General features: G+C 43.2%; 2 protein-coding genes across 4 annotated transcripts; both read right to left on the bottom strand.

The window, feature by feature from the left end:
• Positions 1-15661: 15661 nt before the first annotated feature.
• On the bottom strand, positions 15662-85348 carry LOC147882139 (coiled coil protein). 3 transcript variants are annotated; one of them, XR_015543970.1, is made up of 7 exons: positions 85010-85348; positions 84661-84787; positions 68938-69265; positions 34689-35122; positions 17629-17709; positions 16595-16922; positions 15662-16173 (listed from the first exon to the last, which is right to left on the bottom strand). XR_015543970.1 is itself a non-coding variant. In XM_087401953.1 (6 exons), the coding sequence occupies exons 1-5, from the start codon at positions 85255-85257 to the stop codon at positions 17665-17667; spliced, it is 1182 nt and encodes a 393-aa protein (XP_087258079.1). In that variant the 5' UTR covers positions 85258-85348; the 3' UTR covers positions 16440-16922; positions 17629-17664. The 3 variants fall into 3 exon arrangements, 2 of the variants coding, with proteins under 2 accessions (XP_087258079.1, XP_087258080.1); XM_087401953.1 differs by lacking the exon at positions 15662-16173 and having other exon boundaries at positions 16440-16922; XM_087401954.1 differs by lacking the exons at positions 15662-16173; positions 84661-84787; positions 85010-85348 and adding an exon at positions 35526-35624 and having other exon boundaries at positions 16440-16922; positions 68938-69089.
• Positions 85349-120806: 35458 nt separating this feature from the next.
• On the bottom strand, positions 120807-122267 carry LOC147882138 (gamma conglutin 1-like). The gene has a single exon (XM_087401937.1). The coding sequence runs from the start codon at positions 122046-122048 to the stop codon at positions 120906-120908; it is 1143 nt and encodes a 380-aa protein (XP_087258063.1). The 5' UTR covers positions 122049-122267; the 3' UTR covers positions 120807-120905.
• Positions 122268-137002: the final 14735 nt, after the last annotated feature.

Genomic DNA, 137002 nt, shown 5'->3' with positions numbered 1-137002 from the left:
TCCCCCCATTCCCCTCCACCCTTCCCCCTTTCCCCTCCCCCTCTTCCCCTCCCACCTTTCTCCTTCCCCCCCCTCCCCCCCCCTTTCCCTTTCCCCTCCCCCGCTTTTTACCTCCCCCCCCCCTTCCCCTTCCCCCCCCCTTTTACCCCCCCCTTTACCCCTCCCCTCCCCCCTCCCCCCTTCCCCCCCCACTTTCCTTCCCCCCTTTCCCTTCCCTCCCTCCCCTCTCCTCACTTTCCCTGCCAATGCGACCGTACTTCCTTCTGTTCCCCTCTCCTCCATTCCATTAATTCCCTTTTTTTCTTAACTTTCCAAGGTAAAATTTTAAGGGTGAATATTTGCCCAAAGGCGAATCTAGGAGCTTCTTGACATGATTGTTGATGCAATCAAAACAATTGTTCAGACCATTAGAATGCCAAAAAAATCAAGTGAGCACATTATAACACCAGGAGATACTAGGGATGAAGTAGAGCCATTGAGGATAGTGCCATCAGATGGCAACATTCTGGGTTTGAAGGAGAAAGGAGAGGGGGGAGAGAATCTTTGACAATACTATCTTTTTGGGTCAGAGGAGTTCTCAATCAATGTATTGAATTGTACACAAGCACCAATTTATTACGTATACATGCCCCTTGTGGAACAACATATTTGCAATTTGGTAAAAGATTTCTATATGAATCCAAGTGATTGCTCCACAAAAGTAGATGTGATGCCATATGATACAAACATCAATTTTCCACTCACACCAGTGTCATCAAATGACATATACACATACTCTTATTGGGTGCTATCAGGGAAGCACTCAACTGAAGCAGCTAAGCAACTGGATTGGTACGTGAAGATGGTGTTCCTATGATCAATGTAAAAGATGATTGTTACCCCGATGAAGATTATGCCTTTGGGCACATGAGGATTTTGGCTTGGATGGTGACCGTTTTTATCATCCATACTAGCATGATAGTTTTGTTTTTATTAGTTGGATTCAGAGTTTTCCCCAACTCAGTTTATGGGGGGTTTTGTTAGCTTTGGACTCATGCAATAAACCTTGTGGGTGCATGGCTTGTGCCACAAGTGGTGTGATTGCATGAAGTCTTTGTCATGGTAGATTCTCATATGTAATTCGCTTCACCTCCTTTTTGATCGACGGATGATTTGGGCCTCTCCATGAGAGTCGACTCCTGCAATTGTGGAAGGTCATCTAACCCCTTGGCTTCTCCTTAGGAATCGGAGGTCAAATATGATTGGCTCATAGTTCTCACAAGCTGCTAGCAATTCTGCACTACTTATGCATGGAGAAATCTATGATGATTTTTGTCTTATCATCTCTGGCGTGTGTTGCTCTTATTTTGTTGTGTGTTGTGAAGGTGACAAGTTGTGTGTGTGTCTTGTCCCCTACATTCTGTCCAATTGTGTGTTGGAGGTTCTAGGCCTATGTGGTCTCCTCAACTTTGTGTCGAGTTTCTCTTAGTCTTATAGTTGTGAGCTGCAACCAACCTGGTTGGGTTGAGCAGACATTTGGTTAATTGTTACTCTGTTGTCTTAGAGAAATTTTTGGCTTGATAATATTTGATAATATACCTGCATATTGTATGAAAACCTTCTTGAAATTTTTAGATTTATTATCCTTTTGTACATCAGTTTGAGCAATGCCTAGCCAAATTGGGTAAATTTTTTCTGCTGGTCGGACCAAAAGAAAGTGTCCTTTTTGTACATCAATCATTGGATCAAATGATTGTTTTGGCTTTTTCGTTTGAGGTCCACAATAGTGATCATTCAACTCTTCAATTCCTTGAAACTCATCGTTTTCATTATCAACTACTTGCACACAATCAATATGTTGCGTCTTTGGCCAAAATCTCTCGTACATGCCCTCTACACTATTGTTTGGTTTATGAAGCTCATCAATCATGTTCTTCCAGTACTTCACTACCGGCTTGTAAAACTTTGTGAAAGATGCTTCTGGACGTTGCAGGTGTGCCCATTTTTCCCAAAAGTGTACATACTCCTTGATACCAACTATCACATGTGAGTGATCCTTCACATACTCGAACATGGGTACACAAGGTGGCTCTCCACTTGGTAGCATTGGATGACCATTCGGATGTCTCTTCCATAACTCAATGCCACCTTCACTTGGTTGCCAATCTAATGATCGTGGATGCACTTTATATTGCATGATAGGAACTTCATTTCGCATAAAGAACCGAAATTGGAGAGGCTTTGAGTGTCCCACTAAAGCATCTTGCCCATCGCATAGGCATCCATCAACATAGCTCTTGAAATCAGGGACTTCTGTTACCAAAAATGGCGTTGGAGAAGACTCCTCACATTGTCTAAAGTATCCATGAGATGTGCAAATGTCAATGTTTGGCTAGTTCTTAACCTCTCTGAAAACCTGCTGAACATTGCATCAATATCCTCATGTGTATGCCCAACCATCAAGAATCCCAATTGAATTGACTTGAAAATCCCTCGAGCGACAAGTAATGATAGGTAAGCAAACAAGTACCTATTCTTCTTTTCAGAACCACAATTATCCAACTGCAACAATAGGTGTTTGGGTAGCTTCTTATAAGGATTTTCTTGATGGGAACTTCCAAGTCCAAGGTCTTTGAATGTTCCACCCACTGCTCCAAGATGAAGTTGTTGCTTTTCATTAGAAACATAGTGAGAATCCAATGCTTCTCTTGAGGTTAGTGCATTTAGCAGAGCGTTATCAGACCTTGGCATCCCATCATGTACCAAATCTCCAAGTGCATGGTTATCAAATCTTTCAAGATTTCTCAAACACAAAGCCAATGAACCGATTGTGAAGTTAGGATCCGATGGCCACAAGGATAAAGAAAAGTGACCATAACGTCCTTGACCATGTCCATGTGTTATCATGCCAGTCAAAGCCACTGGGAGCTGAAAGGATTTGTCTGTGTCCTTTGAACGATTGCGTAATCTAGGGATGGCTATCTTCTTTTGGTCCATCTTATCATGGATAATGCACAAGTATGTCTGAGGATACATTTCAAAAAATCTGCGCCAAGTGTAGTACACATTTCTACAACTTTTTTGTTGTAACATGTGCTTTCTTCTATCTTCCATCAACTTATTACGTTCATTTCGGCATTTTGTCGCTGCAAGCTGAGCCTTGATTGCACTACATAAACCACACTTAGAGAATTCACTTGTTTTTGACAAAGTTACATGCTTGAATTCAGAGTTCCATATACGGTTGAATGTGGAAGTTGACATCTCCTTACAACCCAAACTATGCTTTAATTGCATGTTAACCTCATAGAGAATATCAACCTGCTTGTATACATCCGGTATCACGAGCTGTGTTTCCCTTGATCCATCCTGAAGTGTTCTACTTTTGTGTGGCATACGCTCAGAATTGTTATCCATAAAATCTTGGATTATGGCTCTACCCAGTCTTGTGTGGTCCCAACCTCTCCGCACGATTCCTTTATTACCATGCATGCACCTTCGTATACCAATTTCAAATTGCTCCCTGTATCGATAAAATGTTGTTTTTGGAATACCATGCTCTACAACAAACTTGAATACCATTCAATGAAAAGACATATTTGAAATGCCCATTGTCATCTTTTCGACAAGCAACCCCAAGAGTGTCATATACATAATTGGTGCGAGCCTCCAAACTTTGGCCCCAATACTCTATGTGTAATTTGGATATCATTTGACGATCGGCAAATTGACAACAATTTTGTTTACAACAATCAATCATAGATACTTTTGTGACTGCATCCCTTGTGAGTCTAGATGATGCTAATGGCATGCCATGTTTTTTAGCTTTCCTCTTTATCATGCCTCTTTTTTGTGGATTTTTCATTTGGGTCCTCATCTTCCATGTGCTTTTGCCTAGAACCACTTGGAAAATTCATGGTGTCATCGATTCTTAATGAAGTTCCATCTAAAAAGGTTATTTGTGCAATGGGCCATTTTATTAAGTGGATGGTATCGATGCCTGATACATCACTATGATACTTTTCAATTCCCACACCCGGATTACCTTCACCAAGCATCTCAAAGTTTATAGGTTCAAATGGGTAGACATACAAAACAACACCCTCAGCAATGCTCTTGGTTTTCTGCTCATCCCATATTAAAACTTTCTTGTCCTTCCATGATTCTCGAATGGAAAACTCATCATATTCATGTAGAGGTTCAACATCAATGGTATCTGATGTTATATCATTCATTGGTAAAATAGCTCCATTGACATTGTCCACACAACTCATTGATCGTGCTTTCCAATGAACAACACTACCCAAAGCCTCATAGACTAAGAATGCATCCATTGTAGGAAATGGAAGAAGTGCACTTTCATCCATACAAATATCGATCGCCACTAATACATTGTTTTCTCCCAAGGGCACACCTTGGCACATGTCATCATGTGATGTAGAGAATATTGTCCCAATGGCAACAATCTTTCCACTAACAAGCAAGTTGACTTTAACCCCCACTTTCAATGTGGCACCTGCATACATAACATTTGTTATAGTTCAATATTGATATCTGATGGTGTGACTTAGGATGAAAATGCTTTACAAGATTTCACTACACGACCAAATCTTCCTAAACCTTGGTGCTTTGAATTTTAGCCAGCAAAATCTGGCTACTTGGCCAAATCTTCATAGACCATGGTGCTTTGAAAGGGAGATAGCAAGATTTGTCTACACAACCAAATCTCTCGAGACACTGGTGCTTTCAAGAAACCATCAAGATTTATCCACACAACCAAATCTACTTAGACCTTGGTGGTTTGAAAGAAGCCAAATCTCCACATACCTTGGTGCTTTCAAAGAAGCCCACAAGATTCGACCACATGGTCAAATCTCCCCATACCCTGGTGCTTTGAAAGGAGCCAACAAGAGTTGGCCACATGGCCAAATCTCTAAGACACTAGTGCTTTGAAAGAAGCAATAAGATTTGGCCACATGTCCAAATCTACTCAAGCCTTGGTGCTTTCATTCATGAAGTGTGGCTAAAGTCTTTATTATAATTTATTTATTTTTTAAAGTCTTTACAGTTATGATAAAAATAGCCCAAAGGTTATAATTTCTACTCTAGTATATACAAAAGAAATACATTTGCAATTTTACGAAGTTGACTAACTAGCTCTTAATATGATGAATATAACTAAAAAATAGTTCAAAAAATGATACATCATAGATCTCTTTGGAAACTAGATTGAGGTGTATCCTGGCATCGAGAACTGATACCTTCATCCATCCAAGAGAAGTACATGTTAGAATAGGCATATCCTCTAGCTTGGGACTGCAGGTGTCGTCATTCTCGACTGCTTGTTATCGTAGTCAGGAATAGCAGCAGCAATCAACTAAGAGAACTATGCAAACTTGAAAAAAGTTCTAGATTAACTGAAGGAGGGGAGGAAGGTTTAGATTGATATTTGAGAGCAACAAATTAAAAACAAGTTAAATGCTTATGCAACAAGGTGAACTACATTCAGTAGGCCTGCTCGGTTGGGAAGACATTGCGAAAAAGAACATGACAACCAAGAAGGAGAGGCTTAAGGACTGATAGTTGCTTAACCTCAGCTTTTACAACTCAAAACAGAATCAGCATCCTTTTCAATGACTCCACCCTCGTCGCCATCAAACTCTACCAAGAAAGCCTCAATCTCACTGACTCTCAAGCAAATCATGACACCCCGCTGCAGGAGAGGAGCTCTATTGGACAGCAGCCTCTGGAACAAATCTCACCTACGCTTTTAGTTTCACGAACAAGACCCAGAAAGGTGACTTTGGAACGGAAGGCATTCTAATGTCGCAGCAAGCTAGACTTGTGACTGACAAAATTCCCTCTTCCTCGTAGCAAATTCTGTTTGCTTGGTTTCCATTAGCTCCCAGCATTGCAAGCATGCTGTAAGTGAGATCTATGGCGGAGAAAATTCAGCCTATATTCGTTGACCCAGTTGCCCCTCTTCCTTCCGCACCTCCGATATCTCATTTCGGATCTACAACAAACTCACATGTTGTCAAGGTGGCCGAGGAGAACGCTTTCAAGCTGCAACAAGAACAGAGTTTGCTGGAGAAACGCAAGGATGTCGTCTACAAAGTGTTCGAGCCGCTCCCTCCCAACCATCCTAGCTAGCGTGCCACATGCCGTCGTCGCTATAGTCCGTTTTGTTGCTGCCTTGGATGGATTTGCGACAATCTTAGGAATCACAACGCTGGTTCTATATCAAGTTTTGCAACCAAAAGAAACCAAATTCTGATGTTCTCGAGATTGGAGAGGTTGAGGTAACTGCATTGAGTGAAGTATCACTTGAAGGAGGGATGGATATGCGAGTGTTGCCGAGCCAAGGATTGAAGTCAGTGCCCGTTGTTAGAACGTGTAATAACGTGTGTGTGTGTGTGTGTGTGTAAGCGTCGCATTGTTAGCGACTCAATAATGTTAGTGAAGAATAAGATAAAGTTACGTTAGTAGAATTTAGAATAGAGATGTGAATCGTTGTGGGAGACATGCAATTCAGTTGTAACATCCACCGGCTGGAAGTTACGCCAATCTTATATGTATGCACGATCTCAATCAATAGAGACACACGATCAACTTTGCATCTCTCCCTCTCTCGTTTTGTCTTCGTCCTTGTTTGATTGCAATTGTATGTTCAACGCTTGAAGTTCATAATCGAACACCCGTATCCATTAACAAAACAGGGAAGGGTTTGCAGCATAATCAGCGCAGCATTTGTAACCACAAAGTCAACGAAGGTCTTGCAGTGCATGCTATAACCACCAATCAAAGAAATGCAATTTCCAATTTTAACAAAAACAAGCATTTTTCTCTTCCACGCCCAAACGTCTACTAAGGCCTACCCATTGGGGCCAGCCAAAAATTAGACATTACAAAAGTAATCCAGGGAACCCAAATAGATGGGCAATGGATCTCAAATGCTCATCGCCATTTTGCTGAGTCTTATGAGCTGCCACAGACATTTACAACGCCCAGCAGGTTTGCAACTGCCTGATGACAGATTAGATCTCCGAATTCATACTGAAAAAGTTTGCATAAAGCCTTACAACTCACCAACTCAGGGACCTTATAACCAGCGGATTAATCATACTTCCGTAGTTTTGCCAAAATATTCGTGATAACCTTATGGCACTCAAAGATGAAAGATGCTGAAAATTTAACAACGTTACAGAGACGACCGGCAAACAATCGACAATATGCAAGCGTCCCAAGTAATGTTACAAAATCATAAGTGGGTAAATCTAATCAAGGAGCGGTTACACATGAACATCGCTGCATACACAAGTATTGACGAATGGAGGTGGAGGATCGTGTCTCGCCGAAGGAAAGGATAGGAGAAAAGCTCGCTGAAGGGAGGTAGCATGCGGTCAGAAACTTCATAGCGTTCATTATCTTAAAAGCACTATGGCGTCGGAAATCATTGTACTAGCAACTAGCTCGTAAAAAGCGTGTAACCATGTACTACCTACGAAAGAAGACAAACGAGCTAGTTGGGACCATCAATGCAGATCCACAGCTCGAAGGCATACGTACCACGCACACCCGAGATCGAGACTGCAAGGACAAGAAGCTGACGAGATATCCCTTTTTTTAAAATTAAATCGTTGTGTGGCAAACAACAATGTCGAGCAACGGCAGAACATCAGGAGATGATCCTCAAGCGTATGAACGAGAACCTATGCGACCATGGAAAGGACAAAGGCTCTGGCTAAAGCCCGAATGAAAGTCCATAGTGAAGAGGCTATGGATCAAGAGTGATCCTAGCCAGAGACCTGGAAGGGACAACGGTGGCCGCACCTGAGAAGGTGGGGAAGTTTTATCCCCTACGTACGATGACTCCACTACTTCACCCGACTGTTTAGCGTCCGAGGAAGACATTAGACCATTGAGGTGGCAGAGGGGGTAGCAAGTATGGTGGAAGGGATACGCGACTAGGAAACGCAGCGGCAGGTAAATAGGGAGGGAGGAGAGACTTTCAGAAATGAGATACGGGAAGAGGGAGAGAGCTAGAAGTATACATTGTGTGCATGACTCCAGATTGACAACTTATTTGTAAACTTGATCGTCTGTAAATTCTCACTTAAGTGTCGTGAGTGAGTGCGTGCGTGCATGTGTGTGTATGTTTTCTTTTCACCAAAAAAAAAAAAAGTGTGTATGTTTTCTTTGTGTGTGTTTTCTTGAAATGTAGCCATTTTTGTGAGCTCCAACAAAAGGTCGGTTGACCTGAGCAGATGGTTATGGCAACGTTCATAGTTCATGTATATTGTGTTCTCAGCTTGCATATCGAATTGCTTGTAGTTGATAAGATTAAGTCGTAATGAGATCTCTCATTTCATGTACTTCCAGGTTAACAATAGTTTGGTAGCATAATAGGACATAAATTTGTCTTTTTGAGGTTTTGGCAAAAAAATCACAACTTGATGTAGATGAGCTTTTTGGTGATTTCCTCTCTTGAGCTTAAGGTAAACTCATATAGGACTATTTCCTAAAAATATAAGGAGCACAAAAAGTTATTACATGTGATTACAAAATGCTCACAAATGTATGGTAACACAGCATTTCACGCAAACAATACACAGATTTGAAACTTTATTTAGCATGCCTGAAAATAAAAATGATTTCAATGAGCTATCATTTTTTACAGAGTGTTTATAAGTATATAAAACACATAAGAGTGACAAATTTTTATTAAAAAGTCATTTTGGCAAGATTGATTTAGCAATTAACAAGAGTGGTTAGCCTAGCGGGTTGCATTGTAAGTCACATTTCATAAAAAAGCATCTTTATATACTACATATAATAGCCACAATGTATCATACCTTAACTATAACAATATTATATCATAAGGAACGTCACCACATCACAATAAAGGCTAAAATTGAAATAGATTATGTGTTCCTCATCTCAACTACCAAAACATGTTCCATATTAAACCTCGCTTTTATAGTTTTGAGTTATCTTGCATATAACTTTTATTAATTGGTATCACTCATTCATGGTTAGAGGAACCCTATAAGTAGAATTCAAAGTCTTGAAGGTTCTTATGATATCCTTAAACCCTTGTACCTTGAATTTAGCACGAATTATAACATAATGAACAATCAAAATACGGTCTGAATTTGGTGTTCTACATGATATTAAGTCCTCTTAAAACTCATGATACTCCATAATATCCTATTCAATACATATACAAAGTAAGGTTGAGTTTGGAAGTTTTTATATGTGTCAAAGAATTGGCGAAATATCAAATTTGCCTCGCTATCAACATTCTCTAAAATTACGGTTGAGGCCATAAATCATAATAAGTATGATTATCTAGCTTCAAAGCAATCTAGACATATCTGTTATAGTTATACTTAGACTCTAGAACTTACAAAATCTAAATGAAGTATGGCCATTTTATCTAAAACCTAAGAAAACAGCTTGAGATTCTGGTGTTAGGTTTACCTTAAAATTTTCAATAGAACTCAAAGTAATAGGTGCAAGTTCCAATCCATAATAATTCCAAGTTTTTTTCAACATATAAGCTATTATGAAAGATAATAAAAACCCTGGATGCTTTTGAATAATTCTATGAAGTGGCTAAGTTGACAGGACATAAAAGTGTCCTAGGACATTTTTATGTCGTTCTACCAAACTAGTGTTAAAAGATATATATGTGGAGTTTAATTGCTAAACCTACAATTGGTATCAGAGCGGAAAGAGGTTCTATGAGCCTGTGATATGAGAATGGAGGACTTGTGCATGTCGAGGAGTTCTAGTCACAAAGCACTCACTGCTTAGGAAGCCGAGAAGCAAGAATATCAGGATGCAGAGGTCGTCACTTGAGGTGCTCTCGCTAAAGCCTGTTTTCGTGCCCAGTTGAATACCTCAAGGTTCTAGTAATGGATACGTCGCAAAAAGAGAAGTCTAATGGAGTCTGCTCACATTTAATGGCAACTCGCTACCCAATTATGGTTCATGCAGAAAGGTCTTTGGGGTGTCACTGCTGGCACTAAGAAGAAACCAAAGGAAGGGTCACATGATGGTGATAAGATTCCTGCATGGGAGGCAAAGAACGAGAAGGCAATTGATTTATGGGCAGAGCTTTGGGACCTGGATATTTCCACCATCTTAATGTGAACGCTACAACAATAGAGAACTGGCAGACCTTGGAAACTTTGGTTGGAGTCCTCATGAAGCATTCCAAGGCTGATCCCAAGCAAGATCTCTTTGACTTTAGGATGGATGAGACATAGTCACTTAGAGTCTCCTTAGAGTCTTCTTAAGCAGAACGCAAGCACTGCTCAGGCAGCTCTGCAAGTGGTTGGGGCACATGTGGAGGATGAGGATAAGAAGGCTATTCTCTTAAAAAAATTTACCCCTGATCAATTCAGTGAAACAACACGCATACTTCACCTTGATGATACTACTGATTTCCTTGATTGTGTAGGGATGCTACTAAGTGGAGAGAAACGAGACAACTCTCTATTATTCGACACAAAGGCTTATGCTGCCAACTCGAGATGCTCGAAAGGAGCGGAAGTGCAATTATTATGGCAAATTAGGTCGCATATAGAAACTCAGTGCTACACAAAGTAGCGTGATGAAGCGAGTACATCAGTAAAAGCACATGCAATGGGTGGCAAGAAAGGAGTAAAGCACAACTTTGTTTGAAATTGAGGATCCAGATTATGCCTTCTAAATATGCTTAGTCCTTTGTCAACACATGACTTTATTTTGTGAGCTGGTCCTTTTGTAGGAGTCGCAGTGTTTAGCCTTTTGTACGCAATTGTTCTTGTTTTGGTTTTTGGTAGACAAGTTCAAGCTCATCTCTCCCCGTTTCGATTGTGGGGGGGATTGTTGGAATTCCTTGGTCTTTCTCATAGGGAGACTTAGTGGTAGACTAAGGTTTGGAGGGAGGAGGGAGGGGGTTAGACTCCCATAACCTCATTGGTCATGCTGGGTGGTAGAAGTTCGGTGATTGGGCCATGCTAGCAATTGAGAGGTGATGCATGGAAGGCCACGTGTCGTTCCATATTGCATGCATTGGACGTGGACATGACTCTTAGTGGCTCTCGTGGTTCCTGACTACTAGATATGCCGATAGTCACGACTCTCTCAAGTCGTTTTTACTGACCTACGCAAGTTCAAATTAGTGTGTGTGTTCTTGAAATGTAGCCATATTTTGTGAGCTTCAACAAGGTCGGTCGACCTGACGAGACAATTATGGCGATGTTCATACTTCATGTTATGTCTGAGAGTATGTTCTCAACTTACATATCGGGTCGACAAGATTTATTAGAGCTCTTTTGTACCTTTTTAGCTCATTTCGTGGGTAGATCACTCTTTTGATTATCATTTCATGTGAGCTTAGTGTTTTTTCATGTAGTACTGAGATCTCTCATCTCAATTCTTCAAGAGATATATACATGAAGTTTAAGTGCTAAACCAATAGCAAAGAAGAGGACAATGCACTTTAAGAGAGGGTAAGAGAGACATTTGAGAAGGAAGAGAGGAAAAGAAGGGCTTCTTGCATGGTACACTATAATTCTATGAGGGGAAACCCCCTAAGCTTCTCCAACACACATGATTTACATTCTATAACAAGATCACCAAATGATGTCACACCGAATGTGTGGATGCTAGCATTGGTTTGGTCTATCGTCCTATGGCCCCTTCGTTAGCCTAGGTGGCAAGGCAATTGTCATTTCTACTAGATGCTTTATGAGTGGCACCCTTTGTTGAACTACTATGGGTCAGGTGTAGCGTATGCAGCGTGGTACACACGACTACTCATGTGAGCCTTGATTTTGCAATGATTGTCCTGACTGGTGGCTATGCAGTGTCTTGCATCAATTTTTGTGAATTGTTCGACCTATCCCTATGTGGGTAGTTGCATTTCCTAGTAGGCCTTGCCCTATATGGGTAGTCACATTTAATGTTGGCCTTGCCCACTATGGTTGGTCAAGTTTAATGCTTGGCCCTGTATGGGTGGTCACATATCATACTTGGTGCTTGGCCCGTAGGGGGGTTGGAACATGTGTGTTGTGGACCACCTTCCTCATGTGGCATTGTAATTCAGAGGGGTAAAAAGTGCATTTTCAATGAGGAGAAATTAAAATTTTATGTTGCACTTCAAGAAATATAAATTTTTGTTAATTCAACATGATAAATATAAGTAACTAAAAAGATAATCAATTGTGATTCAACTAGCAGACAATTACTCTGTCATTTATATATGCATCTATGTATATGTGCAAAAAGAAATCCCATGTGCAAACAATTTCATCTACTCTTTCTCTCTCTCTCTCTCTCTCTCTCTCTCTCTCTCTCCACCATCCCCCTTCCTCCCTCCCGATTCTTATAGACTAGGAGGCGAGAACATTGATGAGATCACATCCTTTATAGACTAGGAGGCGAGAAATCACTACTTGCTCATTTGATGATACAGAGACTACTATATATCTGGATGACATAGTCCTCATATCATCTTCAGCAAAGGGACTACAGAGACATTTAGAGGCCTTGGAGATGTCTACAGAGAGAGACTTGACAGTTAACCTTGGGAAGACCAAGGTTATGATCTTTAGCACCTCATGAGTAGTACTTTGTCGACAGAACCTCAGTTACCAAGAGAGTCAATGGAGATAGTGCAATCCTACACATACTTGGGGGCAGTTTTCACAAGACCGGTCTTCACAATGACCCACGCAACCAAAGCACGGCTCATACAAGACGGCGCCCTCTAGCCTGACTAGAGAGACATTGCTTCCAAGCTCACTTTCAAGATCCAATGACGAAGGGCTAGCTTTTCAACACCCTAGTGAGGCCGAATGCATCACTCTTCTAGAGATGTAATTTCCCGACGACAATGTAAGAAATTTGAGATGCTATAGGTGACCATGGGATCTGGGATGATTTGGAGTAAGCCCTCAGTCCTACATTAGATCATACAAGCAGAGTTCGCTATGACACCACTTCAGATCGATGCCAGCTTTCAAACGACGACTTTTCTGCATATAGTCTAGGAGCTACCCACCTAGAGATTGCCGAGGCTGGCACTAGAATCATCTAGATGATTAGCAGAGAGCGGAGGCAGCACGTCATGGTATGCACTCATATCCGCATGGTTTGCCAGACAAGGTATTCAGATGGACCAGTTCCCCCCATTTTAGTATAGCATGGATGCACTGCCAGAGTCGATCCCACGAGATCAGATCCTCTATACGTCTCGAACTTGGGAGGTGGACCAGTAGTTTCCCACCAAGATCCAATTTTATAACGACCATTGCTTGAGAGTATCGAAGGATGGGCTCATCACTAGGCCCTAATATTTCGAGGAAAGAGGTGTCTCACACGCATTGAGGATTGCTATTAGACATATGCGAGTCTTGTCCCATCACAGCAACGGACTTGCAGATTGTGGGAAGGTTGAGATAGTTTTGATGAGCTTGCGTAGCCTATTATGAGATCCAAGGACGATACCACTGCCTCTTTCAAGAGGGACACGCCTTTGGTCCACTGTTCCATTTTGAGGACCAAGTTTGTATTGAGCCATACCTAATGGAGATGCGATGACATAGAGAGATCCTGGTGCGATAGGCTAGAGAGCAACAAGAGAGAACCACGCCACAAGATACTGAGATAGACTGAGCATAAGGACAGGTCATGGACTTCCATGCATTTGAGTCAGCTCCAAGGCACAGTGGAGTGAAGGAGGAGATAGCTGATATGAGGACAATATGGATCAAGGGAGAGAGCAGACACAACACCACCGAGCGAGGGACACAAACAGACAAATTGGGACCAAGGTACACACGATCGAGGTCTGACTTATCTCAACTCTCTTTAAAGGAGATCGCCAAAGCGAGGCATCGCTCTTAACACAGCACATCGGATCCAGAGATCGAGGAAACCACGTCGTCCTCTACAACACAAGACAATCCAACAGACGCAAATCCAATATATCTTCAAAGCACATCGAAGAGTTACACGATACCAAGTTTCAATTTCTGGGTCTTAGACCTCAACTGACATTTGAGCTCATATTTGAGTTTTTTTGTTTGAGCTTTCGAGCTCTGTATCTTAGCATAGCATTCAACAAAAGAGCCTTAGCATACCCTTTGCTTTTGCTTCAACCCATGAGGCTTGTATGAGTTATCTTTTTCTAGTGTACTTTCTCCCAGACCCGCGAGGCCTTATCTTTCAATCACCATTGGTCTTATTACTCTCACTATACATATGAACTAGTCGCCACACTTCAAATAGACTTTTGACAACCTTTTTGACAACCTAAACAAGATCATCAGATGTCCAAACCTAAATTGTTTTATCTAATGGACTTTATGATCAAATATTAGCCTTGTGCCAACCTAAACAAAATCATCAGATGTCCAAACCTATATCGTTTCATTTGATTGACTTTATGATTGACATTGTCAAATAATAGCAATGTTTAAAAGCTATGTTTGGTGAGACAGAGCTTGCATGAACAAATTAGTAAAATTCAACCTTTTATTAGAGCCGATTAGTCGTAAAGCAAGCACCTTGGTCCTGAAATTTCATGATTCTCATTTGTGAACCTCCAGAATTGAAAAGCTGCGTATGCATGAGCCAAAAACAGTGCAGTACCAATGACCGATATGTAGAGTGATATCTCTAAAAGTGAGGTATGATTGTAGAGCTAAGTTCTCTTTTTGTCCATGACCTCATTTTAGAGGTGCATTGTGACTTTTTTTAGTAGGAAGCACCTACATTAGCAAAATTTCAGCCTTAAAGTACATTCATGAGGAGGGAAGATCCAAAGTTTCAAGAAAAGCAAAAACTCCTCAACCACACTCATTAAAGACACTTGGAAGAGTTAGAAGATATTGATGGCAGTTGTTAGTAGACAGCATGCTCCAGTGTAGACTACTTGATGCCCATTGGCCACATACATGAACAATCTCCATACGCCAAAAGTATGTTACAATAGCATCTTAATGTATGATATGCTTGCCTCGGCTTTTGGAATTGGAAGTCCGTCCATTATACCCTTACTTTTCGAAGTTGACACCCTGAACATAAAGATGTTGATGTGTCATGTACTCGGATACTTTTTTAAAATTTGGAGGTTGGTGGCATCGCGCATCATGCATCATGAAACTTCATCTGCCGTCAGCATTTGTAACATTTGACATACAATTGTGATTTGAGGTCCCAATTGCTCATACTATAGCCTACTTTTTCCACTCACTAAGCTTGCCACATTCTTAACAAACAATCTATATAATGAGGAAGAAGCAGTTTGATTTACTAGAAATGTCAACGTATATAAGGCAAACGATCTTGTATTGCTTCAAAAGTGAGCTCAGGCAACTGCCCTTGTTGCTCTTACAAAATTGAAGCCCATACAACTACCATACACTTGAGCACATATATGCTGCTAGCTGCCATGACTGACTCAAGGAGCTGCCTCGACTTCGCTTTCTCCAACGCCTCCATAGGTTCTTGCTATTGCTGGCATTCTCCATGCATGGCTCTCAGCTGAGCTTTGGAGTGATCTTCTCCAACACCTAAAGAGGTTCTCGTAGCTTCTACCAGCTCATGCGACCACTTGCAAGCCTCCATAAGGCATGCTCCACAAGCAATAGACCTGCATTCAATTGCCAAGAAGCAAAATTCCTATGAAGATTTCCACAACAAAAGCACAATTTCACAGACTCAGATCTACACTTCTCATATCACAGCCAATTTCCTGGCTCTGATACCAAGCATTGATGATGACAGCTTGCCAGATCCTCAAACAAACAATCTATTCAATTACAAAGGAGCAGTTTGATTCACAAGTAATATTGGCGTTCACAAGGCGAAAATCTATATTAAATCAAGTCTATCACGTCTCAAATGAGCTTAGGACAACTCTCTTACAAATTTGAAGCTTATACCATCTACCACATGCTTGAGCAAATCCTATGACAAATATATGCTGCTAGCTGCCATGTCTGACTTCAGGAAGCTGCCTCTTGAGTTTGTCTCTCCAGCACTTCCATAGGTTCTTGTTGTTGCTGGCGTTCTCCATGCATAGCTCCCTGCTGAGCTCTAGAGTCGTCTCGACTCCAGAACTGCTAAAGTTGCTCTGGTGGCTTCTACCAGCTCATGCAACCGCTGGCATGCCTCCATGTGCAATCCCATGCACTGACATCAACCCACTTACTCACAGGTTGAATGTAACTATTCCCAGCATCACTACCCCCTAAACACACCCATTACCAATTCAAAACTCCCCCAGCCAATTTAAATCGGTAGTGACAAACAGTACAGAACCTGCCAATTTCAAACAGGCTCTATTTACTTCATGATTTTCTTAAGACCATTTAAAACATACCCCCACCCCCAAAAATAATAATAATAATAAATAACTAAATACAAAAACCAGCATAAACTGAAAAAAATGTCACCAATTCAAACCCCAGCCATTTTTAATCATAGTGACAAACTGTACAGAACCACGAGCCAATTCCAAACAGGCTATGAACCTTGAGTATAAAGAGTCCATACAAAGGGGGGCACTAACAAAATAAAAACCCAGCTTAAAATTATCTAAACCATGCCCCACCAGATGGATATTGTTTTTGTGTTGGTCCTTCTCTAGCACTGCAATGCAACTGACTTCTTGAAATGTCACCCAACAAGGGGAAGAATTAGTGCTGAGTTTAAAACTGCTCCTGAAGTCATGGCAGTACACCCGTTAAGTACACAGATTCATACATGGCATCAACAGAAGCTCTTTGAGCTTCACAGGGCATACTGCTAGCTTTATAAAAACTAGGCAAAACTTGTTAATGGACACAGAAATGCAACAAACCCATAGAAGTACCAAAACCAAATCTTTTCCAGATGATATCCGCGAAACCCACGCTGTAAGACCAGGCTGCAGTTTTGCCCTGCAAGCAACGGAACTAAATAAAAGTGCAAGAAAAAGAGACAAAGGGAAGGCAGTTTACAAACAAAGATTAATATACATTTGTAAGACTAGAAAATATCCAATCATACAATTTAGATTTTTTGTTATTCTAAAGTCCAAACTTCTACAAAGAAAATAAAAGAGAAAACGAAAGAGAAGAAAAATGAGGTAGCTGAATTTTTTGATCAAAAGGGAGACATATTTTGCAAGCAAAGCAACACTTATGCCGTCATCAGTGCCCAAGCATAAGCAGCTACACTGGGTTTCTAGAGACCCGTGGAGTTTCTTGGGCAAACCAGTGCTTACTAAAATAGTAAAGTTGAAAAAACAATAATAATAGAAAAAGCCTACTAAGCAGATCTATGTTTATGTTCTCACCAGTACCCAAACATAAAAGATTCAGGAATCCTAAACTATAAAATCCAAAGAGAGAGAGAGAGAGTAGGTTACTTACTAAAACAAAAGAACCATCATATGATGCAAAAAATTTAAAGAGAGTTGAAACTTATTTGATAATAAAAAATGACCATTGACAAGCAGAACCTGAGAGATGGCAGTTTTGGAATGAAGTTATAAAATGCTTCATATGTAAGCATCCTAGTTTCAAAACATCGCATAAGTAGCAACAAAGACCTATTTTGGTGTTTCTGATCGTTATGTAACAACTTTGAAACAAGAAAGCTTACCAGAAAAATAAGTGAAGCTCCAATCTGTAACAATCTCTAGTTCAAATCCCTGGCTTCTGCTTTTGTGCTGTCCTCCAATCTCTGCACACATTTCATGCCCTTATTGCATGCCGATTAATTGACAAAAAGGTTCATTAAAAAAGGGAAACCTTTCACTACTACTAAGTAAATTACCAAACCCTGGGTTCTTGCTGTGATCTCAAAGCACTATGTATTTCCATAATTAAATCTCTGGAATTATACTCAAGGTTATACCAATGTCAAATTACAGGTGACACAATAGCGCATCGACAAAGCCAAAAACTATTGGTAGTATTGGGTGGTGTGTGTGTGTGTGTGTGTTTGTGTGTGTGTGTGGGGGGGGGGGGGCGCGGGTGCACAAAATTCCAAGAACAAGACCTGATGCAAACAAATTGCCCAAAGAGAGCTAAATAAATCTCCCTGCATTCATTTCTCATGTGAAATAGCCAGTATGGAAAACAAGAACACCAGCATTAGCAACCTGGAAAAGACAAGCGCAGCTCCAAGGAAAACAGAAAAAACTGACAAAGGCCTTAGTTTAGACAGGTTGAAATAGCAACCAGTTCTTTCTTTACAACTTGAATCTGATCTTCCAACTTTCTTTACGACTTGGAATTGATCTTCCAGATCAGCTAGCCGCAATTAAAATGAAGATAAGAAGATTGGAAAGATAAAGGCTTGCAAGAAGTAGCCAACTATAGCCCTCAAAAGTATCTCATGAGGAATTGCATCTTGACTCTTGAGAAATGATGTTGACTAGAACGCCAAGAGAGCAACAAAGATTAGTGTGCGAACATTCAAGACACAGTAAACAGTTCTACACCTGAATATGTATTGCCTCCATCATACAGAAACATATACCTTCATAAGACCAGAACATATCAATCTTACAATTTATATTTTTTGTAAGACAAACAAAAAGAACAGGGGAAGAGAGGGTAAGACAAAAGAGAGAAGGAAGAGAGAGAGAGAGAGAATTATGTTAGATTATCATAATAACATAAGAAATATTAAAGATAAGTAAACCAAAGAAATACCAACATAAACACAAAGAAACAAGAGGGCGGATTTCTTTCAATGATGATATAAGGACTACAGCATAAAACAGAGCGGATTTTCTCCAATACTTTCCTGACATTATAGCGGTTTTGGAAGTAAGACAATTAAATTACAAAATTGACAGAGAAAAGCACTCTTACTTAAAATTGGGAAGTAATCACTTCATATTTAGCCATATCAAAATAGTTCTTATTATATTCAGCATAGCATACGCAAGTTGTTGCCTTTTATCAACCTAAAGAAGATTAGTTAATGCTAAGATCTAAGAAATTGCAAAAGCTTCCACATGCTGTGAATTAGTACGCAAATTGTACAAGAATAAATCCATCCACCAAACGAATCTGAATCATTATATATAAAATCTTTGAAGTTTGAAACGTCTAGGACAAATAAGTGATCTATGAACTTAAGAACTTGCGTTAAGTCTATCGAGAACAATTTGAACAAGTCTCAAAAGAGATTGATTGTTGCGTAAACTCAAATTCAATACCCAAGCGAGCTTCAAGGCAAAACTCTACCTATATCTATAACATCACAAAATACTAAAAAGCTATACACTCAAAACAAGATGGGCTTTGAAGTTGAGTTCTGTATTGGATGACCCTAAGCATAACCAAAAAAGCATGATTCAAAAGATATATCTTTCTTGTACAAAAACAAGGGAACCTGTAGAATTGGGACATAATGACTACATATTCAAAAATGTCTCATGCATTCTGACAGTGGTCAAACTAGCATACTCACGTAGGTACCATTTATCATAGATATCAACTACTAAACCTAAAGATAATTGAGTAATTCCAAGATCTACGAACTGCAAAAGCCCCTAGTTGATGTTACAATAAGTTCACAAAATTCATGAGAACAAACCCCTCTACCAAAAGAATTTGGATCTTTGTACATAGAATATTTAACGTTTTTCTTCTTTTTCAAGCAAAGACGTGAGCTTTCATTAAGTATAACTAAAATACAAAATCCAAGATAGAATTCGGATGAATCTCAAACAAAATCATGCAAAAAAGAAATGAGGCTGTCACAACCGATCCACAATGCTGTGGCGATACATGTGAAAAACAAGCTGTGGTCCCACTTTCTCATGAAGGATGCTTCTTTTGCCACATTGGTACATGAGGATCCCTAATCATACCCAACAAGGCCATGAGGATGTGCATAGTATCGATCCAAATAACAAGAAGCGAAAGTCAAAGTCCCATTTATAGCCTGTATGCATGCCATGCAACAACCGAGACTAGTAATAATCTCCCAAGACCAATCTACAAATGGAGAAGCCTGAACATAGAGGGAGATACTGCATCTAGTGTTATAAGCTATGAAACTCCATTCTAAATGAAGGTAGACCTACTTCCTCATAAAACACCTAAGGGTGTGATTCAATCAAAAGAATCCCAAGTGATGTAGTAGGTATCTCTCCTCATCCTATCAAGCAAGTACAATGTCTAGAAAAATCGTCTTGACCACTCTGCACCCCAAATGCAATGTTAAATGGACTCCTAGTCTGTGAAGCGCCGCAAACATCGGAGCGTGAGAAGTGCAGGGAATCTCACACACTCTCTTTTTTTAGTGAAATTTCTTTTGCGTTATATTACAGAGCCACTAAAAAAGGATGGGAAAGTGCTCAAATACATCAAGAGAATATTTCAAAACATGACAAGTATACAGCATAGTCTATGTACTGAGTTTGCACAGACAATCATAAAAGGATTGTTGCAAAGAGCACCTGAAAAAAAGAGAAAAGTGGAAAAGTTGGATCACCAAAGAGTCGGAAAGATTTTCCAAAAGTAGCATTCACACACACACACACACACACACACACACACAGAGCTCACAAAGAGAGAAAAGGACAAGAGAATGCAAGAGATCTCAGGCCAAAACCCCACAGCCTGCTGGGGAAAACCTCTACTAAAGAAGGCACAAAGGTAATCCAAACTAAGATCAGAAAATGAGGGCGGAGGGGGGCGGCCCCTATATAGCCCCAGCCCCCTCCCCCCGGTCGGTTGGTCTTGGTAGCATGCCTAGGTGGGCCGACCCACCTGGTGTAGGGCCGACCCCCTCCTGCTGTCCATAGAGGCTGCTACACAGCCCTATAAAGGGGCTAGCCCCCCCTGCCCATAGGCCAACTCAGTCTAGCCACGAAGCCGACCTGGCAAGACCCCAAGGGCCAACCCAACAGCCTGGTACAAGGCCTCCATAATGCCCTCCATACTGCGCAGCAGAGGACACGTGAGCAGCCCACAAACAAACCCAAGAGGTGCCCTGATCAGCAGGGATTAACCCGCAACCCTAGGCGCCTTCAAGAGCTGCCACGCAACACATAGGCTGACCCGGAGAGCACCAGTGTAGGATTTTCTTATTTTGCTTATGTTGTGGAGTTCACCGGTGATTGTCATTTAGCATAGTGCACTCGTACGTCGTTGTCCACTGCAGTATAGCATACGACACTCGCACACTACTGCACGGTGCGCTCTGCACGATCCATTGCATTAGAGCATTGCAAAACTCATGCTTCTCACGCCAGTGGCCTTTGGCCTCCGGTAACACTTCCGGAAGGATAGGAACCCCTCCCCCCCCAAAACAGTTTATGGCGATCACGGTGGGACACTGCTGGTATTGAGTAGCACGAGAGAAGTGCGGAATGCTGTCTTATGCACATCCTGAGGCTGTATCCTCACTTGGTGGTAGCCACTCTTCAAGTCTATTCTGCTGAAAACTGAAGCTCCATTTAACTGATCCAGGACATCATCAATACGCGGAATAGGGAATCTATTCTTGATGGTCATTTTGTTCAGTGCGCGATAATCGACGCACATACGAAATAAACCATCTTTCTTCTGTACTAACAGTACAGGGGAACAAAAAGGAGACGAGCTGGGCTGAATCAAGCCTTTGGACAGCAAGTCCTGTACCTGAGCCATAATCTCCTCTCTCTGAGTCGCATTGACTCTATAAGGGGGTCTGTTTGGTGGCTCACTACCAGGCATTAACTCTATCTGATGATCTTCTGGTCTCTCTGGGGGTAACTCCCCTGGCAAAACATCAGAAAAGCAATCTTTAAAGTTTACAAGAAACTGAAACTTATCTTTGTCTGCATCATTCATTTCAGCATGCATATCATTCTCTTTTTCTTTTACAAAAACCATGTACGCAGAAATTGCAGACTTTATTGCTTTACCGCATGAAACATCAGATACAATGGGGATAGTGTCCCCTTTATTCCTGGCAATTACACGTTGATTTTTCCCCCTATGTACAAATTCCAGCACTCTTTCAGGAAGAGTCAACTTCACTGCCTTGCGGTGAAACCAAGGCATCCCCAAAACTACATCATAATGTTTCAGTGGAGAAATGAAGAAGTCTTCCTGATCCACATAACTCTGAACATGTAGACGGAGCTTCCCTATCAAGGGAGTAACTGGCACAGGGTTCCCACAAAACATTTGATCGGCATCCAAAGCCCTGCCTAACTCTTCCGTCTTTATTCCCAGCCTCAGGGCTAGATCCTCTGATATGAAATTATCAGTAGCCCCTGGATCAAATAAAATTAGCGCTTGCTGATCTCTAACTTTGCCCCATGATAGCAGCAATTCTCGTTCTTCTGGGTTCAAAGCATGACCCAGTATATCAGGAATACCCCCCGCCATTGGCTTTTGCGGTCCTCGTGGCTTCTCTGCCTCTTTTCCCTTCGATGAGGAAGGCTTTTCTGGGCACTGGGGCAGCCACATGCCCCTCTTTACCGCACCTGAAGCATTTCCCATCTCTACGGAATTCCGCTATCTGTTCAGGGGTGAATATAGATTTGCCCTTATAGGTCTTTGAGAACTGAGTACCCCTCGGCTTCTGAGGCTGAAACCCTTTCTTTTCAGCCTTGGGGAACTCTTTCTTTTCTGATTTTATAAAATCAGATTTCTTTTTATCAGCACGTCCTGCCTGCAAGGATGGCACTGTAGATGGATCTTGTAGCGGTACAAGACTCGCTACTGAGGCTGAATGCATAAGATCTTGAATATTCTTTGCCCCCAAAGCATTCACTACTGCCTGAATTCTTGGAGTGAGACCTGCTCTGTACTTTCTCATCTGGGTACCTTTGGAGATCTTTTTGAACGGTGCAACCTGCAAATAAGCATCCCAGAACTTTTGGTTATACCCATCCACTGTATCTCCTGCATCCATGTGCAAGCTGTCCCAGTCTTGAAGAACATGGTCTCTAAACTGTTTAGGCATGAACTGCTGGTAGAAGGCTTTCTTGAAGCCCTTCCACTTTCTTGGGGCTGACCCATCTGTGGTCAGTGCACTCCACCATGCACTAGCCGTTGCTGTCAAGTGTAAGCTGACCATTCTTAACTTGGAGGATTCTGAAAATTTCTCTGTACCGAATGCAGCATCAAACTGTCTGATAAACTGCAATGCTTTGTCTGTATGACCATACTGTCCATTGTAGGTCATAAACTTGACAGATTTTCCTCCCTCCTTAAATTCCCTGGTCGCTTTGGAAGACTTTCTCTTCCCAGACTTCTCGTGTTTCCTTCTTTTCCTAGATGGTTTATCTGATAAGGAAGAAGAAGACACAGAAGTCGAACTCGAGGTAGACAACGGTGATGGACTAGGAGATCGGTGATGACGCCTCGATCTCTTTTTACTATGGGACCGTCTCCTATGAGATCTATGAGATCTCTATCTCTCAGACTGTACACGAGAGTGTGCCTCTGGCATTGGCACGTCATATACTGGATTAGGCATAGCTTCTGCTGGAAACAAATGCTGAGCCCTAGGATCCCTTTTAAGATTTTCCAGCTCTTGTATACGAGTGTGTACCATTTGTTCAAATTCTTGTTGAGTTTGTGGCACATTCCTCTGTCTTGGATGCACATCCCTATCTTGAGAATCCCACTGGATAGGTGATTGATCCATATTCTGAGATCTGCAGATTTTCTCACACTGTGCAAGTAACTAATGCACACTACCTTTGCTTTTCCAACAGAAAAAGTACCTCAACAAGAGGTGTTTTGCATTCACAATCTATGCCAGTACGGGCTGTCAGTTCAAGGCATGTACCCACACAGTTGCCAAAGCATCATCAACTATGTTGCCCTTTTATGGCTGCTGCAGATGGCTTCAAAAGGCATCTGTTTTTCCCTCTTTTTACTGCTCAAAGGCATGCATACTCCTTTTTCTGCAAATTTCTGTTTTTTTCTGCTTTTCTCTGGTTTTCTGCTACTTTTTTTTTTTTTTTGACAGTAAAAGTCTGACAGGCAGGAGAAAATTGATAGCCAAAACTGTCTCTGCAACTGTCTTTTTTTTTTTTTTTTTTTGAAAGAACAGTAACCAGATGGAGTAACTGCTAGTTAGTCTAACCAGACTAACTGGTTCTGGTCTGGTTAGTCTGTGACTGGATAGTTACAGTCTGGTCAAACTGACCAGACTGGTTCTGCTCTGGTCTGGTTTGGTTGGGCCAACTAACTGGACATCTGATCAAAGTCCAGCTAACCAGACTTACACTAACCACAGTTTTACCACCTGTCTGCCACGTGTCAGTGCTATGTCAGCATCTGAGCTGACTGCCACCTGTACTGCCACATCAGGAATCCACACGTGTCTGCCACGTCACCTGCCACGTGTCAGATTACACACGTGTGCCACATCAGCACCTTGCAAGACCTCTGCCATGTGTCCTGCGCCACGTGTCCCGCGCCACGTCAGCCTGCCCAACCCTTGGTCATTGTCTGTTCGCCGTCGCGCGTCGCGCCTTGGTGACCGTCACCCAAACATTCGTCCTTTGTCTCACTGGAGCGCATAATCTAGTTGCAAGCAGGAGACCAATACAACCGAAACTGACGAAACAACTATGGCTTTCCAAATAACGGCGAACACACAAGAAGGAAGGGATCGCCCGCGTCAAGCCAAATACGCCGAGATATCTGCTTTGGGTGTCCTGCACACAGCCCGTGCAACAGAAGTCCAAAAAAACCGAAAATGACAAGCACCGATGCTTCTCCGTCTTGCGATGCCAACCCTTTATCGGCTGGCCAAACTACTCATGAAGGCGCAGCGTCACCTTGTCTTTGATTTGGGTTACACAGATAACTCCACGCGGAAAACAAGAGCGTTGCACCAGTGCATTCACACGTGATAACGCTACCCCTCCTGCTCTTGAATCGTCACGCTCTAAAAAGAGCGATGAAAATTCTGGCTCTGATACCAATGAAACCGAATTGACTGTGAAAGACAGCTTTGGCTTTATTTCTACGACGGAAATTAACTCTCCAAAGGCTCTCCCTCACTCCCTCTCTCTGAACAAACACTAGGGCCCAGGACAAATTGTCGGGCTGGACCCCCCCGAAGGTCTTTTATTCATTTCAGAAATTCCATACAGAAGTTCAGCTTAAAGCTGTCTCGTAAGTCTCTCCTCTCCAAAACGTGAAAAGAATTCTTCTTTTACAAGAGCTTCAAGCCCCATTCAAATTGGCATCATGCCACTTGTCTAAAATCTAGACTAAATCCTATTACAAGCCACTAAGGGCCATTCTGGAGTCTTCAAAGCTCTCGGTCACACGAACCGCTTCCTGGATGCTTGTCAGGCTCCCATTTCGCTTAGGAAAAATAGTCCTTGCTAGTACCTGCAACAATTAATTAAAGCGCACCACCATGGTACCCATTAATTGTTAGCGCTTTGCATGCAAATAACACACTGTGGACTAATCCTAGTCACGGTGGGCGTCCCCATTGAACACATGTGCACATCTAAACAAATATATATATATTTTCTCCGGTTGACCGGAGTCAACACTCTTGATTATAATTAAAGAGCTTTGACCAAGGGTCAAGGCGCCTTAATTATAGCCAAGTCTCTCCAACCGGAGTTGGCACATCTTGGTTAACCGGGGTTAACCCTCTTGGCGCATGCCAAGTCTTGTTGACCGAAGTCAACATTCTCTGACCGCAGTCAGGTTTACTTGACTAGAGTCAAGTATCTTTGGCCGTAGTCAATCCTTTGACCATTAAAATGACTCTTTGATCGTAATTAACACATATAAAGACTCTTTAATTATGATCAAATAAATGGTCAACTGTACTTTGACTTAGGATATTTACATTGTGGTGACACTTAGGTCACCTAGTACTTTGTGTCTTATGACACCTAGTACTAGTGGTACCACTAGGACACTAGGTCCTAGGGTTCTCTTTTATTGTACCTTGTACTTTCATTTTCATTCTAGTTGATGTGTGGCTTCCACTTCTTGCCCCACTCTTTTGCATCCTTTTGCTTCTATGAGCCTACACCCACAACCAAGGCCCTCACTCACTAAGGTGACATCAGAAGGTGTTGACCTCCAACACAGATGGAACACTGGCGCCAAGGAGCTGGGTGCGCCACTGGAACAACTGGAGGAATCCATCGTGTGAATCTCCATCGCTGAAGACCGCCACAGGTACTGTCGAGAAGCCCCCTCTTGGCACGAACTGCCTCAGCATGATCACTGAAAACCCGGGCTCCCAAGAGGTACTGCTACAGTAAGTCGGTACCAGAACAATAATCCAACTAATACTGCCCTCAATGCAATGCATGCTTCCCTGCATGGGCACCTGTATCTCAGAGCTATACATCCCCTCTCAGGTCCAAACTGGTACACTCACGCCAGATCCATGAACCTCAATGCTTTAATGACAATGGGCATATAACAACTCACAAGGATCAATAAAAAATGTCTGGATTCCCGCATTGGCAATCTGTTGACCCACCCGGATCTCCAGAGCTCATCAAACAATAGCTACAACAGAACACTCGGAGACCCTCTCTGGATCTTCCAGGTCACAACATCCAAACAAAATAGATAATGGTAACATATTGCCACCCTGTGTCAACGGGGACAACTCCTCGTGGCCCGAGGTTGTGCCTAAAAGCCTGCATCATTGAAAGACTCCCTTCCCACTACACCTGTCTGGCAGGTGTCACTGCGACAAGCAAGCAAGCAATCCTCCGGATGGATCCAAAAAGCTTGCTAGCAATGCATCCTGCCGCATGCTACAAGAAGACTGGAGTATACATCATGGCAGCGGTAACACTAACCTGCTGGTTACTGGTCCCATCACCGTTGCTTTGAGGACACTACCACCAATAATGGCATTTCTGCCCACAGCAGTTACATGTACGTGATGCCTTGAGCGCTTCCCATTCCTTAGCTATCAACTGCTTCGGTCCTTTTTGCTCAACTCTACTAAAGCCTCAGGCTGAGTCTTAGGTACGATCTACAAATCTCTCCTCCTGGTCAAGCACCATCGAGACCAATTCCCTCCAAGTCAACGCATTCATCCTTCCACTTGCTATCAAGGACGAAAAGAAGGCACCATAGTACATACTAAGAGGATAACTGGGACAATAGAGTTATGACCATGTCCTCGGAGTATATCTGCTTCCCTGCCTAGAGGATCTCCTGCTAAAGTTTCTGTAACTTGTTGATGTGCTCTTGCATCGATGAAGACTTACTTGAAATCCAACAATCTCACCTGGACTTCCACGGAAACCCTCTTCATGGGAGAGGTCCGACTATACAGGGATGCCAAGTGCTCCCAAATACTCTTAGCCACCGTCATGTGATTCACGTAATTAATCATTGAGGAGTACAGTTAAGAAATATAAACGACCTTACCCTTGCATTGACACAGTCCAAGAGCTGAGACATGGACTCAGCCTCCTTCTCCCCTTCTTTCTGTCCATCCCCTTCTCTCCTTTATCCCATCCACCCTCTCTTCTCAGTTTCATTCCCTCTTCACTCCGACATGATGACCCCTCAGGAAATCTCCCTTCGAATCTAAAAACACCCTTCAAAATTTTGTGTACCTTCCTTGACTCTCAAACAGTCCACGCCTCACACAATCCTCCTCAATAACACCTCCCTCTTTGTGTGCTGGCTCAACACTACCCTCAACACCTCACTCAAACCCTAGGTACACCCCCCCCCCCCCCCCCCCCCCAAAAATGCTCTCCTCATTTGGGAGCTTACAAATGGGAAGGTGACCAACCTTATTCCAACAACCCCTCTCACTGACATATATTGGCCAATATCACTCCGTCGATGAAGATGCTCAAGTAGCTCCTATGTCATGTATCCCTCTGGATCATTGCGGTGTCAATGTCGCTTCCTAGCTTTTCATCCAATGGCTCTTGCTCCACCAGGTCCGGATCTGCATAAGCACACCTTCCTACTACACAGGTCCATCTTTGGTAGCACCTGATGGCACCCGCCTTCGAACTCGAGCACTCCAGGTACAAGTATCCTCCAACTGTGCCTCTCATGATGAGTGACCAGCCTAAGTCCCTGAGGCACCATGATCTCAAGGTCTGTTTCAACCCGTCCTCCATCTGGCAAGGTCTACAACCAAATAAAATACTTAAAAAATCAAATCCCAAGCATACATCCAAATTAACTAGACCGTAAGTATCTATGTGTACTCCTAGAATGTCCCCCTCTAAGTCACAACACCCATCTGACTTTGAATCCATAGGTCATGCCAAAGAATCCCCCTCTGAGAAGGCAACACCAGCCAAGCACCCAAAATGGTTCCAGGCATGTCCAAGTTTCTAACTCCTCTTTTGACCATCTCTCGATGTCAAACATCCCCATGTAACACCTGGGTCTGCATGCTTTACCTCAGCAACACCACCAAGAGATGCCACCAAGAAAAGTTCATCTGTGACCACCACATTGGCTTTTGACCCCTCTAGCTCTAGCTGGCCTGATCAGCCTTCTTCTTTCCGCAATCCTTAGCAAAATGTCCTGGCTCGTCACAATAAAAGCATTTCTTCTCTTTCTTCCTATTATTTTTGTTTTCTTCACTGTAGACTCAAGTCCTTTCATCATATTTGTCCTTCTTGGGCTTGCCTTTGCCAAGCTTACCCTTACCCTTGCCTTTGCTCTTGTCCTGAGCTAATAGAGCTATATCATCATATTTCTTCTCCCCAGCTTATTGCTGTAAAAGAAATGGTACAAACTCCTCGAGCGTAACTGGCCCCACCGTCTGCCATGCAATCATTGTAGTCACAAAACTACTATAGCTCCTGGGGACCATATCTAGCAATAGCATAGCCATCCTAGTCGAACTTCTGCATCTTGGTGATGTGATCCTATACTGAATCCCCCTCATCCATGCTCATGCCATAGGGCTCCATCTCGAGGTCCAAAGTCCTTGCTTTGTTGTTGATCTCATACATGTCCCTCAAAATGGTCCAAGCCTCGAAGGAAATGTTCACCATCTATAGGTGAGGAAGTACCGCATCCGTCGTGGGGCCCACAATGATAAGCCAATGCCTCCGCATCTCATATCTACCAAGCTCTCACTAGAATAGCATCTGCCGGTACCGTCACTACCGGAGTAGATCCAATCGCCGGAGTAGTCGCAATCTTCTAAGGCTCCCTCAACACTAAATACCTCTTGACCTTCATCTTTCGCAATGGGTAATTGGTCCCATCAAGCTTTCCCATGTCTATGACAATGAACTGCAAAAAGCTAAAGAGTGTTGTAAATCTGTCTGAACCTGAGCCTCCCGCTTGGGTACAATCCTTCCGACGTTGAAGTAGATACCCCGAGCAATGAATCAAGGTTGTCCTTCAGCAAGGTCCTTGCCGTCAAGCTTCACTTCCCGTGAACTTCCGATCATGCCTCTGATACCATGTTAGAAATGAACCTATACAGAGGGTATTCCGCAGCGGAGGACATATAGAGCATTCCTGGAAGTGTTCAACTACGGAATCCAAAACTTCGTTCTTTATGTGTACTTCACCACCATGTGTGTGCGCAAGCCAGTAAATAGATTGTGAACCAAGAGAGATTTAGCACCAACAAAATGATATATTTCCATCCTCAAATAGGCACAATACAAAAGAGAGACTCAGAGTCCCACCCAACCGTGGTCCTCTGACCTTACCAAAAGTTGTACTACTATCACCTTGGCACCTCTAGATCCCTAAGCCCGCATGGTCCTCTCTAACCTTCTATAGACATAGTCACTGTGTGCCAATCCCCGCGCCTTGCTGCCCTAACTGCCAGCCTAGGTGTGCAGCCCCTCTTTCAGCTTTGTCTTCAGCTTCTTAGTCATTCCTTTACCTCCTGGATATAGGCCCAAGGACAGCTCTTCTGCAGCTCCAATCTGCTGGGAAAATGCTGCTCTGGTGAATGAATGAGGAGGCCCCAATGGCCCCCTTATATAGGGGATTGGAAGCCCCTCCAAATATCCGACTGGGTAGGGGGGTTTTGGCCGACACAAACAGCCCCCCCCACACGACTTCCAATCTATTGATCCCCCCTGGTGAGGGCACACTATTTGAGGGCTGGCTGGCCCTCCCTCACCACATGGCGGGCTGCCACTGGCCCAGGCCTGTCCAGCCCTAACCCGACCTGTTGCAGGTCCCCTCCAAACTTGTCCAAAACAGTGGGCCTCTGCTTCCCTGCTGTTCCGCCTCCTGTCACCTCTTCCAGCCCACGATCCTGCTGTAGACAAGTCTGTACATGCTGACGTAGACACCAGGACAGTTGCGGATGTCATCGCCAGGTGGGTGCCTCTATTCCAGGCTGTTTTTCTGTGGCAACCCCATTTTCCTGCTTTTCCATGTCTGAATGCTGCTCACATGGCAGCCATTGTGCTGCCCATGTGGCAGTCTCTCAAACCCTAGGTACCCCCCCCCCCCCCCCCCAATGCTCTCCTCATTTGGGGCTTACAGATGGGGAGATGACCAACCCTGTTCCAACATAAGGGCCATCTTGGTCGTGTGTGGCTGCCAAGGGAGTATCCAAGTCCTCTGGATGTATACCTACCATAGATCATCTCGTATAATTTGATAAATGTCTTGCTAAGTCGCACACGAGAAAGGGGATACTGATATGGGTGTAAATGATCAATAGAAAATGCCTACAACCGAGACCATCTCGATACTCATGCATGCCAACTTTCGTCATCTCTCTTAATTGCGAGCTACATCGATGATGACAAAGCTGTTCATGGTAGTCTCTACTGAGGCACATCCGTCCATCCAAACTGTCTGACTTGATCTGATATGTAATGATATGGAAAGAGGCGTCTATGTCAAGAAGTCTCGTTGCAAATTGTCTCTCTCGTCAAAGGCCTCTATGAGAGAGAGGGATAAGAGAAGGTCAATAATAACTTTTCCATCAAAGCTGTAAATGATGTCATAACAGAGGAAGATGTGGGAAAGGGTCTGAAAAAGCTCGCAAATGGAAAGGCTCCAAACACACAAGGGCTAGTGGCTGAAATGCTGAAATGGGGGGGTGAGAAGACAAAGAAAATGCTCACTACACTCATGAATCGAGCCTTAGAAGAAGGCTTTCCCAAGGAATGGCAGGATCGTACCAATCCATAAGAGCGGGGACAGCAAGGTGGCCAAAAACTACCGCATCAGCGGATATAATTGGCTGTTTACTCTTTCAGACTATCATGTGGGTACTCTAAATAATGTGGGCTGCTTTTTGCACTCCTTGGGAGCTGCTATGTGCCCTCCCTAAAGCAGATGTACTAGAGGGTTTCTTTCTGTCCCATAGACCTTTTGGTCTCCAATGGACGTTAATAGACTCTCTCTCTCTCTCTCTCTTTCTCTCTCTCTCCCCCCCCGCAGCGCCTCCCGAGCAGCACCTCCCACTCCCTACAGCCTCTCCCTCACTGCACCCATATATATTAATGCCCCTTCGTGGCTTGCAAGTATGAAGGGTATGAAGGGCATTGTGCCCTTCTCCCCACCGTGAGACTCAAGAAAGAATCTGCAGCAAAAAATGGAAAGCATGAGATTGGGACAACATTGCAAAAAGGGGGGAGAGACAAAAAAGAGGAGAAGCAAAAAATCCAATAGCCTAAAAAAACAGCTGAAAGGACAACAAGAGATGGTGGATGACATCAACAACCGGAAAAAATGCAACGGAGTTCAGACAGATAGTACCACCGTGCAAAAGCCAACAGTCCTAAGCTTCAACATCAACATCACCAGCTGCAGCATCATCTGCATCATCATCATATGCTCCAGCATTGGCATCAGCATCAGCTTTGGGATAAGCATCAACATCAACATGCCTTCCAATCCTAGCTCCACCTTACACCCTTTTGCCCCCTTATAGTAATCTACGTTCTTGTCACCTCTACCCCTCAGCAGCCACCCTTTCCCCACTGACCTCGGTATTCTGTCATCTCCACCACACTACCCCTATCCCCCTCACTCAGTCCCCCCCTGACCCACTGCGGGGTTCCATCCTCCCACATCCAGCCATCAGCTTCCCTACTCTATCCATATCAGCCCACAACAGATTCCACCTCCAACGAAGGCTTGGGAGAAGATTGTCATGGAGGTTCACCGCCTTCATGCATGAGAGGTTGAGCAGGATAGATATATCTACAGCCTCAGTCAGGAGGTGCCATAGCTCTGAAAGGAGCTTCTTGGCATATGCCATCGGATGGCAACAGCCCCAAGCAATGGGCCACCAATGGAGGGGAGAATAGCCACCATGTAGTCGGCCATCGAGGAGACTTCCAGATAGGTGGACGTTCCGAAACAGGAGCCTGCAACAGCCATTGTTTCGGCCACTATTCTTGAGTAGCAGCAAAGAGTCAATAAGGCTCTCAGCATCAGAGTTCCTTATACCTCCCGAGTGCAGTAATCAGTTCATATGTTTGCCAAGTGCATTGATACTTCTCTTCTGTTGTACGTATGGGTATTCTGATGGATACTAAGTATTGACATTACGGATACTACCTTGCAGATACTATAGCAAATCCACATTTGAAAGAGAAGTATATTGACATTGAAAGATTACAACACGGATATGGGTTTAAGGGAGATTCTGAGATGAATCAGAATCAGGATATTCAACAAGATGTTGATTGTAGCTTACTCACACCTCAGATGAGCATTGAGTAAGTCAAAACTCAATTTCTATGGTTACTCAGAAGATTCTGATAGGTGGACGTTCCGAAACAGGAGCCTACAACAGCCATTGTTTCGGCCACTATTCTTGAGTAGCAGCAAAGAGTCAATAAGGCTCTCAGCATCAGAGTCACAGGGATTCCTTATACCTCCCGAGTGCAGTAATCAGTTCATATGTTTGCCAAGTGCATTGATACTTCTCTGTTGTACGTATGGGTATTCTGATGGATACTAAGGGTTGACATTACGAATACTACCTTGCAGATACTATAGCGAATCCACATTTGAAAGAGAAGTATATTGACATTGAAAGATTACAACTCGGATATGGGTTTAAGGGAGATTCTGAGATGAATCAGAATCAGGATATTCAACAAGATGTTGATTGTAGCCTACTCACACCTCAGATGAGCATTGAGTAAGTCAAAACTCAATTTCTATGGTTACTCAGAAGATTCTGATACTTCTCCATTTACCATGCTTAGTAAATGCATAGGTCCCAAGTGACTTTGTGGATACTACTTTACAGATACTGCTATTGGAATCTGATTCTGGATTGAGTAGTACAGCCTGAGAATCATTGATTATTTTGTTTACCCTGATCTATGCCAGCATCAATCTATTTTTAACAGTGGGAGAATTGTTATGTCCATAATAGGGCTAACTAGGGCCTAAGCAAGGCTAGATTGCCTTGGGTCAAGGCCAGACTAACCTAGGATCTTGGATTGGATCTAGGATTGGGACATACTAACCTAGGACTTGGATTAACCGAAGGTTAAAACTAGATCTAGCATGGGTAAGGTTTAGATTCTGTGGATGGAGCTGGCCTAACAATGGCAAGGCTATTCTTGGATTAGCACAGCTAATTAGGCTAAACCATGGGACTCTAAGTAAAGCTACTTTGGGCATGCACTCTAAGTACCCTAGTTGTCAGCACCTGTTTGTGGGATACCCTAGGCAGTGAGTATAGAGAAGCAGGCTGCATAACAGCCAACTGCCGCTTTTAATTGGTCAAGCATCCCATGGTTTTTTTTAAGTACAAGCTGTGAGGACACAAGAGATCCCAAATGGGCAACCGTTTGACCAAATAGATATAACTCTTTGAACATAATTAAATAAATGAAGACCTCATTAATTGAATTAATGATCAATAAATGGTATTTACAGCTTGGTGACAACATCGTGCCGGAGGCCCGTGGGGTGAGATCCGGTTGAAAAAACTCAGTGATCATACTCAAAGAAGAGTCTACCAGAGTGCTCTACTCATGTCTCTATGATCTAAGTACGCGCTCTTGGTGTCTGACTGCCTCGTGGATGAAGCCGGCGAAGCATCTCTGGTCTAGAAAGGAGAGAAAGCAGGATAACAACCCGGAGCTATCTCTAAAGAGACAATAAAAGCCCCCTTGAATCTGATAGTACACTGGGCATCTAAAAATGAAATGCTCCTCTGACTCAATCTCCTATAGGTCACACAAGGTGCCTATGCGCCTCTCCTTGGGTATTCCCTCTGTCCTGCCAGTCTCAATGCGGAGTCTATGTAAAGAGACCCAAAACTGCCCAACAGAAATCCTTACTGAATGGGGTAGGTTTCGGAATGTGTGTAGCTACAAAAGATCCTCACATATGACTTGGTTAACCTCATGATACCTGAGAGGGAGAAATGGCGCTGGAAGGGAGGAAGTCTATCCATGTGGAGCCCTAGTGACTCGAACCACGAGTTAGTCACGTAAGTTCAAGCAAATCCAATGTATTTCCAACAAACATGGAACCATCAAGAAAATATTATAACAGTCAATGCCCTCGTGAGCCTACTTTCGCATAATGTAGGATTACAAAACCATAAAACTATAAAAGCCTGCATTGAACACAGTCATCACTGAGATTGTGAATTTGCAGTATCATTTTTAAACACATTCTTACGACTTGGCAATATGTATTAAGGAATCATTCTCAAACACGAAGGTAAAGCCTGCAAGGATGACTTCACGCCTGATCTAGTTGCTGGATTTAGACAAGACTATCACATCCAAGCAGCACTGTCACCTGTCTTTTACTAATGTAAGGCTGGAAGGCTTTTGATTTCTCCAGCTGAGTGGTCCATCCCAAATCTTTCTCCCGCCGTGTCTCAGCCTCAAACTCGTTCCTTGTTTCTCTGCGGGTACCACTCTGCCAGACGCGTCCAAAACTGGGTAACCAGTTCTTATCAGCTTCAGATTTTCTACATGAAGGTTCGACACATGCCTCCATTTCCATCTCTGCCCTTCGTTTTTCCGCCCAAGCAGCGCCTACACGGTTGGGATTCCTTGACTTCTTCAGCCTTCCCTCCTGGATCTTCAATAGAGGTTGTCCAGTATCAACATCAACAATTGACGCTATGCCAATTTTTTGGCCAGTCAGCTGCAACCATGGTGGAGCAGCCCCAGAGTGCACATTTCCATCAAGACGACCTGAGGACGGCTGCCTTATGCATGTAAGACCTGTCACACCAAGAAATGATCAAAAATGTATGAGATTCTTTGGAACCATCGATAGCATAACATTCTCCAACTACTAAAGGAAAACTTCTTGTGGCAGAACATGATGATGGTAGCAAATCTTAACATCAAACGACACATAGTGAGACAACATTCCCATGGTACCTAAACATCTTCTGCCTCATTTTAGCCAGATGACCTGATGGATCATGAAAAAAAAGCACTTACAATGCACACTCACTCCTAGACTCAAGCTGCAACAAAGCTTTGCTAAGGTATAAACCAATCATTCATAATTTAGCCCCAATCCTGTAAGGATTCAATGAAAAAAAATTTGATCTAATGTCACAAGCTCAGGTATGGTACTGTTCATAGTGACTAATATTATCAGTACTCGATATGATACCAAGTTTTTGACCAGCCATCTGTAAGCATGGTGAAGGGCCTCCAGATTGCACATTTCCATTGCCGAGACCTGAGGATGGCTGTCTTAAGAGTGTAAGACCTGTAACAAACAAGAGGTAATCAAAAGTTAAAATCATGCATAAGGGATTTTTACAAACCAGATGTCACATAAAAAGGACGAGAATACCACAACACAATCTGTTATGAGCACAAGTGAGCACTGAGTACTACATAAAAATATCTAGCTATGCTACTCAACAACAGTGTGCACGCATATCTATACACACACACACATATATGTATGTATGTATGAATGTACACACACACTTGCTCACTGATCTCTCAGTTTTGTTAAGACTTATTGCTCACTTTTTTTATTTTTGACTTTAAAATTGAATTCTTTCTAGTATCCGACATGAAGCTATTTTATTGTTTGAATTGTTCTTTGAGATTAGCTTTTATAGCTTTCCTAATTGTACTACGGCTGGCTATACCTACAAGTCTATTCAAAACATTGTCATTTTTAGCATGCTTATATGTTTAATTTACTTATGTTTGAACCTTAGGCCTTTGAACTATGCTTCAAGACCCTCAAGATTCCTTATTATCTTAAGTAGCCTTTTGAGAACAAGCTCTAAGCTCAATTTGCAATTATATCTCTAACTAATTTAATGTTTTATTTAGCATTTCATTAGTGAAGCTTGAGAGCTTAAAGAGATACCTTTTAATAAGGTTTTGAAAACTGATTGGCAAAGATGTGAGGTTATTGATGTTAGACTTGCCATTTTCAATTTAGAAGGCTTAGTACAGTCCAATTTGATATAGATAGACTTGAGCAGCAGCAGAGAGCCAGGAAGGCTCTTGACATCAAGGTTCATGGTGGTACACGCACCAGCTCAGCCATTTTGAGAAGCTACCACCTAAATGACTCCACCTCGGTGGTGCTAGAGCATGGTATTGAGGGAGCATGGCAGGTCGGACAAGACCTCACTAGAGATCAGCCTCTCATGATATGTTTTAGGGACACCCAGGCTCGCCTAGCAGCCCTGCGCAAGCACGCAGCTATCTGAAGCCACCTCCAAGTTCACACAGATGGGGACCTTACTTCTCTACAGGTAGGAGAGGCAAGCCCTCCTACAGCAGCAGGATGTTGCTCATAGGGAGGGGGAGGAGACGGCTGTGGTACGCAAGGATCAACTCTTTACCGGCCCTATGCAAGGGCCCTTGACACACTTACGGATGGATATGGGTCTATAAGACTCACATGATGACTGCTTACTACCGATCAAAACTTGACTGTCCTCCCAAAGAAATGGGGAATTACAGTCTGGGACTGGAATTGTGATTGTACTATTGTAGATTCCTGCAAAAATAATGCCCTGCTGCGCAAAAACTACCGCTCAATGTAGACTCTGCTGTCACAAACACTAGAAGCCCAACTACTGTGTCCAATCATCCCACCATGCTGCTTCTGTGAACGCCTGATCACTAGGTGGTATGGCACCCTGATAGGCTCTTGGAACCATGAACTACATGCTATCCTTGTGAGCTGCAGAGGATTGGCTGGGCTGCTAATGCGGAAGCATGGAGCTTTGGAAGGCTAATGCATGATACTGGGCAAGCCACTACGGAAGAACCACCCACATAGAACTGCTGGTGATACTCCTTGAACTGCTAGGGTGATGATGAAGCCACTGAGCCTAGGCAACCAAAAGTGAACGCCTGGAAACTCCAAAATACTCAAATGCACTCCTGGAGATTGAGGCATTGCCATCTGCATGACTGCTCAGAGAGCAAGCTGGAATACACCTCCCTCCTCTGCTGGTGTGATAACTGCTGAGGATAAAAGCTATGCCACCCTCTTGGAATCTAGAACTGTGGATGTAAATGCCTCCCGAAAGTGATGCCGGGAGCAACAGAAACTGTGGCTGTGTCCCAATGGGACTGAGGGATGGTGGGGACTGACAAGACTTACTCTACTGAATGAACTAAAGAGAATGCTGTCCAAAGAAACTACAAGATGACTGGAACTCTAGGTGCCTCCCTAAGGAACTGTAAGAGGCCTGGAACAGCTAAGTACACCTCTAATGTTGGAATGGACTGATATGTATCTCTAAAGAGCTGAGAGATAGCTGGCATGGTGTCTTCTCGAAGGGATATTGGGACGGAGCCTGCTCGCCAAGGTACTGAGAAAAGAACAAGATTGATGAGCAGAACTCTGATGAATCGACCAAACTGTTCTCTTCACCAAGGGAACTGAGACTATGGACAATGGCCATGTCTTTTGTTGGTGGCTCATGGTCTACTGAAGAGGAATCTGACTAACTGACCTCGTAGAATGAAGGTACCTCTATACTGCCAACAGCTGCTCCTCCTCCTCAAGGAGAATACTCCTTCCTGCTAGGCCTAAAACTGGGCTAGCGAAATCCTGAGACGCCCCCTCCTGTTCAACCTCAAGGCCAATGGGACTGGAAACTGAGCCCACTAGTCCTTGAGTCGGCCCGACTAAAGCCGATAAAGCCAAGACCCATAGGAACTCACACCTGTCTATTGAATCTGGGGTGGCACCTTGGGTGTAAGCCCTAAGAGAGTTAACTAGGGAAACCGAATCACCCCCTCGGATGGTAGACCCAAGAGACTCATGTTGCAATTGTTGATGGGCCTGAGATGTCTCTAAGTATGGAAGACCTATTACAAATGAATGTGCAAACTGTATGATTCCTGATGAAACTAATCAGGCTAACTAAGCTCCCTTGATGGAAGACCCATAGGTGTTCAGGGAGCAAGATTGTATCCTTGAGCACAATCAGTTTCTTTCCACGCAGCTGCTGATCCATATCTAGCGTTATTGAAGTTCATCATCTGCTCAAGGCTCTTCCACCTTAGAGCACAGGTTCATGGCCTATCCTTCAGTAGTCGCCATCACAACATCATAGTCTGCTCAACCATCTGTTTCTCTAGGGTCCACCATCCTAAGGGACCCGCAATATACCTGCATGGAGTGCCTCAGGGTCTTTCATCCATGAGGTTATTGCAGCCAGTTCCACAACTAATTCTTAGGGGTTTTCCCCCTTTGGAGCCATAGGGGAGGTGGAGGTTGAGTCCTTTGTGGCTACGACCTAAGGGGGTCTTATAGTTTCTCCACTTGGATCCTTGGGGCTGTTGGAAAGGTCACCTCCCCATCTGTAAGCCCCCATAGGAGGAGAGCATGGGGGAGGGAGACCTAGGGCAGTACCCCACAGAAAGACAGAGAAAGGGGCTGCCACATAGACAGCATCATGGCTGTCATGTGGGCAGCACATCTAGAGCTGTTATGGGCAGATCAGAGGGTCAGAATAGTGCAGAAGCATGGCAGATCTGTACGGATTACAGACGCCTGCTGTACGGCTGGTTTCAGGGACATGTACGGAGCTCGGGCAAGGGCCCTAGAGCTGGAACAAGCCTGGAGTAGAGGCGAGATAGTCTGGGACAGATTGCGATGGATCTAGGACATGGAGGCGCACTGTCTGCAGCAGGTTTGGTGGGGCTGGACCCTGAATATATAGGAGGGCATCTGCCCTTGAAATGGGGGTCAAAGCCCTAGTATTGTGGGCCAAGGGCCCTTGTAATGAGAGCCCTTTAAGTGTGGTTTTCCAGCAGACTGGTGGGCCTGTTTGGGTCAGCCAGAATGATGCTGCTGGTCGGTTTTTTGCAGCAGGCCTGTCTGACATAGAGACATGGGTCGACGAGGAGTCAGATGCCTTTGTGAAGGTGAAGGACAGCATGGAGTGCTTGATACCTTCCATGTGTGTGGCTGTCAACACTGACACGAGGGTGGATTCCATGGAGGGCCCTAGGTTCTCATGGTCAGATGGATGCTGTACTTCAGAAGGGGACAGTACAGGATTACACACGCTCTTGGTGGGTGCCTCAAAGAGGTACAGGGTTTGCTTTCAGGGCAAACACACAGGCAGTACAACAGTCTTATATGTACTTGATGTTTTGCATTTGAGCCTTCATAGCATGCTGTGGAAAGACTCCGCTCTTCATTTGTCTCAGGTGATACAAGATTGGAAGGAATTGGCCTTCTTCGAAGGCAGAAGGGGAAGTATTGGTGCTTCTTCGAATATCAGATGCAGATTGCTAGAAGGTGATGGACAAAGAGTACTGAAGCCAAAAGAGTACCTGCTTGAGCCTCATAATCCAGTTCTTTTCAGCAAGGGGAGGCTGCAATTGCACCAAAGGGCTCCATCCTCAAAGGAGCAAGGATTAAATAGGAGTTTGTATCTGAGTTTCTATTTGTTTTCAGCACTTCCTATTTTCTCATTGTGATTTCTTTTCCTAGAAATCTAGAATATGCTACTAATGTTGTGTGAAGTTTGGATTACACATGCATCCTCCTTGCGGGTTGTGGTGCCCAGGGAGTCCGGTTCTCTCTAGTTCCAGCATTGAATCATTACTTATATAATGCTCAATTTGAGCATCCATTTTAGTGGTGTCCGAGTCCTCTCTCTCTCAAGAGCTTAAGTCAAAGTTTGTAAGATGCATTGCACCTTGGTCTAGTATCTCCATTTGAGAAATAAAGAGCCTGGATAAGGGGGGGACCCTGTCTTAGCCGCTCAACTCGAGTGCAAGCATTGAATTTCTCTTATTGCTCTTTCATGTTATCAAGAAATACAAGCATTCTCATTCATGCAATTTCAAATCCAACTTGCATCCATGTGCATTGTGAGAACTCGCATCCATGTGCATTGTGAGTAACTCTGTAAAAAAAGTATCTTAAACCCTTTATCTGAACTGTTGAAAAGCACAGAGTGGTTTCATTGGTATCAGACAGAGCCTAGGTAGTGGTCCCGTACTCTGTGTTTTTCCCTTGTTGCGTCCTTTCTTGTACTCCGTGGTGTCGCATATTGATGTGAATTCGTGTATTCAGACTAAGCAACATTTCTATTCTACCTTGAAAACCTTTCATTTATTGCCTTGGATATATATATATATACCTTTGTAAGACTAGAATATATCCAGTCAAACAAATTTAGATTTGTTATTGTTCTAAAGACCAAAAATCTACACAGAGTTCTCCATTTTAAATTTCTGCAACAACCCCTTCGAATACTTTGTTTGTACAGCAGCGATTCGGAGCTGAGCTGCTGCTCCTCCCCGCTCCCTTGCTGCACCCTCTCCCTCAGCCCGTCCCTCCCTCTCTCCCCTGAGCCTGCTCCCCCGCCCCCTCCCCCTGCCTGCTCCCTCGCCCCCTCCCTGCTGCTCCTGGCAAAGTGTCCAGAGGTCCTACAAATCCTGCACTGGTCCTGCCTGCCTGAAATCTCTACTCTCTGGCGAAAAAAGGAACCATCCGGGCGCTGGATCATAACATGATCCATCTTGAGGTTAGGATCCTTGCAAAGGACCCTAACTCTAGGAACCCCATCAGCCTTGGTTGCCTCTGCTGCAGTCAATGGCAACCCAGGGAGGGGTGGGATCTCAGCAACTGCGCCAAAATGCTCCCCAATAATAGAAAGAAGTCGATGGTAAACCTGGGGAAGCCCGGGGAACCTGATGAAGAGCGAGAAGATTTTCTTATCTACCTCCACTGGGTCGAAACCAATATGAAAGGCTTCAAAGAAGATCTTCCTGTGTCCCAGGTGTAAAAACTCAGCCTTGAGCACAGTGCTCGCAGCCCCTGGAGTGTCAAAAACAACCTAGAAAAAACCTCGTCCCAGAAGACGGACATCTAACAATCGAGGAGTGAGGTCTGGGGGGAGAGCCGCAAGCATCCAGTCTCTGGCTTGGGATCTGGAGGGGTGAGACCCGAAGATGCGTGCTAGCAACGTGGTAGAGCATTCAATCTCTACATCCTTCTTGAGCTACTGCAACTCGTCTTTAGAAAAGGTGATAGTTTTCGCGGCCGGTGGAGGTGGAGTAGGATTGGCTGACGGAGTATCCATCGCCAATCGAGGTGAGGAGGCCGACTCTAACAAATTAAAGGCTCCTTTCGTTCCAAAAAAAGCTGCGGGGGAAAAGGGGGGCAGAAGAAAGGGAAAGGAGGCAAGGAGGAAGCAGGGGGAAGGGGAAAGAAGGGGAGGGTTGAAGGGGAGAGGCTGAGAGGTTGAAGGGGAAAGGGGCAGGCTGAGAGGGAGGGAGGGGGTAGGCTAGGAATAGGAAAGGGAGAGGAAGGAGAAGCTGGAAGGGGGCGGGCTGGGAGGGGAGGGCTGAGAGGGAGAGGAGAGGAAGGAGAGGGAGAGGTAGAGGAAGGAGAGGGAGAGGAAGGAGAGGGAGGGGCAGGGAGGGGGCGAGGCAGGCTGAGAGGGGGAGGAGAGGGAGCGGGGAGAGAAGGGAAGGGGGAGGAGAGGGGGGAGGGGGCGGAGAGGCAAGGAGGGGGCGGGGGGGCAGGGGGGCAGGCTGAGAGGTAGGGAGAGGGCGGAGAGGCAGAGAGGGGGTGGGGGAGCAGACAGGGAGGGGGCAGAACAGCAAGGGGGGCGAGGGAGCAGGCAGGGGGAGGGGGCGGAACAGCAGGCAGGGGGAGGGGGCGGAACAGCAGGGAGGGGGCAGGATTGCCCCAGGAAGAAGAAAAGGCCCAAGAAGCCCTCTGGTACAGCTACCGCCCCATGGCCTCGACAGGGGGGACAGGGGGGTGGTATAGGTCCAGCACTTGCTCCTCGACCTCGACAGAGGGGTGGTACAGGTCCAGCTCCTGCTCCTCGACCTTCGAATGGCGGTCCTCCTCAGATTGGTATTGGTACAGGTCCAGCACCTGCTCCTCGGCCTCGACAAGGGGGTGGTACAGGTCCTTCACCTACTCCTCGACCCCCACCTACCTCAGGAACACGCGACGCTCTACAGTGGGTTCTGGTACGTGTGCAGATCCCTCCTTCAGTTCACGAGGGTACAGTAGTGGACGCTGCTTCACCTCGAGCTGTCCCTCCAGTCTCATCATGCACAGTCCGAGACGCTGAAGCTTCGACCTCCTCCCCGGTTGCAGCTTCTTCCTTAGATCCAGCGGTGCCAGATGCTCTTCTTGAGGCAGGAGAGGTCTCCACGGCTGGGCAGACACAGGATAGAGAGCATTCCTCACTTCCTCCCTTGGATAGGGGGAAGGGGATAGCTTACATACACTATTTATCCTCTTCCCTCACAAGGGATCCTTCGCACTCCGGTGTCTGGCTTGCTCCACAGGAACTCGTTTTCAGCCTTGGCAGAGGGTTCAGATTTCCTAGAAGAGGAGTTTGTGCCCGCTACTTTTGGGGAGCCAGTGATTAGGTTTCCTGTTGACAGGGCTTCTTCTTCAGGTGCCAGGATTCTTTCCCCTGTTGATTTTCCACCACTTGGTTCCATCCCTCCCCCCTCGAGCAGGTCGTCTTCCCCTGTTGAGGGGTTTGTTTCCGCCACTAGGTCGAGTAAGGTGTTCCACTCTACATCCTCCCGTCGATGAGGATTATTAGTTGGAACATACAGGGCCTAAGTGGCGTCCCACATCGCCACCGTAGACAGCTGATCCGGGATCAACTTCATCCAGGTGTTACTGGGGGTTCCATTGATATATTATTTATTCAAGAGCACAAGCTGGATTCTAGAGATTGTGCCAAGTCAGACAAGTTGCTTTCTGGCCATACTTTTTGGTCGCCTGCCTTGGGCACCAGGGGGGGCACTTCTATTTTAGTTTCGCAGTTGGTTCTCCCCTTAGTTGTTGGGCACGGAGTCATTATTCCCTCTAGAGCTCAGTGGATTATTCTTTTGATTGGAGGACGTAAGGTTGGTTTCCTTAACCTATATGCCTCCAACATTAGAGGGGAACGTGTCCTTATGTAGAAGACTTTGCTCTCCTGGGCCCCCACTGTGGATTCATGGGTGATTGGAGGTGACTTTAACATGGTCGAGTTACCGTCAGACAAAAAAGGGGGTAGAGAAGGCGGACTTCACTCTTTGGAGAGAGCAGCTTGGGATGCCTTCCTTTTCCATTTTTGTGGCAGAGATACTTGGTGTGATGATGCCTTTCTTATTCAGCCACAATCCCTCCTATTCTCTTGGTCGAACAGGAGGCAACAGATGCCTATTCATGCACGCATTGACAGATTCTATGTAGATGATTGGGCACTAGACAGAGGTGGATCGGTATGCATTGCTGCTGGGGTTTCCACTTCAGACCACTTCCCTGTTGTGCTGGCTATCTCAGAGCCTCACTTGAGAGGCCGGTCTGCCAGCATCAGGATTCCAGATGCCTTTTACACAGAGGAGGACCTTACAGAGGCAGCCCTGCAGATATGGTTTGCTCATGTCCAGGGTGGGCAGCCATATCCATCACATGTAGCCGCTGCCCTTTCTGGTATTAGCGACTTCTACCGCTCAGTTGCTTGTACCAGGGGATGAGATATTCTCAGACGTGAGATTGGTGTTCGCCAGCAGTTGGTAGCTTTGCAGAGGGAAGAGCAGAAACGACCTTCAGATGCTTGGATTCAGGAGCGCCTTGTTGCAGCAAGGGCTCATCTGCAGTTATTGCTTGATCAGAGAGCAAAGTATGCCTTTCATGCACGGGAGTCCTTCTGAATTCAGATGGGTGGTAGAGTCAATAAACACGTTTTCTCTACTCTTGGCCCTAGACATAGTAGAGAGTGTATCCCAGCCTATTGACTCACATGGGGTTTTACAGACAAAGCCTGATGATGTCTTACACATAGCTTCAGATTTCTATGCCACCCTTCTTACTGCTGATCCTAAGACACACGATAGAGAGGATGCTAGACAGGCTATTTGGCAGAATATCCCTGTGTTGGTGAATCCGGGTATGCATGTTCTAACTCGACGCACCTTTCACCAACACAGAGTTCAAGACTGCACTTTCAGCCCTCCACAAGGGCAAGTGCCCAGGTTCAGATGGCCTCACCCAATCTTTTTTCATTGCATTTTGGAATATGATTGGAGACTATATTACTTCAGCCCTGCAGGCCATTTGGGACTCTGGCGAGATGCCTGGGTCGCTTACAGAGGGTCTCATCCACCTTATCCCAAAAGGAGGTAGCAGAAATTTAGTGTCCCAGTGGAGGCCTATCACACTTCTGGGGACTTGTTACAAGATTCTGGCCAAGGCTATCAGCCTCCGATTGCAGCCACTTCTCCCTGATCTCATTCATGACACTCAGACGGGATTTGTGCATGGCAGAAGCATCTTTGATAACATTTTTTCTTTCTGGGAAGCTTCAGAGTGGGCCATGCAGAGTGGCCAGAATCTTGCCATTCTACTTTTGGATTTTGAAAAAGCTTATGACAGAGTAGATTGGGGTTTTTTGGAGGGCACCCTTCTACGCTTTGGCTTTACTGATGCTTGGATCAGAGGTGTTTCCTCTTTGTACAGATCAGCCCACAGCCAGGTACTTATTGGTGGGGTAAGGGGTGAGAGATTTCAGATTTCGAGATCAGTCCGTCAGGGATGCCCCCTTGCTCCTTTCCTTTTTTTGTTCGTGGCCGAAGCTATGAGTATCTATGTTAGATCTCAAGCTGACATCTTTGGGCTGAGACTTCCCATCAGAAGGGAAGAGGAGCTACTTGACAGTGAGTTGGCTGATGACACAGCAATTTACTTGGATGCCACTCCACAGACGCTCACTTCTTTCAGGACAGCATTGGATTTATTTTGCTTGGCGGCAGGGGCGTAGATAAATTGGCATAAATCCAATGGCTTTTGGATCAGTGATGAGGACACTCCAGTTTGGGGGCTTGACATAGGATTCACTTGAGTTCAGAGGGGTGTGCCTATCAGGTATTTGGGCTGCCAGGTCTGCTTGGATATTTCTACCACGCAACAGTTTGCTCCCGTTTTGGAGAGCATCAGAAGGAAGCTTCTTTTTTGGAGCTCAGCCAAGCTGGATCTTGCCTCTAGAGTTGTGGTGGTCAACCAGGTCCTCTTGGCCACAGCCTGGTTTGTTTGTTCATGTTGGTGCCGTTTTAGGGACTTCATCATTCAGCTCAGAAGACCGATCAGGAACTTTCTCTGGAGTGGGCTTGATGGCACAGCAGATGCCTTAGCCAGGGTGGCTTGGGAGACCCTCATCCTCCCTACACAAGATGGGGGTCTCAATATTATTGATCCTGATTTACAGTGCAGAGCTTTACTTTGCAAGATGGTGGTGCGAGAACTTATGCCAGGGCAGGAACCGTGGAAGGACTTTCTTATCAGCAGCATACAGAGGTGCACACCTTCTTCAGGAGGAGACTGGATGAGCAGTGTTAGATGGATCTTCAGGTCACCTTCGTCCCCTCTCATGGTTGCCATTCTGAAAGCTTGGGCCAGTTTCAGAAGCTCTCTTTGGAGGATTCCTCCTTCCTCCCGGGAAGAGATTCATAGGCAGCCCATCATGTGGAACGACAGTATTTTAGATGATCTTGGCAGGCCACTGGGTGCCTCACTCTACATGCAATGGGCCAAGTGGGAGAGGGGACTTGCTACTTCTTTGGGATCTTGGAAAGCTTTCCGTAGGCTTCCAGAGGAAACCAAATCAAGGTTGACAGTACATCTCAGAGGGAGTGCAGGGAGGATCTTGCAGATTGAGGCAGCCCTTCCAGAGGCTTGGATAGACACAGATGATATGCCACTCACTTCCTCCACTTGGGCAGGTACTTTCTCGAGAGGCGGGGTTCCGCTTCAGGTCTTAGCTTTCCGAGATGCACAGGAGGATGCTTTGGTTTTTAGTGTCCAGGATGGTGGCAGATTGCTCAGGTCCACAGAGGACATCTTGCTTGAGTCTGCTTTTCAGCCTATTAGGGTTGTAGGTCTTTTGATGCAGGGATCAGATTCAGAGTGGTTCCTAGACCCAGACCCCCGGCTACTCTCCACCGGGTCTTGGAGGCTCTGGCTCTATGGGGGAGTTCCCATCAGGTATTTACAGTGGGACCCCGGAGAGTGGGAGTGGATTGACGCAGGGCATCGAGAGAAGAGCATCCCCTTCTTTCGTTACACGGTCAGTAATGCCAGGAGGTTTCAGCTCAGTAGTAGAGGTTGGAGACTCTCCAGAGTTCCTCATTGGGAGACTTTTGGTATTACTGCGGATCAGCAGAGGTGCTTCTGGAGGAGGCTCTGGAAATCCCACAGGAATAGAAAGATCACTATCTTCTTTTGGCTTTCTATCCATGGAGGGATTGCAGTGAACCTTTGGAGGTCCAGGTTCGGAGCCGACCCTACATGCCCTCGATGCCTTTCTGCTTCGAAGTCTATTCAGCATTGCTTATGGGATTGCAGACAGGCGAGGTTGATTTGGATGGGGTTAGCCAGGATTTTCAGTCAATTTGCCCATTCCCCACTTTTTATGACATGGGGCTCGGTGGCTTGGCTTTCTCTTACAGGACCTCAAGTTTTCTATGAGGGAGTTGACTCCTCTCAAGCCATTTCGGTTCGACGTCATCGGATTGAGTCCTGCTCGTTGGATGTGGTACCACACCTTGCTTTTACAGCTGTACATGCCTCTGTGGATACTTCTTGGGAGATTCTAGCGAGCATAGCAGCCTGGCATATCTGGAGAGCCAGATGCACAGAGGCTATGGAGGGTACTCAGGTTCATCCCTCGCACACATTGGCTAGTATCTGGACAGACATCGTACATACTTTGATGGCCGTATGGACGGGTATGCAGGGGGACTCCTGTGCAGCCTCAGCTAGGAGGGCTTCTTTCTGCAGGGAATGGAAGGATTCTCCTTTCTTCTCTGAAACGACTACAGGGTTGAGATGGCACTTTCAGCCTCAGCCTTGGTTGTTTTCCACCTCACTCTGAGGGATTTTTTATTTATCCTCATGATTTCATGATGTATTCCGCTTTGAGCTTGCTCTCGCGGGTTTTTTTTCTTACTTAATAGAAGTCTTTTTCGTGGAAAAAAAAAATCTACACAGAAAACAAAAGATAAAACGAAAGAGAAGAAAAAATAGAGGTAAATAAAAAGTTTAATGAAAAACAAAAGGAAGACATACTTAGCAAGCAAAGCAACACTTATGTCATCATCAGTGCCCAAGAATAAGCAGCTATACTAGGTTTCTAAAGACCCGCAAAGTCTCTTGGGCAAAGCCAGTGCTTACTAAAATACGTCAAAAAAACAAAAAAACAAAAAAACAAAACAAAAGAGAAAGAAAACAAGTGAGTACAAGTACTCGTGAGCACTGCCTTCAATTGGTTCTGTCGAATGAATGATTAATTTGCAACACTTGTGATGGAGGCCCAAGTATGTACAAAGAGAGAGAGAGAGAGAGAGTTCTAAAAAAAGAAAGTGTGTGTGAGTGAGTGTCTATGTGAGAAAGAGAACCAAAATAGAAGGGGCCACGTGGTGAAAAATGGTGTGGGATACTTTTTTAAGAAAAGTGTTACGATAGCTCTGCCTGGAAGGCAGTGCTAACAAAAAATAAAGGAGGAAGGTGACTAAGCAAAAATAAAGAAGTCAAGAAACAAATCTTCCAAAAAACAAGTATAAAATCTCTCTCTCTCTCTCTCTCTCTCTCTCTCTCTCTCTCTTATTTAAAACATAAAAAGCTAAATGGACCCTTTACACTTATATATCACTTCCTACAAAGAGGCAAAATTACATTCCTAACTTAGAAAGCACAAGCATACTCAATCAAACTCTCTTTTGAAACTCATCTCTTGAAGAATACGCAAGTTCTCGTGGCCGGTGGAAGAGGTCGATGATTGGCTGAATGGGTGGCCATTCGTCAATCGGAAGTGGACGGCTGACTCAAAAATTTTGAAAATCCATCCATCACTTGGAGTAGGATGAAGGGGGAGGCTAAAAGAAGGAGAGGGAGGGAGAGGCTGAAGGGGGGAACTGAGAGGGAGGTAGGGGTTCAGAGAAAGGGAGGGATTGAGAGGGAGAGAGAGAGAGAGAGAGAAGGGGAGGGGAGAGAAGGGCTGAGAGGAGGAGCAGAGTCGGCAGAGGAGCAGCAAAGGGGGGAGGAGTGCTGAGGTGGAAGGTTTAGGCAGCAGATTAGGCAATGGGGTGGCAAGCAGTGGGGGGGAGAGGGAGTGAGGCGGAGGGGAGGGAGAGCAGGCAGAAGGGGGCAGGGGCAGCCAGCAGGGGGGGAGAGAGCAGGGTGGAGGGGCGGGAGAGCACGACGGAAAGGGCTGGCAGCGGGGGGCGAGAGCAAGGTGGTAGAGGGGCGCGGAGAGGCAGCAAGGGGGCAGGAAGAGGCAGCCAGAGCTAGAGGGTGAAGGGGGTTGTAACCGGACTTCAAGAAACTAAAGGGCAGTAATCCTCGTCTACTCAGTCATAAACCTCATAAATAGCCACAATGCAAACTTTAATAACTTAAACCACTTAACAGTGTTTAGAAATAAACTTCAACAACAACAAGGGGGAGGCTAGAATGCCCCCGGCTCAAGTGCAAATAAATAAACTTCAGCCATGTCTATGGCTGCCTGCATTGATCCTTCAATGCAGAGTGAGCAGTGTCGCTGCTCGTGATCTTCGTGGGGCAACAATTGGTGTCGTATATTGATGTGAATTCGTGTATTCAGACTAAGCAGCATTTCTCTTCTGCCTTGGAAACCTTTCATTTATTGCCTTGGAAATGATTTCATTAATAAATATACTTCCGCTGCCCGCATTGATGCTTCAATGCAGGGTAAGCAGTGTCGGCTGCTCGTCATCTTCGTGGGGAAATGGTAAAACTCATGTCGCATATTGATGTGAATTCGAGCAACATTTGTCTTCTGCCTTGGAAACCTTTCATTTATTGCATAACAACATCAGGCTAGGCCAATTGCATAACATCAGGCTAGTAAGTCACCTCAAGGTTGTCGGAAGTATAGGGACAATGCCCCACATGTAAGCCCCTAGATGAGGAGAGCAAAGGAGCTTGACACCTGCACTATGTTATGAATAGATGCATCAGTAGTGGGATGGACTGATACTGTCAAAAGGGCAGCAAGATGGCTGCAACATGGGCGACAGAAAGAGTTTGTTCTTCATGTTGTTTTAGGGCATCCCAATAGGCCACCTGTGTCAACGTTTAAGGGGTGGCTGTGAGGCTGGAAAGAGCCCAGCCATGAGCCCAAATGGAGGGCCAAAGAACTCAGAAAGAGAGGCCGGGATGGGGTTTTATAGGCTCCAACAACCGTGGCTGGTCGGCCTGTCAGAATGGCTGCCAACAAGACCTGCAGCAGGCCAGCAGGGACAGAAGCAGACTGCAGCAGACAAACAGGACAGGCAAAAGGTGCAGACGGCTGTACAAACAGCACGGTCAGCCATATTGGTGCTGCCAGGTGGCAGCCTGGTCGGGTCAGTGCACGGAGTGGTCAGCCAGATTCTGGATCCGGTTGGCTGGCTGCTCTTCTGGTCGGCCAGTCTGTTAGGGTTACTTACCCTATATAAGGAGCCCCACTGTGAGGTTCCATGGATCTAGGGATCCAGTCTGCAGATCACTTTCGAGGGTGAAGAAAAGAGGCAGTTCCAGGGATCAGCATTCAGTTCAGACCTCAGCCTGTATAGGGGCAGATCCAGGTGCATGCCTTGAGCCACAAGGGGAGCACAAGACTGTCAGGAGAGACCAGCAGAGCTGATATTTGTCTTGTTTTCTCAGTTGGGAATTGCAAGGACATACATTCATCTACATGTTGCATTAGCTTTGCTATATTCCAGCAAGTGTACGTGTTTTTTCCAATAGGGATGCACCTATGCTTCTAGTTAAGAAGAAGACACTTCTATGCGTTTCTGTGTAGATTATAAGGCTGGGAACAAACTGACAATCAAGAACAAATATCCTTTACCAAGGATGGATGATCTCATTAATGGAAACCTTTCATTTACTGCATAACAACATCAGGCTAGGCCAAGTGCAACCTAGTAAGTCACCTCAAGGTTGTCGGAAGTATAGGTACAATGCCCCACATGGAAGCCCCTAGATGAGGAGAGCAAAGGAGCTTGACACCTGCACTATGTAATGAATAGATGCATCAGTAGTGGGATGGACTGATACTGTCAAAAGGGCAGCAAGATGGCTGCAACATGGGCGACAGAAAGAGTTTGTTCTTCATGTTATTTTAGGGCATCCCAATAGGCCACCTGTGTCAACGTTTAAGGGGTGGCTGTGGGGCTGGAAAGAGCCCAGCCATGAGCCCAAATGGAGGGCCAAAGAACTCAGAAAGAGAGGCTGGGATGGGGTTTTATAGGCTCCAACAACAGTAGCTGGTCGGCCTGTCAGAATGGCTGCCAACAAGACCTGCAGCAGGCCAGCAGGGACAGAAGCAGACTGCAGCAGGTCGGCAGACAAACAGGAATATGGCTATACAAACAGCACGGTCAGCCATATTGGTGCTGCCAGGTGGCAGCCTGGTCGGGTCAGTGGTCGGCCAGACTCTGGATCCGGTTGGCTGGCTGCTCTTCTGGTCGGCCAGTCTGTTAGGGTTAGTTACCCTATATAAGGAGCCCCACTGTGAGGTTCCATGGATCTAGGACTCCAGTCTTGAGATCACTTTCGAGGGTCCAGGTGCATGCCTTGAGCCACAAGGGGAGCACAAGACTGTCAGGAGAGACCAGCAGAGCTGATATTTGTCTTGTTTTCTCAGTTGGGAATTGCCACGACATACATTCATCTACATGTTGCATTAGCTTTGCTATATTCCAGACAAGAGTACGTGTGTTTTCCAATAGGGATGCACCAATGCTTCTAGTTAAGAAGAAAGACACTTTTATGCGTTTCTCTGTAGATTATAAGGCTGGGAACAAACTGACAAACAAGAACAAATATCCTTTACCAAGGATGGATGATCGGAAACCTTTCATTTACTGCATAACAACACCAGGCTAGGCCAATTGCATAACAACATCAGGCTAGGCCAAGTGCAACCTAGTAAGTCACCTCAAGGTTGTCGGAAGTATAGGGACAATGCCCCACATGTAAGCCCCTAGATGAGGAGAGCAAAGGAGCTTGACCCCTGCACTATGTTATGAATAGATGCATCAGTAGTGGGATGGACTGATACTGTCAAACGGGCAGCAAGATGGTTGCAACATGGGCGACAGAAAGAGTTTGTTCTTCATGTTATTTTAGGGCATCCCAATAGGCCACCCGTGTCAACGTTTAAGGGGTGGCTGTGGGGCTGGAAAGAGCCCAGCCATGAGCCCAAATGGAGGGCCAAAGAACTCAGAAAGAGGCTGGGATGGGGCTTTATAGGCTCCAACAACAGTAGCTGGTCGGCCTGTCAGAATGGCTGCCAACAAGACCTGCAGCAGGCCAGCAGGGACAGAAGCAGACTGCAGCAGGTCGGTAGACAAACAGGAAGACGGCTGTACAAACAGCACGGTCAGCCATATTGGTGCTGCCAGGTGGCAGCCTGGTCAGATCAGTGCACGGAGTGGTCGGCCAGACTCGGGATCCGGTTGGCTGGCTGCTCTTCTGGTCGGCCAGTCTGTTAGGGTTACTTACCCTATATAAGGAGCCTCACTGTGAGGTTCCATGGATCTAGGGATCCAGTCTGCAGATCACTATCGGGGGTGAAGAAAAGAGGCAGTTCCAGGGATCAGCATTCAGTTCCGACCTCAGCCTGTATAGGGACAGATCCAGGTGCATGCCTTGAGCCACAAGGGGAGCACAAGACTGTCAGGAGAGGGCAGCAGAGCTGATATTTGTCTTGTTTTCTCAGTTGGGAATTGCAAGGACATACATTCATCTACATGTTGCATTAGCTTGTTAATATATGAGCAGTGAGTGAATATAACAGGAAAGCATGAGACACCAGTAGGCCTGAAAGGTTGCTGTAATTCAGCTCTCAATGAAGCAGTAAAATGTAGATACAATCCTCATAAATAGAGGAGAAAATACTGCTCTATAACAGCAATACAAAACCTGTAGTACAGCCTGCTAGAAGAGCCTGAGAGAGACTGTAGAAGGCAGAGTAATGCTGTTCTGAATCTCAGCAATGCGGGCACTCAAAGGCAGCAGCGGAAGCTGGAAGGAGAGGTGCAAATATGAGCTGAGAAGCAGGAACACCAGGGCTGAACTGAAGGACAGCAACAGGCAGGGGTGAAAGATCTGCAAGGGGAGCGAGGGCAGGCAGCAGGGCAGCAGAGGAGCACTGGAGGAGGCAGAGAGCTGCAGGAGGCCTGAGGAGCTGCACCAGAAGATGATCAAAATGAGGAGGGGGAGGGCCCTTATGTAGGGGAGGCCAGGGTAGGTGGTTGGTCCAGTTGGCCTAGGCCGACCAGCTGGTCGGTCAGCCAACTGGGCCGACCAGCTGGTCAGCCAGGAGCTGGTCGGCCAGGGGCTGGTCGGCCAGAGTTGGTCGGCCAGGAGCTGGTTGGCCAGGGTTGGTCGGCCTGGTCTGTCCCCCTCTGTCCCCCGCTTCGGCCCTGTCTCGTGGGTGCCGGAGTTGTGCTGGAGCGAGTCCTGTGGAGGTCGAAAAAGAGCCTGAATACGGACTAACTGAGACCTCTCTCACTGGGCGGGCACACCCACATCAAAGGCCCTCACTCTGTACAGAACACCTGGAGATGTCAATCTCAACACCCCCTCTCAGCTCCAGGGTGTGGCACAAGACCCAGAGAGCTGGCATGACGCTGGAGGAGGGGAGAGGAAACGGGTTTGGTGAAAATGTCGGCGACGTTGTCGGTAGTGGTGCTGAAGAGGAGCAAAATGGTACCGTCAAGAACCTTCTCCCGAGTGTAGTGGTACTGAATTTCGATGTGCTTTGTCCGAGCATGGAAGACCGGATTGCGAGCAAGGGCGAGACAGCTTTGATTGTCACAAAAAAGTGTGGTAGGAGCGTGTTGCTGAAAACCACAATCGAGAAGAAGGCGCCGAAGCCACACAGCCTCACAAGTGGCACTACACATGGCATGATACTCAGCCTCGGTGGAGGATAGGGCGACCGTGGGTTGTCGTTTACTGGACCAGGAGATAGCCGCAGAGCCAAAGGAGAAAACATAGCCCGTGGTAGAGCGGCGAGAATCGGGGTCGCCAGCCCAATCAGAGTCACTCCAACCTCGGAGAGTGAGCGGGGAAGGAGAGGAGCCACCGGCAGTATATAGGAGCCCGAAAGTAGAGGTTCCCTGAAGATAGCGGAGGAGACGTCGAGCAGCCTGCCAATGAGAAAGCGAAGGGGTTTGCATAAAGGTACTGAGGGTGCCGACAGAGAAGCCGAGATCCAGCCGAGTGTTAAGGAGCCAGATAAGAGAACCAACAAGCTGGCGGTAGAGGGAGGCATCAGGATAAGCAGTGGACCCAGAAGCAGAGAGTTTAGAGTTGAGATCCATGGGAGAAGTGATGGGCTGACAATCAGCCATGTGGAAAGTTTCGAGGAGCTCGTGAACATAGCACTGCTGAGAGACAAAATACCCCCTCTTGGTCTGCCAAATCTCGAGACCCAAGAAAAAATGGAGGAGGCCCATATCCGTCATCTCAAATTCAGTTTGAAGAGCAACTTTAATGGCAAGGATATGAGTGGTATGACTCCCAGTAAGAATCAAATCATCCACATAAAGAATGATGAAGGTATGAAGCTGTCCTTCATGAAAGAGATAAAGATTGGGATCAGCCAGAGAGCGCTGAAGCCCTTGGCGGCAGAAGAAAGTATCAATGCTCTGATTCCAAGCCCTAGGAGCTTGCTTGAGACCGTAGAGGGCCTTGCGAAGGCGACAGACCATGGTAGGAGAACGAGAATCAATGAAGCCGGGTGGCTGATCCACATATACCTCTTCTTGAAGATCGCCATTCAAAAACGCAGATTTGACGTCCATTTGAAAAATGGGCCACTGATGGTGGGCCGCAAGAGCAAGGATCGTTCGGATGGTGCTCATCCGGGCGGTAGGTGCAAAGGTCTCCCCATAATCGATGCCGGGTCGTTGAGCATAGCCTTTAGCCACCAGCCGAGCTTTATACTTGTCGAAAGAGCCATCAGAGGCGTACTTTGTTTTGAATATCCACCGGACACCGATCACGGAACGGTGAGAGGGACGAGGAACAAGGTCCCAGGTGTGGTTCCGAAGAAGAGCATGAATTTCCGCTTCCATAGCCTGTTTCCAATGAGGCTGGGCCAGAGCCTGAGGAACGGTAGTTGACTCGCGAGTGGCGAGGATGCGAGACATAAGGGCGTAATTGACATGGAGGGGATCAGAAGAGGACGGTGGGGGGTGGCGATGAGAGCGACGAGGACCATCATCAGGGTGCGGTTCGGAGTAGGGATCCTCAAGACCGGAGGAGTGGAGACTCGAGAGTATCAATGAGCCATCGCGGAACACGTACCGAGCGGGGTTCCAAGGGAGGAGCAGACGAGGTTGGAGCCGGAGAAGGAGGCGGAGGAGAGGGAATAGGAGGAGATGTAACGGGGGACGAGGCAGGTGGAGGGGTAGAGGGCTCCGGGGCATCAGACGGATCTCCAAGAACAGGAGGAGAGTCGGAGAATGGCGGAAGGACCTGCTCGTCGAAAAGGACATCCCTGCTCACGGAGATGATGCGGCGGCGGGGATCATATAGGCGATATCCAGTGGAGACGGAGTTGTAGCCCACAAACAAGAGCTTGTGGGACTTAGGATCAAGCTTTCCACGATCAGATTTAGGAATATGAACATAAGCATCACAACCAAACACTCGAAAATGAGGAACATCGGGCTTAGAACCATAGTAAGCCTGATAAGGGGTCAAGCCTGGAACCGCTGATGTCGGAGAGCGATTAAGAGTATGGATCGCTGTCATCATGGCCTCAGCCCAAAGGGACTGAGGGAGCTGACTGTGAGTCAGCATTGTCCGAGCCATTTCAACGCCGGTACGATGTTTACGTTCAACCACGCCATTATCAGAAGGGGTACCTGTGTTGGCAAATCCCCGTTTGACACCATGACTACTCAAGAACCGATCAAACTCGAGAGAGGTGAACTCACCACCCTTATCAGCACGAAAAATTTTGAGCGAGTGGTTGGATTCTTTCACAACCAGGGCCAGCCCAGGTCTGGAATCGACTGAAAGCCAGATCCTTGTGGGAAAGAAAATAGATCCAAGAATAGCCACTGAAGTCATCAACAAGGAGCATGTAGTACGAGGCTCCCCCCAGTGACATAGCCTGCATAGGGCCACATAAGTCGAGGTGAACAATGCCAAGCGGAACGGTGGCACGGCGAGAGGCATGACGGGCGAACGGCTCGCAATGTTGTTTGCCCAATATACAAGAGGGATAGAGACCTTGGCGAGTGCCGACGTTAGGGAGGCCGAGGACAAGCTGGTCACGGAATGCACGATGGAGAGCATCAATGTGTAGATGACCAAACCGGTAGTGCCAAAGGTCGCCAAGGGAGGTGCCTGTAAGGGAGGGAAGGGCGACAAGCTTGTAGATACCATTGGTAGAATGGCCGGTCCAAACCGGCAGTCCTGTAGCATGATCGCGGATGGTAACAGAGGTCGCTTCAAACTCGACCTTCATATTGCTTTGACAAATCTGATGAACCGAAAGGAGATGAAAGCCGAGAGACGGAACATAAAGAACACGAGAGGAGTGTTTAACCCCTTTGCCATCATGAATAATATCAAGAGAGCCCTCTGAATGAACAGGAATAGAGTGCTTGTCGCCGATGCAGACACGACCAGGATGAGGAGTGAGATCCTGGAGCAGCGAGGAGGAGGGGGTCATATGCCGAGAAGCCCCACTATCAACGATCCATTCATGAGCATCGGAACTATGGAGAGCCAATGACTCTACTTCAGAAAGGGGTACCGAATTCAAGAGCTCAAAGTGAACAAATGCAGGGGTGGGAGTAAGGGAAGCATCAGCCGCAGCAGCCATGGGTGCGTCGGCTCGTTTGTGTTTGCGGTAGGGACAATTGCGCCAATAATGGCCGGGAGTGCCACAGTGATTGCAATTGCCTTTGGGAGCAGGACGGTCGCTGGAGGGATCTGAAGAAGATGGGCTAGCGGCAGAGGACGGAGCATTCTTGGATCGAGGTTTAGGACGGTGGGCCACAAGAGCCTCAGAAGGGCCATCAGAGGATTTGATGAACTGTTCCTCTTGATCCATCATCGTGGGGACAAGTTCCTCCCAAGTGATGGTGCTGAGGCGGCCAGAGGTAATAAGAGAAGAATAGAATGCGGCGTATCGACTGTCTGTAATAACATGAGATAAGAGAGTAATAGCCATATCTTCGGAGAAGATATCCTTGCCTGCATGGAGGATGTCCTGATGCATGCTCTGCATTTTATTGATGTGGTCCCGTATGGAAGAGGAAGTAGCCGGATCGAGGCGACGAAGCTGAACTTCCAAGGAGATACGTTTCATGGGAGTGACGCGAAGATACATGCCATCAAGGAATTCCCAAATAGCACGTGCAGAAGTAAGGTGCTTGATATGATTGAGAACCCCTGGTTGACAATTGAGAAAGATGAACGAGCGCACACGAGCATTCAATTTGTCCCAGATAAGAGAAGCATGCGGATCATCCTCAGGAGTCGGACGAGGGATCCCGGGATCAACAAACTCGGCAAGATCATAAGATTCCAATACGGATGCCATCTGAATTTTCCAAAGGGAATAGTTGGTCCCATCCAACTGTCGAGCATCTGGAAATGTAGGAAGGGTGGGGATGCGTACAGGCTTGTCAGACTCTTGAAAGAAGCTGGACATAGGGGGAACGCGGAGATCCGGAGTGGAATCCTTTGTTTCAGCAGCCATGACTGGAAACAGGGAGTGGACAGCAACCAGGGGCTGAAGAGGGCAGCCGACCAGGAGAATAGGTGCTGGTGAGCAGATCGAAATCTGGAACGGGGCTGCTTCGGCCCTGTCTCGTGGGTGCCGGAGTTGTGCTGGAGCGAGTCCTGTGGAGGTCGAAAAAGAGCCTGAATACGGACTAACTGAGACCTCTCTCACTGGGCGGTCACACCCACATCAAAGGCCCTGACTCTGTACAGAACACCTGGAGATGTCAATCTCAACATAGCTTTGCTATATTCCAGACAAGTGTATGTGTGTTTTCCAATAGGGATGCACCAATGCTTCTAGTTAAGAAGAAAGACACTTCATGCGTTTCTGTGTAGATTATAAGGCTGGGAACAAACTGACAATCAAGAACAAATATCATTTACCAAGGATGGATGATCTCATTAATGGGCTTTGCGAGGCCAAGTATCTCTCGAAGATAAATTTAAGAACACACTCTCATCAAATAAGGATATTTGAAAAAGATGTCTATATGACCATATACCTAGATGAATCCAGGAACAAAACCATAACCTCCATCACGCATAGCAAGGACAAGCTACTATGACATCCCCACTAACGTCATCAGCGCCCAACAGTGGGTTTAGACCATAGTAAAAAAATATGCTCTCACACATACAAATCCACACACCCACACATACTTGAGCATCCTTTTATACAAAGTCTTCGTACTGAGTTTTTGTCGGCACTCTGGAGGTGAAGGGCAAACTCAGCCATGACGAAGGCTAGCACTAAAGGAGAAGGCTAATCAAAAAGTAGTCCAAAATCTCTTCATTCAAGCTACAACTGCTTGTGAAGTCTAAACCATTTCATTTAAGTCTCTCCCAAACGAGCATCTAAATCTAGCTGATAGGGCAACACACCATTTAAGATAGAAAGAATAATCACAATACCAGCAGGCCGCAACTTGGACGAAAACTTCACAAGGTGAAATTTGCATATCCGCTAATAGCAGAAGCATATACCTAGATGAATCCAAGGGCCACAGCTAATGTAATCCCTCTCACTCTTGGACAGCAATTACTCTTTGATTCACTACGAACCTCCTTCGTAAAAGACAGCAAGCACACTTCCCTTTTTGCTCTCCCTCTCTCTCTCTCTCTCTCAACAGACACACTAGGGCCCAGGACAACATGTCGGGCTGGACCCCCCCGAAGGTATTTTATTACTTGAAGAGAATCTGTTACAAAAGTTCAGCGTAGAGCTGTCTGATACACACTCTAATCCAAAACGTGAATCCTTCATTACAAGTGCTTCAAGCTCATTTCAAATTGGCAACATGCCACTTGTCTAAAATTTAGACTAAGTCCTATTACATGCCACTAAGGGCCATTCTGGAGTCTTCAAAGCACTTGGTCACACGAACCGCCTCCTAGATGCTTATTAGGCTCCGGTAACGCTTAGGAAAAATAACTCTTCCTAGTACCTGCAACAATTAATTAAAGCGCACCACCATGGCACCCATTAATTGTTAGCGCTTTGCATGCAAATAACACACTGTGGACTAATTCTAGTCAGAATTAGTCACGGTGGGCGTCCCCACTGAATACATGTGCACACCTAAACAAATATAAAAATATATATTTATTCTCTGGTTGACCGGAGTCAACACTCTTGATTATAATTAAGGAGCTTTGACCAAGGGTCGAGGCGCCTTAATTATAGCCAAGTCTCTCCAACCGAAGTTGGCACATCTTGGTTAACCGGTGTTAACTCTCTTGGCGCATGCCAAGTCTTGTTGACCGAAGTCAACACTCTCTGACCGTAGTCAGCTCTGTGGTTCTCTGGTTAACCGCAGTTAACCCTCTTGGTAATAAATCAAGTCTCCCCGACCGAAGTCAGGTTTACTTGACTAGAGTCAAGTGTCTTTGACCGTAGTCAATTCTTTGACCATTAAAAGAACTCTTTGACCATAATTAACACATATAAAACTCTTTAATTATGATCAAATAAATAGTCAACTGTACTTTGACTTAGGATATTTACATTGTGGTGACATCCCCTCGGCTTCTATTCAATTGACCTCAACTGAAAAGCTTCTTTGTAAACATCCAAAAGCTGTGGATGATCGGATAACATGTCTTCGTCCATCCACTTGGCATCTAATGCCGTAAAATTCTTGAATTTTACAAGATACCTGTAAAACTCCTTACCCTGAGGGCCTTTGCATACAGTATGGTACACAATCTGCTCTGGCTGAAGGACCTCCTCCAGCTCATCCAATTCTGGTGGATCCTCTGATACTGGTTGTGTAGGCTCTAGTCCCTGGAATTTCTTTAGAATACTCACATGGAATGCATTGTGAATCCTCCAATGCTCTGGCAATGCTAACCTGTATGCAACCTCATTTATTCTTTCCGTAACCCTGAAAGGGCCATAGTATCTGGGAGATTAACTTTACATACACTTTCTGTTTGCCTTTAAACTTGCGGAGCCTAGCTTTTTCAAACTTCAAAAGTACCCAGTCCCCTTCCTTGAGATCTAGCTGTCTCCTATGCTTATCTGCAGCTCTTTTATGTTTCTCTTGAGACCTTTCAATTGCTGTCCGGACTTGGCTGTAAGCTGTCTGGAGGTCTCTCACAAACTGATCAGCTGCAAATATTTCATCTTTGGTCCTCAATATAGGTGGCAAAATCACCTTTCCATATATGACCTCAAAAGGGGCTTTCCCTGTAGAGCTATGTACTGTATTATTGTAAGCAAACTCTACCAATGGTAGGTACTTTTCCCAGTCTGAACTTTGGTCACCCACGTAGCATTTCAGCATATCCAAAACTGTAGAATATCCAAAACTGTAGAATTTGCTACTTCACTTTGACCATCTATCTAGGGATGGAAAGAAGAAGAAAAATTCAGATTCGTCCCCATGTTATCAAATAAAGCTCTCCAGAATAGACTGGTCATTCTGGGATCTCGATCACTAACAATGGACTTAGGCATACCATGATGCTTAAAGATCTGTGCCATGAAAAGCTTAGCCATATGATCTGCCTTTATGGTTTTGCGAACCGGAATGAAATGAGCTTGCTTGCTGAATCTATCAATGATAGTCCAAATCCCATCATTCCCTGACTTTGATCTTGGCAAATCAAAAATAAAGTCCATTGTAATACTTTCCCATGGTGCCTGAGGCACGGGAAGAGGCATAAGTAGGCCAAGTGCCTTCCGTCTATCATACTTCACTTTCTGACACGTAAGGCATTCAGTAACAAACTGATGTATATCTTTCCGCATCCCTGGCCGAAAGAAATACCTCTCTAGTGCTAGAGTTGTTGCTGTAATTCCTTCATGTCCAGCATAGGGAGGTGCATGGCATTCCTCCAAAATCTTTTTCCTCATCTCCTGGGTGATGCATAGGCAATCATCTTTCATTAGATACCCATCTTTCAGGGAATAGTGACTCGTGGTTTGCCCCTCTTGCATTTGCTGTAAAATTTCACCAAAATCTGCATCACGAGCATATTGCTCCCTCATGCCTTCCAGGTCCTGATGATAAGCAATAGTCACATTATTAACCTGGGGCCTTCGGGACAAGGCATCTGCCACTCTGTTCCGAATTCCTGGGGTATGGACAATCTGAAAATGATACATTGACAGCATGTTTGCCCATTTCATATGCTTCTCGGAAAGCTTGGTCTGAGTCAAAAAGTATCTCAGACTTTGGTGATCTGTCTTAACAGTAAAATCTACACCCAAAAGATAGTGCTTCCATGTATGGATGGCATGAATTACAGCTAATAACTCTTTCTCATAGACTCCTATATATCTCTCTACATCCCGAAGTCTCCTGCTTTCATAGGCCACTACATCACCATTCTGATGCAATGCAGCCCCAACACATTCTCCACAAGCATCGCAATCAACATCAAAAGATTGATAAAGATCCGGGACTACAAGAATAGGCTCTATAGTCAACTTCTCCTTGAGTGTATTGAATGCTTTCTTCTGTGATATTCCCCATGTGAAGGCTGCATTTTTCTTCTGTGATATTCCCCACGTGAAGGCTGCATTTTTCTTAGTAAGGTCATGTAATGGAGCTGCGATATCAGCAAAATGCCTGATAAACCTTCTGTAGTAAGAACACAGCCTAGGAAACTTCGAACTCATGCACAATTTTCAGCTCTGGCCATTCTTGAATGGCACCGATCTTTGCTGGATCCATCTGTATCCTATTCTTGGATATTATATGCCCCAGATAATGGATTTCTTCCAAGAAAAATTCACTTTTCTTGCTGTTTGCATAGAGCTGATGATTTCTCAATTCTTGAAACACTATAGCAAGATGTTCCCTGTGCTCTTCCTTTGTCTTAGAAAAGACTAGGATATCATCAAAGAAAGTACCCGTGAAATGCCTGTACTTTCGGAAGATACGATCCATCATCGTATTGAATGTGGCTAGAGCATTTGTCAACCCAAAAGGCATCACTAAGTATTCATACAACCTGAATGTAGTGTGGAATGCTGTCTTGTGCACATCCTGAGGCTGTATCCTCACTTGGTGATAGCCACTCTTTAAGTCTATCCTGCTGAAAACTGAAGCTCCATTTCACTGATCCAGCACATCATCAATGCGCGGAATAGGGAATCTATTCTTGATGGTCATTTTGTTCAGTGCACGATAATCGACGCACATACGGAATGAACCATCTTTCTTCTGTACTAGAAGTACAGGGGAACAAAAAGGAGACGAGCTGGGCTGAATCAACCCTTTGGACAGCAAGTCCTGTACCTGAGCCATAATTCCCTCTCTCTGAGTCGCACTGACTCTATAAGGTGGTCTGTTTGATGGCTCACTACCAAGCATTAACTCTATCTGATGATCTTCTGGTCTCTCTGGGGGTAACTCCCCTGGTAAAGCATCGGAAAAGCAATTTTTAAAGTTTACAAGAAACTGAAACTTATCTTTGTCTGCATCATTCATTTCAGCATGCATATCATTCTCTTTTTCTTTTACAAAAACCATGTACGCAGAAATTGCAGACTTTATTGCTTTACCACATGTAACATCAGATACAATGGGGATAGTGTCCCCTTTATTCCTGGCAACTAAACGCTGATTTTTCCCCCTATGCACAAACTCCAGCACTCTTTCAGGAAGAGTCAACTTCATTGCCTTGCGATGAAACCAAGGCATTCCCAAGACTACATCATGATGTTTCAGTGGAGAAATGAAGAAGTCTTCCTGATCCACATAACTCTGTACATGAAGATGGAGCTTCCCTATCAAGGGAGTGACTGGCACAGGATTCCCACAGAACATCTGATCGGCATCCAAAGCCCTGCCCAACTCCTCCGTCTTTATTCCCAGCCTCAGGGCTAGGTCCTCTGATATGAAATTATCAGTAGCCCCTGGATCAAATAAAATTAGCGCTTACTGGTCTCTGACTTTGCCCCATGATAGCAGCAATTCTCGTTCTTCTGGGTTTGAAACATGACCCAGTATATCAAGAATTCCTCCTACCATTGGCTTTTGCGGTCCTCGTGGCTTCTCTGTCTCTTTTCCCTTCGAAGTTGAAGGCTTTTCTGGGCACTGGTGACACGTCCCAGCACTCCTGAAACCTCTGATCTGCAAGCAAACACAAGAACACACACACACAACGTAAGAAACTAAGCAGGCTGCTCACCACCCAACCATGACATCTACGGGATGTGATCACGAATCAGGAGATGTCCCCTCCGAGCCACGAGCTGAGCTACTGGCACGAACTCCCAACTAGATCCAAACCAGCCTAGTGTCCCATACCACCAGGTGGCGCTGTGAAGCCTCGGATCTGATACTGGGCCTTGGGCTACGCTAAGATGCAGGCACGCGTCCACGACTCAATCCAGGATCAGACCTAGCACCTGGGAACGAAACTTGCTCCCATCGGCTCCCTGAGAACTGAACCCCTGGGCCCCTTTTATAGACTCGGGCCCCAAGCGCCAAAAATAGCGAAGACCTCAAACTGGTTCGTACCCTTGCCACTCAACCCGAGAATCAAGCCTGCCTAGCTCTAAGCCTCCCCAGGCTACCTGAGCTAGTCTTGTGTACCCAGTACACGTCAGATACCAATCCGTGCACATGACATACTTCCTCTCCTCTAAGAACTCACTCCTGAGTTCGCTAAAAAACCCGGAAATCATAGAGAAGTCACATTTACTCATCTTGGCATAGAGCCTATGCTGTCTTAGAATAACTAAGACAATCCGGAGGTGTCCTATGTGATCCTCAAGCGTTCGGCTATATACCAAGATGTCATCTAAGAACACTACAACGAATTTGCCCAGAAAATCTCGGAACAAATCGTTCATCATTTGCTAGAAGGTGGCAGGAGCATTGGTCAAACCAAAAGGTAATACAAGAAACTCGTAGTGACCATATCTAGTTCGGAATGCGGTTCTATCTATGTGTTTAGCATAGATACGGATTTGGTGATAACCCGTACGCAAATCAATCTTAGGCAAATACTTCGCTCCGGCCAAACGGTCTATCAGATCATCGGAACGAGGTAGAGGGTATCGATTCTTAATTGTCACTTTATTCAATCGTTTATAATCTATACACATTCTCCATGTAGAATCCTTCTTCTTCCTTCAGAGGACAGGTGCACCCCAAGGTGATTTACTTGGGTGAATATAGCCCATATTCAGATAATCCTGTAGCTGTGTAGCTAACTCATCCTCCTCAAGCTGGCTCATCCTATAAGGTGGTACACTAATAGGTTGAACCCCTGGGACTAAGTCTATGCGATGATCTACTGCCCGTTCTAGAGGTAAACCTTCCGGCAGTTAAGCAGGGAATACATCCTTGAAACTATCTAACAACATTCTCAATTCACGGTGTTCAAACACACTTAAATCATTCTTGTTATTTACAGAGACAACAAATGAAGAAAGCGGAATCAAAACACACTGATAGACATGATAATGAGAAGTGTTTAATATATTCCGAAGCTGCATCGCAGATACAATAGGTCCCTGAGAAGAGGGAATATTATCACACTGAATACAAAATTGGGTGTCCTTATCCACAAAAGAAAGGGTATGCTCCGTCCATCCAATCCGAATATTGTGGGTTTTAAACCACTCTATTCCGATCAACAAGTCCACATGCTCCAAGTGCATAACATAGCACGTAAGAGCCCCTGTGTATGCTTGAATCCGGATAGGAAGCGCTTCAATCTTGCGATCCCAAAACTGCTTCCCAACTGGAAGCTGCACCTCATAGGTGTGATCGCTAGGTATCGTGGACAGTCCCATCTTCTGCACAAATTTGTAATTAACAAAGTTGTGAGAGCTGCCCGGGTCAAAGAGAATGTGAACCCTTTGGTCCCTAACTTCTCCATAAACTCGGAAAAGATCATGGGAACCAAATAACGAAGTATTGAAAGTGCAATTACAAGAAAGTGGGCAAGTAATGACATTTACAGAAATACCTGTCATCGAAACTTGGTTCGCTCCCTTGGCTTTGGTACCTGGACCCGCCTGGAGCTTCGGTCCCAGCGCGTGCTTTTGATTCTTGCGCTTTGGACACTCATTCTTGGTGTGGGCCCGCTCCTCGCAGTAGAAGCAACATCCTTCCTTCTTAAGCTTCAAGGTACGAAGGAAACGGGCTCGACCATTCTTTGCCTGAGTCAAGTGTTTCTTGGAGGCGTTGTCTATAGACTTCGTCTCCCTGGTACCAGTTGTAGACTGAAAGAACTTCCGTTTGTTCTTTCCACTCGTGTCGAAAACTGTAGTTGCCTTTGCACCGGCCATGGTATCATCATAAATACACACGTAATTCATGGCCTCTTGCAACGTTGTACATTTGTTGTTCTTGATCTGCAACTTGTACGAATCTGGCAAACCATCCACAAAGAAACCTAACAAGGTCACTAGATCCATCTTTGTAGCCCTGGTCTGCAGATCTCAAAACCTTTGAAGATAAACTTCAAACGACAAGTTCAGCTTAGACATATCAAGGGCTTTAAGCTTGCCTACGATATCATAGTCGTCCTCCTTCTTCAGAAACTCCTTCCTGAAGACCCCTTCGAAATCTATCCATGTTATAGGCTTGGGTTGGAGTTCCTTCCACCATAACAAAGCCTTTCCTGACATGAAGCCGGCTGCAAGCTGTATTTTCTTGTCATCTGGGTACGGGTGGAACTAGAAGTGTACCTGCCACTTGTGCAACCAAGTGTCAACAACCTCCTTGGTTTGAGACTTCTGATCTCCGGGAAAAGGGTCTGGAGTTATGTTCGGACCTAACACTGAAGCCATGGCATCCACATGCGTGAGTGCCTGCACAGTGCTAGTCAGAAGGGTGAGAGTCGTCTAAATCCCTTGGAGTTGCTGTGTCAACCCCGTTTGATTCGCATTAACCTGCTCAAATTTTCCATCTAGAGCAGTGGTGGTCGCACAGCAAAAATAGGGCCTTTTTCTCAGTGCTTGCGGAGAACTTTTGCCTCCAAAACGGGCCCCAAAATGGCCTCGAACAGGGCATATATTGCCCTCTCACCACACCGCAAAGGGCGTCTCAATCTGAGACAATGCACTCTTCCACTTTTCGGCTGTGCTACCTGGAGTTAGCCCTAGGACATAGCGGGATAGAGGAGGAGGAGATAGCTGACATGCAGGCAGCCTGGATCATTGAGAGAGGGATGCAGAGACCACCTGTAGCATGAAGAGTGACTAGAGCACACTCTATTGAGGTTCGGCCTATCATAGCTTTTCTTAGGGGTGACCGCCCGAGATGAGGGGTCACTTTGAATGTAGCCCTGTGGGTTCAGAGATCGAGCCCCCCTCCTCCTCCACAGCGTGAGACAGCCCGACATATGCAGATCTGAGACATTTTCGCGCCCTTGACTCGAGGGCCAATGAATGTGAGCAAAGGAGAACAGTGTTTGGCCTCCAAGAGTAGCTCAAACAGTGAATTACAGAACTGTTCAAGCAAAATTTCTGACAGCACAGCCCTAGATTTGACTGAAAATCGTCTTCTTTTTGCACAAGAACCTGCTCAGATTTAATAGAACAGCCCATGCCTGATGACGACAAAACTGGTCACACAGTACTGAGTCACGAACAGAACTGTACTGAACAAGCCCAGCTGATTTCTTTGATTGTTTGGGTCCCTTTAGAGATCTTTTTGAAAGGTGCAACCTGCAAATAAGCATCCCAAAACTTTTGGTTGTACACATCCACTTTATCTCCTGCATCCATATGCAAACTGTCCCAATCTTGATGAACATGGTCTCTAAACTGTTTAGGCATAAACTGCTGGTAGAAGGCTTTCTTGAAGTCCTTCCACTTCCTTGGGGCTGACCCATCTGTGGTCTGTGCACTCCACCATGCACTAGCTGTTGCTGTCAAGTGCAAACTGACCATTCTTAACTTGGAGGATTCTGAAAACTTTTCTGTGCCGAATGCAGCATCAAACTGCCTAATGAACTGCAATGCTTTGTCTGTATGACCATACTGTCCATTGTAGGTCATAAACTTGACAGATTTACCTCCCTCTTTGAATTCCTTGGTCTGTCTCGAAGACTTTCTCTTCCTAGACTTCTTGTGTTTCCTTCTTTTCCTGGATGGTTTATCTGATAAGGAAGAAGAAGATACAGAAGTCGAACTCGAGGTAGACGGTGATGGACTAAGAGATCGGTGATAATGCCTCGATCTCTTCCTACTATGAGACCGTCCCCTATGAGATCTCTCTTTCTCAGGCTGTACGCGAGAGTGTGCCTCTGGCATTGGCACGTCATATACTGCATTAGGCATAGCTTCTGCTTGAAACAAATGCTGAGCCCTTGGATCCTTTTTTAGATTTTCCATCTCTTGTATACGAGTGCGTACCATCAGCTCAAATTCTTGCTGAGTTTGTTGCACACTTCTCTGTCTTAGATGTACATCCCTATCTTGTGAATCCCACTGGATAGGTGATTGATCCATATTCTGAGATCTGCAAATTTTTCACACACCGTGTAAGTAACTGATGCACAACTACCTTTGCTTTTCCGACAGAAAAATACCTCAACAAGAGGTGTCTTGCATTCACAACTTGTGCCAGTAATTGGGTTATCAATTCAAAGCATAAACCCACAAAATTGCTAAAGCATCAACAATTGTATTGCCCCTTTTCTGGCTACTGCAAAAAGCACTCAGAAGCATCTGATTCATCTTCCCAGTGCACAAAGGCATGCATTTTCTTTTTCTGCAAATCTCTGATTTCTCTGCTTTTCTGCTTTTCTCTGATTCATCTTCCCAGTGCACAAAGGCATGCATTTTCTTTTTCTGCAAATCTCTGCTTTTCTGCTTTTCTGCTGCTTTTCTGACAGTAAGAGTCTGACAGGCAGGTGAAATCTGCTAGCAGAAACAGTCTCTGCAACTGTCCCTTTTTTTTTTTTTTGAAAGAACATACCACAGGACAGCATCCGGGAGATAGTGTGGCCAGCATCACCACCTGGAACATTTGGGCGGCAAGATGTGGCAGGATATCATCCATAGCTTGTGTGCCTTTTGAAAACAAGGTGAATTAGATGGGTCTAGGATGACCGCCGAGAGGCATGAACATTTCTGCAAGGCTTGTCGTGCAGGCATTTCCTACATGTTCACGGAATGCGGAATCTGCAAGTTGTATAACCCCCACACTTGTTTGTGCCACCTTCCGCACCTCCTTCCACGGTATAGTAGGCAGTGAGCAGGCTGCATGACAGCTGGCTTTTTCTGGCTCTTTGTATTGTGTCTTTTCTTAGTAGATGGTTCTTTTCTCTGGGAGAAAAAACCATATCAACTATTTGAACGTTCCTGGTAGCACCCAGTTAGGTTATGAGCAATCATGCCCCCCATATGCTGAGGAGAAGGGAGGTGAGAGTTCTACCTTTATGGTTATAAAGACGCCCAAGCTTGTTTTGCTAGAGCCAATTGCTGAAGAGAAGAGCAACTGTGATATTATTGCTCCATCAGCTTCAATCAACATTTTGAGATTTGTATTGCCAATAACAAGTTTGCACATAACACGCTCGCCTTTCCATGAATGGACACATAAAGCCATCCATGCATGGAATTGCATTGCCAGGTTGCTCAAAATGAAGTGAGCAACTGTGATATTATTGCTCCATCAGCTTCAATCAACATTTTGAGATTTGTATTGCCAATAACCTTCTGAAGTTTGCACATATCAAGCTGACTAAACACGCTCGCCTTTCCATGAATGGGCATATAAAGCCATCCATGCATGGAAAAGCATTGCCAGCTGTAGTACAAAGGGTCCAATTCAGTGGCAACAAAAGACAATCTAGAGACTTGACTCTGGAATTACACTTCAGGAATACAAAGACGAACTGTTCAACTAAAGAGGACCACACAGACCAACTAGAGATTGTACCCTTGCATTACACTAAACTTTTAAATTCGGGACAGGCAGTTGTTCAAGCAATGGTTTTCCAGCTTGGACAGGGTATTCAATGATTGCTCATATTGAGAGGCCTCAAAGTAAATACACAAAAACTAAGTATCAACTATTCACCTACTCTACAATTGCTGCCATAACAAAAAATTCAGAAAATAGGCGCCATTACTTGCCAGAATTACATAATCAATGGTGCTAGGCTTTATCAGGCAAACTGATACACAGCACCTATTTATGAAGTCACCCTGTAAATTATAACATACGCTCATACATATGTGCAACATGTAATGTCGATTTAAATATACACACCATCACTCACTGGATTTTCAAATCTTCTGTATCATTCTGCACACACGTTCTGCAACATCATGAACCAAACATTCAAAGGTTTTCAAAGGTTCTACCTGTATGCTCTGCGATGTTCCCAACAGGCTTGTTACTCATCTGCACGTGCATTCCGAGGCCTTGACTTCTTGATACTGTCTCAAAACTCTGGGATTGGGTGCCCAGATTGCTCCTATCAATGTCTTGGTCTGTATGGTAATAATCCCCATACTTATACAAGGGTAAAGGCTCAACAGCATTTGAATTTGAGTTTGTACTAGATCTGACAGAAACTATTTCACATGAAGTTGCTTTACTAGAACAACACGTAGAGTGGATATTATTCATGGCTCCTGGTGAAAGTTCCCTTGAAGTGCTTGCTGAGAGTGCCTTGCAAGCATCTTCCCACTGGAGTTTACATGAGACAATGGATATGAAACAGTTAATCAAAGACTGTAATAACAGAGCATATATTTATTATTCCAAAACAAAAGAAACAACAGAAATCACACTTTGATCAAGTTTATGCACAAATTTGCATACAATTGATTTTCTCAACTCGGTCCTTCAAGCAATGAAGCGATTCTCACACTGTTAAAGCATGTAGGATGAGCGTATGGTGTTGGGGCAAGCAGCACCCTTTCAGCTCCCAAAAATTCAGATTCTTAACAACATCATATGTACAAGAAACATTCCCCATAAACTTCCCTTAAAAGAAGCCAGAAAAACAAATCAACAGTTCATTGGAAGAGCAGCCATAAGGAGACTGGTATGTACACGGGTAATGTTACCTTTCATCGCATCCTTTTTTGTTACGCATCTCATTTCAAGTCATTCACATAAATCTAGTCTATGAGCATACTGCAAAGTCAAGGGGAAGTATGTATACACAAATAGCAGTTTCTTGTCTCTCCCTGTTCACCTCATTAGCAACATCAAGTGGACGGGCAGCCCAACAGAGAGAAAACTCATCCTGGAGATGCTTTCCAAAGGTCCCGGGTTGCTCTATTGGCAATCACCTGTAGTTCTTGGGGAGCGTCTGTCATCTGATCAGTTAGGGCAGGCCTTGAAACCTCAGTAGCAGCTAGCTTATGTTCAGATCAGCAACAGCAACGAGCAGGTAGCCTTCATCCCCAAGCTCAGTGGACAAAGCCTTCTAAGCCATTGAGCTCTAGGTCTTGGTGGAAATTTTGCAGCTCTTGAGGAAAGGGTCATCACATTGGGTCAACTATAGCTGTCCATCACAGAGCCCAAGGTTCTGTGTGTCAGGGAATAGGGCAGCAAGTTGAGAGGAAGTTGTAGCTAGCCCTTGCAGCGGAGTATTGAAACAAAGGAATCTCATAACTCTTTTAAATCTCACTAAACATGTGTACACAAGAACAGAATGAGGACACTCAGATCTGAAAATACACCGTAATATAGACCAGACAAAATCTCATACTAAAGCTCCACCAAATGCTCCAGCCAAGTGCTGCACACTGTGCCCAGTCAGAATCACAAAACCACTAAATGTGCTTTCACTTTGATGAATAATGGTGTACCACCTGAGTACTACCGTGTCACCCAGTGGGATCTCCACCAATGACCAAGCCATCTTCGAACAAACAGGTGGCCATCAACATGTCCACTTCAGAATCTAGGAACAGGCTGGAGCTTGAAAACTACAAGAGGTACAAATCCTCATAATGTAGTCACTGATTGTCTGATACCAAGTTCCCTGAGACCACTAAGCACACTCAGTTCCTGCAAAGGGGCTCCCAGTCCCTGACACGAAGCCTTCAAGCATGAGAGTAGAGATTCAGCAGTAGGAACCTTCACAATGGCCTCTAAAATAATTCTCACTGACAGCAACTCAATATTGACTCTTCAAACATTGCATCACTGCACACTACAGCCTTCTTGCAAGAGGAGTCCCCCGTCTGTGTCTGTCTTGAAAGACCTGAGAATATTTGAAATACCATGTACCCAAAACATACTACTGAAAGCAGCAATGCAATTGAGAAAGAAGACTCCGCCAGTTGTCACCTCCCTATCATTGTAGGAGGCCAGCACCTCAAGCAGAGATTTGTCTGGCCATGTAGCCTTCATTGGGAACAGATCCCGCTCTTGCTTGCCATCACCTCCAACAAGAGGGAACTCTTGTCCACACTTGGGAGGATTTTAAAGAGAAAATGTTCCAAACCTTTGTATCTCCCCTGGCTGGTATGTGAATGGTATGAACTAACTCAGCAGGGATCAATAAGGAATTATATTTAAAGGTTTTGGAAGCTATCCTTGTTTGCTTCTGCGATTGATGACAGAAGCAGGCTGCTGAGGTCAATTCATGGACTCCATCCAAGTATATCAGCTGATGTATCAGCCCAAAACCCAAGCACTTTGGGGGAGGCTATGAGGCTGGCTGAGCTCTATGAGCCGAAGTACATTCTCAAGGAGAGGGGTGTGGGCATTGGTCAAATGGATAGCAAACCCATTAAAAGAGCAGCTCTCCAGTGGTTACTAAGCAGGTGTTACCTTCTACAACAGTGAATTCTGTTCCTAGATATCCATCAGTTTATTGCAGCTATGTGGGTACTATCAAGCCTTTCAAAGCTGAGGAGGCAAAGCTTCCAAATAAGCCCAGCCCCAAGGATAATCCAAAAGACAAGAAGGATAAGGTGGTCAAGCAACTGTCACAGGCCATCATTGAAGACAAAAAGAAGAAAAATTTGTGCTATTTGTGTGGGCAGAAGTGGACCCCGGAACATAGGTGTTATGCTCTAGCCGAGATAGCATGACCTCGGATAGATCAGTGGGCATTTTCTCTTAGATGACCAACTTTTGTAATGTTAATGTGCGTAATTGAAAGGGTCAAGAGAAGTAACTGCCAAGGTCCTAGGTGAGGGTGGAATGGCATTGACTAGGTAGTTCTGAGTGCTAAAGCCTAGGTGCACCTAAATGTGCAATAATGCCAAGGGGCAAGTGGTTTTTAATGTGCCCCAAGAGAGGGGTAAAAAGGTGCACCAAGTGGAGAGGCTATAATGATGACATTTGGCAAGGAGAACTATCTAGGGAAATGAGGGTCTCATGGATAAGTATGAAAGAAATAACGAATAGATCTGACGATCTGCGATCCATGAGAGCAGGCTGGGTGGAACAACTTATTGCCATCGCCCGTGATTGATTTAACGTTTAAGGAAGAGAAGAGATTCAGCCAAGAGAGAAAGTCGTTGACAGCTTCGTGAACAAGAGATAGAGTCTATGACAGTTGGTATCAGAGCCTTGTTGAGAGAGCCAGGGACAAGTGACGAAGGCTGTGCGTGAAGGGACCAGGTGGACGGACAGCAGGCGGCGGAGATATCAGCGGCTGAGGTCGACGGGCTCTATGATGATCATCGTGATCTTCACAGATTATGCGGAACACAATTGCAAATTGAGCGCAGAGGTGGTTAATTGAATTATCTGTACGTGACGAGGTGGCGTGGTGGTGACGGGAACCTTACGTTCAATTACCGTCAACGAAGAATAGATTAGATATTCTTGTCGATTGACGGTGCAACAAGGGCCAACGTAGGAAGAGTCGCCGTCGCCATTGTCTGCCAAGTCTTCGTGTCTAATTGACGTTATAGTTCCAGAAAGTCACAGGCGAGTGACGACAGGCTGTCCATCGGTGGTAGCGACAATGCTGAGTCATTGAGTGGACTTTCGCAATTTTATCGCTATTTCTTTCCAGCCATTGGTGGGGCTTTGTTTGGATATAACGTCGGAGCTACATCGGGCACTTGGTATCTTTAACAAGGGAGATCAATCGACGTTTCGAGGAGAAATCAAGGAGCACCTCTTTCGATACAGTTTTATATATAGTTCTGTTATTTCTGCACTGTAGAAAAGAAAAAGAAGAAAATAAATCAGGAAAGCAGAACAGAAAAGAAGTGTATATATATATATCTGTTATTTGGGTTCTTTTTTTTTTTTTTTTTAAATCCATTGTGAACCTATGGAGGCAGAAGGGCAGAATTCAAGGGTGAATCCTAGTGAGTCTAGAGTACAGTCTACACAACAGATGGCACATCATGCAGCACCTTTGATTGGTAGGATTTCGATATTAGAGGATGCTTTACAGCAGATTATGAACCAGCAGCTTCAAGGGAATGCTGGTCAAAATGAGATCAGGGAGATGGTGCAAGCCTTGTCGGCTAGACCGTCTAGAATTGATAAGGGCAAAGCTCCAGCAGAGCCAGAGCCCAGTATCCAGTCATTAGAGCGTGCAAGGGTCAAAGTGCCTAATATCGCTAATTATAGACCGGAGAAGTACGCTGGTCGGATGACCGAGCGCAGCTCTGATGTGATCGAGGTTTGGTTACACAAGTGGGAAGAAGCCTTCGCCATTTGTGAAATTAGATCCGATCTAAAGAAAATCCGCGAGGCCACACACCTGTTTATTGAGGCAGCGGACAGATGGTGGATAAAGCAACAAAAGGATCAAGTTGCTCCAACCACCTGGGAAGGGTTTAAAGCTGAATTCAAGAAACACTTTCTTCCACCTGATGAAGAATCCCGAGCTTAGGATGCTTATAGAAATCTTCGTCAGAGGAGTCTGTCAGTGGCAGAGTACACTGACAAATTCAGGGAATGTGTCATGAAAATAACAGACCCTCTCCCTATGTCGGTTCAGTTAAAAGACTATATCTATGGACTGAACGACAAGATCAAAATGGAAGTTCAGGCTAAATATGTGACTACATTAGATGAATCTATTGCAGTAGCCCTGAACTATGAGGATGCCAGAGGCAGATCTAGTGGATTTGTGCAGGCAGGGACTCAGTATGAGTACCCGAAAAAAGGGGAATTTCCGAGGAAATGGGTTTCAAAGACAAGTGTCTCGCAGCCAAGTGGCCAAACCAAGCAGGTGAAGCCGGTTGAAGGACCAGTAAAAACAAGTACCACCGTTGGGGTGAAAAGGAAAATAACTCCAATGGCAGCCCGGGCTTGGTCAAAGTCCTCGTTGACCCCTAAACAAAAAGAGAAAGCTAGGAAAGAAGGATTGTGCTTCGGCTGCCTTCAACGACATCAGTGGAAGGATTGTCCACTGAATAAAGACCGTCGCACGGCTAATATGATAATATCTGAATGCGACGTAGAAATGCAGGAGAGTCCCAATGCCGAACATATGCAGATGCAACTGGCGTGACCTTCTCAGAGGTTAGTACCTTGTTTGTTATGTGTATCTGTTGCTAAGTTAGTGACGAGTGCACCTGATAACATCCTATCTAAGCCCGCAGCAACGGGGTATACGGCCTTTAATGATACGGAGTTAATTAAAATGAAAGGGCAAGTGGCCAGTCATGATGTCATTGTGTTGTTTGACTCGACGTCAACTCACAATGTGATTAACTCCAAGCTCGTGAAAAGGCTGAAATTAAAGACAAGTCCATCTGACTATGCGTATACAGTCAAGATGGCAGATGGAAGTTCAACTTAAGTATGGGACCAAAGGGTTACCCAGTTAGAGCTTCGGATTCAGGACTATGCTGAGAAGCTTGATTTTGAAATGACCAAGCTTGCTCATGCAGATATAGCCCTGGGTATGGCGTGGCATTCTAGGAAGAATCCAGCCATTGATTGGAAAAAGCACGTATATCAATTCAAGATGAATAATGTGCTTTATGTCTTGCAAGGTGAAAAAGATATACCTCAGGGACCGTTGGTTTCCGTGATGGAAATCAGAAAGGCTCAAGTAGAGTTTTTATTCCTTTGCACAGCATCGGTAGAGCCGGTTGATGATTCTTCGGCTAGCACTGATGTTACGCAAAGTGGTGAGATGGCCAAGCTGGCTAATCTTATAACAGAGGAGTTCTCTGAATGTTTTAGGGATGAACTACCTTATGGGTTACCTCCAGAGCGGAAAGTTCAACATAAGATTGAACTGATCCCGGGGGCAGAACCTGTAAATAGACCTCCCTATAGAATGAGTTTTACCGAAGAGGCGGAGGTACGTAGACAACTGGAAGAATACCTTAAGTTGGGGCAGATTCAACCAAGTTTCTCACCTTTTGCTTCGCCAATGATATTAAAGAGGAGAAAGGATGATACGTTTCGCCTCTGTATAGATTACAGAGCACTGAATAATATCACTATTAAGCACAGGTATCCGATGGCTCGAATTGATGATTTGCTAGATGCATTACATGGAGCCGTGATTTTCAGCAAGATAGATCTTAAGTGCAGCTACCATCAAATCCGGATTAGAGCCGAGGATGTGCATAAAACCGCTTTCAGAAGCCGGTTTGGTCATTATGAGTTTTTGGTAATGCCCTTCGGACTTACCAATGCTCCAGCGACCTTCGTCATGCTTATGAACGATTTACTACGTCCGTATATCGGAAAGTTCGTAGTACATTTTATTGACGATATCTTGATATTCAGTAAAAGTGTTACTGAGCATCGTGAACACTTAAGGATAGTGTTCAGTACTTTGAGGAAAGCCAGTCTTTATGTGAATAAGAAGAAAACTATACTATGTATGGTTAGGCTTGAATATTTAGGGTTCATAATTGCTCCACAGGGGGTAGAAATGGATCCGAAGAAAGTGGCTGCGATACTAACTTGGCCAATCCCTCAGAGTCTGACCGCGTTAGTCTGACCGCGTTGCGATCATTCTTGGGATTTGTCCAGTTTTATAGAAGGCATATCAAAGGATATTCCGGAATAGTATCACCATTGACTGATCTGACCTCAGATAAAGTACCTTTTATTTGGGGACAGAATCAACAAGAAAGTTTTAACACCATAAAACAAGCTGTGGTCTCAGGACCGGTGTTAAAAATAGTTGATCCCCAGAAACCGTTGTTCCTAGAAACCGATGCAAGTGACATTGCGGTAGGAGCAGTCCTCCTTCAAGAGGGAAGGCCAGTAGCCTTTGAAAGCAAGAAGCTTTCTCCCTCTCAAAGGAATTGGCCAACTCATGAATTGGAGTTGTATGCTGTTAACCATGCTTTGAAAACATGGAGGCATTATTTGTATGGTTCAGAGTTTTATGTGGATGTGGATCATGATACTCTGAAACATTTTTGTAAACAGCCTGACTTGAGGGGCCGCCAAGCTAGGTGGGCTAAGCTCATGCAGGAGTTTAATCTAACGATTCGGTACCGAAGAGGAAAAGACAATAAGGTGGCTGATGCGTTGTCTCGCATTATGCATAACCTGAGTTTCACGGTATTAGAGAGTGCTCTAATGACTGAGATAAGAGAAACTCAAAAAGTGGACGAGTTTGTCCAGAGCTTATGACCTAAGGCTCATGTATTAAAACCCGGGGAAAGTGAAAAGGATGACCTGGCATCCAGAAAAGGCCAAACTTATGCAAGATATACCATAAGAGATGGTATGCTAGTTAGAAATGGCAAGGTTGTAGTACCTGGTCAGAATGATCTCAGGCAGAGAATCATTCGACAGTGCCATGATAGCCCGTGTGCGGGACATCCAGGTGTCGAGAAGACATATGATCTCGTGAAGCGAGATTTCTTTTGGCCAAAGATGAAAAAGCATATTCATGAATATGTGACACGGTGTTTCTCGTGTCAGGTAAGTAAGGCCGAGCGGGTGAAGCCACCCGGACTTTTACAGCCCTTGGAAATACCACTAAGTAAGTGGGAGAGCATTTCCATGGATTTTATTGTAGGGCTACCTACAACACAAGGAGGATATAATTCTATCCTTGTGGTGGTTGATCGTCTAACCAAGATGGCTCAGTTCATTCCGACTAGAGAGTCTGTTAGTGCCCCGCAAGTGGCAGATTTGTTCATTAGACATATATTTCGTCTGCATGGATTGCCTAGATCCATAGTGTCAGACAGAGATGTCAGATTTACCGGTCATTTTTGGACAACGGTATTTGAGACACTGAGGACTGAGTTGGGAATGAGTAGTGGGGATCATCCTGAGACGGATGGTCAGACGGAGAGAGTCAACCAGACTTTAGAGATATGTTGAGGGCATATGTGTCATTGAGGCAACATACATGGGACAAGTGGTTGCCATTGTTGGAGTTTGCCTACAATGATAGGAAACATTCCTCTACCGGGTTCAGTCCGTTTGAACTGAACTATGGTTATAGACCAGCAAATCCAACTATAGTTGGAGTACCTCAGAAAGTGCCTAGTGCCGCGAACATTGTAGTTCAGATGCGGGAGATGCTAGCGCTTGCGAGAGCTAATATCCGTCAGGCTATGGATAGAGCCAAGGTGTATGCGGATGAAAATCGGTCTATAAGAGTATTTAAGGAAGGAGAAAAAGTTTTTCTCAGAGTTCCTTCGCACTCGAAGTCGTTGACTTCAGGAGAGTGTGCTAAGTTATCACCTCGATACTGTGGGCCGTGGCTAATTCTAAAGAGAATAGGCAGTGTAGCCTATAAATTAGAATTGCCACAGGGGTGTAAGGTACACCCGGTTTTTCATGTTTCGCGCTTAAAGAAATTTTTGCATACAGGTGACTCACTAATCGAAGGTGTGGTTTTGTTTCAGGAGATAGAGGATATTGCAAGGCGCAAGCCAACAAGAATCCTGGACCGAGGAACAATGCAGATACGAAATCGGAAGATACCCACGGTGTTGGTTGCATGGCATGGTCAGCCTCTATCGGAAGCTACCTGGGAATCCGTATACCAGTTACGGAGAGCGTTCCCAGATTTCATCATTGAGGACGCTGATGCTTGAAGAGGGAAGGAATGTTATGCTCTAGCCGAGATAGCATGACCTCGGATAGATCGGTGGGCATTTTCTCTTAGATGACCAACTTTTGTAATGTTAATGTGCGTAATTGAAAGGGTCAAGAGAAGTAACTGCCAAGGTCCTAGGTGAGGGTGGAATGGCATTGACTAGGTAGTTCTGAGTGCTAAAGCCTAGGTGCACCTAAATGTGCAATAATGCCAAGGGGCAAGTGGTTTTTAATGTGCCCCAAGAGAGGGGTAAAAAGGTGCACCAAGTGGAGAGGCTATAATGATGACATTTGGCAAGGAGAACTATCTAGGGAAATGAGGGTCTCATGGATAAGTATGAAAGAAATAACGAATAGATCTGACGATCTGCGATCCATGAGAGCAGGCTGGGTGGAACAACTTATTGCCATCGCCCGTGATTGATTTAACGTTTAAGGAAGAGAAGAGATTCAGCCAAGAGAGAAAGTCGTTGACAGCTTCGTGAACAAGAGATAGAGTCTATGACAATAGGAGTGTATGCAAAGCAAAAACAGGGACTAAACTGATGATGATATATCTTCTAATATTCTAGCAACAGATCCATGATTGTACTAATGATGTCCAGGATGATGATGTGAACAATCACAAGTGCAAAAAGGAGCCCATTTGACCCAGGTGGTTCCACCTTGGGAAAAACCCAGATAAGTGGTGACTGCCAACCTAATTGCCCAAGAGCACACCAATCATGGAATGTGGAAATTCTTGATGATTACATGGAGAACGGTAGAAAACATGAAGGCAACCCTTCCGTAAATAATGATAATGGCGCTGTGAAGCCCTGGATCTGCCACTGGGCCTTGGGCTACGCTAAGATGCAGGCGCGCGTCCGCGACACAATCCAGGATCAAACCTTGCACCTGGGAACAAGACTTGCTCCCAACTGCACACTGAGAACTGAACCCCCTGGGCCTCTTTTATAGACTCGGGCCCCGGCGCCAAAAATAGCGAAGACCTATAAATAGTTCGTACCCTTGCCACTCAACCCGAGAATCAAGCCTGCCTAGCTCTAAGCCTCCCCAGGCTAACCTGAGCTAGTTCTGTGTAACTAGTACACGTCAGATACCAATCCGTGCACATGACATACTCCCCCTCCTCTAAGAACTCACTCCTGAGTTCGCTAAGAAATCGGGAAATGTTCTTTGGAGGTTTTGTAATGTCTCCCATGTTGCATCCTCCTCAACACGATCCTTCCACTTAATCTTGTATTCCGTGATAGTACGATTTCGAATCTGTCTTTCACGAAATTCAAGAATTGATTCAGGTTCGTGAGGAATAAAATAACCACACACAACATCAGAACTGAGCAGGCTGCTCACCACCCAACCGTGACATCTACGGGATGTGATCCCGAATCAGAAGATGTCCCCCCGAGCCACGAGCTGAGCTACTGGCACGAACTCCCAATCAGATCCCAACCAGCCTGGTGTCCCATACCACCAGGTGGCGCTGTGAAGCCCTGGATTTGCCACTGGGCCTTGGGCTACGCTAAGATGCAGGCGCGCGTCCGCGACACAATCCAGGATCAGACCTAGCACCTGGGAACGAGACTTGCTCCCAACTGCACACTGAGAACTGAACCCCCTGGGCCTCTTTTATAGACTCGGGCCCCGGCGCCAAAAATAGCGAAGACCTATAAATAGTTCGTACCCTTGCCACTCAACCCGAGAATCAAGCCTGCCTAGCTCTAAGCCTCCCCAGGCTAACCTGAGCTAGTTCTGTGTAACTAGTACACGTCAGATACCAATCCGTGCACATGACAAACCCCTCACAAGCCATGGTTTCTACCTAAGATGCCAGGTACTTTGATGATTCAGCACATGAATTCCATTGTTTTCATGCTGTTCTACACATCTACTATAGTCTACTGTCATTTCTGATTACATAGGCTGTGGAAATAAGGTTAAACTAGCATGTTGTAGGCTACTTTAGCTACACTCGTGGAGCTGAGCCACCAAGGCGAAGTTGGCTGAGGCTATAGACACACTGCGTCGTGACCGTCAAACTCCAGAACTCGACTCGGGAAATGTCCGTGAACCGAGAATCCTGCAAGGTCTTCAGATACCACGTTGGTAACTTCCTATCACTGGAAGTTGACTTCGGGGATGTCTCTGGTGCATCTTGCTCTTTCTTTGGTTCCTCTAGTTCCTCGAGATCTTCAATCGTTTGTACCTCCGTAATGGTCAACTTGGTGGGAACTTTGGGAACTTTGATGACCTCTTCTTCTGCTTGGGACATCGTTTCTTCAAAGACCACATCCCTATTGATCAATACCTATCTCTTCACCCGGTCAAAGAGGCGGAACCCCTTAGATTCTTCACAGTACCCGTCAAAAACGCATGTCCAGCATTTGGAATCTAGCTTTGTCCTGTCATCTTTGTGCGCATGTATTCGCATCAGATCCAAAAATCCTTAATTGAGAGATAGTGGGTTTCGTGCTGTAATATGCTTCATAGGGCATCATATCTGCAACGGCCTTGGCCTTGGTCCTATTGAGGATGTGAACTGCAGTATTCACTGCTTCACCCCATAAGGCTTCGAGAGATCTCTCCCTGTGATCACTCTGCAACCGTTCCGTGCTTTTGCTGAGCACCCCTTAGATTCTTCACAGTACCCGTCAAAAACGCATTTCCTACTTTTGGAATCTAGCTTTGTCCTGTCATCTTTGTGCACATGTACGAATGCATCAGATCCAAAAATCCTTAATTGAGAGATAGTGGTTTTCTTGCTGTAATATGCTTCATAAGGCATCATATCTGCAACGGCCTTGGCCTTGGTCCTGTTGAGGATGTGAACTGCAGTATTCACGATGTGCGAGCACAAGTAAACTGACACTTGATTCCATGCTTCTTGCAGAAAGTGTTGAATTCTATGGAGGTAAACTCCCCCCCTCGATCAATGCACAATGCTTTGACATCCTTCCCTATTTCCTTCTCTGCCTTGGCCTTCCAAACTTGGACCTTGCAAATAAGTTGGCTGACATTGGTCTGCAAATGTCGGAGTCGACCAACTCCAATGGTCCTTTAGCCCTCGATGTGGCCTCCTGTGGGATTCGCTCCGGGTGTTGCTTGCCCTCCAAGGAAGCCTTGCAGACTTTCTCTGCGCTTCTAACAGGTGGAAGTCCCTCCACCATTTTGGACTTTTGCATTTCTACAAGAGTACCGTAATTGACATGACCAAACCTTTCATGCCACATTTTGGAGTGCCCTAGGTCCCCGTGAACAACTAAAGCATGTAGCCAGTATAAGCAATCCTCCTCGACACCTTGGGCCACCACTTGCCCGTCTTTTCCTTGGACGTGACGGTAACTTCCCCATTCTGAAAGAGTACTGAAATCTCATGCTTATCCATCTGACTCACAGAGAGCACATTCTTGCACAGATTTGGTACAAACAACACACCGGAACTTACCTTCTCTTCTCCCGCTGTGGTGATGAACGGAATACTACCAACCCCCTTCACAGGGCATGTCGAGCTATCCCCCACGATCATCTTCGAGTCGAAACGGGTTCCCTCCATGGTCTTGAGCCACTCCTTGTTGGACACGTGTTTTGAGGCGCCGTTGTCCACATACCAAGCCTCCTTGTGGTCAATCGCTATATGAGCGGAGCAGTGCTCTATGGCCAAGAAAAGCTCTCCAGTAATGATGTTGGTTGTGTCTATCTTAGGCTCCTCCTTGCTATGGGACTCCTTTTTCTTTTGATCCGCCTTTTTCTTCCAGCAGTCTTTCGCATAATGACCAAGTTTTTCACAGTAGAAACATTTTACCTTCTTTTTCTACTCTAAGTCATCGGCCTTGCGTTTGGAGTCCTTGGACTTGCCCTTACCGGGCTTGTCCTTTGCTAGAAGTGCTTTATCATCGTCCTTGTTGTACAACTTCTCTCAGGCTTCCTCTTGCAATAGCAAGGTCCCAAATTTTTGGTCCTTTGTCCTACTATCACAATGGTGACGAATCCCTTGAAGCTACACGGCAAACTCCCAACTGTCAGCAATGCCAGGTGACAGGTGTCCACCTTTTGACCAAACAATGCCAATTGATCTCTTACCACTTTGACTTTCGCCAAGTGGTCATGTACCGACTCTCCCTCATCCATGTGCATATTGAAAAGCTAGTGCTGGAGAGTCAAGATACGAGAAGTGCTATCTATCTCGTACGAGTCCTTCATAGTGGCCCACACCTCCACTAACGTTTCAGCCATGTAGATATGAGGAATCACAGAGTCCGTCATCGTCCCTATGACTAAAACCAGGGACTAGGCATCTCTATCCTCCCATGCTTCAAGTTCATATTTGTCCACCAGCATCAAAATCCTGCCCTTGTAATCTACAACATCCTCCAGCCTTGCATCGACTCCTGTCATGAGCTTCTACAGCTTCTGGGCCACAACGTGACTCCAGATCTTTACCTTCCAGATGGCATAATTTGTCCCATCCAGCTTCCCAGACTCTCCAAAGTTAGGGATGGTAAAAGAGGGAACATGTTTGGTGGAAGGAGTATGAAGAGAGTAGTGGCAAAAGAGGCGTCTAACTTCGACATGTCTGCTGTAAATTTCACACAGCAAAGATCTCCAAATAGAAGTGCGGTACATGAAATGGAACTCTACAAACCTTGTGAATAAGAGTCTCTTCCTTGAAGAAGAACTCCTTCCTTCGATGTGAGAGCGTCTAGAGCTGAGAACCATGCTGTGATACCATGTTGGAAATGAGGGATAGAATCACTCTAACCTCTCAACCTCTATGCGGAATAGGAACAGCTAAGTCTCACTCACTCAATGATGCAGACCACGCACTACAATCTCACTCAACAGATAGATCATATACAGCATTTACAAGAGAGAATATGAGAGAGAATTAGAAGAGAGAATATGAGAGAGAATTAGATGTACTCCTCCACCAAGTAGTGGGCAAGAGCAGGGGCTGGCCTGAATCTGGAACTCTCCTGTGGGTCTCCTCCTGCTCCGTGCTGCCTCTTGAGGGCTTCAGTGGTTGCTGTGGCTGATGAGGAATGAAGGGGGGAAGGGGGCTTTGTATAGGGGCAGCCAGCCCCCTTGAGCAGGCTGACCAGCAGGTCGGTTCTGCCGTATATGGCCGACCAGCCTGGTTGGCTGGGACCGACCAGCCCTAGGGGTTCGCCTATAGATAGAGCCTGCCCTGGCTGCCTTCTGGTGCTGCTTGCTGCATGTCCTGCAGCCCATAGCCCCCCCCAAAACATCACCCACCCCCACTCATCCCCACAAATCAAGGGCTCACAGCTGTGTGGCATTGACCTCCAACACTATCAACCTTGTGGAAAGAAATTCATGGGAAAGGCAATACCAAAGTCTTAAGATAATACAATTGGCCTTTTGGAAAGAAATTCATGGGAAAAGCACTACCGAAAAACTTAAGATATGAAGTGGATGGAAAAACAAATATGTAGCTTTTGCACTGGTGGAATTTCCCACTCAAGCTGGATGATTGTTAATATACTTGCATACAATACCAAAGTCTTAAGATATCAAGATAATAGCATCGACCTTTTGGAAAGAAATTCATGGGAAAATTACTACCAAAAACCTTAAGATATAAAGGGCAAGACAGATACATAGCTTTTGCACTCGTATCATTTCCCACTCAAGTTGGATGATCGTTAAGATAGCTTGCATGCAATCTTGGGAACTTTGGAAACGATGACTCTTGCCATAGAATGAAAGTTTTGGATTGCCTGCACATCAATGATTCTAAGATGCAAAGAATGTAACATAAACACTCGGGGTCTTCATTCAGGCCCTCCAGATTGCATAAAAATGGTAGCCATTAAGGGATGACAAGTTCATTAACCTGCAGACATGGGTTTGCTCCTCGCAACATGAAGCAAAGGCAGCTGGTTGTTGCCCTTAGGTTTGGGTTGTAACACTCCCTCTTTGCCTCCCTACAAAAGCTTCAAATAAGAGCTCTCATCATACTCTACAGCGGCTTGTGATCAAGATGCTGACAGGGACAGATTCAGGCAACTTGCACTGTCCCTTCTAAACATTCTTCTAGCAAACTTTTGGAGCAAAATGTTTGAAATGTCTCAACATCTGTAATAAAGGAGAAGGCTATTTAAGCTCAAGGTCCAACGGACTAAGGTATCAAATAGGCAGCTTTATAAGCTGAACATCCCCATCATTTTTGTCACCTTGTTATTGCAAATAAAGAGCTCCCATCCTTTGCTTCACCACACTTCCAATACCTCCTCAAGCTTTCCTTCACTTCAGGTATCTTTTACCTTTGCCTGCTATCCCCTTTTACTTTCTCCGTTCCTGCAGCCCCCCCTTCATTACAACGTCCTTGGAAGAGCCCAACTCTTCAAAGGACCATGGAGCGGAACCCCAAGAGGGTAAACAAGTTGAATGACTTTTGTCATTCATAAGGTCTGTCCAAAAGGAGTTGGAGCAAGGGTGCAGCTTCTAGGCTACATCACGATAATGTGGGCTTGGAGATCGAGAGTGGGGGGGAGACTTGAGAGCTTGTGAGAGAGAGAGAGAGAGAGAGAGAGAGAGAGAGAGATGAGAGGAAGTGGGAGAAATTGGTGGGACTGCCAAGTACTCTCCAGAAAAATAAAATAAATACAAAACTAAGCAATTTCGCTTTCAAGAGCCATCGTCTCAACCTAAGCCTCCCTAAGGGCAGGCCAAAAAAGCACACCTAGCCTCCTCCCTTGTGTGAGATTTGAAACTGTTTTGTCTTGCCGTAAAGGCCCAATTTCTGCTGCCTAGGCCCAACCCCAGGCCTAAAGTCCATTAACGCCCAAATTTTGCTCCCTAGCCACAATCCGCTCCTTATTGTAGCTGACTCGTGGTTGGTGAAGCTTATATGAATGTTCTGGCACTTCTTGGCCCTTGCGAAACTTGCTCCATTATGATACAATGGCAATTTTGACGTTCTAATAAAGATGCAGCAGTCTGCATTCTGCAAATATGCCTCACTTTGACTTATAAGATATATTCGTGATTACTCTTGCACAGCATACGCCAAATTATAAGTGTAAGAGATCTTATTAAGCTGACAAGCTGAATAGGAACCACAAAGTTATTGCTCCAAAGGCAGGATTTACCTTGGCAAGCTCTTCGCTGCGGACTATATATAAATCTCTTTTCTGGACATCAGCTCCATTTTCGAACCAGAACCTTTTAAGATTCTCTAAATGCTTCGAATTTGCAAGATGTCTGATTGTGTTGGAACTTTTCACACCAAACCAAAGAAACGCCAATAAGAAGTTTTATGCCATAAAGGATTGAGCCTCAAATCAGGCTACAAAAACAGGTTTGCCAGACTCTTCAAAAAGGTTAGCGAGACCCCTGTCCAATAAAAGAAACCTAAGCAAATACTACCTTCCCTGCCTAATTTTACATACGCATTGGCAAATCCAAGAAAATAAGAATAAAAGGCATCCAGATTCACACCATACATACACACTGTTCAGTTCCAAAACCTCCTCCTCGCAGAAGCTGCACCAAAATTTGTTACGCAACCTGTCCTCCTCACGCAACAGAGAAGGGTTCTTCAGGAAGAAGGTCACATCCTTGGTTTTCTGGAGGGCTTTGGACAGCAAAGCTGCAAGCCGCTGCTTATGCTTTGACGAATACTTGTGACCTTTGCCGTGATCGTGGTTCAGCCTGCAGACCTTGCAGAACTCAAATTGCTTGGGCATTTTTTCCCTCCAACAAGCATCATCGCCTCGCAGCGCTCTCAAGTTAACTAGTTACGTATTTTCCCCTTTTGTCTCTATTTATTATGGGAACATACTGATTTGTGCAAAAGGGAAAATTGTGCAAATATTCTACACAATTTCTCTAAAATTCGGTGATTGGTTATTGAATACACTTTCCAAAAGTGTCTGTTGCGCATATTTGCACTCCGTCTGACACGTGGCATGGAGTCCCTATTTTGCGCTGGTCGCCACATGGGTATCGTCTCGTGCAATCAAAAGCTTGTTTTTCGCAGGTCCCAAGGGCATGCTGGAGAATCGAGATTCCTCTGTGGCTACGTATTGGATGGCCTGTCGATTCTTTGGGAGGTCGTACCGCTCCTTAGCCACCTCCTCGTCACGTTGAGCATTTGCAACCAGAGGAGTTTGCTTGGATGGTTGGCCATTGTAGATAGAAGGAAACCTCCGACATAGACGGCGCCCAACCTGAGAGTCGGTGCAAAATAATCAGTAGCGAAGGAGAAGGGTGCATATTGCAACGTAAGTTCCACCAATTGCTAGAGGAGTTGCAAGTATTGTGGGCTTTTGGAGTGGTGGTCAAAGGTGTTGAGCGGATTCTTGCAGCGGTGCTTAAAGGCAGTGAAATTGCTTTTCAGGATGTCGAAAGGCTAGAGAAGTGTTGGGCAAATGTTATAAGAGAGGCCCGCGTTTTTGCATGCTTGCTCACCTCGGCTCCCGTATAGTCTCATTCTCCTATGTTGTGCATAGTATCTACGTTCCAGCTAGATTTTTTTTGTAATCATGTCTTCTGCTAGACAAGGTCGTCCCACTTCCATGGTTTTCGAGAGCGACAACTTTCAATGGGGTAACAACGGGTCCATTTTGCATGTGTCAGCTTCATGTCTTCCTTCCTTCATTCATTTCAATACTAGATTCTTATTTCCTGGTCGTGACTGCGATTGTGTAGAATTGGAGAAGTTTGCTCAGCCTGTGTACGTGCCATCTTTGCATGAGTCCCCAGATGATGCATGCCTGGTGAAAGTGAAAGAGGAAGTTGACAGCTCCGACTGTTGCATGCAAGAGCGTGATAAGCCAACAGTCGTTCAAACGATCAGGAGTTCCAAGGAGAGCTGGCGAAGGACAATACCGAATTGGGTAAACAATTTTTAATTTACGCCTTCCAAGTTTGATTGAGTCGTTGTGCCACAGAGGTGAATTCATTTTTGGTTTTGCTCTGGTTGAAGACCTGCGTGGGTTGCTTACAAACAAGCGTGGGGAGCTTCTGAGACGCTGACACCACATGGAAATTGCATGAGGAAAAAGAATCGTAAAAGCAGCTTGTCGACAAACCAGGTTATGGAAGGTATGGATTGACAGTCTTCGTAATTTGAATAAGTGTTTTCATCGCCAGAATTCTCTCTGAAAGCTTGTGTGATGTGCCTTCTTGGTGGCAAAACCATCATTAGACGTGAGGAGTATTGGAGACAGAGATGTGGTTGTGTGTTCTAAACTGCTCAACCAAGGAGGTGCGATCAAGCATATATATTCTCAAGCTTCTTTGATTACGTTTGCTTGCTGTTCTTTGCTATCTGCAATCCTTTCCTGGCCTATTGTTGATGTGCATGCCATCTATAAGTTACTTCTTTAAAAATCGGTGTCTGTGTGCGTATTGCACAACGTACGCAGGGTGTTGCCACACTTCGTCCATTTGATCATGAGAGACATAGCTAGCCACGTGTCGTACAAGATCCAATTTAGTTCCCTATGGTCTCTGTTATGTCGTCCTACATTTCTCTCCCCTGTGAAGGAAGGCTTCTTTTTGGATCTCACATTGACTCTACACTGCTCTTGTGCGTCCTATTAGTTCATTGCACTGCTTTATGTTCTCCTATGCAGCTGCTGCTGGTACTTGTAAAACAACTTATAATAAAAAATGAAACAGTAGTGCAAAAATCCGGTATGGTATTCTATTTGTTGGCCACCCATGTATTGTGAAATTCACACGAACATCAAGTGTCGCCATGGCTTGCAAAGCAGCTGGCACTATGTGGACAAATGTTTTGCGCTCTATTATTTATTATTTTTTATTTTTGCTAATAATTGTACTATGCTACATCATGTAGATGGCTCTATACTTAGTTGTTCTGTTTCTGCCAACGTTTGCCTTATTACTTTCAATGTAATTTCAGCATACAAGTGTGAATTGTTTTTTTTTACACTCACACATTCTACACACGTAGTATTCTCATTCGTATGCACTCTGTTGACTTTCAACAACAAAGCACAACTCCATAAAGGACTTTGAAGATAATGCCACTTCACACAGATCCTTCACTAATAAGCACAATGACACTCCACCCTTTCGTAGTGCTCATTATAATGTACGTGCCATAGTTCCTTTAGGAGAGAATTTTGTTGGAGGAGGGAACTCTCTACCTACATTATCCATAGATGTCCTTTCCGAATACATCCGCCACCATCGATTTGCTTTTGAGGGAAACCGTTAGCAAAGTATGGGACTTACAAGCTTCGCAACGCAAACTACCCCATTTGCATCTGCGCTAACTTTTGCAATAAGTGCAATTGTGACACCATCACGGTGGTTGTGCCACATGCTTTTGTAGAACAGTATAGGGATTACCTCAAGGTAGACTGTTTCTATCGTGTAGATGGGGCTACTGTGGTTGCAAAGTCTAGCAGTGAAGGAGGAACATCAAGCTACTCCTTGCATGTCAATGCAACAACTGCGGTAATCCGGGGTGAGCCTTTTGATGGCACTATCTACTTCTTTTCGAAAACAACAATCGCACTCTACTTCCCTTAGGCTTCATCAGCCATTTAATCCGATCCAGGCAACATATCAACTGTGGCTGCCACGATTGCGTTCATTGTGATCACAATTGACTCTAAGGGTGCTTCAAATGATCAAGCTATTATTGCAGATGGCCCTCGAAATGAGGATAGAGCTACTGTAATTCAAGTTTTAGAATCATCTATTCTTTTACGAATGCTCCCCCACAAGTTTATTAACGCTATGTGCTTCAACAATTGACGTTTGTCAATGAGCGTAAGAATGTGCAAGCGCAGCTTATTCATGAGTTCCATGAGGATGGCATAGTGATGCACACTTTGAGAAACGTCTCCTACATGCATGCACGCAATTGCCTATGCGTCTACAACTTCACTATTTTAGGGGATGTTCCAGAGGGAGCTCAAAGGGAAGAATTAAAGCAAGTCTTCATTAGCTAAGTCTCGAATCTAGGCTACAAAAGAAGGGTAATAGTTACAGACTTTATCTAATTTCATAACCAACACAAAGTAATTCAATTATTAAGACTTTGTTTTTTGGTATAGCAGGTTCATGGCATCTTATACTTCACTGGCCTAAATGGCCAATTGTTGGAGTTTCATTGCTTTATTTGTTTGGGGAGCTACGTGAGCCGAGACCCCTCTCTCCCATTTTGCTTCACTTGTGATGCACCACACGCTGTTGTTCCGATGCCCTTGCTTAAGGGCAGGATTCTTCTACCAAATGGTTTAGATTTCTCCATCCAAATTATAGACCCTCATGTTGATCATGTGCTATCATTGCATACACCTTTTGTTATCCTTCACGATGATAGTGTTTTGCGTGTATGCTCAATGCTGTTGGAGTTAAGGCCCGCTGGATATTTCACTATCAACAGCTCCGAACATGTCATTGCTTTTGATGCATAGTAGTTCAAACAGTTTTTATTACATGTAGGATTGCTTTCATTTATTTCCCTACCAAGGGAGTTTTGTAGCCCTCATTTTGGCTTCGTAGTTAGTGTACTTCACTTTCTATCCAGCAATCATTGTACTCCTCATTTTGGCTTCCTTTTTGGCTTTGAATAAAGAATTGCATTTGTGTACAATACTCTTTCCAACATTGAATCAAACAAACAATATGAATAGTGTTGTGATTCCTTAATCTTTATTTTGCATTGTATGCATGTACAAATTGCAACAAATCATGTCTTGTATATGAGGTTTGATCCACAAAATTCAAAAGAGTTATAATGATGCTATTTTAAAAGTTTGTGCACAACATTGCAAGGCTTTGACATCGACAAAACAAGAGCATTCAATGATGCTAACTCAAACAACATGGACATCATTAAATGTTGGCAACACTTACACCCACATAGCACATATGATCACTTACTTCAAATCTTATCCAAAACAAGTGAATCATTGCAGAAGTCACCGATGTTCTTTCTTGCAAGCATTCTGGATGGAACAACTCAGACATCCATTACAAAAGAGCACATCAAATGTTTTGTGTGCACGGTTTCCTCTTCACAGCTGTTGCTTTATGATTGTCTAATGCACTTCTCCATAAAACTAAATGTTGCGTACAAGCTTCTTTTGTTTAATGGAGAAAGCACCACCACACTCTTTCAACTCAACAATGGACCTATTCATCAATGCTATGTGTTGATAGTAGATGAGCAAAGGAAATAAGAAAGTATGTGACATGGTCGATGGACGATGAGAGCCAATTACGACAATTGTTGTATACACTCCCCCACCTGTCTCGACAAAGAAATTTGCAAACAACTTCTACCAAATCCAAAAAGCGCACAAGTATAGGCATGAAGGGATTATTAAAAGAAATTATAGAATCAGAGTACACACTATCCCAATGTGCTGTGAGCAAGGAAATGATGAGGGACAGCACATCCCCAAGAAATAACGTTGAGACTACCTATTCTCACTACACAATCCATGTTAAACCCCTCGCAAGACACAAGTGGCATACATACGGAGACAAGAAAGAGAAGGAAGTACCTAAACAAATCTACTACAAAAATATATCCGACTCACATCAATTCCATTGCATATGTTGTCAGACATTGACATTCTCAAGAAAGCTACAAGCGCTCACAAAGAGAACTAGATCATTCTTACATGAACAAACTATAATTTCAACAACCATCGCATCACGTAAATGCTGCCTATGGACATTGTGCCTGAAGCAAATCAATCGTGGCAACATACCAACCTTCTACTCCAAAAGAATGCGCCTCAATGAGTTGACACCATGCACATCAAAACTAAACACCATTGAGACACGCCTCATTTCCATCCATATTCCATTTTGCTAGATATGAGAAATAACCTATGAAGGAATGTATTTGTTGATGTTGACAGAGCCCAACATTTGTTGCCACGTTTCATTGATGACTCCGTGACAGTACTAGTTTCAATAAAGCAAAAATTGGTGTACAACCACATCTACCTATGTGGCCTGGTTCGGCCAACATTGACAATGAGAGCTTTGAAAGAACTATTACACACCCCCTTGTATGAACAACACAACGTTCGGCTAAACACAACTTGGACAAGCCACATAATGTAATTACAAGGTCAGGTACCCGACAACTCACAACACAACATTGTGATTGAAAATGCATCAATAGAGGAGGATCTCAAAATAGACACCCTAGTCCATGGCATATACATTAGCCAACAAGTGATTGACTTTGAGCAAAGACCTATTAATGTCGCACCTTGCGAGGGTTTCTCACCATTAAGTATATTTAAAGACAAGCATTCTGAGGAGTTATCATTTCCAACGTTATTTTATGGGCATCCAAGAAACTATGAAATTCCAAATAGTACATCATACCAAACCATAACGCAATGGGAATTACGGAACAAAGACCAAAGATTTGCACTGTCAACAAAGAACTTGTTCTTTAAAGCAACGAAAATTATGGCAAGGCACATGATGTCATCAACGTGGGTGAGAATGCAAAAAGGACAACTAAAGGGGCGCAAAATAACTGTAAAAGAAACTATAGTAGCTGACACAAACATTGAGAAACTTCGATAGTCGAACATTGGATACAAAGACTCCGTCTGCCTTCGAACATCAATTGATTTTAAAAACAAACTAAAGAAAAACATGTTTGCAATGTTGCGACAACTAGGGCCACCCACACTCTTCATAACATTATCAGTAGCGGAAAGTTTATGGGATCTACTAATGGGTTGCTAAAAAGGACTACGAGGCACGAATGCACCATCTCAATCAATCCTTCACGTCCTAAGCAAACATCAGATTCTTAATACCATCAGACCTAATAACCACAATGCAATACTATGTTCACAAGTTCAAAGCATTGAAACAGTTGCTACAAAAAGATAGCACAATTCTAGGAGAGGTTGTGGACTACTTCTTCATCATAAAGTACCAAAACAGAGGGAGCCAACATGACCATGGTTTGATATGGATCAAAGACGCACCATCAATGAATGGGTCAACACTACAAGAAATAACAAAATTCATTCACATGACAACGGACATTGCAAGAGCAGACTTGCCTGAGAAAGATATACAAGTACACAAGCATCATAAAACATGTACCAAATCATGCAAATGATGTCGTTTTGGATTCCCTAGGCCACCAATACGGGAAACATCAATACTATTTCCATTGATCAAAGAAACAGACACCACGAATCACGCCGCAAATGCGAAGAAAATTGCATTATCATTCGAACAACCCGCATGTACTAACTATGGATTTGACTCATTCTTACAACACTTGCACTTAACAGAAGATGAATACATACTTGCATTACGGCGAAAGGCAATGCAGCCAACAATCTTCCTCAAACGTGATCCAAAGGACATCTACACAAACAACTTTAACCCTAAACTCACTAAGCTTTGGGAGGCAAACATTGACATACAATTTATATTAAATCCTCATGGGGCTGCCGCATATTGCACCTCATACATGGCTAAAGAAGACAAAGCAACAACCATAGCAGTTCAAAATGCGCTCTTTGAGTGCGTCAAAGATGGAGCACCTACAAATGAGAGGGTGTGACGAATGGGCAATGCAATCCTAAACACGCAGCACATAAGTGACCAACAAGCAGTATACCTTGTGCTTTCACTACCCTTAACAAGTAGTAGTAGAAGTTCCAATACATAAACACATGCATAGCATAACACCGCACTCTCTTATTAAAACGTCGAGCAAAACTAGAACAAATGAACCTAGACAGCTTTGACAGTTTTTGTGATAACATCATTACAAAATATAAGATGAGGCCATCTACACTACATCACATCTGCCTTGCAGTATACAGCATTGGATAAACACATCTCACAACGCTAAAAAATGAAGAAAAGTCAAAATAATACGGTTTAATAACTACAACGAGGCAAGGGACCCTGAAAACTACTACAGAGAAATGTGCTTGCTATACCTGCCATTCACACACTCTGAACATGTGAATGAAAATACCAACAACAACTAGCAAAACTTATACACGGCCAACAAAACCAAGGTCGACCAAAATTTAAAAAATTACAACACATTAGTGCCACTACAACAACATACAAAAACAACCAGCCACACCTACACATCGTCAAACACAATCAGTGAGAGCGACAAGCACATGAACAATACGACATAGGGCTAGACATGCCAGAGACTCATAAGAACAATATCACAACCACAAAAGAAGGCAAAACATATGAGAGAATGAGCAACAGTGAGTACTACAAAATGATCAAGAAGCTTAATACTGAGCAATGCAAGATTATCAATGACATTATGCTGAACTCTGAAGCAATGCAGGGATGGGGAAAACTTTCACACTATTACTTCTAGTTGAAGCACTCATTCACCACTACTCGCACAAAGACACATCAGACAGCCAAAAAATAAGCACTCTACTACTAGCATACACTAGCAAAGCAGCATTTAACATAGGAGGAAACGCAATGCATTCAGCCCTACACCTACCACTAATCATCGCAAAATATGGAGGGCTAACACCAAAGAAACTACAAATACTATGAATAATGTATGCATAACTTGGTCTAGTTGTTATCGATAAGATTTCTTTAGTTGGGCAAACAAAGTTTGTGGCAATTGACATGCGTTCCAAATGGCTCTAAGTGATTATGTTTTATCTCACGCAAGGGGTAGACATCATACTTTGCGGGGAACATTGCCAAGCAAGCCCAACCAAGGATAGCTAGATATTCATCAACAAGATACAAGGGTTAACAACATCCAACTCAATCTGGAGAGATCACATAAAATACTACGAGCTCTTACAACCAATGAGACAAGACAACAAAACATTTCTTGGCATCCTAAATCAGATACGAATAGGCACACACTTAGAAGATGACATACAAACTCTATGGATGACAACCACAACAAAAATAATTTGTGCCTCACCTATTCTACATGAACGCTCTAAAGGACAAACATAACAATGAGATATTTGATATTCTACAAGGAGAACCTCACATTCTAAATCCAATTGACAAAAGACACAAGTCATGTAGCAAAGCAATAAAAGTTCCAAAAGACCCAAAGTGTACTGCAGGATTACATTCACAGCTATGGCTTAAAGTGTACCGCATGATTACATTCACAGCTATGGCTTAAAGTTGGAATGATTGTAGAAATCTATTCTGGTAACTTAGACATACTAGATGCACTTGTAAATAGTGCCAATGGAATAATTATGGGGTCTACAATAACACAAAAAATGCCAATACTATGGATACAATTTTGTCAAACAAAGGTAGGGACCAATAGACGCTACAATAGCAAAACATTGTTTGGCAAACAAACATCGAGAATTGGACACCAATCTTGCACATCCAAAGAGAGTTCCAAATTGGGAAAAACTAGCTTAACACCATAACTAGATCACAATTCTCAATGCAACCCGCATCTGCCAGGATAGTGCATTGATCACAAGAATTATCGATGGACTCTCTTCCATTTGATCCAACAAGCATACAATCACACGATCTTGTGTACACTGCATTGTCAAGAGTGTGTGACCCCACAAACTTGTACTTAGTAAAAAACATACAGTCAAAATAAATAAAAGTGGACAAAATTATACTACAAGAAATAGAAAGATTGACACATCAATGTGCTTGGAAATTTGACCAAATTGACTTTGCCACATCTCATTAAGATAAACTAAATATCGAAACCCTTAACACATCATCTTTCATTCCACACAAACAAGACATAACTACAAGTAAGAGTATAATGGTGGCAATAATTTTATGCTTGCAAGAAATGCATACAAAAGCAACAGACAAGATTGAGATTCCAGGGTACAAAAACATTCAAAAATAAGGAACACATGGACTCGCAACATACTACACAAAACAAATACATCTACAAGAAGTACATTATGTACAAGAATAAGGAGCTAAATGCTTACTCACAATATTTAAAACTAAAGAAATGCAAGCAATTACAACAATAAATACATACAAATCACCACCACCAATAACAAAAACTTTACTGCACATATTACATGTCTTACAAAATTGCATACCACAACAGACAATAACATACATCCTAGGTGACTTTAACATCGACTCATAAAGACAAAAAAAAAACCTTACAATGTTGCAAAAATTCATGTCACACAACAACATGAAACAAATAATACATCAACCTACAACTATGTATAGATCGTCAATATATCACATTTGGACAAATGAAGACTCACCAAAAATCTCAGGCACAAACCATGTACACTGGTCTGATCATTCCCTTCTTTACACTACAATTTAAACAAAAGGCCACGCCTAGTGAATAAAATTCACCTTATTCACCAACTTAGGGGCCCTTATTCTCTTTATTCTTGGCCCATGGACATACTCGCTTTATTTCCATTTTTGGCCTCCCTCAAACCAGTGAAATTACTTCCAAAAACTAGCCTAGATTATGAAAGTGTGAAATTACTCTGGATCCAGGCATGTGGAGAGATTTCTTCTTTTAGCTCCTTGTACACTCATCCACAGGTGCATCAATTGTATCAGACATGTCAAGCAAGTGCCTCAATACTTTCTTAGAGCATTTGAGCAGTTGCTTAGTTTGCGTCGTCACTGTGGTCCAGTAGAATACACATCTAGAATATGGATTAACCTTCACAAAAGCAAACACAGAGCCCCAGTTGCTCGAGAAATTAGAGGAACTCTTGGAGGAATACATCTTTTTGGCTATGCCTAGGGTCGTTTACACAACGTTTGCCTCTCTCAAGGAGCTCCTTCACATCTAAAATAGAAGTCAACTCTTAATTCTTCACACATTGAATTAACAATGTAGTGCACACTGAGTTAGCATTTTAGTGCACACTGAATTAGGCTATTTCAAAGCACATTTAGCAGCAAAGGTTTTAATTTGGAATTGAAGCTTACAGCTTGGACTATCCATATTAGTGAGTTAGCAATTTATTATTCATAGACTACCCCAGAAACACTAAACTTGAACTCAACAAAGGCTAAGAAGGGGTAAGAATTTTATAAGTTGAATTGAGAAAATGTTGTGATTGGGTGCTCTTCCTTTGACATCAAGACAACTACACAAGATGACCTAAGAACTAGATATCACCAGTCAAAATCCTTGAAATTTCCAAGACAAGACCACGCTAAATTAAATTTGAGTCATTGCATGTTGAATTAGTATTTCAGCGCATGTTGAGTTGGCATTTCAGAACACGCTGAACTATTATTTCAGTGCATGTTGAATTAGCCTATTAATTGTTAGTTGTTGATAGTGGTTAACCTAACTACCATTGCTTGCCCAGGTGTCCACCTACATAACCTGAGGTCTGGAAGGGTTCTTGTGATTGAGTGTGAACCGGAAGATAGTCCTTCCAACATCTTGTCAGGACAATTACGTAGATTAGCATCAAGCCACTCAGGAAACTGAGCATTGAGCTCACATTTAGTACATAGACCATTGTAGGCTAATATTTCCAGCTTAGAAGATTCCAAAAGTTTTGATGTAGAGATGGGTGAAAACCCAAATCCTAAATCCTCCATGGGTCCTAACTATGGCTTAGTTTGACCTCATCCCCCCACTCCTTCTACTATAGCATCTCAAATTGTAAAAACTTTTTCAATAGGATGGGGAGGTTTGGGTTATCAGATCCAATAGAGATGGTGAATCCATTTGGAAGGAAAAATAAAGTGCTAGCGGAGTTGCAAGATGCATCCCAACCAACCATGATGGAGGACATGCAGAGTGCACCAATTCCCACCATACCAGTGAGTACTATGATACTGCATGTATGCTTTTACAAGGAAGGAATCTCATTTAGTGATGAATTTGAGCCAAGTATCCCAAGTAGCTATTGGCCACAAAATTTGATGGCACAGGTGAATGAGTAGAATGAGTCTAGGGGCAGTACATTGCCTAGAACATTGGCTTCTCGATCCCACTTTGTGCCAAGGTTCTCAATACAAAATCCCACTTAGGGAAGCATCCTAGAGAGTACTCCCTACCTGACAGCTACTCCATATAGGCCTGTGCCCAACCTAATTGTGCTTATGCTTAGGGCACCATCAATGCAGCCTATAAGACCTAGCCTGCCACCTATGCCAACTTTAGGATTTAGTGGTTCAAGGTCTACCAATCCTACCTTTGTCCACTTGACAACTTTTAATAATCCCCCATCAAGACAACCCACTTATGGGGCAGTGCCTCCCTCACTAGTAAATCCTCCTATGCCGCAACTGGTGCTTACGATGATGAAGCTATGAGGCTCTTGGTGCAAGTGCTAGGAAGGGGGGACACGCCAAGAACCTTTACCACAAAAAAGGATACTAACCCTTTGAGGAGTAAGCTAGTCACAATCTCCAAGCTTGTTACAAAATTCTTAGGTGAAGGAGACCTGGTGTCGCATGTTGAGAGGTTTTAGTAGATTTGTGAAATTTTTGGTGACATTGGAGACCTAGACAAAGTCAATGCTTGTGGGCTAAGCTTGGATGGCAAGGTAGGTGAATGGTACATGATTCTTTGAATCCTAAAGAGAGATTAATTGGGATACATTGAGTGGTCCCAAATGGAGGCATATTAACCAACTATAGGAGACCAAGCACAAGGAAACCGAGTCCCTTTGGGAATATATTGCCAAGATGGAGCCAAGATGAAGCAATTGAACTCAAATGTGAGCCACACAAGAGGATGAGCAATGTGCATCTATTGCCATGCTTCCTCATAGGCTCTAAGCTTCATGATCATCTTTTTGAAATGAATGTCCTTGAGCTATGCATCAAGACCACTATATGCCTAGGTGACTATATGAAGAAGAAGGTCTAAGGAGAGAAGACCTAATCTACCTCTTTAGAGGTATCTCAAACTTTTGAAGACCATCAACTTGGATGAGGCTAAGGAGACAAACCCACCCACTAAGGGCATGAGCATTGAAGAATTGGCTACCAATATGCCAAATTAGTTGAGCCAACAATTGAAGGAAGGAAGCCCCTAGCAATCCTCACCTATTTCCAAGGTGCAATAATGTGTGATGTGGTATCTACACCAAGAATGAGCCCACCAATGAGTGCCCTTACCTTAGGTTAAGGCCTACACTATATTTTTCTCATTGTGCATGATGGGGAAATCATGATACCTCACAATGTCATTATCTTAAAGTCATGCCCCCATCTACATATCAATAAAGGCCATGTCTTACCTTACTTGCACCACCAAATCCATCTAATGTAGGGCAATTAGCTATACATACAGCCACTCTTGCCAACCAAGTGCAATTTAGGGCTCAAAATCTCCCCTTACTCCCACCCGTATTGGGTCCTCAACCACCCCTACCATGAATCACTTTAATGAACTAGGTGTTAGTGGAGGAATTACCCAGGGATTAAGAAGAATGGGATTACACCCTTACTATGAGTGACTATTCTCAATACGAGAACCTAGCGAACCAATCTGGCTATAGGTCATTACATTATACAAGATCATCAATATATCCCAATCTATCTTTTAGAAGGCTAGGGATATGAGTACTTTGACTAGAAAACCTTTGATTCAATGTTAAACATGTCGCAGCCAATCAACAAGTATCACAAGTGCTAAGGACCTCACTTTTTGAAGGGTTGCCCATATGAGGGTGACCAAGCCATGCAAGTGGCAACCACCTCAAATGCAAGTACACCGTTGTGCTCTGTCTATGGAGTGGAACATCTTTACAAGGATTGCCTAATGTGAAGGCCACCTAGAACTGCCACTGAGCCTAAAGCCATCATTAATTTGTTAAGTGTAAAAAGAAGGCAAGTATCTTCTATGTGATTGAATGTGATAACTAGGGCCCAAGCAAGATCCTTTAGCAAGGAATTTTGTAAGCAAGCCCAAAAGAGATAAGGCTAATACATTTCAGCCTAGTGAGGCAACTGGCAAGGGTGCAATTGAAGTGGAAAGAGGTTTACTGATCCCCCATCCAATAATGTTCCTGATATCTCTTGGCCATTACAATGCACTTTTATTTTCGGGACATTGTGGTCCATATCATTTGGTTCCACTTGCAAAATTGGTGGACCTTCCTAGCTCTACTGCTCCTCTTCTTCTTGTAGAGGCCCTTGGTCATGTTCTTCATTGCCTTCTTCTTAAAGTTTCTTAATAAAAATTTTCCAAAATGTTGGAGCCAAACTCAATAGTTGTTCTAATGTAATCTATATTGAAGCTTGTTTTGAAGCTTTGAGCAGTTTCACAAAGAGATTTTCCTCACTCATTGTCCTGCCTCCTACAAAATGGTCTTGGCCTGTAGACCGTTTCCTTGGAGTTAAAGTGACTGTCAAACTTTTTTTGGACCGGATGTCATTTTGGTTTTTGAAAATTTTGTCACACTTGTTATCAGGTTGGTTTTGGACTTGTTGTTGGACTTGCTTTCTCTTTTGGTTGGTCACTTATTTAACGTAAATATTATGTATCTCCGTTAATGCCATTGAGTGGATCCATTCTTGATCCTTCCATTGGATCTGTCTTTACTTTGTCTCCTTTTTCTCAGAAGTCTTCTCCTTCACTAGGCCCTTGGATCAAGTGACAACCAAAACATCAACTTTATCTAAACACTCTAGGATGTCCTCAATGGACATGCATCTAGAATATTCATAAAGTTTGTGAGGGTCATGGTGCTAATTTCTCTTTGTATGTAGTAACCTTTGTTACATTGGACAAAATAATTCATGTATGTCATTGCATGTGCTTGTGGTGGTCATTGCAGTGGACTGCTAGTATGGCTGGTTATTTCCAAATATCATAATTGTCAAGTCTCATAATCATCAAGTTTCTCTCCAATGGATGTTTGATCCACAATGGGTAGTTTGGTTTGGGTTTGTTTCCATATTTTCCCATATAGTAGCCACACTCCTTATCATTCAGCCCCCATCTGCTTCTGTTTTGGTTCTAGTTTCTTTACTGGTTTCAATTCCTTTATTGATTCTAGTTTCTTGCTTGTCCCTAATTTCCTTGCTGTTGTTGCTACTCTTGCTAAGCAGCCTCTACTGCATTTGTGCCTATAGTAACCAAATTTTATCCAATCTTCAGAGTCCATGGTGGCTCTTGACCTTGAATTACATTCACATTTGGGTTGTACTAGCATACCTCAATTGAATGGTTCTTTGTGCAAATTTCAAACTAGAATTGCAAATGATTCTTCATCATTCCCATAATTTGCATCTTTTACTCAATCGATTGCTTGACCTCCCTTGATCTTGAAACCTTCTTTGACATTAATTTTTCTTTCTTTGTCTTCTTGGCATGCTTCTTAGATTTATTTGTAGCCTTCTTCCTCTTCTTTTGTTTCTTTTTCTTTTCATCATCGTCCAAATTGTTGTCAGACTCTTCTTCACTATATATAGATATCTTGCATGACCCATTACGTATGCATTGCTCAATGGAATTTGGCAAACTTTGTCTTCAAGTTGTAGTACACATTCCAAACTTGAACATGATACCTAAAAATTATGGAATAACAATTTGGAACAAGACTATTAAACCATTATAAGTGCTATGTTGCATGTGAAGCATGCATCCTAAAGAGTATAGGATATAGCAATTTATTCAAAACATCAAAATTTTATTCTATACATACATGCAACCAAGTAATCATTCAAAAGTGCACTATGTGAGCTTCTTCTCAACCCAAAGACACACCTAAATGAGAACATTAGGTATGGGTTAATAGGCCTCCAATGTTGTGCTAAAGCAATGTACACCCATTTTTGGGCATACTCAATATCTTTTTTTTGATTTGTTGAAAACCAAAACAGATTGAAAATTTGGAATCTAAACCAGTGGATCTACTACATGGTGGTCTTAAAACATCAACATTTGTTGATATTGGTATCTAAATTCACCCTAAAATAGAAGAAGTTGAAAATGTGCAATTTGTGCATGTGCAAAGATCTTTTAATAAATCCAACACTATTTACAATCTTGAATTGTTTCCTTTTCCATGCAATTGCTTGGTATATGTCTCATAAGCATGCCAAATGTCATTGTATTTCATAATCCACAGTATGAAACTCGATAGCATGCCCTTTGGCCTATTTGTGTTTTGAAGCATTTTAGGCCATATTGCACTTGTTTGGGATATCTAATTCTACTGACGTGTATCACCGGAGGGGGGAAAACAAGCAGCTGAAAATCTTGCTACTCCCATGAATTTTGAATTTTCACACCTGCTACCCATCAAATCTTGGAATAATAAGTACTTGCGACCTGCCCCACCTTGCAAATGCCTTGCAACCCGCACGCACCTTGACGTGACCTTGCGTAGACTTTGGTTTGGCAATGTTTTCATCGGGTAAGTTGTCTTCTATTCTTTTCTCGCTTCACAACCTAGCTTGTCTAGATCTATTCTAGACCAATTGTGGCCTTGGCATCAATGGCAACATGCAGCTTACCATGGCTTGCAAGAGAAGCAGATAGAGGGTGCAAGACAAAAAAGCTTGGTCAAGGCACAAGGAATAGATTGTGGGACGAGGAAAGCAATGGCACAATATCAAAACAACAACAATGGAAGACAAATTTGCAAAGTTTGTAGAGGGAGAAACAATAAGAAGAAAGAAGACTCCTTGTAGAGCAGCATCAGTAGGAAGCAGTTGTAGATGCACGCATTCAATCATTGCCATCAGAGCGAAGAACACAAGCTATGGTGTCACAATTGATGGGAAAGTTCAAAGAAGCAACATCAAGCCATTAAGGTGAATACCAGTCTCGAGTCTTCACAAGCTTTAGCCAGCACCATAAAGTTCATAAAGTACTCAGGGGGGTCACTCATAGTTCAAGCTAGCAACATCAGGCCATTTAGGTGAATACCAGTCTCGAGTCTTCATCACAAGATTTAGCCAGCACCGTAAAGTTCATAGAGTACTCAGGGGGGTCACTCATAAATATGTAAGCATAGCACATGGGTTCAACAAAAGGAATTGTTAAAATCCCCTTTTTACATGTTTCTCATAAACAAAAGGGTATCACATAAAGGGGGTGTTCACAAATTGAATAGAAAAAGGGTGTGTTTTATTCATGAAAATCTTACAGATAAGGGGTTTTACATATATTCCTTGAATGCATGTGATATATATAGGGTTTCTTCATAGTGATCCCCCTGAGGTAGAGTAACAACCCTACCAACACCTCGAGAGATGCACACCTAAGAGGCAATGCTCTTTAACTTGAGAAGGGGACGGGCATTTTACGAGAAAAATCTTCTAAGCATCCAAGCGAAGGAAAAAGAAGCTTCCAACTATGCAAAAATATGGCAAAAATGGATCTAAAGAAAACATAGTTTCACTTAGAAATATGTGCAAAGTATTATAGCAATGCGTATTTTATACAAAAATCTTTACGTGAATCTTTAGGAATGGTGAGAACATAATGGGATGGATTTTGAAGAAACCCACATGTAGAGTAGGCTTCGCTATGAAAATTCCCTTATGATCCTTCTTACAACTTTTACATAATAGGGGTGATATTGAAAACCTCTCTCAACCTATCTTCATGAAAGGGTTTCTTCAAAGAAAACTCATTGAAGCAATCCATCCAGGTAGTTTCACCAGCGAAACCCCTTTGAAGTAGGTCTTCCAAACTACCTTGGACAACACTTTTAAAAATGATAACTTTCACATCCAATGTTCAAATATAGTCATTCAGCCACTTAAATTGATTGAAACACCCCATTTAAGCACATCTATGGGATTATATTTTGGAAAATCTTGCATATATAGTATTAGATATTACATGTATTTTATGAGAGTAATATATAAGGCCAAGTTAATACTTATTTATAGTAATTTAAACTTCTTTAGAAACATGTCCATAAAGATCTTGTTATTTATGATATAAAAACACTAGAAAGATATTGCCATATGATATAAATGTGTTAATAAGTAATTATATATGTATAGTATTATTACATTGAGAGTGATTATGAGGGATGTTTCTTAAAGGAATTATTTTTCAACACATTTTTAAGGTAATAACAGGGGTACAAAACGATGTCTATAAATAAGGAAATTACGTTGTGTAAAAATGAATGAGTGACTAGTCTCTATATTTTTATGATAAAGGGATCTAGTTCTAGTGAAAATAAAAGTGTAAAAGCCATGTTTCCTAAAGAAATACTTTTTTTATAAATCTCTTAAAAAACACGCTCGGATAAACCTGCTCATATGTTTTTGCTCGTAAAATTGACGCATCCGAGAAGAGAAATGGCCTCAAAAAAGTAAAAGGGGTGCACATATTAAATCAACTAGCTACCAAGAGGGTGACATTAGCTATGTTGGTGTCCCTTGACATAAAGGAGAAATGGCTTGCGTGCACAATGTCTAAGATGTTGTCAATCAGAAGGACCAATGTGGCTCCAACGTAGAGCAAAAGTAATGCACAATCATCCCGATTCGAGAAGTCTATGGGCTTTAAAAGAACACAAGAAAAAGAGAGACAACGTAAGTGCGAAAGTCATTGCTAGAGTGATGATGCTTTGGCATGGAAATACGAGAGGATCTCCAAATAGAAATGACATTTGTAAAAAGAGGACGGGATGCAAGGTATTTGATGAGCACATCATACACATGCTTGATACAACATAGGTAAGTGGTGCCTAAACCAGCCCGGTGGTTGTTTATGATTGAGGTTTGGGATAGTTTAATTGTTTCATTTCTTAAATCAGGCTTAAACTTAATGTGATTGTCTTAAACCAGCCTAGTGGTTGGAACATCATGCAACCATGGGCTGGATCAGCTCAAATGGCAGTTATGTGATTGTCGAGCCAACGTGGTTGAACAAAAATTAACAACAATATATTTTGCAACAGAATGGCAATATATTATTATTGTCCTAAACCAGCCTGGTGGTTGGGACATCATGCAACCATGGCTAGTGGTTCAACTCAAATACCAGTTATGTGATTGCCCTGAACTAGCGTGGTTGAGTAGAAATTAAAAGAAATATATTTTGCAACAAAATAGAAATATATTGTTATTTTACTAAACTAGCCTGGTGGTTGGGACATCATGCAATCGTGGCTGGGTCAGCTTGATCACTAGTTATGTGCTTGTCGTGAACCAGTGTGGTTGAACAAGCTGCACCGGGATGGTTTAGGACCATCATATTAAGTGCAAGCTATCTCGGTCAAGAAATTAAGTGGTATATGACCCGAATAGTAGGAAATTTAACTAATTTAAGTACTATGAAACATAGTAATTTCAACCACCGAGCTGGTCAACAATTAATGCTTGTGAAATTCAAAAATGAAAAGAAATATATTATTATTTTCTAATTGTTAAATTCATAAATAAAAACCAATATACTTGTTATTGTCTAATATGTGAAGTTGAGACCGTTAGGCTAAACCAACCCGGTGGTTAAAATTGACTGTGTCCTAAACTAGCTCAGTGTGGTTAAAACTGTGACCATGTCCAAAACCAGCCTGATGGTTAAAATTGTGACTATCCTAAACCAGCCCAATAATTGAAACCTTGATTGTCCTAAATGTGTCCTAAACTAGTTTGATGGTTAAAATTGTGACCATGTCCTAAACTAGCTCGGTAGTTGAAATTGTGACTGTCCTAAACCATCACGGTGGTTGGAATTGTTTTGATTTGCTAGTAGCTTGATTAGTTCAATTATTAAATTCATTATATGTGACTGTATTAAACCAACCCAAGGGTTGCAATTATTTGTTTTCCTATAAGTTGATTAGTTTAATTAGACTGTGTGTTGCACGTATAGTGTTTTGTATTGTTTTTCTCATAGTCTTTGTACTGTCCTAAAATAGCTTGGTAGTTGAAATTGTGATTGTCCTAAACCATCACAGTGGTTGGAATTGTTTTGATTTGCTAGTAGCTTGATTAGTTCAATTATTAGATTCATTATATGTGACTGTATCAAACCAGCCTAGGGGTTACAATTATTTTGTTTTCCTATAGGTTGATTAGTTTAATTAGACCGTGTGTTTGCACATACAGTGTTTTGTATTGTTTTTCTCATAGTAGTGCAAAAAAAGGGGCTCATTGTACTATTGCTCCATTTACTAGAGGGCTCACTATACGGTTGTTCCTGAATGTTGGAACTTGATAGATGGAGCTGTATCTCAAGTTTATGGATTAGAATCTTGACGCTTCAATTGGGTAGAGGAGCTTTGAGCATTGTAAGTCCTAGTAAGTTAGGAAACTAAAAAATAAGAATCATTTGTTGTTGAAAAACACACATACACTTTGACCTAGCCTGATAAGCTATGAATGACTTGAGATCTGGTCGTGCTGGAGCATTGCTCCATGAGGATCGATGCCCATGTCTCCCCAATGAGTGCGTAGTCTGTAGGCCACCTAGATCCTCATCATGTGTTGCAAGGGAGACCAAGTTTTGTAGCCTAAGGTCTCTGTGGGAGCTAGTGGTTTTTCTAAAGAGAGACTTAAGTGGCACCACATTGACTGCATTCATGGCACATGGAAGCATTGTAGTTTGAAGCTGAAGAGGAAGACATTTCATCCTTGCCCAATGAAATGAGGGAAGACAAACATGTTGCTCTAAAATGGAGGAGATTTGAAAATGTCAATGTTGAAGGATAAGATAAAAAGATATGCTACTATTGTATAAGAGCACTCAGCCGAGGGAGCTTATAGGTCATGTGGTTCAATCCATCCCAAAATATGTGCTTCACAATTTCACAGCTAGCTAGCAGGATACGCAATCTAGGACGTGCCTTTCCAATTTCCCCATGAGACTATTGTCTCTGTCATAGATTTCTCTAAAAATTAAGAACAAGATGAGATACAAAGTGCTCACTGGTACAAGAAGTACATAACATTTCTTGTGCATATCATGTACAATCATTTGCTTGATTCTTCTGCAACACTGATGTCAATTTGCTTGGCTGTATGTTCTATTACATAAGAGTGCTCAAACTTTTGTGTTCTCTCATCTAATAAGAGCTATTAAGTTCGAGATGCAACCTATGGCACAATAAAATTTGTCTTAGCATGTTGGAACTCTAGTAAAGATATGTAGAGATAATGTGTGAGCAATGACTTCCGTACATGGAAGTTACATAAATAATCACAAATAAATGGAGTGATGCCACAAGAATCTATTAAACTTCTAAAATAATGAATTGTAAATGAATCCTCAATCCTAAATGAAAGAATTTTATGACATTCATATTGTAATAATAGAAGCAAACCACCATACTGGTGGCGATTAAGATCCTAGTGTGCAACCAACCATCACACTAGCAACCACTTATCATGTATTAGAGGGGTGGTGAGCCCCTAACAAAGACTCAAGGAATATATATCCAAGATTTACTCTTATACATTTGAATTGGTTCACTTAGAATGAAATAGTGGTTTTGAGGTTGAAGTCAAAACTAAAAAAAGACAAAATATCCTAGTGTGCAACCACCACCACCACGTTGCAACCACTTAGAGGGGTGGTCAGTCCCTAAAAAAGACCTTAGTAATATATATCCAAGATTTACTCTTATAAAATTTGAATTGGTTTCACTTAAGATGAAAAAGTGGTTCTGAGGTTGAAGTCAAAACCAAAAAAAGACGAGTGAAAACAAAAAAATAGAGTAGCTGAAGCTCCAAGAGATCAAGTGTGCCATCTCTAAAGAAATTTATATTCACTTAGGCTTTCAGGACAATGGCACAACATAGAGCATAGTGGGAGCCACTTACTTTGCAAACTATGGTCCCTTATACTATTGAAGGACTCCCCACAGTTCCTCTTGCAATTGATCCATCTTCTGAATGGTCGATGCTGTGGAACACTAAGTTTCTCCTCCAATCGATCAATCTCATGTACGACAATCAAGGGTTTCCAGGGGACCCATTGCAAAGTGACTTCATATTCCATAGTAAAATAGGCTGATGAAATGTCATTGCTATCGTGGCTTTCCATCTCTGTTCATTCGTTGTTCCTTCACTAGTTTGTTTTTCAAAAGAGCATGCAACTTTTAGCGATCTTTCTACAACATGGCTTCAATCACTTTGGAAATATTTATAATATTGGATCACTTCAATTACTTTGGAGATTTGTACAACATCATTTTGATCACTTCGTCTAAAATATTGGATATATATAGACATATAGATATATGTAGATATTCAAAATCTTTCATTTGACATTACAGTCCTTGACCTATCTTCACAATATCTAGACTTAGAGCATTCTCTTGCCATACTAAGTGCTACCATTCATCATAGTGACATCTCTTTCTCTCTCATTAGCATTATCCAACAACTTTATTTCAAATCTTCAACTCAGTTTAATCAAAATCTTTCATCTCACATTATGGTCCTTGGCCTATCAAAGGACACTATCTAGTCACATAGCTGAGAAAACATCACTTCAATCACTTTGGAAATATTTTAATATTGGATATATACATATAAATAAATTATTATATATATATATATGTATGTATATCTTAACAACTGCACGTACATGGAAAAATATGAAATCCCATAACTAATCCGCAAATCCATAAATCCTAAACAAATGAATTGTATGCCATTCATCTTGTAACAATAATAATAGAAGCAAACCACCACATTGGTGGCACTTAATATCCTAGTGTGCAACCAACCACTATGCTAGCGACAACTTATCCTGCACTACACGGTGCTATCTTAAAATTGTTACAAAGTGCTATACATAAATAATTCACTTTAGGCTGGTTCTCTTTATCTATTGTCAGATTTTAGCCACTGGGCTGGTGACCACAAATCCTAAACAAATGAATTGTATGCCATTCATCTTGTAATAATAGAAGGAAACCATCATGTTGGTGGCAGTTAATATCCTAGTGTGCAACCAACTCCGAGCTGCAACCAACCAGTGCTATACTAAAACAAATTGTATTGCTACAAAGTGCTATCCTAAAATAGATACATTGCCCAAGTAAACTTTGGAGAACATTAATAATTCAATAGATTACATACAGATTACATAGATTACATCTCAAAGACTCCTTTCCTTCAAGGGGCTGGCTCAACATTACTGTGAGCAGGTCACATTTTTGAGATCCCTGATTGTCGGCTCGGCCCTCCTTGCTCCTTTCTTGAAGGGGGTTGGTTTCACATTGCTTTGAGTAGGTCTTTTTGAGCTCCTTGATTTTAGGCTCAACCCTCCTTACTCCTTTCTTGAAGGGGGATGGTTTCTCCCTTTAGGTGCTGGTTTCACATTGCTTTATGCAGGTTGCCTTTTTGAGCTCCTTGATTGCAAGCTTAGCCCTCCTTGCTCCTTTCCTGAAGGGGGCTGGTTCCTCCCTTCAAGGGCTTGGCCCCTCCCTTTGTGTTGCTTCCTCTTTCCTTGTATTGAGCTCCCTGGTTTTGTAGGCTTTGCCCTTTTTGCTCCTTTCTTGAAGGGGGTTGGTTCCTACCTTTAGGCTCCTTTTCCTTGAAGCTAGGCTCGACGAGCTTGAGATTCTTTAATTTAGGCTCCTTGTCTTTTGCAAATTTTGCCCAAATGGCAAATTGAGCTGCAACAGCTACTTTCTTGTTGTGGATAGATGGAACAAGCGGGAACATTTGATTTTTCCATGACTTGGGCAATGCCACATACTCTACATATGGAGCTTGCATGCACAAACATGCCAAAGCAAAAAATATGCATAGGGTGGGAGCCCACATGACATCAGATCATGCTGTCATCTATGATGGGGGTATGGCATACCATGCATTTCAGACCCTACTGCATAACATGATAGGCATCTGATCTAACTATTGCAGCCGTCAATACCATAGTCTGAATCTATACATGAAGAAGTTTCTTCTTGATTCCTTCCTCCCTCATCCTAAGGCTATAGATGTTCTCCTTCAACTCCTCCACTCTTTGCTCACTCTATGCAATAGCTTCATCTGATTCCGTCTGCATCTCTTGAAGCTACTTAACTTGATCAATATCATCAATATCTTATTGCAGGGTCTTGTGCTTAACTTTCCAAAATTGCAAAAGTGGTTCTACACAACAAGTTCCACTATGGCTACTGCAACTTGCTCCACTATGGTTGCTCTCCTCCATTTTTCCTAGCTTGGAGAGCTGCCTCATTGTCTTCTCCACCATGGCTGCTCTTTACCCCATCCTTCCAAGCCTTGAAGCTCTCTCACAGCTCCTACATCACCATGTTGGTTTTTGCATTCTCCCTTTTTAGTTCCTCCATCATCTGGTCTTTTTCAATGTTCAATGCATTTTTCATGTTACAGAGCCATTTGTAAAGAGCCTCCTTTTTGGCTCTCTGATCTTTAAGATGCTTTTGCATCATTGCTAGCTCCTTCTTTGCAATGTCCCCATTAGTTTGACATCTTCAAGCCTATCCCAGAGCTCCTTGATGCGCTTCTTTGCTTCTTCTCTTCTTTAGCTTTCCATGTCAACCATTTTTGCAACGACCTCAGCTTGCTCTTGTGCCTGCAAGTCCCTTGCTTCTATCTCCTCTTCCTTATATTCTACACCATTCCTGAGAATTTTCTTATATAGCGCTACCTTTGCTGCATTGGTGGCTTTCTCTTGTACAAAAGTCACCTTTTCAGACATCTTCTTATCATATTGCTAAAAAATCCCTTTGAGGATAAATGTTATTAGGTGCATTGCAACTCTAGTAGACTAAGCTGACAATTTGGATTTGCCACCATGTAATTCTTCAAATTTTCCATACCAATGTTTTTACATAACGTCATTTCCAAGGGGGCCCAAAATAATTTTTGACCACAAGTTTAGTCATTTGAATGATAAAAAATATAAGAGTATGTACACTAAAATTGAGATCAAAACACTCATATATTATGGTGAAGTTCACATACAAATGTAAGAAATGCAAATTTAATGCCATCAATTATATTAATTTATGATAAAGTACACACACACACACGTACATGCACACACACACACACGCATATATATGTATGTATGTATATATATATATATAATATATATATATATATATATAATATATATATATATATATATATATATGTACATACATACATACATACATACATACATAAATAAATAAATATGTATATATATATATGTGTGTGTGTGTGTGTGTATGAACATCTACCAATAATTGTTCGAAAACAAAGATATTAGCTTTTACTCATTTCACTTGTTCACAATACTTTGGAAGAACGAGAGTATCACTTTCATCGGTCCAAAGTCTAGTGGAGTCAATGGCAAAGAAACCATTGCTATTTCTCCTAACTATAGCATTGGGACCACTATAGATAGTTCTAAACCATTTGACATCAAGAATGAAAAACCTAAATTGTCTAAAATCAACTTCATAGATGTCACTAATGGAGTCACAAATGGTTCCACAATAACTATGAGAAGAGAAGATTGATATTAGAAGCACTTGCTCAGCTATCTTGTACAATGTTAGCCATGACTCCACAATCATAGGTGACTCTCCTTGAATTAATGCATTTCACACAAAAATGCCGTCCATATGACCATCATGCATTGTACTTTTTGTACTACAAAAGAACATGATTAAAACAATGAAGATACATTTTGTAGCGATTGTGATCATAAATACCCAAATTAAGAAGAAAGGTAAGAAACTTACATGTGGCATACATCCGACTGCTGCAAGCTTCCAGTCTTGATTGGTTATGTCCTCTCCATCATCTTTGGCTTTACAAAGAGCTTCTTGTAGCCAATCACATGACATGTGTCTAGGGAGAAGAGTAAGGTCTGGTGGATATGGTACCCGCCTGTGCATGACTCTAAATCTCATGCGCTCATTTATTCTTTCTGATTTGGCCTCTTCATATCTCTCCATCCATTTTTGCATCTTGAGATTATTAAGGATACTAGACTTCTTGAATTTCTCCTAGACACATGCACTCATCCACAATGCACATGCAAAGCCCACACACACTCATAAGTGCAAGTATATACATGATCCTCATAAACACATAGTCCATATACACACATTGAGCACAATAATATTATGAACGAGATTTATTAAGACTTTAGTACATGAGGTTGCATGCAAGGTAAAAAATAAGATGAAAACATAGTTCTGGAATTGTAAGTCCTTGGGCGAATCTTCCAAGAACATAGCTATAGAAGTGTATGTTATTGGGAAAATTATTCCCCGATATATAGCCTATGCTACCATTATATATATATATATATATATATATGTATGTATGTATGTATAAATCATACCTTAAAATGGAATTAATCTAAGTTAATTAATGTGATGATAGATTACATTTGATGACATTAATTTGATTAATTTAGATCACATGATGACTAAAGGAATTGCTAGGGCTTCATAAGGATTTAATTAGAAAAATTATTAAAAACCATATAAATTTTGAGATTTGTAAATATAGCTAGTTGGTTCAAAGAGAGAGAGAGAGAGAGAGAGAGAGAGAGAGAGAGAGAGAGAGAGAGGGATGCAATGCTACAAAAAACATTTTTTCCAACTAAATTCTCTTAATCAAGATTTAATTTGAAAATCTCTTAAAATTTCTCAAAGTATGATATTATAAATAAAATTGTAAATCTTATTTCTTGAAGTTAAAAGCAACCTATGATCCCAACCTTGAGACCTAGCAAAGCGGGTGTCAAACATGTCATAGAGTTGAGCATACAAGCATGGCAGGGCATGCAAGCGAGATGTATCACCCAACAAAGACTGCGAACAACCACCAATAAGGGACTATGAACAATAGAAGACTGCAACGAAGCAATAACCAAACAAGGAGGGGCAATCCATAGACAGCAAACAAGTGGCACGAAGGATGGGTAGTCAACAATTCGCGTAGCTTTGAGCAACTCAACAACCACTCAGGTGAACAACACAAAAGTTTGGCGACCAGATTGAAGGTTGAAATCGCAAGCCAGTGAACCCAAAGTCTAGATGTGGTGTGACAATATGATAGCCTACGGAAGGCTCCACGGAGCATGATTCACATTCACATAGGCACAATGTCCACACATTGTCTATATATATATATATATATATATATATATACAGGTGCACGTGCACACACACACACATTTTTCTACACTCGTACACACATTCATGTCGATACTGACATTTAGACATTCATGGTATCCCCACTTTTCCTCCCCAACTGGCCCCTCACCTCTTACTTCTCTTATCCAAGAAACTCCCCCCCCCCCCAATTAATCTCGGCCCTAACTTATCCATAGTTAAAGCTATTCCTCTTCTTAATATATGTGTATATGTGTATATTATATATATATTTATCTCTCTCTCTCTCTATATATATAGATATATTGTGCTCTCTCTCTCTCTCTCTCTCTCTCTCTCTCTCTCTCTCTCTCTCTCTCTCTCCTCCCTCCCTACCTCTCTCTCTCTCTCTCTCTCTCTCTCTCGCTCTCGCTCGCTCTCTCTCTCTCTGTGTCTCTCTCTCTTGCTCTCTCTTTGTTCCCCCCCCTTTCCCTGTCCCTCCCCCAAAATTCAACTCCCTTATCTCTTTTACTTTTCCCTAATAAATCCAAGTTTTTCTCTAAAAATCTTCCGTACTATTAGAATTTCCCCCCCCCTTTGTTTGATTTTTTTCAATGTTTTATTTCCTTTTTTATTAAACTCCCCCCTTTTTTTTCTTTTGTTGAAAAATGTTTTTTCTTAAAATTTTTTGGTGTTCCTTTTTATGACCTATTTACTAGCTCTTATTTGCGGTTTGTTTACTAAAATTCTCCTAATTTACCTTTCTATGTTTTTCTAAATAGTTATAGTAGTCAATGTTATTTCTTAAAGTAGTTTATTAAAGAAAAAAATTACATTATAAAGCTATAAATGTTGTTTCAAAATGCGCTAAAACTAAACTAAACTAACTAAACCTATTTTAAAACTAAAACCTCTAATAAAGCACTCCCTAACCTATGCGTTAGTCTTACCCCCCTCTCCCCAACCTACTCCCTTCCCTCAACTTCTAAGCCTACCTAAGCTTGCCTAGTCTATTCAACCTAACCTACGCGATTATCTTAACTCCCCTCTCCCCGACTACGGGAACCGACCCACCCGTCTTCAAGCTCCTAGCCTATTTAAGGAGCCTTAGCTATGCTAAATCTCACTACACCTCATGTCTCCCTGCCTCCCTAGTTGCTGTGCGCTACCTCCCGTAGACTGTGCGTGGACTATTCTACTGCAAAGCCTCCTGTCAAGTCCCATGCGATTGAAGGATTGTACTCCTTAGCCCTTACGTTCTGGCATTGCATAGTGCAGAGTCTGTAGAATAAGAGCCTGCATGCCCTACCTTGATTGCAAGACACGGCCCTGCATGTGCTACTACGACTATCGCGTGGATGCTATAGCACTTCACCTCGACTGCTGGGCTATGTTTTCCAGACAAGAAAATGGTCGTGAGCGCTATTGCACCTTCAAGCAAAATCGGGTGCTAAGGTACTTAATTACAGTTTTTTTCATGTAGTTTTGGAGGTTTTTTGTAAGAATAGTAGTTTAGAGGTTTCGGTAAATTCGATACAAGGATCACGTACTTAGATCTCTGCAGCTTAGTCCCTAGCTCATAAGTAGTGTTTAGGATCATGTTTTGGTTTGAAGCATGAGTGGTAGGCAAGGTCCACAGAGGATCACTAGTCGAGGAACTTTTCAAATGTTGCATTTGTTGGCTTGGCCTCTAATTTTTCATATACATTTCCATTTTTTAAGCTACAGTTTGATTTAAAAGTTTTGTAGTTCTTGTAGACCTATTTTTTGTTTCTCCTTGGTTATCCATACATATTTAATTGCTCAAATAATTTTTTCTACAAGATCCTTATAGTTTGTTTAGTTAAATTTAAAATTGTAAATATTTTGGTTTCTTTAACCTTCTCATTCTCTATCTCTACATCCTTCTATAATATAAATATATACATTTCGATGGTTATTCCTTCACTTATTAGGCAACAATAATGGTTCGGGTTTTCCTCATGCCCTCATTATGTCATTTATTTAGTAATATGTCAATATATTTATGTACTTCTATATTGTACATTAATATGTATATGGGTAATTTCTAGATGCATAATTTTAATTTTTTACTAATTTCTTACTTGATTAATCTAAGTCATCTACCTAAGTTCCCCCGCGTGGTACTTGTTTAAACCATTTTTTTCTACTAATTCTTCTAGTCCATTTGACCATAAAACCCTTCTTTTCTCTGATTGAAACTTCCTTGGACTTTATTGACTTCTAAAATCCAAATAGATGTCTTCCATTTCAATGTTCTTTAGACTATGCAACACTTGGATTATTAAAATGTACCTTAAACTTTGGTTGTGGACTTAATTAATGAGGTGTGTCTCTTCATTAAAATTTCTTACGTCCCATTAGTGCATTTCCTTTATGTGAACTTGATTAATGTGATAACCGCATATCCTTTAATATTAGAATTCTTTCCTATAAGTTCTTAATTGCATGTATGATCTCATACATTTCAAAATTTTAAGGTCATTGCAGGTCTTTTTTAGGGTTGCTAGACACAATGATGCGACATAATAAGTGCAAGGATCACCCTCCCAAGGATAAGCATTCACAAATATTCTTATCGCTACTCTGAACACACATCTTACTTCATACACAATTCACCGACAACTTTTGAATCTAGAAGGGAGTTTGGTTCTTTGGTAAAGCGATAACAAGCCGGGGTAAACAGGCATTACCTGTCTACCCAATTGAAGCTATGATGTTCTAACACTTAGTTTCCTTGGATGGTGGCAAGTAAGTGAACCTTGACCTTGGAGCCTAGACTACCAGATGGATTCGATACTTTTTTTAATAGTTGTACTCATGAGAATCCATATGTCAATGTTAAAGTTTTTTCCACCTTTATCTGAGCATCGTGTGCCGTGTTGTTTATAGGTTTTTATTTTTTAAACACACACACACACACACACACACACACACAAACACACATGCACACACACCACATGCACGTGCACACACACACACAACGTAGCAAGTGTTTCCATTTTTGGCATCAAAACATAGTCATAAGAGGAGAGAGAGTTAGTACATAGGGAGGCATGGTTGCATTCCATTCCAAAACCCACATGGGATTGGAACTTGTGACAATCTCCATGTGGGTTTGTGGAGAATGGCACTGGTGCCATTATCCAAAAAGTCACATGGAGATTGCCACTAGTGCCATTCTCCATAGGACATCCAGACTTGAGAGGAATGTCACTAGTTCCATTTTGACCTTTGCAAAGGAGGTATACTGGCACTCTTCCATTGCAAGGGGGCATGGCACTAGTGCCATGTTACTCTTGAAATGGGAGGAATAGTGCTAATTCAAAACCCACCATTGGGTTGTGGCTACGAGTGTCTTTCTTCACACCTCATATTGAGATTTATGAAATTGTCATTGGGTTGTGGCTATGAGTGTCTTTCTTCACACCTCATATTGAGATTTACTAAATTGTCATTAGGTTGTGGGTGTAAGTATCTTTCTTCACACCTCATATTGATCTTGGCTAAATTGTCACCCTCCACAACCTCAAAGAGAGATATAGGAGAATGGCACTAATGCCTATCACTATCACCTCATGGATAAAATGGCACTATTGCCATGCTCCACAAGCACACACGGTTAATTATTTTGGACTTGTCTAGTCTATAGATTTTGGATTGTCTTATGAAATTATTTAGTTTATGATTGCATTGGTGTGGGTATTGAGAATAAGAACAAATTACAGGAAGTGACTTAGGGTCTATGCAAGATGTTAGTTCTCTCAGCCTAGTTAAATGGCCCATCAAGTAGAACACCTTACTTGATGAAGGCCCATTGTAGCAATATGTGCCCATGTACCAAGTTTCTAGCATAGATGAAGTGGTCAATGATAGGATGTTGAAAAAGGATGCTCCATCTTCAAAGAAAAGAAGGTACACTTTCATTAACAGGGTGCCTAAACAAGAGAGCCTCCAATGTTAAGGTACAAAATGTCACTAGAATTGGTGCAGCACGTTTCTCCCATCAATTGTTGTTGGAGTAGGTGCTACCAACATGCTTAGTGATACTTCTTAATGTCTGCAAGGAAGGATTTTTGGGGCATCTCCTTGGAGTCTCGTACAAACTTTATATATGATGTGTTCTGCATGGCTTGGCATCATGACCACACTAGAAGGATACGCTACAAATTTAGGGTACATGGTTGGGATATGTGTTGCAGAGCATGGTACAAGATCCATGGAGTACCAAGGACATCATTTTATCAATACAAGAACATATTGAGTGTGGTGTGCAATGATATGTGCATGGGAATTCAAGGATTGTGAGGAGGAGAAGGGAGCACACTGGTATGGGTAGGGTTTTCACTCAAGAATCTATGGATAATAGCACAGAGCATATGTCTCACAAGAGTAGAACCATGCTGGATGGTTCTACAGAGACATAGCAGGTGATGCCTAAAGTGTATAAGAAGATAGACATCCTTGGTAAGGTCAACACTTCTCTTAATCAGTTCATGGTTGTGAGAGTCAAGACATCCACATTTGGTAGGATTTGGAAATAAAACTTCAAAAATATAAACCTTTCTAAGACAATTAAATTCTCTAGATGTAGTTTGTGCATTTGGATCATGGCTCAATTGGCAGCCAAAAAAAGTCAAGATGAATGCAATTTGCTGATGGAGGAAAGAAATAAGCATATGATATAGCAACAAAGTTGCAAGAACTTGTGCTATGCATGGCATAGGTACTCTAAGATGGATCCAAAAAATAATTTATGCATAATCCATGATAAGATGGACCCAAAAAATATGCGATTCCAAGACTTTGGGTGAGGTCTAAGGACACTGACTGTGCATGGCAATTACAAGTTTCACTCATTGAAATGATTACCCGTGGGCATGGACATGGTCATCATGGATACTTCATACTCAATGCTTTGTGGCCATTTGACCCTAACCTAAAAATTTGATCACTCCCAATTTGTTTGTGCCACCTCCAGAGAATGGATACACATGAACTTCAAGATCTTGCTACTTATGGGATTCCAAGAAGCAATGTTCGCCTTGTGAATTATTATGCTCAAGAAACGCTTTGGACTCCCATTATAGGTCTGAAGGTGTGCAGCTTTCCTCAAGGGGGGGTGGTTTGTGTGAAATTATAGATGCCACAATCACAAATGCAAATCTAGAGATTGTATTAGATGGTGACCCAAATTCTACCACACAAATGCCATGATAAGTTCCATTGTGAGGGCTGCAGCCACATGTAGGAATTTGTTGGCATCACATACATGCAAAGACCCACCCTCTTAAGATGGAAGTGTTGCTATTGAGCCACCATATTGAAAGTTTCTAGAGAACTTGCTACTCTAGCTACATAATTATGTATTTGAGAACAAAAACTAATACTTGTTTGCATACGTTTCTCTTCTGGTAGCAAGGGGCATTTTCAAGACGGTTCAATTGGGCTTCTTGATGGTAGGGCACACACATGAGGACATTGATGCAATGTTCACCAGGTTCCTCTAAGAGTTTGCAAGTGGGATAAACATTCACTTTTCCTCATCTAACGGATACATTTAGAAAATGTACATCATCTTCACCAGCACCATTTCTTCTTATAGAGGTTCCAAACTTCAAGGATTATGTTGATGGCTACCTACATGATGGGTAAGAAATACTAGGTCATGGAAAGCCATTACAATTTTGATTTTTCATGCAAGGTGATAGACCTATGATGTAGTACAAGGTGAATCCAAAATCACCGAATGGGAAGCCCATTGAAGGGGGAATTGAAATGTGGAAGAATGATACCAAGGGATGACCATTGTTGCCAATAGGTTCTCTGGATATGCTCCAATGGATAAATTTGTAAGATACCTAATATCCGAGATAGAGGATTACATTAAGTTTTGGAAGAGATGTACAAGTTGAAAGAATGCATCGTATGATTCCTACATTAGGCCAGTGATAGACTATTGGAAAAACATGATCGGTGAGCTCGAATATGAAAACATCGAAGCGACAGGAGAGTACATAGATTTTTGGCCAACAACACAATTCCCTTATGAGGAGGATAATATAGATGCTTGCATTAATGAGTTCCAAGGCCATGAGGAATGAAATGATCACTATTGTGGGCCTCTAAAAGGTAAGTTGAGGGAAGAGTTAGACCAATGGTGGATGTTAAGCAATGTGAATTCACCTTGGTGATGCCATCAGACCCTGTATACCCCATGTGGCTTGGGGTTGCCCTATCAAGTTTCGAGATGGATGCTGCATCTTCTAACTTCAAGAAGTTATTAATTCAATATTGGGCACCATTGATGAATTGAAAGGGCCTCAGTGATGTAGATGCCTATGTTGGCTATTGGAACAAGTATTGGATCCACATGTATGAGAGTGTATTGATGCAGTGGGATCCACATGTATGAGAGTAGATGGGATCCACATGTATGAGAGTGTATTGATGCAGTGGCCTAGTTGTGGACATCAAAAGCCATAAATCGACCCAAGAAGATTAATGTTCCATAGAGTGTATGTATCAAAGAATAGGAGAGCTTGCTTGGTACTAGAGCGTAGAAAATGATGATGATTTTCTCCTTATTGATCTCCCAAACTTCCAGTGTAGTATGTTCTTTCATGTGATGTTTCTCAATTATTGTGATATTATCAATGCATATTTGCATAGTATTATCATTATTATTATCTAGAGAAAATAATAATCTATTAATGTTTGAGAATAAACCCCGATGCTTTTAGCCCTAAAAAAGGAGCTAAAAAATGATAATTACAAAGGCAAGGCTATTAGAAGAAAAACAATCAACCTATTCCCAAGGCACCGACTCACTGCCTAGGCTACCTCTAGAATAAGGGCTAACAGCCACAGAGGTGGTCTATACATCTAGCAGATATTTCCTATGTAAAGAGTGTAGAAAATACCCACAAGCCAAACCTTACAGAAACGGTCCCACCTTTTGGCAGCCCGCCTCTAACCTAGCATGCCACACTCCTAGGTGGAGCATAGTGTGAAAATGATATCCTGCCATCTGGCCACTAGGGTAGCCATCAGAGTCTTCTGTTTGCCCCCCATCACCTGAATACAATGAGCAACCCAAATGTTCTAGGCGGTGATGCTGGCCACTGTCTCCCAATATTTGCATATTATTAATATGATAATTTTTAGAACCTGCCTTTCACCAATGATTACTTTGTTTCTAGTGGTCACTTTGCACGGTGTTTGTTAACACCACCAACACGATTTTCAAACTCTACCACACTACCAAATGCTATGTTTGGGTTCTTATACCCAATGAAAGGTTTCACAACCAATGAAGTTTTCGATGATGATTGGAATTTTCAAATATTAGCAAAAATTTCAATATTGGCACAATTCTCTAAATTAATACAATTTCCCACAATGAATGAAAAAATTTGCACATTTCATGAAAACTTTTCCAAATTTAACAAAATACATCCAATTTTGAAGTTCCCAAAATGCAACTTTTGTCTCACCTTATCTAATATGGAGTTAGATGAGCAAAACTATGTTTGAGTACTCATTTAGTATTCAAGGATAGTTTGTCATATAATGCATTTAGACTCATGCATTTTCTTGGAAATGAGAGGTTGAGAAGATTACTGGCCGACCTTTATAAAGACCCCCACATTTTTATAGTAGGAAAAATGAGAGTTCCTAGACCACATACATGTTGGTTCATATTATATTCTTGGTTGGAAGTCTTTGCATAAAAACATGTTGAGGCTCTTCTAATGAGAGACCAATTGCACTTACCCAATACTTTCTCCAAGAAAATATCCATTCCATGTATAAAGAGTCAATGGTTGTGCTGCAAGTGATGAATATGTCACCTACCAACACTCCTACAAGATTTGGAAGAATGAGTTCGACATGAGGATACCAAAGGTTTGTTGCTGTCGTGTATGTACCAGATGCATAGATTTGAATGCTTTACATAATTAAAATCAAGGGCAAGATAGAGGTTCATATAATGTTGTCATGAAATTTTATTATTTCTTAGGAAATAGTTTGTTTGCAACATCTATTATTTTTAATCATTTGGAAAACAAACCTTTGTGGGGTTGCAAAAGCATCGAGAAAGGCGATCCTTAGAAACGAAGAAGCTAGCAAGCATTGCAAGAAGAGCTACCAAGATGCCGAGAAATACCTCACTATCATCATTGATGGTATGGGTCAATGTGATCCTTAGAAAGGAAGAAGCTAGCAAAGAATCGCAAGAGGAACTACAAAGAGCTTGAGAAATACCACACACTCATCATTGATGGGATGGATCAAAAGAAGACTATTCTTCCTCACTACAAATGAGTGCCCAAGGATTTGAAAGAGGAGAACTTCATCACATATCACGTGGTTGGTTGCATGGTCTGCCATGGTGAATTATTCCCCAAGGTTTATCTAATAACACCAAATGAAAGAAATGATCCTAATATTCTAGTTTTAGTTTTAAATGATGCATTTGAGGAATCACACACGACCTATTATGAAAGTGTTGTATGTCCAACTTGACAACACATCAAGAGAGATTAAGAATCAAGTTGTAATGACATACTTGTCATGCTTGTGGAGAAAGGCATATTTTAAATGTCAAATGAAGATTCCTTCTGGTGGGCCACACACGACCATATTGATCAAATGTTTAGCTGGTTCTCAATAAAGCTAAGAAGGAAAGAAGCATGGGATGGAGATGCAATGATCCACATTTTTTAGGATGCACATATGACAAAACTAATAATTTCAAACATGGAAAAACAACTTGTTTTATATGCTTTGTGTTTAGTGATCGTGAGCGAACCGATCAATGTATCAAGAAGCTAAATGAGCTAGGCTTTCAACACCGATTTTGAATCTAGAAAGATCTAAAATTATTGTGGGAGAAGGTCAAATGGAAGATATGCATGAGAAGATCAAGGGAGAGATCCAAGAGAAGCTCAAAGGATAAATAAAGAGCTCCTTAGATGAACAGATATCTAATCGATTGCAGAAGGAAGTTAAAGAGCAAGCTGAAAGACTATGCGACTTAAGAATGTTGAGGATCTGGGAGAATTACCAGACAATTGGTACGTAGCAAAATACTCTTATGAAGAGACTCATGAGAAAATTAGCAAATATTTACCAAGAGTTGAATGGGAAGATATTTCCCTCTTTTGTTGACATCATGCATTTGTATTCACTTCTCTCACACTCTCTCTCTTGCACAATCCATTCATGCTTTCTTGTTCGAATCTGAAAAAGGACACTGGCATTTTATTCATTGGCAATTGCCCCCTATCACGCGTTCTTTTTGGCGTATTTATTCTCCCCGCAAAGCACTGTCTCCAGGGCCCAGGTTGATGTCGAGCTTAGAAGTTGAAATTCGCGCATACAGTTCTGTAAGCATCCAAGAGCCCGCTGAAACCCACACGGGAATTCTCGAGGTCAAACTCCACAAAGTTGTCCTGCTGCTGGAACGTGCCCAATACCGACGGTTGCCCAATGCCAGCGTCGAGAAATGCAAAGCACATCACGGAATCCGACACGGACACGACGGAATTCAGACCGAAGATCTGCCAGGTGACGTTGCCCTGAAGGTGGAGATCGATCTCGGGTACTCCCGGACCAAGAAGGGTGGAGGAGGCTGAAGAGGCAAGGTAGCAGCTTTCGAAGGGGGCGACGGCAGGAGCTGCGGTGAGGTTGCGCGAGGCAGCTTTGGAGGCGAAGCTAGACCGGAGAGTCGAGTAAAGGGACCTTGTGAGCTTGGTGTAAGGTTGGGCGGTTCCGATCTGCAAGTTTTGTGGCGATATCTGCAGGGATGTCCCGTCCACGGTGATGCCTTCCAGGCTGAGAGCGTATAAGCCGTGGTTAATGTGCAGGGTGGTGAAGGAGAGCACGGCCGACACATTGAGCGGCGTCTGGGCCTGCAAGAAATAGTCTACTCTCCCGCCGAAGAAGATCGGGCCGGGGCTGCTGAGAGACGATGGCAAGCAGTAGGCAAATCGGCGAGCTAGGCCTGCTCGAGAGGCGAATTGAGCAGGCAAAGCCAATCGCGCGCTGCTTAAGGCGGCCACTTCGGCGCCAGAGTTTCTTGCATTCTGGCAAGCGAATTGCACATGATTAACGACAGAGGGAGCTCCTACGGAGCTGCCGGTGGTGGAGTTGAGAGTGAGGCGATCGGAGGCGAGCCTTCCTCCTTGGGGAGGGCACGAAGTTCCAGTACAAGGGAGGTAAGTGAAGGTGGAGGAAGCGGAAGGATTGAAAGTCGAGTCGCTGCTGCTTTTGTTAGAAGAGCATTGCAGCTGCGTGATGTGGCTGCCCAAGTCGAGAAGCAAGAGCTGCGTCTGCGATGGCGTGCCGACGGCGAGATCGAGGTAGAAATGGGAGCCGGAGGCAACAACCTTCGCAACAAATGCAGAGGGTGAAGAAGCAGCAGAAGCAACCGGTCCGGCGAGAACTAGAAACATGAGCAGCAAGCTGGCTTTCGTCCCTGTCATCACTCTTCGATCCATCTCCAAAGCCGTGGATGAGCTGCAAGCTCAAAGGAACGCTTGATGGATTCGATTGATATCACGAGCTTGAGTGTAGCAACTGCCGCAGAACAAGATTCACGTCCTAAAACCGCCTCGAATGGATTTCGATGGGCAGCAGCAGAATGGGATTCAGCAAGCTCGAGGAATCTCCGTGCACCAATGTCAAATGCGATGAGAGTAATTTCGATAGGATATGGCGGAAATCTATTGACTTGGGGTTGGGAATATGCAAGGGAAAGCTCAATTTATAAGCTGCATGAATTCAGGCGGTGCTAAAGTTTGACAGGTCAAAACGACATTTGTGCTACATTTTGACAATTTGTTGTGAGCAGGTCTTTCAATCTACGGAATTTTCCATCCACAACATTGTTCATGCACACCGCACTTTGGCATCATTTAGACACATGTTCACCGTCAATGCGATGTTTGTTTGTTCATTCTTCACGCCGACGCAGACTTTGAAGGTTTATCTTCTTCATCAAACCTTCTCGAATCCCAGCTAAAACACCTAGTGATCGAATCGATAAGGACACAAACATTTCAAACTTTCCATCGTCTCATCCTTTATCCACTATGATATCATACACTTGCGCAGTACTCAACCCGTTTGTCATTTGTCAAAATTATACACACCGTCCCGTTCACACAGTTACTACAGAGCTCTTTACATCCATTGAGAGTCGAGACTTGAGTACCAAATACTTCTATCTTATCTTCTGTATCTATATCTATATCTATATCCATATCCATACTATTTCTTAAGGATCCCGACTCCCGGGAGGAGAGCCAACCTTGCCACTTGTCCTCACGAGAGGAGGTAGCCAACCTGCCACGTGTCAAGCTGGGAGGGAGACTTCATGTGACACGTGTCACGATGGGAGGGTGGAAGAAAGAATGTTGAGGCTCCCACGCCATGAATGCAAAGGAGCCGTCACGTCATGAATCATCGTCATGACGCTCCACCACCTTGCAGGCAAATCCAAATCTCGCGTCTGCACTAATGAGCAAGCTCCTCCATCGCCTCCAGCCTCTCGTGCATCGCCTCCTCCAGCCTCCATCGCCTCCCGTTGAGCAGCCTCCTCCCACTGATCAGCCTCGACCTCTTCCCATCTCTAGCCTCCATCGCCTCCCGTCTCCTCCAACCTCCATCGCCTCCCGTTGAGCAGCCTCCTCCCGCTGAGCAGCCTCGACCTCTTCTGCTTTGTAGCCTCCATCACTCGAGCAATCGTCTCGCGCCATCCTGTTGCTTCATCTTCGTCGCCACTTGTAGCCAGCTTGCTATGTTGCTCTCCATCTCGGTCGCCACCTCCAGCTCCATCTTCGGCCTCTCCAGCTGCTCATTCGGATGCCCAGCCGCGTTCTGTTGCTCACCTTTGAGCTACCAGCAGCTCCTGCTTGTGTGACCTCGATCCGCTCCATATCTCTGTTGGTGTTCTAATCTTCATGCTCTCTTCATGGGGAGGAGCCCTTGAACTTTAGGGTGACATGGTGTCTATTGATTAGAACATTTGATGTAAGCCAATCAACCGTGATTGGTTGACTAGGGTGGTAGACAAGTGCATGCTGGAGTCATGGCGGTTTCCATGTGACGCGGTCTGGAGATCTCTGATCAGAGGTGGTGCTTCATAGCATAGAGGAGCGTTCTCATAGTTTGTGTTTGAGTCTTTGCTCTACGTGAGCTTTAGTCCATAGTAGTGTCTTAGTTTTCTCTGTTGTAATCAACAACAACAAGGCCCATAGGCATCAGCTGAATATAGAGTCGAGGTCCTCTCTCTAAGTCGATTTTAATAAAGAGTGTCTTGTCTATTTGTTGTGTCACAATATATTTTCACAGTGCAAGCTTTCAAATAATAACGTGAACTATTGCATGCTTGAAAGTTGTGAAGCTCTAAAAGCTATCAATCTCGACGTCTAGCAGTGTAAAACTAGCTCCATCACTCCATCAGCCAACTTCATCAACCAGCAGCCAGCTCCAAGGACTTCACATCCTCACCTCACGTACAATCTCTTTCTCTCTCTCTCTCCCCCCCCCCCTTGGTTCCACTTATCTTTCAGCTCTTGCTTGGGTAGAAAAGCACACATTTTTGTACCTCTATTCTCTATCTATTGCATGCATAGAAATGTACGGACCATTTTGAGAGAGAGACAGAGAGAGGTGTGGGCTATAGTAAGGCTCTCTGTGTGTTTTTACATTGATAAGGGGAGGAGACAATGTATGCTAAGATGCAAAGAGCAACCCGGGCTACATGCTACTATGTTATATGGGCAAAACGAGCTAGCACCATTTCTCTGAAAGCTTCAACAAGCCTACATTGGAGAGACAGGGTCAAAGGGATAGAGGACATCATGTGAGTGAGGAGAAAAACAAGGAAGCAAATGAAACATAGGAGCCAAGGTATGCAGGTCGGGGGTTTTATCTCTACCATGGATCACAAAAGGATACCATTGATGTAATCGGAATTTCAAATCCTATTTGAGATTGAAATTCCCCATGCATCACCATATAGACTTTCTTAATGCACATCACCTCTCCATTAGTTTCTAGGTAGTATTTTGACTTCTTTCTTTCATAGAATAGAACTTCAAGACAGATGAAACATTTATGGCTTATATAGTAAACAAAGAGCATTATAAAAGAGGAGAGATTTTGACTAATGTGGAATGGAATGCATGGGAACTTGGAAGGAGAATGAGAAGAAGAATTCAAAAGAAAGCAATAGAAATGAGTACTTTACACTGTACTCCTTGAAAGTCAAAGCTCAAGGATGGAGACTTTGGCTTATGGAAGGAAATAGGTTTATGTGAGCCTTGCTATAGTTGACGTGTTGCAATCTCTCTCTCTCTCTCTCTCTCTCTCTCTCTCTCTCTCTCTCAATCCTTGATCACTCTCAATAAAAAGCCCACACCTCGAGAGGGATCGAGGATTCAAAGAGAGACAGAGAGAGAGAGAGAGAGAGAGAGAGAGAGAGAGAGAGAGAGAGAGAGAGATGTGTGTAGGGGTCCATTAATGCTAAGGGAAGACAAGAGGGGCATGAATACCTAAGGAAAGGAGAGGGAAGCATATCTGAGAGAGAGAGAGAGAGAGAGAGAGAGAGAGAGAGAGAGAGAGAGAGAGAGAGAGAGGTGTATGTCTGGGGGAGGGAGGCTTTTTATAAAATTTTTGTATACGTTCGTTCATTTAGAGAGAGAGAGAGAGAGGGAGAGAGGGGGAGAGAGAGAGCGAGAGAGAGAGAGAGAGAGAGAGAGAGAGAGAGAGAGAGAGAGGGAGAGAGAGAAAGAGAGAGAGAGAGAGAGTAGCTATGGATTTATCTATCTATATTTTGAAGCTACATTTGCATTGTTTAAGACAAGCTACATTTTTTAAATCACCGAAACCATTCTGATCTTATAATTTGTGGAGTTGCTACTGTATTGGGAGGGGAAATTGAACTAAGAACTCTCTCTCTCTCTCTCTCTCTCTCTCTCTCTCTCTCTCTCTCTCTCTCTCTCAATCCTTGATCACTCTCAATAAAAAGCCCACACCTCGAGAGTGATCGAGGATTCAAAGAGAGAGAGAGAGAGAGAGAGAGAGAGAGAGAGAGAGAGATGTGTGTAGGGGTCCATTAATGCTAAGGGAAGACAAGAGGGGCATGAATACCTAAGGAAAGGAGAGGGAAGCATATCTAAGAGAGAGAGAGAGAGAGAGAGAGAGAGAGAGAGAGGTGTATGTCTGGGGGAGGGAGGCTTTTTATAAAATTTTTGTATACGTTTGTTCATTTAGAGAGAGAGAGAGAGGGAGAGAGGGGGAGAGAGAGAGAGAGAGAGCGAGAGAGAGAGAGAGAGAGAGAGAGAGAGAGAGAGAGAGAGAGAGAGAGAGAGAGGGAGAGAGAAAGAGAGAGAGAGAGAGTAGCTATGGATTTATCTATCTATATTTTGAAGCTACATTTGCATCGTCTAAGACAAGCTACATTTTTTAAATCACCGAAACCATTCTGATCTTATAATTCATGGAGTTGCTACTGTATTGGGAGGGGAAATAGCAACCATTTCTTTCAAAAGATAATGGAGAAGAGAGAGAGAAGAGAGAGAGAGAGAGAGACGGGGGGGAGGGGGAATATAATGGTGGCAGGAAGTGAAATAAATTAGTCTATTAGTTAAGAAGAGTTGCGCTATGTTTATATTTACTTACATTGAGGGGTGGCTCAGTGTTCAGGCTCCCACATCTATTTTTATTTTGTAAAATAATAATTTTCAGACCATTTTTAGAGACTTCCATTCCAACAGACTGAATAAGGACATGCAAAATCAATTGCCTCAATTGTGAGCCTTAGATATCATTTTGGATAGCTCAAGATTGTGGATAGCAGGAGAGTGGTGTTCCAGGAGGGTGTAAGTGCACTGATACCTCCGAATTCTATGTAGGGACAGCCCATATCCCTTGGAGTGGGAGGTTTTTCTCATGGTGAGCAGGTTATAAAGTTGGGACAGCCACGATTACTTCCTGATTTTGGTTAGAGATGGTCAGATGTCTCTAGTATTCCACAGGTTTATACTTCTATGGAGATTGTTGATGCATCTTCTATGGACAGTTACAATTTACTCCCAGGATGCAGAGTGCCTCTTGCAGATGAGGATGAGGCTATGCATGGTGAGAAGGATACCTTGGCTAATGATGCCCGGTATGATCCATTGGCTGGTTATGCTAGGACAGTTGTGGTTTCTGCAGTTATTGACTCGGGTCATATTGCGCATGGGCAGGAATCATTGATATGTTTGCTTCGTAAGTGCCTCCATGGCCAGAAGCAATCCCCTCGAGCTTGGCTTCATAGGTTTGATACTATTATGAGAGCTCAAGATGTGATGCGCAGTGAGAGGTTATGGTCTCAGTATTCAGAAGGTTGCTATCCTTCTGAGGTTACTTGCCATATGGTTCCTTATGGACAGGGATGCTTTGCAGTGGGAGCTGCATGGACTTGATGATGTTTGTCAGATACTTGGTTGTTTCAGTATGGAGAGGGGGAAGTTACTGAGTACTCCATTGCCTGTATTGGCTCCATACTTGAAACACTGTAGGTTTGACGATCATAGATCAGTTGAGCAGCAAGTTATGGTTGATATGGCAGCCATAGTACTTCATGCATCCATGACTATGTTGAGACTTGGTTCTCACATGTTTGCCATTAGGGCTACACTTCCGGTTCTTGCTTCCGTTGTAGTGGGAGTTGGTAGCATGATTATGGCAGATTTTGGCAGTAGGGAAGCAATTGTGGACATCAGGTCCTTATGCTTCCAGGAGCAGCATGCAGGTGATGGAGGTTGGGTAGATCAGTAGAGGTCTATTGTAGGTCATGTGCTTATGGTCACAGGTGGTACAGAGACATTTTCTCTGCACAGTGATATCTCGGGTGCTATGGACTTAGCACAGGAGCACGTGGTGGTGAGAGTTCACTCTCCCAGTGAGATCTGGCATGAGATCTTGGTTGACAGGCATCTACAGCTTGTCATTTTCTATCCTGCAAACCTGATGTCTGCTAGCATCTTATCCTCTATGCACTTTGCACATTGTAAAGTGCCGATGGGCATAGGATGACGGTCTGGTCATCTTGTTTTTCAGCCTATGGCTGATTGTATTATATGTGTACTATACTCCCTTAAAGGCACACTACCTTTAAGTGGGAGGTTGTTGGGGTAAAGGGCAGTGTGCCCACCCACTTGTACAGTGCCCATGTATACTCATATATATTTGATAGAGGAATAAGCTGGAGTAGCTTTTGCTCCACCACTTTTGGTGTCTCCTTATCCCTTTGTGTGTGCTCTCCTCTCCCACATGCACTAGCCTGAAAGGTGTCAATCCTGTGGCTACCTTGTGAGCTGTCCTTAGTGCCCAAAGTACTGAGTCTAAATGCTGATCCCAATCCTTTGGATGATCACCAACAATGGTTCTTCTGTAAGCCTTTTTCATTAACTTGTTTGTACTCTTAGCCAATCCATTGGCTTGTGGGTAATATGCTGTGGAATTTTTGTGCAACATCATGTGCATTTTTGTCATCTTTCTAATTGTTTTGTTTAATCCAACCTATAAGATTTTCTTGTTTGCAGTATCTCCTGAGAAGTGACCTCCTACTGTATCTCCATGTGCTTCTATTAATACAGCTTTTTGCTCATGGTCCTGGACACATCTTGTGATGACCTGATCAATGCCCCTTCTGTACAACACTCCAGCAATAATAAGGAAAGGTCTGCTTTGCAATACTAACTTCTTTCTTTGACCTTGATTCATTGTTTCTAGGATTAGTCCATCAGTGAGAAAAAATAACATTTTGTCATACCAGTTTGGTTGCTCATCAATTCTTACCACATGAACAAATTTGCATCAGGAAGTTCATCTGGTATACCTGTCAGAGGCTCTCCTGACTGTAGTCTGCTCAGATAATCTGCAATTACATGCTGTTTCCCTGGTCTATGGACAATTGTGTAGTCAAACTCTTGCAACAATAGCATCCATCTTGCTAATCTTCCTGTTAGATGCCGTTTCTCGACCAAGTAAATTAAAGCTTGGTGGTCAACATGAAAATGTACTTTGTTAGCCAAAAGATAATGTCTAAATTTATTCCCCAGCGCTTCTCTTTCTATTGTTGCATACTTCTTTTCATGCTTTGTCAGGATTCTGCTTGCATAATATATAGGTCTGAACTACTTAGGTGATTGTCATTGCATGAGGACTGCTCCCACTGCTGAATCTGATGCATCCACAAAGACTTCAAAAGGAAGAGACCAATCAAGAGGCTATAATACAGGAGCAACCATCAGTATCTTCTTGAGAATGTTGAAATCTTATTCTCGAGGAGTGTCCTAGATGAATGGTTCAGTATCCCTTGTGAGTTTAGTAACAGGATAACAGATATCAGCAAGGTATCTCAGAAATCTGTAGTGCCATTTATTTTGGCCAATGAATCTCTGTAGTTGCTTGACATTTTTTGGAGCTTTAGCATTGTGGATTGCTAAGACCTTGTTAGGGTCAATCTCCATGCCTCCTTGTGAGATAATATGTCCTAGTAGAATACCTCTACTAATAGCAAAAGCACATTTTGCTGGGTTTAAGCTCAGACCAACAAATCTACATTTAGCAAAGCATAATGACAAGTGATGCAAATGATCTATCCTTTTTCCAAATACTGAGAAGTCATCCATAAATACCTTCATAAATGAGGTCAGGTACTTTGCAAATACCTCTTGTATATATTAAAGTGGGTGGTGTATTTTTCAATCCAAAGGTCATGACATTGGATGCAAATACACCCCATTCTGTTACAAATACAGTTTTAGCTCTATCTTCTGGAGCCATTCTGATCTGGTTATACCCACTGAAACCATCTAAAAAACTATAAATCTCATGTCCAGCCACAGCATCAAGCAATGAATCACAAAATGGAAGAGAGAATGGATCAGTGATGGTGCTACATTCAACTTTCTATAATCAACACGTATTCTTAGTTTCCCATTTTTGTTTGGAACAATAACAATTGGAGATAACCATGTGTTAGGGGATATATGAAACCAACCCTAAGCAACTTGTCAATTTCCTCCTTTACCAACTTGGCATAATTTGGATTCATTCTATATCTCCCTTGAACGATTGGTATTGCATCAGTCTTTAGATTTATTCTATGTTGACAGAATGATGGATCTACCCCCTTCATACTAGTGTAATGCCATGCAAAAATGTCCTTGTACTGTTCTAATAACTTTTTGAGAGCTACTTTGAATGGTGGGGGGAGATTTGTACTTATCATGACTATTTGCGGGTTATCATTGTCTCCCAAGTTCATTTCTTCCAAGTCATCTTATCTTACCCTGGCACTCCTTTGCATTTACTCTTCAAACTGAATTTCTACTTCTTGAATTGCTTGTCCTCGTGATGGAGAAGCAAGGGATCTTTTTGCATCGCTGTTGTCTGCATTTATATCCTTTTTTGTAGATTCTAGTGTTAGAAGCTTGTCTGACTGTGTTTCGATTTTGTTCTATCCTACAGTAGCCAGAAGTGCATTGGACTACTGTTTTTGTTCATCCGGGTCAACATATTGATCAATAATCTTCACAACATCAATTTCAAAAATAGGGAAGTTAGTGGGGTTCCTTTTGAGAAAAATCTCTTCTTCATCTTCATCAATATCAGAAATCATATTGATGCCCTCTGCTTCTAGTCGCTATGTTTTTCTAGGAAAACTTTTTGTAGAAGATAAGTTAACTTTGATTTTCTTTTTCCCTTCCTAATAGTGATTCTCTTTGAGCCTCAATCTTGCTTGACTTTGGCAGCTCTCAACCATTGTAGTACCCAAGAGCATGTTGTAAGCATAATCCTTTTCCTCCATTCTGAGTACCACAAATGTAACTGTGAATGTCATACCCATGATTGTAATTTCTTTCCCTCTCAAGATTCCAAGAGATTGGATTCTTCTTTGGTTAGCCATCCTCACTTAGAATGGTGCTGGAACTAGCTCATTATAGCAAAATTTTTTTAACATATCCTCTGATAGGATATTCACACCTGAACCTCCATCAACTAAAACTTCTGGAATTTTTTGCCTTTTGTATATGACATCAATGAGTGGCACTTGATAGTCCACATCTTCAATTGTAGATGTATAAATGTTTGGAGTCTCTTCTTCATCATCACTTGTTTTATAATCTTTGCATGTATCTGACTCTTTGTTAGCAATCCCTTGCAAATCTAATGTTTGAAGGCTGGGACCAAGTTCAATAACTAGTCAAGAGTGAGTTGAACTTGGGACTCCATAAGCTTTTGGTATGGTCTTGTTCTTTTGTATTGATGTCTTCTTTCTGCTTATTGTTTGTTATCACAGGCATTTGACTTTTTTTTGCTGTGGTGGAATGTAGCACATCTTGCGGTTCTGCGGTTATATCTGTGTTTTGCCTTTCTGGTGTTTTCGACCCTATTTTGACTACAGAATGCATATACTATTTTGCAGATGTGTCTTGTTCTGAGGAAGCTTTTTCTATGTAATTTCTATCTATTGCAATCTGTTATGATGGCTTTTGATTGCTTTGAGGAGCTTTAGCCTGGTTGTCATCTTTGGTTTGTTGTGCAGATATACTGCTGTCGGAATGGTGTTGGATTTGTTTATATTGACTGATACCTTTGCCTTTGTTAATGTGATGCTCTTTCCTAACATCCTGGGAAGCATTGTTGGCAAGTACTTGTTGCAATGCATTGTTTCTTGTCTCATTTTGATTAGGCCAATTCATTGCCTTGGCATTGTCTCTTTGTGTTTCTCCTAATCCTTGTAGAGGCTTTGTGTTTTTTGACCTTGTAATTGCTAATGCATGAATAGTATTTTGACTTTGCTGATTGTTATGATTGTTATTTGGATTATGAGGAGCTATATATACCATATTCACTCTTGGAGGTTGTTATTGTTCACCATTTTGATTGTTTCTCCCATCATAATGGATGATTTGCATACCTCTTTCCCCACGGTGCTTACACCAAAGTTCACATTGTGGGCCTTGCCTATGGCCATCAATGCCATAATAAGTGCATGCCTGGGTTTGTCCTTGCTGTTGTTGTTGTTGATTTCCCCGTTGTTGCTGAATTTGCCTTCTAGGGGCTGCATTTAGATATCTTTGTTGGGCTGGCCTTGCTACCGCTACTTGATTGGTAGGTACAGCTGGCTCTTGATTGTGTTGTTATTGTACATAAGGTGGTATCCTGCCTCTGTAGTTTGGGTTGTACCAACATCTTTCTTTGTCGTGGTTGTCTTTCTTGCAAAATTCACATGGAATATTTTGGGGCTATGGTGCTTGAGGTGGTGGCTTCAAGCTTTGAAGCTACTCCTTGATCATTTTCTCCAGCTTGGAGATTTTATCTGCTATCTCTTTTGTTGTGGATTTTTCTTTTTTCTTCTGCTTCTTCTCTTTCTTTTTCTTCTTGGAATATTCTTCATCATCCTCATCTTCTTTTGATGAGGTAGCTTCTTCTTCATTAGTGTCTTCTTCTACTTCACTATTAGTGTCCATATCTGAATCTGATTGTGAATCTAAATGCTTTTTTTGATACTGTACCAAGTCTCCTTTTTGCCCATTTTCCACCATATTATTAAAGTCATTTGCCCCTCCAAGCTGGTCCCTGCCAGCTACTGCAGTTCTTAGTTCTTTGTCTAATCCTTTGCAAAAGTAATCCACCAGTTGCTCCTAGGTGGGTTGTTGGTTTGTTGTAAGTCTTCAATTGAGGTTTCTAAACATCTGAGAATAATCTTCAACCATAAGATCTTTTTGTTTCATAGTTCTCAGCTTCTTGAGGATATCCTCTGGAGCTTTCTCTTTTCTAAAACGACTCAAGCATGCTACTTTTAATGTGTCATAGTCAGCAAAATGAGCAACACCATACTGCATAAACCAATTCATTGCTTTACCATTGAAGGTTACTGCAAATTGTTCTTTCTTGGTAGCATCTGGCAATTGTCCAAATCCACTAGCTCTCCATCTTGTATCAAATTGTCCAACATGATTGTCAGGGTCTTCTTTATCTTTGCTAGTAAATTTGGCTGCTTTGACTAGTTACTGGCGCTTTCCCACAACTTCCGTAGGAAGAGCAAGGTTTTTTCAGTATGCAGGATTTCGAGGCTTTTTGTCATCTACAGATATATCGGGGTTGTCATTTGTAGTATAAGTGTAGCTTAGGACCTTGAGTCGTGTTCCAGTGAGAGACGTAGGCTTAAGTGTGGTAAGCAAACATAGTGCATGCATGTGTAAAAGGAATGTGTATCATCATATTTGAGGTAATGAAGACTTTTGTCTTCATTGGGGGTTGCAGGGTTTAGGAGGTTCCAGAGTTTAGAAGGAGGTTCCAAGGTTTAGAAAGAGGTTCCAAAGTTTAGAAGAGGTTTAAGGGTTAGAAGGAGGTTCCAAAGTTTAGAAGGAGGTTCAAGGGTTAGAAGGAGATTCCAAGGTTTAGAGAGAGGTTCCAGGGCTAGAAGGAGGATCCAAGGTTCACGGTAGAGTACATGATGGAGAACTCGTCTCCCTTGTAGAGCATGGAGGTTAAGGGTTTAGCGGGAGCATAGGAGTGGGAGAGGAAGAAGGTGTAAGAGCATGGGGGAAAGAAGAGAGAAGGAGGAAGAGGAGGAGGAGGAGGAGGAGGAGGAGGAGGAGGAGGGAGGAGAAGGGAGGAGGAGGAGGGAGGAGGAGGGAGGAGGGAGGAGGAGAAGGGAGGAGGAGAGAGGAGAAGGAGAGGGAGAGGATGGGTTGCAAGGTTGGAGGAGAGGGGAGGAGGAGTTGCAAGGTTAGGACATGCTTTTGGACGTGGAGTGCAAAGAAGCATGGACACTTGAGACAATTGCTTGGAATACCAAAGTAAAACTCAACACAATGCCCCAAAGAGTGTGGGCTTCATTCCATTATGGGGTATTTATACAAGTTGGAGAGCTTCTCTCTCTACATGTAGGAATTGTAAGACATTCTCTCTCTACATGTAGAATTTGCATCTAGAAGTTGCATGTAGGAGTTGCATGTAGGAGTTGCATGTAGAACTTGCATGTAGGAGTTGCATGTAGGAGTTGCATATAGAACTCGCATGTAGAACTCGCATGTAGGAGTTGCATGTAGAACTCGCATGTAGGAGTTGCATGTAGGAGTTTCATGTAAAACTCGCATGTAGGAGTTGCATGTAAAACTCGCATGTAGGAGTTGCATGTAGAACTCGCATGTAGGAGTTGCATGTAGAAGTTGCATGTAGGAGTTGCATGTAGAACTCACATATAGAACTCACATATAGGAGTTGCATATAGAACTCGCATGTAGGAGTTGCATGTAGGAGTTGCATGTAGAACTCGCATGTAGAACTCGCATGTAGGAGTTGCATGTAGGAATCATATGTAGAAGTTGCATGTAGAACATGCAAGTTGGATTTCTAAGAGGGAGTATTTCTAGCCTTATGCAAGTACAAGCGGAGCTTTGCTACTACTCTACACACATTCTGTTCTTCCTAAGTCCATGTTGGCACAGAGACAACACTAGTGGGTTCTGCATCTTTGGTTGTATTGGTGCACTAGCTTGCACTTGGTAGGTCTTCTTTTTGGGAGGTGGTAGGAGGGGATTGAAATTCATCCTCTGTCTTGCAGTCACAAATACATTAGTTGCAATATTTACTGAAAGTGCTCTTTGTAGGAATTATTGGGTAGGACTGGGTAGCATCAGTTTATGTAATTCAGCTTGTGCTTCATGCAGTTCCCTATTATGTAGTGAATTATCTGAGGAACTTGTGCCACTTGGAATATAATCAGAGTCATGTAGAATGTCATCTGGATCTTTCGTTTGTGATATAGTCTCTGCCCGACTTCTATTTTGTGTAAAGTATGCAATACCAATGTGACGTGGAGAGATATCTTCCTCAGGCCTATTTGACAAAGTTTTACTCACGAGATTTCAGTCGATTGATTGTTCTTGAGTTTGAAGTGTCGAATGCTACTTTGCCTATTGTGACTCCATGTTGATGTTGGATTGTATTTGTTGTAGTTGCTTGTCGTGTTTGATGTCGCCTATTGCCCGTCGCTTTTTTGCCAGTAATTCGACTATTGTTGTCTTGATTTGTTGTCATCTATTGTTGGTCTTCTTTCCACTAGTAATCCGGCTGTTGTTGTCTTGATTTGTTGTCGTTCTATTGTTGGTCTTCTTTCTGCCAGTAATCCAACAGTTGTTATCTTGATTTGTTGTCGTCTGTTGTTGGTATTCTTTCTGCCAGTAATCTGACTGTTGTTGTTTGAGGAATTCTATATTGATGCAGCCTAGCTTGATTGGCTATAGCTTTGCCTCAGTGGTCATTTGCACCTGGCTATTCGATGTGAGTGAATTGTGCGCGGCTTTTGTAGTAATGCAAACTACGTAGATTTGGTATGTGAACTATGAATGATCATTCACCACTCCAGCCTCACAACTGTATTTGGTTGGGCTGTGGTTCTTTTTTGAGTGGTGTACTTGCATACGAAGATTATCTAGTACAATTGTTTCTGCTTCGACTTGCTTTTGTTTTTGTGGAGTTGTCGCTTTGCTATCTCTGCTATTGTTATCAGCATGAAGCAACGTGAACCAAAGACTCTAGGAATGAATGCTGTGAGGATTGCCAAATGTGTTTAGACTGCATTCAATAAATGAAAACACAGAACACACATCAACTCAAATGCAACAGGTGCAAGGAGTTAGACAAGAGATTGACAGGAGTCGGATTGCATGTAGATTGAACTAAACAATGAAAGAACAGCAGAGAACTCGTGAATTTGCAAAACAGATAGATTGTATTATGCTTCAGCAGAGATAAACAACAACTCAGCCTCAAAATGGGTTGTTACAGGACTTTTATAGCTATTTAGATCCATTTCGACTGTTATAAGTCTGCAGTTAGTTATATCTTTTAGTAACATCCCTTGTTACAAAACATCATACTATTGCATTAGCCCACTACTTATCAGTTACAAAAAGTGGTATCCACTACATACTTAGTAACTGCCTTGTGCCATGGGACTGACTTATCCTAACCTATGCTGACCTTGGGTTCTTGGCCATGTAGGTGGAGACTAAGTCTTCAACAGGTCCCCTAGAAGGACACTTGGCATCTAGAAGTCCACATGGCATGCAGTGGGCTAGGAGGGAGGATTCTAGAGGGAGCTCAGGAAAGGAGGTTTGGTAAGAGGAACCTCACGAGAGAAGAGACAGACGAGCTCATGAAGGAGAATCCAAGGTTGAGTGGAAACTAGAAGAGCCCTCTATCTTGATGTTTACCTTACATTGGTATCAAAGCCACTGGCAAGAATGGGACAAACACACATGGTGACATGATGTCTCAGCAAGCATGCGACAAACTCTAGCAGCCCATTTTTGAAATCCATAGGGTCACTGCCATGGTGTTGAGTTGAAGTACGACATCTGACAGACTCTAACCGTCTAGACTCTGAGCCTCCAAGTTTGAGGGTTATGCCTTTGCAGCTGAAGTACTACACAAATCTAGTGGTCGCACGCTTTGCGAAGCAGATCTTAGGCACCTTTAATAAGGGATATTGGAGTAGCTTGTGGGAACGTGTAGGAGCCGTGTAGGCGATGTTTTTATTGCAGAGTCATGCAGGACCAGTGTAGGTGTCAGATGCTGTAGCCTTTGATTACTCATCTTAGTCTCGAACTCTCAAAGATTCAAAGGACTAGTTAAAGCCACAATACCACAATTGGGAGTACTTGTATGTGCGCAGTGGCTTGATAGAGGCTTAAAGGTTTTCGACTCCGATGCGCATTAATTTATGTACACAGAGACACAGAGAAGCAAAGGAGACTACTGCCACATCATTTCAAGGTTTAAAAACCTTTTTTAAAAAAGCCATATCATTGCATACATTTCTACCCCTTTGAAATCCTAAGTCTAAAAGCCTTTTCTTTTTTCTTTTCCCCTCCCGCTTGCCTCTTTGCTCTCCAAGGCACTCCAAGTCATTTTAGCCTCTCCAAATTTAAAGATGAGGATCGAAGATCAAGTGGAGATTTTCAAGAGCAGGATTGGAGAACTATAACTTACGTGACGCAATGAGAATGGGTTCGAAATCAAAAGACATATCCAAAACTTTGAACCAATATCAGGGAAGTGAGCATCGCATTTTTCTCTCTGACATAAAGCGCTTTGCGTTATAGTTTTCGGGAAATACATATCTTTAAATGACAACTCCAGAAAGGGATGATATGGTTAGAGAGGCCAAGGAAAGGGCTAGAAAAGGAAAAGCGATAGTTGGAGAGGAAACACATGAGGAGGTACAAATTGAAACTCAAGAGGATAATGTGGAAATGGAGGACATAGACTACGGTGATCATGGAATCCTGTGTACGGAATTCACTAAACTTGAAACTCAAATGCAAAATAAAGAAACACAGCTAGAAGTTATCAGTGATACATTGAAAACCCT

The sequence above is a fragment of the Dipteris shenzhenensis genome, chromosome 30 (assembly GCF_047967505.1).
Source record: "Dipteris shenzhenensis isolate YYH24624 ecotype China chromosome 30, Dip_SZ_1.0, whole genome shotgun sequence".
Classification (NCBI taxonomy): Eukaryota; Viridiplantae; Streptophyta; class Polypodiopsida; order Gleicheniales; family Dipteridaceae; genus Dipteris; species Dipteris shenzhenensis.
This window is presented reverse-complemented; position numbering and strand designations above follow the sequence as displayed.

What these genes read in the sequence shown, in the direction of transcription:
- LOC147882139 (XM_087401953.1), bottom strand. Translation starts at nt 85,257, where the DNA reads ATGCCCAAGCAATTTGAGTTCTGCAAGGTCTGCAGGCTGAACCACGAT. An exon ending in GCAGCGAAGAGCTTGCCAAG is followed by an intron (nt 69,266 to 84,660) that starts GTAAATCCTGCC and finishes TGTAAACTCCAG; the next exon opens with TGGGAAGATGCTTGCAAGGC. An exon ending in GAACATCGCAGAGCATACAG is followed by an intron (nt 35,123 to 68,937) that starts GTAGAACCTTTG and finishes TTGGTGTGACAG; the next exon opens with GTCTTACATGCATAAGGCAG.
- LOC147882138 (XM_087401937.1), bottom strand. Translation starts at nt 122,048, where the DNA reads ATGGATCGAAGAGTGATGACAGGGACGAAAGCCAGCTTGCTGCTCATG.